At 58.5% G+C, this 139,045-nt stretch overlaps 3 protein-coding genes across 8 annotated transcripts; 2 read left to right on the top strand and 1 right to left on the bottom strand.

The window, feature by feature from the left end:
• The first annotated feature begins 52,155 nt into the window (after positions 1–52,155).
• Positions 52,156–107,058, top strand: ACAN (aggrecan). 5 transcript variants are annotated; one of them, XM_051839801.3, is made up of 19 exons: positions 52,160–52,436; positions 69,130–69,206; positions 70,668–71,051; positions 72,613–72,787; positions 74,081–74,208; positions 75,230–75,523; positions 76,659–77,057; positions 77,921–78,095; positions 78,515–78,642; positions 80,007–80,300; positions 81,396–81,611; positions 83,791–87,828; positions 88,574–88,684; positions 94,984–95,097; positions 98,528–98,686; positions 99,028–99,110; positions 99,713–99,857; positions 100,887–101,069; positions 101,271–107,058. In XM_051839801.3, exons 2-19 carry the CDS (start codon positions 69,137–69,139, stop codon positions 101,345–101,347), a joined length of 7,173 nt encoding a protein of 2,390 aa, XP_051695761.3. In that variant the 5' UTR covers positions 52,160–52,436; positions 69,130–69,136; the 3' UTR covers positions 101,348–107,058. The 5 variants fall into 5 exon arrangements, with proteins under 5 accessions (XP_069909395.2, XP_051695761.3, XP_051695760.3 ...); XM_051839800.3 differs by having other exon boundaries at positions 52,161–52,436; positions 83,791–87,852; XM_051839812.3 differs by lacking the exon at positions 94,984–95,097 and having other exon boundaries at positions 52,161–52,436.
• On the bottom strand, positions 106,551–118,750 carry MFGE8 (milk fat globule EGF and factor V/VIII domain containing). 2 transcript variants are annotated; one of them, XM_008251720.5, is made up of 9 exons: positions 118,659–118,750; positions 116,305–116,430; positions 115,892–116,023; positions 113,849–114,030; positions 113,380–113,535; positions 112,727–112,871; positions 108,796–108,983; positions 107,379–107,534; positions 106,551–107,279 (listed from the first exon to the last, which is right to left on the bottom strand). In XM_008251720.5, the coding sequence occupies exons 1-9, from the start codon at positions 118,729–118,731 to the stop codon at positions 107,142–107,144; spliced, it is 1,296 nt and encodes a 431-aa protein (XP_008249942.3). In that variant the 5' UTR covers positions 118,732–118,750; the 3' UTR covers positions 106,551–107,141. The 2 variants fall into 2 exon arrangements, with proteins under 2 accessions (XP_008249942.3, XP_002723419.4); XM_002723373.6 differs by having other exon boundaries at positions 108,796–108,980.
• A 15,544-nt stretch (positions 118,751–134,294) lies between these two features.
• Positions 134,295–134,696, top strand: LOC100342677 (small ribosomal subunit protein eS21). The gene has a single exon (XM_002723372.6). The coding sequence runs from the start codon at positions 134,299–134,301 to the stop codon at positions 134,617–134,619; it is 321 nt and encodes a 106-aa protein (XP_002723418.3). The 5' UTR covers positions 134,295–134,298; the 3' UTR covers positions 134,620–134,696.
• The last annotated feature ends 4,349 nt before the right edge of the window (positions 134,697–139,045 follow it).

The following is a 139,045-nucleotide window of genomic DNA, read 5'->3' as shown; positions in this document are numbered from 1 at the left end:
AAGGCCCTGTAGCCCCCGCCCCTCAGCCACAATCCAGCGGCCACCTTGCCAGCTTGACACCACTGGGCAGGGGAAGCCCACCGGCTCCGGACCAGGCTGGCTCAGACCCAAGCCCCGTCTCCACCGTCAGTCCGTGTGTGTCCTGGGCCAGGCACGGTCAATCGTCTCTGGCGACCTCTTGATGACCGCTGTGTCCCAGGTGCTGTGGGAATCAAGCTCCTCTCCAGATTCCACCCAGCCCTGAGCCCACCCCTCCCAGCACCCAGCTCTGCAGCCCACCCCTCCCAGCACCCAGCCCTGCACCCCACCCCTCCCAGAACCCAGCTCTGCAGCCCCTCTCCCAGCACCCAGCCCTGCAGCCCGCCCCTTTCAGCACCCAGCTCTGCAGCCCACCCCTCCCAGCACCCAGCCCTGCACCCCACCCCTCCCAGCACCCAGCTCTGCATCCTGCCCCTCTCAGCACCCAGCCCTGCACCCCACCCCTCCCAGCACCCAGCCCTGCACCCAGCCCCTCCCAGAACCCAGCTCTTCACCCCACCCCTCCCAGCACCCAGCTCTGCATCTCCCCCAGCACCCAGCCCTGCAGCCCGCCCCCCCCAGCACCCAGCCCTGCACCCCCCCAGCACCCAGCCCTGCACCCCACCCCTCCCAGAACCCAGCCCTGCAGCCCGCCCCTCTCAGCACCCAGCTCTGCATCCCCCCCAGCACCCAGCTCTTCACCCCACCCCTCCCAGCACCCAGCCCTGCATCCCCCCAGCACCCAGCCCTGCACCCCACCCCTCCCAGCACCCAGCTCTGCATCCCCCCAGCACCCAGCCCTGTACCCCCCACCTCCCAGCACCCAGCCCCTCCCAGCACCCAGCTCTGCAGCCCACCCCTCTCAGCACCCAGCCCTGCACCCCGCCCCTCCCAGCACCCAGCTCTGCAGCTCACCCCTCAGCACCCAGCTCTGCAGCCCGCCCCTCCCAGCACCCAGCCCTTCAGCCCGCCCCTTTCAGCACCCAGCCCTGCATCCCCCCAGCACCCAGCTCTGCAGCCCGCCCCTCCCAGCACCCAGCCCTGAACCCCACCCCTCCCAGCACCCAGCTCTTCACCCCACCCCTCCCAGCACCCAGCCCTGCACCCCACCCCTCCCAGCACCCAGCCCTGCACCCAGCCCCTCCCAGAACCCAACTCTTCACCCCACCCCTCCCAGCACCCAGCTCTGCATCTTCCCCAGCACCCAGCCCTGCAGCCCGCCCCCCCAGCACCCAGCCCTGCAGCCCACCCCTCCCAGCACCCAGCCCTGCACCCCACCCCTCCCAGCACCCACCTCTGCAGCCCGCCCCTCTCAGCACCTAGCCCTGCACCCCGCCCCCCCAGCACCCAGCCCTGTACCCCGCCCCCCCAGCACCCAGCCCTGCACCCCGCCCCTCCCAGCACCCAGCTCTTCACCCCACCCCTCCCAGCACCCGGCTCTGCATCTCCCCCAGCACCCAGCCCTGCACCCCGCCCCCCCAGCACCCAGCCCTGCAGCCCGCCCCTCTCAGCACCCAGCCCTGCACCCCGCCCCTCTTAGCACCCAGCCCTGCAGCCCGCCCCTCTCAGCACCCAGCCCTGCACCCAGCCCCCCAGCACCCAGCCCTGCACCCCGCCCCCCCAGCACCCAGCCCTGCACCCCGCCCCTCTCAGCACCCAGCCCTGCACCCCGCCCCTCCCAGCACCCAGCCCTGCAGCTCCCAGTGTTCTTGCTCCGTTGTTGCGAATCAGCTTCCTACATTCACTGCAGCAGTTGAGGAAGCCCCAGATCACAGACCATGAGGCCGTTTACCTCCCCTACAGATAACAAAATACATTTCAATTATTTTTATTTTATTTGAAAGGGAGGGAGGGTAGGAGGGAGAGAGAATGAGAGAAACTTCACCGAATGGTTCTCTCTCCAAACACCCACAGCAGTCAGGATCCAGCAGCTCCATCCGGGTCTCCCGTGTGGATTCAGGGACCCAAGTGCTGGCCCCGATGCCTCCAGGTGCCCGTGAGCGAAAGGAAGCTGGAACTGGGAGCAGAGCCAGGACTCAGTCCAGGCGCCCGACATAGGAACTGGGTGTCCTGGGCAGGGACTTCGCTGCTGTGTCAAACACCCACCCCAAGCAGCATCCTGAGGTCAGGCTTGTCTCCTAGGAGCCGAGGCCCTGAGCAAAAAGTGACTTCCACATGCATGTCACCCTGACAGGATCCACTTCGCCATTGTCAAGATTCCCAGAACACGACATCACTGACCAATCCAAGGAGGGCCACAGCTCCGCAGCCCAATGGGGGACTGCCTCTCTCCACCTGGTGTGGATCCCTCAACCCCCAGCCCTGGGGTCCTGGGAGCTCGTGACGGCTGCCGACTCCTCGCTCTGCACTTTGCAGATAAACTGCCGGTCCCTTCACGACCCACGTCGGGGTCTGGCATGCGTGGGCTGGGTGGACTCGGGTCGTGGTTCTGTGGCGCTGCCAATTGATCCCATCGCGGCCTCTTCACAAGTGAGGAAACTGAGGCAGGGCACCCCTCCCTCCGCTGGTGCCATCTTGTTCTCATTAAGTCCTTCTGGGGTCACATTAGGGCTCCTGGGTAAGACGCTTACCTCCCGTACCTCGGGCCTGGGTCCCAGCTCAGGCTCCTGAGCCTACTTCCTGTCAGTGCAGACCCCGGGAGGCGGAAGTCCTGACTCAAATAACTGGTCCTACCACAGACTTGGGAGACCCAGGCTGAGTCCCTGGCTCCCAGCTTCACCACAGCCCCTGTGGGCATCTGGGGAGTACCCCAGTGGGCGGGAGCTGTCTGTTGTGGAGCAGTGGCCACTGGCTGAAACTCTGCGGGAGGCCACATTGCACCTGCAGGTGCCCCTCCTGACAACACCAACATTATCAAGTTTCACGCATCCACACTGGATCCGAACCCAGCCCTCTGAGGGGGCCTGGCTGAGCCGTGTTTTATTACACTTAAAGATGAGGGTGCTTGATTCTGGAAAAGGCTCAGGAAGACAAAGTGACTGGGAGGTGGGGTGTTGCTTGGGGTCAGCAAGGAAGTGGAGTCACTCAGCCTCCAGAGGAAATCCATGCACAGGTGGACAGCCAGAAACACACACATCTGGGGCCTGCCTTGTGGCTCAGGGGGTGAAGCTGCTGTCTGCAGTGCTGGCATCCCATATGGGCGGCAATTTGAGTTTTGGTGGCTCCACTTTTTTTTTTTTTTTGACAGGCAGAGTGGACAGTGAGAGAGAGAGACAGAGAGAAAGGTCTTCCTTTGCCGTTGGTTCACCCTCCAATGGCTGCCGCGGCCGACGCGTTGCAGCCGGCGCACTGCGCTGATCCGATGGCAGGAGCCAGGTACTTATCCTGGTCTCCCATGGGGTGCAGGGCCCAAGGACTTGGGCCATCCTCCACCGCACTGTCTGGCCACAGCAGAGAGCTGGCCTGGAAGAGGGGCAACCGGGACAGAATCTGGCGCTCCGACTGGGACTAGAACCCGGTGTGCCGGCGCCGCAAGGTGGAGGATTAGCCTAGTGAGCCGCGGCGCCAGCCTGGTGGCTCCACTTCTAATACAGCTCCCTACTAATGTGCCTGGGAAAGCAGTGGAAGATGGCCCAAGTCTTTGGGCCCCTGCACCAACATGGGAGACCTGGAAGAAACTCAGGGCTCCTGGCTTTAGCCTGGCCCAACTCCGGCCACTGCAGGCCTGGGGAGTGAACCAGCAGATGGACGATCCCTGTCCATCCCTCTCCCTGTCTTTCTCCACTTCTTCCTGTAATTCTACCTTTCAAATAAATAAAAATAAATAAATAAACAAATTAAAAAAAAAGAACCCCCCTGTGCTTGCTCCAGGGCCAGAATCTGTAGGTGGGGCCAAGGCAGCTCTGCTCTGCCAGCTCCTGTGGCAATGGCTGCAACCTGCAACACTGGGGACCCTTGAGGGCTCCACCACAGGGGTCTGTGGCCACCTTCCCAGGCCTCTGCTGGAGGATCCTCGAGCAGCCGTGGTGGGGCTTGGTGGGGGCAGTGTGGTCCCTGCTTCCCTTCCTCTGGGGCTCCCCTTGCTTTGGCACTGAAGGGCCACAGGCCACGTTGGTGGCCACAGGCTGCATCTGCTGGCTGTGGCTCCTTCCCATCCATCCTGCGGTAGGCACAGTGCTCAAGTTGGAGGACCCTGGCTGACCTCAGCACGGCCCCAAGTGTTACCTGCTGCACCCTGTAATCCCCAGCCTGGACGTGCTCACCCCCGGCTAAGCCCCCTGTCCTGATGATGTGTCCTACACAGCCCTGCTTCAAGCAGCAGAACAGGGAACCCAAGAAGTGGCTGCAAGAAATCCGGATGGGCAAGGGGCCAGAGGTGACCGCTGAACTCAGTCTTACGGGAGAAAAGGAGAGGTCAGACGGAGGAGGCCGACCTGCTCTCTGATTAGTGTGGAAGGCTGCTCGGGGAAGGGAGGGGGCACGCGTGTGTATGTGAGTGTGTGTGAGCATTTGTGTGAGCATGTGTACACGTGTGAGCATCGGTACCTGTGTGTGAACATGAATGTTGTGTGTGCGAGCCTTGTGAGCATGTATGAGCATGTATGAGCATGTATGAGCATGTGTGTGTGAGCGGACTGCCAGATGCTGAAGTGTCTTCATGCGTGTTGATGGTTTGGCCGTCGCTGGTGCCACAGACCCTGGTGGCAGCCACACCTCCACGTCCACAGAATCGTGCTGGGGCCTCTGTGCCAGTGCAGTCCCCTGGGAGCAGCCCGACCAAGGCTCCGTGAGACCGAGACGCTTGTCACTGGACAGGATGGGCCCGAGCCAAGCCCTTCTCCAGCCATGCGGCTGCCCAGGTGTCACGGGTTCAGTGGCCGGTGACGCCCGTCTTCTTCCTCAGAGGTCACTGTTGCCCACATGCTGAGTCTCAGATCTCTGTTCAGGGAGCTCGGCCACCTTCCTGCCAAGGCCAGCCCTCCAGCCACTCCCAGAAGACCCTGGGGGCCCGGCTAGGAGGCCTCAGACTCGGGTGAGGGCTTTGGAGGCCCCGGCCCCACAGCTCGGCCCTTCAGCCTACCCTGGCCTTGGACACCCTGCGCCTTCTGCAAGCTCTCGTGACCCAGGCTGTGGGGTCCTCCCTTTTGGCCAGCATTGTCTGCAGTGAGCTCTGGCCTGCCCCCGCCAGGTTCACACCTGCACCTCGCCGACCAGCGCCCCTGACTCACCTCCCACACTGGGGAGGCTGTGGTGCTGCGGCGTGGCTGTGCCTGAGGCGGCCTGGGTCCTCACCCCTAACAGCACAGAGGCAGGGACCACACGGCCCTCTGCTGCGCCCTGGCCTCCTGCTGACGGAGGGGGAGGAGGGGTGCAGCGGGCCTGGCAGGGTGGGCAAGGGGCAGACAGCAAGAGGGCTGGGCCCCAGCCTTGTTCCTCTAGGACAAAGCAGGCCTTGTGCCCCACTGGCCGTGTGGGACGTGGGTCTCCACCGAGCCTTGGGCCGTGTCGAGCCCTCACCGCGTGATGCCTCTGCCCTGGGCTCCGGGGCGGCAGGTGAGGAGGTGCTGGCAGGGGAGGGAGGCTGTGTGTCTGGAACCTTCCAGCCCCTAGGCCCCCGGCTTGCAGTGTTTGCCTTGGCCACGGTCACCTGAGCTTTTCTGAGGCTGATTTTCTCTCCTTGGCTCTCCCCTGGCTGCTGGCCTCTGTGGCGTGGCACACAGAACAAGCCTCTTCCCTGGGCCCTGGAGCCCTGCTCTCCAAGGCAGTCACCGTGTCTGAGTTCTGGGAGACTGGTCCCCTCCTGGGGCCTCTGGGCACAGCCTAGAGCATCAGAGGACAAGAGCGAGGGCCTGGCCAGGGAGGCAGGGTGGGGCAAAGGGCCCACTGTGGGCAGACCAGAAGCTGTAGAACCCAGAGACGGAGGCATGTGGGCCAGAAACCAGTCAGACGGGAACATCAGGTCCCAAACCAGTGGGCCAAGGAGTAAGGGGCACCTCTCCTGTCGCTGCTGGGACAGGCAGGTGACACCCTGTCCTGACCATTTCAGGGCCTTCCTGTGGACTCAGCCCACACCATGGCCCTGGGCAGCGGCCAGGCTCCCTGGGACGTGGCTCTGCCTTGTGGGGTTGCCGCGAACACTGAGTCAGCGCTGCTGAGCCACTGGCACCGCAGGACCCTCTCCTCCCTGCCCTGCGCCTCTGCCTCCCCCTCTCCTGCCAGCCCCACCCTACCACTCACATGGCAGAGGCCAAGTGGCTTGTGGAACCCCCTCCCCTGTGGCCAAGTGTGAGACTGGGGGCGGAGCTGCCACATTTTGATAAAGGCACAAAGAGAGACCGTCTGTGGCTTTGTAGGGTGCACAGCCTCTGTCACAGCTAATCACACACACACCAGGAGGGCTTGGTCTACGGGGCCACACGTATGTGTCTGGCACTGCCATGGCCACCCCAGGATCTGCATACCCTGCAGCAAATGGCGAGGTAGTCACTCACACCGCGCCGGTGCCGCGCATGGAGGAGCTGCAGAAGAGCCCTCTCCCCACGCCCCTGTGGCCTAGGCTCATCTCTTTCTGCTCCCCAAACCCTGCCCCAGGGACCCAGGTGTGGTCAGCTGCCAGGACAGTGCTGGCACCCTGAGCACCTCCAAGGGTACCTGACTCAGCATCTATGCTGACAATGACCCAGGATCTCCGAGAGTGCACGAGACTCAATGTCCACACTGACAACAATGACCCAGGACCTCCCAGGTGTGCACACGACCCAGCGTCCATGCTGACAATGACCCAGGATCTCCGAGGGTGCACGAGACTCAATGTCCACACTGACAACAATGACCCAGGACCTCCCAGGTGTGCACACGACCCAGCGTCCATGCTGACAATGACCCAGGACCTCCCAGGTGTGCACACGACCCAGTGTCCATGCTGACAATGACCCAGGACCTCCCAGGTGTGCACACGACCCAGCGTCCATGCTGACAATGACCCAGGACCTCCCAGGTGTGCACACGACCCAGTGTCCATGCTGACAATGACCCAGGACTTCCTAGGTGTGCACACGACCCAGCGTCCATGCTGACAATGATCCAGGACCTCCCAGGTGTGCACACGACCCAGCGTCCATGCTGACAATGACCCAGGACCTCCCAGGTGTACACACGACCCAGTGTCCATGCTGACAATGACCCAGGACCTCCCAGGTGTGCACACGACCCAGTGTCCATGCTGACAATGACCCAGGACCTCCTAGGTGTGCACACGACCCAGCGTCCATGCTGACAATGACCCAGGACCTCCCAGGTGTGCACACGACCCAGCGTCCATGCTGACAATGACCCAGGACCTCCCAGGTGTGCACACGACCCAGCGTCCATGCTGACAATGATCCAGGACCTCCCAGGTGTGCACACGACCCAGCGTCCATGCTGACAATGACCCAGGACCTCCCAGGTGTGCACACGACCCAGCGTCCATGCTGACAATGACCCAGGACCTCCCAGGTGTGCACACGACCCAGTGTCCATGCTGACAATGACCCAGGACCTCCCAGGTGTGCACACGACCCAGCGTCCATGCTGACAATGACCCAGGACCTCCCAGGTGTGCACACGACCCAGCGTCCATGCTGACAATGACCCAGGACCTCCCAGGTGTGCACACGACCCAGCGTCCATGCTGACAATGACCCAGGACTTCCTAGGTGTGCACACGACCCAGCGTCCATGCTGACAATGATCCAGGACCTCCCAGGTGTGCACACGACCCAGCGTCCATGCTGACAATGACCCAGGACCTCCCAGGTGTACACACGACCCAGTGTCCATGCTGACAATGACCCAGGACCTCCCAGGTGTGCACACGACCCAGCGTCCATGCTGACAATGACCCAGGACCTCCTAGGTGTGCACACGACCCAGCGTCCATGCTGACAATGACCCAGGACCTCCCAGGTGTACACACGACCCAGCGTCCATGCTGACAATGACCCAGGACCTCCCAGGTGTGCACACGACCCAGTGTCCATGCTGACAATGACCCAGGACCTCCTAGGTGTGCACACGACCCAGCGTCCATGCTGACAATGATCCAGGACCTCCCAGGTGTGCACACGACCCAGCGTCCATGCTGACAATGACCCAGGACCTCCCAGGTGTGCACACGACCCAGCGTCCATGCTGACAATGACCCAGGACCTCCCAGGTGTACACACGACCCAGCGTCCATGCTGACAATGACCCAGGACCTCCCAGGTGTGCACACGACCCAGTGTCCATGCTGACAATGACCCAGGACCTCCTACGTGTGCACACGACCCAGTGTCCATGCTGACAATGACCCAGGACCTCCCAGGTGTGCACACGACCCAGTGTCCATGCTGACAATGACCCAGGACCTCCTACGTGTGCACACGACCCAGTGTCCATGCTGACAATGACCCAGGACCTCCCAGGTGTGCACACGACCCAGTGTCCATGCTGACAATGACCCAGGACCTCCTACGTGTGCACACGACCCAGTGTCCATGCTGACAATGACCCAGGACCTCCCAGGTGTACACACGACCCAGTGTCCATGCTGACAATGACCCAGGACCTCCCAGGTGTACACACGACCCAGCGTCGACGTCTGACTACAGAGTGCTCCAACACTTTCGGGCCAACCTTGTGATGTTTAGAAGCAGCCCCTCGAGGGCCTGTGTGGTCAGCACCCAGTTCACAGCCGCTTCTGCTCATCCTGCACTTCCCCGGGAGGCGTTGGAAGAGCGCCCCTGGCTGAGGGGGAGGGGCTCCCTTCTCTTCATTCCCAGTGGACATGACATCCCCTTCACTGGCTGCACCACCCTCCCCCAAGTTCTGTCCCCTGCTCATAGCTGAGTGGGGGCGGGGTAGGGGCACGGGCAGCCAGCAGAGTCCCAACCACACAGTGCAGGTGCAGGCCACAGAGTCCAGGAGAAAACAAGTTCCCGGCTGCCCTTAAATTCCCCGCACAGATCCGGCTCCTGCAACTCAGGCTCCCCAGTGCAGAGCCGGGGCTGTGAGCCATTCGCACGTAAGGCACGGCCCCACCGTCCACAGGCAGGGGAGGACTCTCGAGCTGGTTTAGGGTTTCTTCTCAACATGTCACTCCCACCTGTCAAGTCCCCACCTAACGGGGGACGTGGTTGGCGTGACCATGATTCATCCCTGGCACTTGGTCGTGAGCCTTCTGCAGCTCCTGACAAAAATGCAGCCTCACACCATCCTCCAAGGCTGAGTCCAGGGGGGGAGCCCCAGGGACGAGCCCAGACCGTGCAGCGGGCAGGACCCCAGGGAGAGAGAATGAATCGGCTCCGAGTGAGGGCCTCCTTACCTGCGCCTCGGGCGGCAACCCCATCACGATGCAGCCTCAGGGCTAACAGACAGGGGCCTGGGGAATGGGTGAGTCCTGATGTCCCTGGACCCAGGGCCAGGGCCTCAGAGACCACGTGGGCATCGAGGGCAACACCACCACGAGGAGAAAGGAAGCAGTGCGTGGGTCCGAGTGGTGGGCGGTGAAGACGTGGGAGGCTCCGGGCCTCCCTGAGTTCCAGGCCCCTCGCTGTGCCACGGGCGAGCACCTCACAGGCCTGTAAACAGAGGAAGTCACCGAGACCTCAGCAGCCATGCTGACAAGGACGATGGCAGGATGAGAAATTTCCATCGGCTCTGGAAGAGCAAGGTAAACACGAGCCCCAGCCTGCCTGCGTATTTGGCGTCTGCCGGCCTCCCTCTGCACAGCTCCAAAACAGAAGGCTCTGCCAAATGCGTCTGAAAGTTGTGTCCAGAGCTGACGGCCCAGACCCTGGGGCGGGCACACTCAGGACCTTACAGAAGGTAACCAGGGTCCTGAAACGGCCCCCAGAAAGTAACTGCCTGAGGCTGCTCCAGGTAGAAATGGGAACAACTCAGCAAGGACGAAAACGGGATGCCCTGTGTCGACGCCCCCGGCGGCGCCCACCTGCTCTCTTGAGCATCACAGCCAGTGCTGGCGCCACCCAAGGACAGTGCCTCAGGGACCACCCTGCCCACCCCTGCCCTGGAGGGGACGCTGCCTGGTTCCTAGCGCCCACACTGGTTTTCCCCGTGTAAATAGACCCAAACAACACGTGTTCTTCCGTCTTCCTGTCCTCAAAATAGTTTTGAGATGTTCGTATTTTGCACATAGCAGCAGTTCACACCGTTCCTTGCCAAGTGTGCCAGAATTCGCTTGCCCCTGCTCACGTGTCCTGTGTCTTCACACTGAAAGACCTGTTGCCGCTTAGTGGGAGAGCACCTCCCGCAGTGACCTGGCCAGAGCATCAACCTTCACCCCTCACTCACTTCCCACACAAACCAATGCAGCGTGAACTCCGCCAGCAGCAGGAGGGTGAGACCCCGTCTCCAGGAACGCGTAGCAGAAGCTTTTCACGACACAGGAAGCAGTGAGCACGCTGGGAACACACACACCAACCACTAACACGTTCTTAAAAAGTAAGAAAAGAAACTGCAATTCACCGCAGGTCTTCATCCAAAGACTTCATTAGGAAAATGAACGTGTAAGTCAAAGACTAGGAGAGTTCACACACTCACACTCACAGACATGCACACACACACACACACACACATTCACACACCTGTGATGGAGTGGTTCCAGGCTAGGAGAGGTCTCACAGACACACATGCACACACACAGTGTGATGCAGTGGTTCCAGGCTAGGAGAGGTCTCTCTCTCTCTCACACACACATGTGTGATGGGGTGGTTCCACTCAAACTAGGGAAGGTCTCACACAAACACACACACACACACATGTGATGGAGTGGTTCCAGACTAGGAGAGGTTACACACACACACACACACACACACACGTGATGCAGTGATTTCATTCAGACTAGGAGAGGTCTCTCTCTCACACACACACACACACGTGATGGAGTGGTTCCAACTAGGAGAGGTCTCTCACATACACACACACACACACACACACACGTGATGGAGTGGTTCCAGACTAGGAGAGGTCTCTCACATACACACACACACACACACACACACACGTGATGGAGTGGTTCCAGACTAGGAGAGGTCTCTCACATACACACACACACACACACGTGATGGAGTGGTTCCAGACTAGGAGAGGTCTCTCACATACACACACACACACACACACACACACACACGTGATGGAGTGGTTCCAGACTAGGAGAGGTCTCTCTCACACATACACACACACACACACATGATGGAGTGGTTCCAGACTAGGAGAGGTTACACACACACACACACACACGATGCAGTGATTTCATTCAGACTAGGAGAGGTTACACACACACACACACACACACACGTGATGCAGTGATTTCATTCAGACTAGGAGAGGTCTCTCACATACACACACACACACACACACACACACGTGATGGAGTGGTTCCAGACTAGGAGAGGTCTCTCACATACACACACACACACACACACACACACGTGATGGAGTGGTTCCAGACTAGGAGAGGTCTCTCACATACACACACACACACACACACACACACACGTGATGGAGTGGTTCCAGACTAGGAGAGATTACACACACACACATGATGGAGTAGTTCCACCCAGACTAGATCTCTCTCTCTCTCTCTCTCTCTCTTTCTCTCTCTCTCTCACACACACACACACACACACACACACACACACGATGAAGTGGTTCCACCACAAGCCAACAAGAAACAATGTTAAACAAGCTTGTGAGAAGTCGCCCAGCATCCTTGCTCGCCAGGGAAATACACACTGAACCCCTGAGACGTTACCAAAACCCCACAGGGACATGGAGAAAAGAAGGCTGATGGCACCACGTGTCGGGGAGGAGACAGGCAGGTGCTCAGTGGGGTTCACAGAGGGTGAACAGCTCCCTGCATCCGGTGATCCCACCTGAGTAGCCCACCCAGGAGCCCAGTGGCAGCCAGAAGCGTGGCGTTCACCAGACTAAATGCTGTCCAGTCTCTAAGACAACAGGAGCCCTGGTGCCAGATGCCGGGGAGCCTCAGGAAAGCTCCCCCAAAGGCCGCCCCCTGGGGCCCTGACCGGCACTGCTGAGCTCATGACCCTGGGGGAGGCGTCCTGACCTGAGCTGGCCAGGTGCTGCCAGGCTCTGCACGGGTGCAGGGACGATAGCCCAGGGTCCATGCTGTGAAGTGGCCTCCTGCATGCTATGCCCTGCACAGTGGATGGGGGAAGGGGCTGTCAGAGGAGCAGGGAGGGCAGGTATGAGCGGGCACCACCATGCAGTGAGACCGGGAAACACCACGATGGAGCTTGCTCCATCCAGAGCTGGGCCTCCAGCCGGCCTCCTGCTGCCCACGCTGCTCTCCCCTCCTCTCACCGACACCGCCGGGAGGAACTGTGCCTATGGGGCTTCCAGAAACAGTGGGACGGGGGGGGTGCCATGCCCACCACGCTGCCAGCGCATCCCACCCGCATCTTTTCCCTTGAAGGTTACTGTAGCACCGTCAGACACAAACCGGAAGGTGTGTTTGACACGGGACCCACATGCGTGACCCAGGGCAGGCAGGCACAGAACCCACAGTGAAAGTACACACAGCTCCATTCAGCTGTGCCTCCTGCTGACAAAAGCAAGGCAATCTGCCATTTTCAGTAAGAGCTACAGCAAACCACCTAGGGAAGACAGAAATCCCGAGTCTGCTGCTGTTTCCCAAGCGCTGCCCAGAGAAGCCACAACTACTCCACACTGGACGTCCAGGAAAGACGTGGCTGTGGGTGCAGGGCACCTGCCGGGCTCTGGGGCAAGCCCAGCCGTGGTGTCTCCAGGCCCAGGCACTGCGTTAGGTCAGCACAGGAACCAGCAGCCCCGGTCCTGCAGGGAGTAGGTCCCTGCCCTTTCTCTCCACGTCACCCTGAGGACCATTTGTGCAATGGCCTGGGCTCTGTCCTCTGTGTGCCTTTCTGAAACCCACCCCCGAACCTTGAACACGGCTCATCCCAAAGCAGTACGGAAGTCTGGCTCCTCCCCTCCTGAAGTCTATCAACTGATGACTGGATAAAAATGTGGTATACACACACAGTGTAATGTGACCCCGCAGTCTGTAATAAATGGGTGGGGTGGGAGATCATTATCCCAATGCCAGACACAGAAAGACAAACTCCATGCTTCCTCTCGGATGTGGAAGCTTGCATACACACACACACACACACACACACACAGAATACGGATCTATATTGTACAGTGTGTGGGGTGCCGGGCTATTGGAACTACAGACACTGGAATGTCCTCACTGACTGATACCCTTCTTTCCCCACTACATGATTTTCTCTCCAAATCCCACGCTCTGTGACAGTCACAGCCCCACAGCTGACTTAGCAGTAGCGTGTATGCGTAACGTGTGCCCATGAAGTGGATTTGGCAAAATGCTAAAAATCATTTAATGTGTGTGTGCCATGGACTTCTTCTTTATACTCTTCTGTTCTTCCAAATATTTCAAAATGAAACAATAAAAAGAAGGGAAGCATTAAGAGCCCAGCAGTGAGGGGAAGTGTGCGAGGATCTGGGCAGTGGGGTCAGCAGTGAGGGGAAGTGTGCGAGGCCCTGGGCAGTGGGGGCCAGCAGTGAGGGGAAGTGTGCGAGGCCCTGGGCAGTGGGGGCCAGCAGTGAGGGGAAGTGTGCGAGGCCCTGGGAAGTGGGGCCAGCAGTGAGGGGAAGTGTGCGAGGATCTGGGCAGTGGGGCCAGCAGTGAGGGGAAGTGTGCGAGGATCTGGGCAGTGGGGTCAGCAGTGAGGGGAAGTGTGCGAGGCCCTGGGCAGTGGGGGCCAGCAGTGAGGGGAAGTGTGCGAGGATCTGGGCAGTGGGGGCCAGCAGTGAGGGGAAGTGTGCGAGGCCCTGGGCAGTGGGGGCCAGCAGTGAGGGGAAGTGTGCGAGGCCCTGGGCAGTGGGGCCAGCAGTGAGGGGAAGTGTGCGAGGCCCTGGGCAGTGGGGGCCAGCAGTGAGGGGAAGTGTGCGAGGATCTGGGCAATGGGGGCCAGCAGTGAGGGGAAGTGTGCGAGGATCTGGGCAGTGGGGGCCAGCAGTGAGGGGAAGTGTGCGAGGCCCTGGGCAGTGGGGTCAGCAGTGAGGGGAAGTGTGCGAGGCCCTGGGCAGTGGGGGCCAGCAGTGAGGGGAAGTGTGCGAGGAACTGGGCAGTCAGGCCAGCAGGAGTCCCGAGTGTGGGCTGCTTGTTGACAGGAGGTTCCTCTTGGGTTGGGTACCTGATGGCACCCAGTGACACCATCTGGCTCACAGATGTGCCTGCTTCACCCGTGCTTGGAGGTGGCACGGGGTTTGAATCCGTTTCCCTGTTGTGTGATCCTGGACAAGCTACTTCCATCTCTGCCCCGTTTTCCTTGCAGGGTGGGATGACAACGCATGATTAGTCCAAGCCAGGCGCTCAGCACCGTGCGCTCCGCCTCCTCTCCAGGACAGCCCTGGCTGCCCCGGGCCCCAGGCACCCACGTTCCCCCAGTCTTCCTGCTGCCTGCAGGCAGCAGTGCCCTAGCCTCCTACAAGCTCCGACAGGACCTCCTTGCCAGCCCAGCCGGTCACCAGCCTGGATGACCTCGGGTCACCCCTAGCAGAATGTGAGCCAGTGCTTCCAGGGCGTTCTCAACCCAGCAGTAGACCCACGCCTGCAGCAAGCAGAGGGTGAAGGAGCTCTGAGCAACCGTTAGCTGTTTCAAAGTTCCAAACATCGATCCTGTCCCCAGAGCAGGAGCTGGGGGTGGTTCCTGGAGTGGAGATGGCCTCTGTGGGTACCCAGCCTCCCCGGGAGCAGCTCACTTGCATGGATAAATTCTAATCTGTGGTTTTCCCAATCACTGCCTCTTTGTGTGCCCCACAGAGCCGTGCACACAGTGGGAGTTCAATAAACAGGTGTGTATTTATGGACACACTCCAGAGCGCGGGCTTTGCAAACAGAAACCAGAACCTGAGTCTCCTCCCGTGCGGGCCGGGGCTTGTCCGTCTGTGCACACAGATGCCCATTCACCGCCCGTCCCTCTGGGAGTCCTGTCCTGGCTCCGAGCGGTGCTGCTCAAAGGGGGCCATTCTCCCGTCTGAGCAGGACCCCAGTCACTTCACAGCGAGGAGTGTCTCTCCACTGCCTCATCTGACCTTTGGATCCAACGGGCAGGGGGCAAAGCCCGGGGAGGGCCTGCGGCAAAAGGTTCAGGGCCCCACCCTGTGACCCACTGGGCTCTCCTGGATTTCCAGGACCCTGGAAAAGCCCGGAAGACTGCGGCCTTTCCCTGCTTCCAGCCAGTGGGGGCCCAGTGTGCACAACATCTGGGCTGCCCCCTTCCCCCTCTCCTTCCATCACAGCAAGGGGTCTTGGGCTGGCAGTTGTATCTTTTTTTTTTTTTTTTTTTTTTTTTTTTTTTTTTTACAGGCAGAGTGGATAGTGAGAGGGAGACAGAGAGAAAGGTCTGCCTTTTTGCCGTTGGTTCACCCTCCAATGGCCACCGCGCTGCGGCCGGCACATCGCATTGATCCGAAGGCAGGAGCCAGGTGCTTCTCCTGGTCTTCCATGCGGGTTCAGGGCCCAAGGACTTAGGCCATCCTCCACTGCACTCCCGGGCCACAGCAGAGAGCTGGCCTGGAAGAGGGGCAACTGGGACAGAATCCGGTGCCCCGACCAGGACTAGAACCCGGTGTGCCGGCGCCGCAAGGTGGAGGATTAGCCTAGTGAGCCGCGGCACCGGCCAGTCGTATCTATTTTTAAAGGTTTATTTTTTATTTATTTGAAAGGCCAAGTGACATGGGGCAGGGGGAGAGATGGAGAAAGAAAGATCTCCCAATTGCTGGTTCACTCCCCAATGGCTGTAATGGTCAGGGCTGGGCTAGACCAAAGCCAGGAACCCTGAACTCCCTCTGGGTCTCCCACATGGGAGGTGGCAGAGGGGCCCAGACACTTGAGCCATCTTCTGCTTTTTTAAAATGCTTATTTATTTATTTGAAAGTTACAGAGAGTAGTAGGAGGAAGATCTTTCACTGGTTGGTTCACTTCCCAGAGGCCACAACACACAACAGCCCGGTCAGTAATGATCACAGGTGTTAGAAGTCAAGGCCAACATTAAAAAAAGGTGTGACTTCTAAATTTCTTTTGGTTTAAAAACCATGTATAGGGCCAGCGCTGTGGCACAGTAGGTTGATCCTCCGCCTGTGGTGCCGGCATCCCATTTGGGCGCCAGTTTGTGTCCCAGCTGCTCCATTTCCGATCCAGCTCTCTGCTGATGCGCTTGGGAAAGCAGTAGAAGATGGCCCAAGTCCTTGGGCCCCTGCACCTGCGTGGGAGACCTGGAAAAAGCTCCTGACTCCTGGCTTCAGATCGGCGCAGCTCCAGCCATTGCAGCCATTTGAGGAGTGAACCAGTGGACAGAAGACCTCTCTCTCTGTATCCTATCCCTCTCACTGTCTGTAACACTATCTCTCAAATAAATAAATACACTCTTCTTTTTTAAAAAAAAAGAAAACCAGTCGGCGCCGCGGCTCAATAGGCTAATCCTCCGCCTAGTGGCGCCGGCACACCAAGTTCTAGTCCCGGTCGGGGCACTGGATTCTGTCCCTGTTGCCCCTCTTCCAGGCCAGCTCTCTGCTGTGGCCCAGGAGTGCAGTGGAGGATGGCCCAAGTGCTTGGGCCCTGCACCCCATGGGAGACCAGGAGAAGCACCTGGCTCCTGCCTTCGGACCAGTGCGATGTGCCGGCCACAGTGCAATGTGACGGCTGCAGAGCAGTGGCCATTGGAGGGTAAACCAACAGCAAAGGAAGACCTTTCTCTCTGTCTCTCTCTCTCACTGTCCACTCTGCCTGTCAAAATAAATAAATAAATAGAGAAATAAAAAAAAAGAAAACCAATGTACATAAAACAGTGTGATAGAATCACAAGAAATCAACCCTCCCCCCCGCCCGCAGTGTGTGCACTTAGCTGGCAGGGTGGCGTTCCAGGGTGAGCCTCGTCCAGCACACTCCAGATGTGCTGACCCCTGCAATTCCCCACATGCGGGGAACTCAGCTACATGATTTGTGTTACATGCTCTCCCTTGAGAAGAAAATCCAGTGTGAGAGATATATATATATATATGAGAAAATCAAAACATCACAGAGACAGGTTGAAAATAAGACTGGAAAAGACATACACAGAAATACCAACAAGAAAGCTGCTGTGTCTTATATTAAACTTGAAGATAACAAGCACTACAACAATATAAAGAACCATGTAACTATAAAATGAGTAATTCACCAGACAACTAAGAATTGTGAATTTGTATGTATATAAAAATTTAGCATCCAAATTTATAAAAAATGACAGAATTACAAGAAGGAATTTCTAAAGTCCTAATCATAATATCTTTAAAAATTTTTTAAAAGATTTATATGAAAGGAAGAGAGAGAGAGAGAGAGAGAGAGAGAACGCGTGCGTGCACTCTTCCATCCACTGGTTCATTCCTCAAATATCCACAACCACAAGGTCTGGGTCAGGCTGAAACCAGGAGCCAAGAACTCCATCTGTGTCTCCCACGGGGGTGGCAGGGACCCAGGCACCTGAGCCATCACTGTGCCTTCCCAATGCGTCAGCAGGAAGCTGGATCGGAAGTGGGACACCAGGCACGCTGCATGGGATTTGGGTGTCTCAAGTGCAGGCTCACCCTGCGGTGCCACACAGCTGCTCCTAACATCCAGACGTCTAATGGTGACAATCGAGTCTGATCTGTGGGGGAAAAGCCCAGCCCGGCACCTGCAGCTCTAGCATGCGTCAGTTCTACTGTGCTGGCCGTGGGCTTGTCTCCAGGTGACAGGGGTTTTCATAGCATCATGAGCTCTGTAGAAAACCAGCACCTGAGTCCTCGGCCTTGCTTTTTCAAAAATCCATCTGAAACAAAACAAAACATACAGGATGCAGCTCACGTCCAGCTACAAATGCTCACAGCAGAAGGGAAGAATGAAAGTCGATCAGCAAATCCAATAAACCCAAAGGAAGTAGAAGGAAAGAGAACACAGTTGCACAAAGTGTTGGCCACAGCGTGCGGTCACATGGGAGAGTCTGAGATGAGCCCCTGGGACCTGACAATTCCTTCCCCACAAACTTGTGCACGCACCCCACATGTAGCCACGTTTGCACGAACTAGAAAATGAAACGTCACAACTGAACGGTGAGTAAAACATGCCCTGGTCTTCCAACGGAAGACTGCTGACGAGTAAAGATGGTGGCCACACTGATGGCCACAGACGAATCCAGAATCATAATGACGAGCGACGGGGACAGAATTCATTTTTCGAAAGAAAACTTAGAATAAAGCCTCTGTGACCCTAGGGTGCAGATGAGTGTCTTCAGTAAGACTTTAGAAGTCACGTGCAGTGAGTATTTGGCCTGGAGGTTAAGATGCCATCATCCCACACCTGAGTGTCTGGGTTCAATCCCCAGCTCTGGCTTTTGACTCCAGCTTCCTGCTAACGCAGATCAGGAGGCAGCTGAGGCAGCTGGGTCCCCGCCCACTCTGTGGGAGATCCGGACTTCGTTCTGGCTCCCAGCTTCAGCCCAGCCCGGTCCTGGATGGGGAGTGAACCAATACACACTCCATTTCTGTGTCTCAAAAAATAATTATCAAAAAGGGCACATACACTACGATGTGAAAGACTGATAAAATAGACAACATTAAAATTAGAACTTCCTGGTTACATAATAAACCAAAGGGAAAAACACCACAGGCTGAGAGAAAAAATTTATAACATAAACAATTTTAACTGGCAATGGGTTGGTCTCCAGAATTTGTAGGAAAATGATTAAGTATCAGCGAGGAGATTTGTTCAACAGCAAAATGTGGCAAAGGGTGGGGATGCAAACCCACACTCCGCTGCTCACACACCACCCCCACCCCAGGGGTCTGAGGTCGCACTCAGAGCCTGTCACTGTCACCACTCATCTCCAGTCCCTCGGGCTCTGAGTGGACCTCAGACTGACCCTCTCTGCTGGCCCCACTGAGTGCCAGAGCTCCCTGTCTCTTGATCAATGGTGCACTGTTAGAGCTGTTCGGGTCCCCCCTTCCCCAAGTCACATCTACTTCCCGGTCCGAGTCCTAGCAAACCCTGTGGTTAATGAGGTGACGGGCCCTTCAGCCCTCAACCCTGTGGCCAACTCAGTCTCCCAGGCCGTGTCCTCCCTTCCCCTGGTGGATTCTCTTCCAGGTCTCCACGCATTCGCCCCTCGCAAGTGTCTGCTGGCTCCTCCACCCTATTCCCGTGTGTCTGGAGCCCCAAGTATGACACAATTTGAGATCATGCCCAGTTCCCAGAAATATCAGTGCATAGCAAACATAATTCGTGGTTTTGCATTTTTTCTTGGAGACAGGTAAACACTGCTAATTTTTCCATCAAGGTAGAAAGTGGAAACAAGAATCTGAGAAGAACCAAGGTGTGTGACCTCAGCCATGCCATCCTGCTCAGACGCAGAGCTTTATCTTGGCCAGTGCACCCAGCGGGTCTGCCACGGCTCCATCATGCAGGGATAAGTGACACCACTCGAGGCTTCCGCCTCACCTGACTGCCGACGAAGCCAGGCCGGGGAACCTGCGGAGCCGCCCACGCTCTCACTGCCGCAGCAGCGCCGCCCCATCCCCACGGACCTGGTCACAGTGACCTGTCCTCAAGCCCTCCAGGAAAGGGAGGTGAGGTCTGGCAATTCTGAGCTGGGCCTCTCAGCACACAGGGGGACAGGCCACTGTCCTCTGTCAATACCTCCTGGGTGAGGAAGTGGATTCCTTGCTACTGGAACGTTTATTAAAAGCTTCATTCGAATGTGGTCTCTGACCTATTAGCTTTACTTTGTGACTTGGAATGACATTTTTATATTTTTACATGGAAGTTACATTTAGACTCTAACCGCCTTCAGAAAATAGCTTTTTGTGAATCTAAAAATTCTTATGCTTGTTGTTTCAATAACTGGAAACGACATTTCTCTAAATGGTTTCTTTAAAAGCAGACATAAATCAGCACCACTTACTGGCTACAAAAATACTGATGCAACTAACGGTTTAAAAGTTATTTGTAGATTGGACGCTAAATTTATCCTGAAAATCCACTCATGTCACCAAATACGGGTTTCTCTATAGAACTGAAAAATAAAGTTATTTTTAAATTTAATGTAACCCAAACGCCTGTCAATGGTGCCCTTGTTCCGCCTTATTCTTTCCTATTCCTCTTTGTCCACGGAATAAAATTTCTCCTTGTGATTGTGTTAATAATTGGAATAAAATCGCCTAAAATTTGGGAAACAAAGAAAAATAACCCTAATGCCTACCTTGCAGTCTGCGGGGCCAACACCTGTGCGGGCGAGGCTGAGAGGCGGGACTTCCTGCCGGCGCGGATCCCGCCATGTGACCTCGCCTGCGACCGGAAGTGCTCCGCGGCCTCCCCAGGATCGCGACGTGGCCCAGCTGGTGGCCGCAATGGCTTCGCAGGCCTGTGGCGGCTTTCCCGCCCCCGAGCAAGCGCCGTCGTCGTCCTCCGCACGACGAACGCGGAGCCAGCCCTTGGGCCCGCGACCTCGCCAGCGAGCAAAAGCTGCCACCCCTCAGACCAGGCCCACGCCAGGCACGCTGTGGTGCCACCTCCCGCGAAAACCCTCGCTTCCGAGCCAATCACGACTGGCACGTGGGTCGAAAGCCAGCCAATCCGAAGTGGCCCCGTTCTTCTGCCGCCCAATCAGCAACAGCTGCCCTCTAGTGACCACCCCTTGGTTAAGATCAGCCAATCCCTGAACACCACACTTCAGACGCCCCGCAGTCCTGCGCTGTGTGCCAGAGGTCTCCCGAGAAAAAGAAGTGGGGCTGGGAATGTGAGGTGGGAAGTCAGTTATGAGCTTCTGTGTGTGCGACATGAAGGCCTAGAGAGAAGACATCTGTGTCCAGCATGTGCTGCATCTCAAGGTCCTCCCGATGGTGTTTCGGGGCAGCCCATATTCACATCCTGCCCTGCCCCGTCCACCTGATAACCGGCCAGGTGGGCGTCCCCACCCCTTCTGCCTGACAAGTCTTCCAGGACCTCCCAGTCTGCATCTCAAACACCCTGCTCCCTTCCTCGTGTCTGATAACACTTGCACCCATAAAGTCCTTTGTTTCAGGACTTTAACCCCCACCCCCACCCCGCCTAAAGGTAGACGGGCACTCTCGCTCAGCTCCTGTCTGCAGAGGTGCCCTTCCTCCTTGCGGACGTCCCTGCCCTGCTAAACGTCGCTGCTCTTACCTCCCACTGCTCTGTCTCACGCCGGAATTCTCTTGCGCGCAGTTTCCCCGGTACAGGAACACTGAGCCTCACGCACTTCCAGGCACATGGCGCGGTCAGAGGCTCTCGGGCGGCCGTGGGACGCGAGTCCTCGCGCTGACTTCGCGAGGGAGGACTTCCACGCGGTCGCCCGCCGCAGGGGCCACAGAGGGGGTTCAGTGTCCTGAGGGAGGTGCGAAGGAAGGGTGGCCGGGACAGTCGGCTCGCGGCCTCGCGAGGTCGCCGGCCCCTTCCAGCCCCGGCACGTGGCGCCTCGCGAGGCTCGGGGGAGCGGCTCTGCGGGGGACGGTCCCGGCCCGGTCGGTGGCTGCGCTCCCCGCCCGCCTGCCGGCCCTACCCGAGCACAGCGCCGGTGTGGGAAGGCCCAGGCCTCTGCTGCTCTCCTGCCCCTCGCAGAGCCGCCTGGGCCGCTCCCCTGTCCCAGCCCAGCGCCGCTGCTGTGCGCGAACCCGCTCTCCGCCGCCCCGGAGCCCCAGAAGGCAGCGGAGACGCTGCTTCCTCGCGCCGGGGACTTCCGGTGAGCGGTCAGGCGATGGGCGTTGAAGCCCAAGGTTTCTCTCCTCGCAGCTAACTTGAAATCCTTCCCTTCGATCTGACAATAACGTAGGGAGCAATTATGAATGTGGGCCAGGGTTTAATTACAAGGATGTTCACAGTTTGCAATAGTAAAAATAGTTGACTCAGCTATGAGTTTGGTTAAATAAATCGTAGTATATTCCTGTGGTGGGGAAATAGGAATCATTTAAATATTTTATGAAGAAAATAATATTTCCCCTGTTTTTTTTTTTTTTTTGAAAATAATTTTGAACTCTGTGAAAAGTTGAATCATACAATGAATACCAGCGTATCCTGGCGCCAGATTCACCTGTTGTTGGCTCCGTCCCTCGTGTATTCAGATCTGATAGATGTGTTTTGTTTTTGCAAAATCACTTGAAAGAAAACTGCAGACCCTGTGTCACATCACTGCTGGGCCCTGTAGGGCACGCCCCTCTTCCTGAGGAACACCTCACCTAGCCACACCCGAGACGCTGATGTTGATGTAACGAGGCCATACTCAGTCTTCTCCGGTTGTCCCCAGAATGTCCTGACCCAGCCTCCACGGGCTGTGTGCTGCATTTGTGGTCAGGTCCCTTTAGTACCCCTTTCATCTGGGCTGTCCCACACCCCTGTTAAGAGTTTGAGTGCTTGGTTTACAGGTCCACAGTCTGGCTATCTGATTATTTCTCCATGATTGCATTTGTATTAATTTTTTTTTGTAAAAATCCTGCACAGGCGATGTGGTGCTCGTCCCCTTGTGTGGGAATAGCATCAAGCGGTGTGCAATGGTGTTTCCATTCCTGGGGAGGACACGTGGGACCCCTTCCGTGCGGCGACTCTTGCCACACCTGTCAAGGTAAAGGTACTTGAGCCCTTGCACTTGGTCAGGAAGCTGTCACTGACGCGTTGAAACTGTGAGTACCCTTTGGTGATCCTCGCCTGAAGCGATCTTTGCAAAGCAAAGCAGAAGGTTGTAACAGTAACTGAAAAGGGTTAGGTCCCAAGCCACGGACCACAAGATCTCAGCAGGTGGCTAGAAAAGCTGACCTCCTGAAACCTTCAGGAATTTGGAGAGTCAGTTGTCAAACTATTGGCTTCTGGAAGTCAGCCAAGGCAGGAACATTTACAACATAGACATCAGCAAATACCCCGAACCAGGGTAGACATTTTTTTTTGTTTTTGCTTTGTTTTGTTTTTAAAGGGATGTTTCATTAGCACTCCACTGGTATGCACACATACACTATAAAAATAAAAATACTATGGGGCCTGTGCTGTGGTTGAAGTCTCAGCTGCTCCACTTCCCATCCAGCTCCCTGCTAATGCTCATGGGAAAGCAGCGGAGGATGGCCCGAGTGCTTGGGCCCCTGCACCCATGTGGGAGACTCAGAAGAAGCTCCTGGCTTCGGATTGGCTCAGCTCCAGCTGCTGTGGTCATTTCATGAGTGAACCAGAGGAGGGAAGAAGAGTCTCTCTCTCTGCCTCTCTCTCTCCCTCTTTCTCTAACTCTGCCTTCAAATAAATAAATCTTTAAAAAAAAAAAAAAAAAAAAAGGAAGACACCAAAGTCAGGAATGAAAACGACTTATGTCTCAAAGGAATTTAAAAAATTCTAATATACACGAGTGATGATCTGTGGTGCGATGATGGGTGAAGCTTCCTTTTCAACTTCATCCTTTCCTGCATTTTTTTTTTTTTTTTTGGATAGGCAGAGTGGACAGTGAGACAGAGAGACAGAGAGAAAGGTCTTCCTTTTCCGTTGGTTCACCCTCCAATGGCTGCCGCGGCCGGCGTGCTGCGGCCGGCGCACCACGTTGATCCGAAGGCAGGAGCCAGGTGCTTCTCCTGGTCTCCCATGGGGTGCAGGGCCCAAACACTTGGGCCATCCTCCACTGCACTCCCTGGCCACAGCAGAGAGCTGGCCTGGAAGAGGGGCAACCGGGACAGAATCCGGCGCCCCGACTGGGACTAGAACCCGGGGTGCCGGCGCTGCAGGCGGAGGATTAGCCTAGTGAGCCGTGGTGCCAGCCTCCTGCATTTTCATAATAAGCACCTGTCACTTTCATAATCAGAAGAAAAAAAAAAAACACCTGGAAGCAGTTTTTTAGTGAGTGCCGCTGTGTGCCACGACGGGCTCCAAGAACAACCAGGCTGCACGACACAGGAAGAAGCCGGGACTCGGGTTGCCTAAGGAAGGGTGCTGGTTTCCTTGCCTTCAGTTCTCAGCAGGCAATCAACAACGACAACAGTGGGGAGTGCGTCTGAGGGAGAGGGGTGCAGCTGCCTCCTGGCGGTCTCTGGGAGGGCACAGCCCAGCTCCTTGGCCGGGGTGGGCAGAGCCTTCCAGGAACAGAAGGCTCACTTCCCAAGAGACACCCTTGTGCTTTCCTCACCGGGGTGCATCCAGACTGAGGCACTGCAGCCAAGACGTGCAGGTGGGCTGGAGGTCCCAGGGCAGTGGTAGGGACCGTCCTGGTGCACCTGCTGCTGCAGTGAAATAGCCGAGACTGGGCGGCTCTCGAAGAGCAGGGCTTCAGCTCAGAGTCCTGCTGGCTGGGAAGTCCAGGAGCCTGGTGCCAGCGTCTGTGAGCACCTAGTGAGGGCCACCCCGAGCCCTTAGTCCACGCATGGTTCACCCCTCGGGCACAGCCCCCATGGCCCCATCACCTCCCAGGGCCCTCTCAGTGCTGCTACACTCACTGCTGACAGTCACTGTCCACAGGCCAGCAGCTGTGGCCCTGGTGGCCTGGGCGTCCCCGACTCCTGTCTGCAAGGCTTCTGCAGCAGGCTGCGGTTGTCCTGAGGCACACGGATGGCTCGAGTCTCAGTGTGGCAGAGTCAGCACACCCAAGGAGGGGCCGAGCTGTCCTGCTGCTTCCGCCTATTTTTGAAAGCACTGAGGCCGTTGGAGGGACTGCAGGCTCGCCTGCATGTCCTGTCACACTCTGAGCACATGTGAGCCTGACCCGCGCGGGCTTGAGGCTGCCCTTGAGCCACATTGCGTGCTTTCAAAAGCAAACTGATTTTGCACACACACACAAGTCTGTGAGTTGCCCTGGGGTCCGTGGTCACTGAGCTATGCGGAGACAGGCCCTAGGGCTGATTAAGTCAGGAGGCCAGGGAGCCCTGGAGTCTCTTCAGAGCCAGGTTGTCAGGAGAGGGAGACAAGGCACTCAGGGGGAAATGCCTGCCTCTGTGCGTGCATCCTGGAGAAGTTAGAAGCACCCAGAGCCAGACCTGGGCTGAGACTCCCACCCCGTGTGATGCTGGGCATCTTCCAGCTCCTCTCCAGAGGGTCTCACACTCTGCAATAAGGGAGGAAGTGAGGGGACGACAGGCTCGGTGTGGCTCTGCAAGGCGGATTCTTCTGGCTGTCTTCATTCTACTGCTTCCTCTATGGTTTGTGCTTCTGGGTAGCAGCTCAGTTTGGTTTCTTGCTATAAATGCTTCAGTCTCCTCCGCAGAAATGCTGTGAGTCCCCCAGAGGGCCTCTGCTGTCCCTGCCCAACCCCAGCACCTGCTGCACCACCAAGGAAGTGGCAGCAGCCCCTCCTAAAGCAGCAGAGGACACGGGGCAGATTGCAGAGGACACCCAATCCAGGCAGCCTCTGGACTTGCCCCAAGCCCCAGGCAGGCATGAACCCACCTTCCTGGGTGGGCTCCCAAGGTTCTGACAGGGCCCAGGGATCCCAGAAACATCCCATAATAGTGTTTATGGAGCACTTGTGGTGCCAGGTAGCATATTCTGTGCTTTAAAGATTTTATTTTTTGTTTTGAAAGGCAGAGTAAGAAAGAGAGAGAATCTTCCATCTGCTGGTTCATTCCCCAAAGGGTCGGCATGGCTGGGGCTGGGCCAGGTGGAAGCCAGGAGCCTGGAGCTCCATTCAGGGTCTTTATCCAGTCCTGTGATGACTCTGTAAGTTGTTGCTGTTCCCTTGTGACACTAAGGAGCGTGAAGCATGCCCAGGGGTGGGGGACAAGTGTGGGTCACACCGCAAGCAAGTGGCAGGGCTGGGGCTCCAGCCTAAGCACGACGTTGCGTCCACACAACCTAGAACTTCTTGAGCGCATCCCATGGGCTGTGTGCGTGGCACTGTGCCGAGACAATGTCCTGAAATGCTGAGTTCAGGTTTTCTCTTTTCACCAGGTAGGTTCTGTGCCTGAGAATGGTCCCACTTGGGAAAGAAGGTGATGGAGCAGAACTTAAGGGAAAACGAACCGCCCTGGCTTCTGTGTGAGGCCCTGGCATAATGGCAGGCAGCTGCATGAAGACCCCAGATTCGGGAACACGGCAATATTAGGGCAGGCTTGGTGCCCAGGGCCAGGTAAGAGGCCCGTAAGGAACCTGGAGGGTTCAGCTGTGGTGTGCCCAGGGCAAAGGCAGCCGGTTTCTTGGTGAGGATGGAGGGGACAGGACCCAGACAGACTCACAGGAGGGAGGCCAGCAAGGCTGCAGACATGTGGGGGTGGTCCCGGCAGGCATGCCTGAGCCCCTTCTGAGTTCCTGTGGCCCTGCGGAGCAGGGAGGCACTGCAGGACGAGGAGAGTGACCCCAATCTGGAGGGCCCTCTCATGTGGGGACAAGAATGACAGAGTGACCCATGGTCTTGCCAGCCACCCTCGGCAGGATGCCGTGAGGGAGGGGAGAAACCACAGGCTGACCAAAGCCACCACAAACGAAATGAGGACTGGGAGCAGAGACGCAGGGCAGGAAGACAAAGCCACGTTCTCCCTGCAGCCGGGTTTTGTGGATCGGGAGTTGGGCCCATTACTTGCAACAAGAGTGTTTTGAAGGCATGGAGTGTGGGTCCTGCCTTCTCCCAGCGCAGCAGGAGACACCTGTGCACCGTGGCAGAGCGGGGTGCTCGAGGGCCCGGTCCCTAGCTCAGCTGCTCACCTTCCAGCCGGCAGGCTTTGCCCAGGACCCTTCCCTCAGCCTGACCTCGGGCTACGGGCAGGAGAGTGAAAGCCAGAGACCGCAGGGAGCCTTGCACTGCACAAGGGCAACAGCCGCCTTCATCCTCTCGCCCTGTGGGGAGCAATCCGGACTGGACTGAGTTACTGGAATTAGGACTTATTCTGTGCATCTGCTCTCCCACAATATGGCGCTGGGAGAGAAGTAAACAGCTTCCGCACAGCTGCCTCCAGTTCAATCAATAAACTGTAGGACTTGCTCCTGATTGGAGGAGAGCAGCGTACTCGGCGTGTGGGCAGCCGAGTTGGGATTGGCAGAGGAGGACTATAAAGGAGGAGAGAGACGGCATGCACCAGGAACATCTATGGGGAACATCTAGCTGAAGGAACACCCGTGCAGCCCCCGAGAAAGCCGGCCGGCGGTGTGCTGCTCCCCTGCGGAAGTGGGGAATGTGGCCAGGGGGAACTGCCCTTCCACGGAGGTGGAAGGGATAGTAGCCAACCCGGGAAGAACCAGCAGCAAACCCGGGGAGGGCCGAGCAGACGAAAGAACAGCGCAGGGTCCTGTGTCGTTCCCCCATGAAGACGGGGAGCGACATAATGGTGCCGTGACTCGGATAGGAAACCTAGCTCGGATAGGAAACCTGACTCGGATAGGAAACCTAGAACGGATAGGAAACTTAGGAGGGAAGAAACGGGAAGAACTGGGAAATTACCGGAGAGAGAGACTAGCAAACAGCCTAGGGAAAAGCCGGACGATAAAGGTGCCGGAAGAAGCTATTGAAAGCCTAGGCATAGACTCAGATACGGACTACGGGGGGAAGCTGGGAGAAATCTCTAAGGTCGAAAGCGAAAAGTGAAAGCTAGAACAAACAGACTCAGACGCGGACTGTGGGGAGAGGCCAGGAGAAATGAGGGAGGAGTATTGTTGGAGGAAAGCTTGGGGAAACATACCGGGTAGAGAAAAATGTTAGGGAAATTGAAGCTGCGGGGGCAGGCCAAGGCGGACACGAAAGCCACTTTGGGGTTCTCAAGTTAGCCCGGGAATAGGGGGCGAAAAGTTGAAACCAGAAGCTGAAACGTAAGCCAGATTGGGATCCGTCTGATTAGCCCGGGGAGCAAAGGACGGGAAGCCAAACCGTGGGGCGGAGACGTATGCTGGGTTGAATTCGCCAGGCTAGCCCGGGGAACTTAGATTGAATGCTAGTGGCGGACACGTAAGCTACGCTGTGTTACTCGCGGAAGCCGCAGCGTGCAGAGAGAGCACGGGGCGTGAATAGATAGGGAACGGGGCTGGCGTAGGCCGTGGTGCAGACGCGAAGGGCGTGGAGACCGCGGAGCGCGCGAAGCCAAGCCGCGCAAAGCCAGGAAGCTGCGCAGATGAAAGAGGCGCGGGCTGAAGCAGCTCAGCCGGGAAGCCGCCGAGAAGTAGCCTTGGGGCGGGCACCGGGAAGCTGCAGGGATAAGAGAAATAGAAGTTTAGAAGCAAAGTGAGAGAAATAGGAATGCTGGAAGATAGAAGTAAAATGGGAGAAATAGGAATGCCAGGAGATAGAGAAATAGAGAAATAGAAAGGCCTCCCTACAACACTGCAATGTGAGAGCTTGGATTCGGTCTGCCTGATTAAGTGAGGCGATGAGCACGATGAGCACCTGGGCGGCTAGCAGCTTATGCGCCGCAGGTCACTGAAGACAGGCACGAATCAACATCAGTAAGGCCTCCCCACAAAAAGGCAATGAGAAGGCTTGGATTCGGTTTGCCTGATTGCTAGGTTTTGCAAGCCCCTGCAGGCAGAGCAGAGCATGCGCTGCAGGGCACCGAATACAGGCACGCATCAGCGCCTAAAAACCTCCTCACAACATGGCGAAGAGAGGACCCGGATTCGGTTTGCCTGATAGGACTTGTAAGAGCCTGTGGCAACTCTAGCAAGTAGAGCAGAGTGTGTGCCGCGGGACACCGAAGACAGGCGCGTATCAACGCCAAAAAATAAAAAGAAAGGGGGATCTGTGGGGAGCAATCCGGACTGGACTGAGTTACTGGAATTAGGACTTATTCTGTGCATCTGCTCTCCCACAATATGGCGCTGGGAGAGAAGAAAACAGCTTCTGCACAGCTGCCTCCAGTTCAGCCAATAAACTGTAGGACTTGCTCCTGATTGGAGGAGAGCAGCGTACTCGGCGTGTGGGCAGCCGAGTTGGGATTGGCAGAGGAGGACTATAAAGGAGGAGAGAGACGGCATGCACCAGGAACATCTATGGGGAACATCTAGCTGAAGGAACACCCGTGCAGCCCCCGAGAAAGCCGGCCGGCGGTGTGCCGCTCCCCTGCGGAAGTGGGGAATGTGGCCAGGGGGAACTGCCCTTCCACGGAGGTGGAAGGGATAGTAGCCAACCCGGGAAGAACCAGCAGCAAACCCGGGGAGGGCCGAGCAGACGAAAGAACAGCGCAGGGTCCTGTGTCGTTCCCCCATGAAGACGGGGAGCGACATAATGGTGCCGTGACTCGGATATGAAGCCTAGGCAGGGCTTAGTGTTGCTCCTCCACGAAGAGGGGGAGCGACACGCCCCAAGCCACGGGAGCACCTGGAGAACTCTAGACGGAGGCCGGAAGGGGCGTCCCCACACCCTCCCCCACCCTGCACCAGCGCTGGGGCCGCAGCCTCTCCTTGGCAGGACACGTTGCCACAGGTTTCTCTTCACTTTCCAAAAAGATTCATTTATTTGTTGAAAGGCACAGAGGCGGCCTTTTCCTCCCCGAGCCCTCTGCTTTTGGTCGTGGGGAGTCGCTGTGGCCTCAGAGGGCTGCTCTGTGTGTGGGGCTCTGGAGCCTGTCACGGGGCCTGTGTCAGCTCTGCCCAACCTCCCTGGACTCGCAGGCAGGCTTGGTGTCAGCCAGCCCGGTCCCGCTGAAGACCTGGCACAGACCTCCCATGGAGAAAATCCCATGGGTGCTCTTCAGCCCTCAGGTGAAGGGCGTGTGGGTGGCAGATGTTCCAACAGTGACCAAGGGTGCAAAAATCCCCAGACGGTGAAATCCCGACTTCACTCCCAGGCCTAAGGGACAGTCCTGCAGGAGGCGTCCGTCCTGGGACTTGTGTGCAAGCTTCTTGTGCCTGATGAATGCAGACAGCGTGGCAGGGGCAGAGGGACTGCTGGCTGGGACCTGCCTGGGTCCCCCGTGAGGGGTCAGGAACATGGGGCTGCAGGGGCTGTGGGTCAGTCTGAGCTCACCTGCTGACCTGTGCCAGAAACCGGGGGCCTTGGACCAGAGAACCTGCTCCAGGAGAAGCCACCACCTCTGAGTGTGAGGCCAAGAAGAGAGCAGATGGTGGCCCGCCAGGCTCGGGGCAGCGCCCTGAAGGAGCTTCCCCTCGTGGCTGCGGGGCGGCCAGATGTGGGCCCTGTCGGTTTAGAGTCACCCTTGAAATGCAAAAGAGGGGTATGTGGTGAAGAGGACGCTGGCCAAGGATGGGGGGGCATCCTGAGAGGGAGTGGGTCCTCGTGGAGCATCCAGGATGTGGGCAATCAGAGGGAGAGTGGCTGGACAGTGACCCCTCCTTCTGAGGGCAGGAGACGAAGCAACCGGTGTAGGGACGAAGGCCCCGGACGAGCCCATCTGATGCTCAGGTGGAACGCACTCAAGGACACTGGGTGTTGGGGAAGAGCACAGGGCCCAGGGGCACCCAGGGTCTGGGAGGGCAGCTGCCGGCCATTGCAGGTCTAAGCCAACACCTGATGGTGTCCAAGTGCAGGAGCAGCAGGAAGTGGTCTGAAGGAGGCTTGGTGCAAAGTGGGCATGGCCAAGCCTGCGGCCCACCTGTGGCCCACCTGTGGCCTCGCCCAGCAGAGACCCCTCTGTGTCTGGGGAATCAGGAAGCTCTAGCGCACTCCTCAGCCAAGGACCTCCAGCCTGGTCAACCACACGTTGATTCTGCCCTGACTTGGGGCAGCCCCCTTGTCCTGCCACCCACTGTGGTTCCTCCGGGACCAGGACCCAAGGGATGCACTGCCCGAGCTACGCCAGGGCCCTCAGGATCTGTGGCTGCTGCCCTTCCAACTCCTCGCCCACCCCTCCTGTCCCTCAGCACCTGCCACTGCATGCTTGGTGCTTCCCACAAACCACGCCCTGGAGCCCTCCGCAGCCACTGCACTACCATGGGCACCTGCTCCGCTGTCCAGCACTGGGTTTCTGCTCACTCGAATCCACCAGTGCCTCTGTGAGGTGTGGGGACACAGACAGCAGCAGAGGCCCCTGCCCTCACTCCCAGGTGCTCAGAGCTGCTGTTAGCTGAGAGAACCTCAAACATTTGTTTGAAGTGGAATTAAAAAATGAGTTTATTTTGGTGCAAAGAATTAAAATCCATGCACAGTCTTTTCATAATATGCATTTTCATGAGGTTTTTGAAGACCCCTCATATGCATGGATTCTAAAATTTTTTAAACAAAATAAGCTTCAAATTCAATTTTCCATGAGCTTTTTGAAGTCCCCCTGTGTTAAAGTGTCCCCAGCAGGAGTGTCTCCTCTCTGCCATCGTAATCTGATTTTTAATGTTCTTCTTCAGGGGCAAGAGGGTGGGGCTTCAGGTGAGGGCCCCTTTGGGTGCAGAGCCCCCACACTCGGCGTCGGCTGAGTCACTCCCTGTCTAGGACTCCACGTCCTCTTTTGTCAGACACAAGATGTGGCCCTCACTTGGTGCTAGGCTGAGCGTCTGTGTCCCCCCAGACTCTGACACTGAGCCCCCAACCCCAGGGTGGTGGTGGGCGAGGAGCAGTGGGCGTGGAGCCTCATTAAGGGACCCCACAGAGCCCCCTGCTCCCCACTAGGCAGGGGCATGGTGAGTATGTGGCATCTGTGACCCAGGAGGAGCCCTCCCCAGACACCAAAGCTGCCAGCGCCTGGAGCCCCTGTTGGCAGCTCCAGCTGGGGAAGATGCTTGGTCTTTCTTTTTCTTTTCTAAGAATTAAATAAGACAATGTGTGTAGAGTTTTCACTCAATCAACACTAGTCGCCTTCTCTCACAGGGAAAACCCTTCATCCGTGACAGCAGACACCACAGGGGCTCCACTTGGTTCCCTGACATCCCAGCCTCCAGGGGTTTGCATCTGTACCTCCCAGAGGCTGCTCTGAGCTGCTGGAGCCACCACTGCCCCACCCCACTGCTACCAAGCAGGAGGCCATTTCTGCCTCTGTGAACACGTGCACACACACACAGAGCCATGTCTGCCTCTGTGAACACATATGCATACATGCACACACATACACACACATGCAGAGCCATGTCTGCCTCTGTGAACATGTGTGCACACACACAGCCATGTATGCCTCTGTGAACACGTGTGCACACACAGAGCCATGTCTGTCTCTATACACACGTACACACACAGAGTCATGTCTACCTCTGTGCACACACATGTACACACAGCTATGTCTGCCTCTGTGAACACATGTGCACACACATGCACACACACAGAGCCATGTCTGCCTCTGTGAACACGTGTGCACATACACACAGCCATGTCTGTCTCTATGCACACACACGTGCACACACAGAGCCATGTCTGCCTCTGTGAACACGTGTGCACACACACAGCCATGTCTGTCTCTATGCACACACACGTACACACACAGAGCCATGTCTGCCTTTATGCACATACACACATGCACACACATGCACACACAGAGCCATGTCTGCCTCTAAACCAGAGATGCTCAGGACTTCCGCTCCAGTGACGGGCATGCAGGAGAACCACGAGGCTGGTGAGGAGCTGAGGCAGGGAGAAGCAGGACCTGAGTGGGTGGCTGGGATTACAACTTGAAGGAAGAGCGGGAGAAGGAGCCAGCAGACAGCTCAGGGTAGCAGCACACGCAAAGGCCTGGGGCAGAAGAGCGCCAAGGCGGGAGCAGGTGGCAGAGTGGGGGAGTGTCGCTCCCCATCTTCGTGGAGGAACGACACAGGACCCTGCGCTGTTCTTTCGTCTGCTCGGCCTCCCCGGGTTTGCTGCTGGTTCTTCCCGGGTTGGCTACCGACCCTTCCACCTCCGTGGAAGGGCGGTTCCCCCTGCCACATTCCCCACTTCCGCGGGGGAGCGGCACACCGCCGGCCGGCTCTCTCGGGGGCTGCTCAGGTGTTCCCCTTAGATGTTCCTGGTGCATGTTGTCTCTCTCCTCCTTTATAGTCCTCTTCCACCAATCCCAACTCTGCTACCCACACGCCGAGTACGCTGCTCTCCTCCAATCAGGAGCAGGATCAGCTCCTGCAGGTCATCACTCAAGTTGGCGAGAGGCAGCTGCGTAGAAGTTGTTACTCCCTTCTCAGTGCCATATTGTGGGAGAGCAGATGCACAGAATAAGTCTTAATTCCAGTAACAGTCTAGTCCGAGTTGCTCCCCACAGGGGAGGAGGCAGCTGTTGCTGGGTCAGAGAGACAGGAGCTGGGGCCCTGGAGCTCCGTGGCTCTTGGTGACAAGTGAAGTGAGGGGCAGTGAAGGGGCTGACCCGGGTCTTAACACAGGCTTCCGAGCAAAGTCTGGTTGGACATGGAACTGGGACAAGACAACGGCGGAGCCAGGGGAGAGGTGTGGTGCGGCAGGGGCACAGCCGAGGTGGGGCTGGCTCCTGGTTCAGGCGCAGACTCCTTCCTGCTGCTCGGAGAGAAAGTGAGACCCGAGAGGGCGGTGCCCGGGCCTCGGGGCCTCCAGGCCTCCAGGCCTCCAGGCCTCCAGGCAGGAAGGGCGGTGTTGCCGCTGCCGAGGGAGATGGGAGAGCCCTGGAAAGACACTGGAGCTGGCGATGGGCTGTGGGGTGTGAAGTTGGAGTCTCTGCCGGATTTTGCAGGTGGGTTCTGGGCTGACCAACAACCACAGGGAGGATACAAGGAAATGAGACCCAGGGATGGCTCACAGGCATGTGAGGAGAGGAAGAGGAGGAACAGGACTGAGGAAGAAGGCCAATGCACTGGACTGTAGGGTCAGCTGGGTCAGGCCGCCATCGCCCCAGGAGCCCTGTGGCCCCGGCCACGCCCGCCCCTCCCCTCACTCTGCCCACCCCCGTCTCGTCGCTGGGTCAGGTGGAGCTGCTCCAGGTTTCTTGCTGTCCTCAGACCCCGGGACTGAGCAGGGCGCAGGGGTGACTCCACACAGGTGCCCAGCTCAGCCTCCCCTCCTGCCAGTCTCCTTGCCCAGAGGATAGGTGGGGGCTGGCCCAGGCAGGAGGAGAGGAGAGAAGGCAGCCCAGGCGACAGTCGGATCCCACGCCCCGTGGCCTGTGTTTGCAGCTCAGCCACACCCATGTGTCCACACCGCCCACCGCTGCTTCCTAAAGATAAAGGAGGGCATTCCTGGTCCAATCCACCACATGTGCCAGAACCACTGCACCTCTCCCTGGACCACAGCAGCGCTTGTGTCCCTGGCCAGCTCCTGGGCCTCGAGTCCTCGTCACACCTGCAGCCAGGGCAACGGCAGGCAGAGCCGTGTGCTCCCCCAGGGCCAGCACAGGTGAGGAGTGTGTGAAGCTGTGGCACAGACCCGAGGGTGGACGCGTCCACCCTGCAGAGAGGGGCAGCCACACTGTCCCACAGCAGCACCACAGTGCAGGCTGGAGACTCTTGCTCCGCGGGAGCCCCAGCCATCAGGAGAGGGACTTCCTACTGCTTCCTGAAGAGGCTTCTGCCCACGTCACACAGGGGCTGCTGCTGGATGCAGGGCGTGGCCGGGCCGCCTGGACCTCTGGCCGAGGCCCAAAGCAGTGGACAGAGCCGCAGAGTCTCCCCTACCCTCACAGAGACTTCATCGACACGCGCAGGGGGCGAGATGGGGAAGGGGCCCAGAGTGAATGGGATGTGACAGTGAAGCGAAGCGTGGTGAGAGAGGTGGGAAACGCGAGCTAGAGAAAGGCTCAGGCCAGCGCCGTGGCTCACTAGGCTAATCTTCTACCTGCAGCGCCGGTACCCCGGGTTCTAGTCCCGGTTGGGGTGCCGGATTCTGTCTCAGTTGCCCCTCTTCCATTCCAGCTCTCTACTGTGGCCTGGGAAGGCAGTGGAGGATTGCCCAAGTGCTTGGGCCCTGCACCCACATGGGACACCAGGAGGAAGCACCTGGCTCCTGGCTTCAGGTGCGCCAGCCGTAGCGGCCATTTGGGGGGTGAACCAATGGAAAAGGAAGACCTTTCTCTCTCTCTCTCTCTCTCTCTCTCTCTCTCTCTCTCTCTCGAAAGGCTCAGGCTCCCGGGCGGCACTAGGGACCGCCCAGTGAGACCATGAAGGGGGCAGAACCAGGGGTGCCCATGCGGGGGGACACGGGCAGAAGAAAGGAAACAGATGCATCGCACAGTGCAGTACCAGGCAAGTCCACTCTTTCCTAATGGTTCGTTTATTTGAAAGGCAGAGAGAGAGAGAGAGGGAGGGAGAGAGAGAGAGAGGAAGAAGGAGAGAAACAGACGGAGAGGTCCTCCATCCGCTGGTTCACTCCCCAGATGGCTGCAACGGTCAGGGCTGGGCTGGGCCAAAGCCAGGAGCTCAGCCTTCCATCCAGATCTCCCATGCAGGTGGCAGGGACTCAGGCACTTGAGCCGTCTTCCGCTGCTTTCCCAGGCCATTAGCTGGGAGTAGGCTCGGAAGTGGAGCAGCTGGAGCATTGCCAGTGGCAGCTTAATCAGCTGCACCCAGGCGCCAGCCCTGGTCTTCTCCTTAAACCTCTCCTCCTCCTCCTCCTCCTCCTGCTCCCTCCCCTCTCCTGCCCCCTCCCCCTCCCCCTCCTTCTCTGCCCCTGGACGAGGAACACAACCCTCCCTTGTCCCCCTCTCGCTATTTCCAGTAAGAGTACCTCAAGCACAATCTCCCTGCCACAGCCCTAATTATGTGTGAAATCTTTTTTTTTTTTTTTTTAGCTTGAAACCAAAGCAAACAAGCACACACAGAGAGGCCCATTCTCTGTGGCCAGGAGGAGCTGGCCTGGCACTGTCGCCACCCTAGGCTGCACAGAGGCCCGGCTGTTTCGCCAGCGGCTCCGGCTGCCCGGGAGGCCGTCCACCCAGGAGGACAGAAAGGGCTCGGTGTGCTCTGCGCCATTCCACGCAGGGAGATGCTGTGGGAGGGGCCTGGAGCCTCTCTCGCCGAGGTCTGCTCTTCTGGTCTGTCCCCTCGCTTTCAGCCGAGTCCAGGGCTTCAGGACCCAGCCTGTGGAGAGGTCATCCAGGCCATGGTCCCTACACGCAGCTCCACTCCCACTGCCCTCCCGACGTGTCCAGCAGGCCCATGTGACGTGCCTCGACCTGGGGTCCTGGAGACCTGCTCTGTGGGGGGGGTGGCGTGACACTGGTGGGCTTACACACCCAGGCCTTGGACCCAACTCGTCACAGCCACACTGCCCTGGTCTCAGCAGGCCGCAAGGGGCGGGTCCCTGAGTCCCTTGTGCCAGGGCCCTGCTCCTCCTCACCGCTGTCGCTCCCCCAAGGATGACCAGTCATCTGCATAGAATGGCGGGGAAGTGTCCCAACACACAGGTTTCACCTCTTATAGGCTGCCCACTCACACGTGCACACACATACACACATGTATACAAGGCAAATGACGTGTTTCTACACATGTAAACACGCAGATGCTCGAGACTGCACATATGCATGCACACACATGTGCACACACACGCATGTGAACACACATGTGCACGCACACATGAGGCTGCTGAGATGGCATTGCATTTGACATGAATCACATCACTGTGCCTCAGCACATCCACACTTATCCCCTGTCCCCACACCACTCTGGGGGCCTCGGAAGCCACAGGACTCTATGGCTTGGCTCTGTCCTGTTCCACGCATGCATGTAAGACTGCTCTTGTTTTAAAATGTTTATAAACATCTCAAGCATTATTTTTTCATTAACATTTTTGTTATTGCAAAATTTTACTTTACTGCCCGGTTAATTTTTCCTAGAATACAGAAATGTTACTTTTTTTTAAAGTTCATCTTGAATCTAGCAAATTTTTTAAAACTCTTTTAAAGATTTATTTATTTGAGAGGCAGAGTTACAGACAAAGAGAAAGGTCTTCCATCCGCTGGTTCACTCCCCAAATGGCTTCAATGGCTGGAGCTGCGCTGATCGCAAACCAGGAGCCAGGAGCTTCTTCCTGGTCTCCCACGTGGCTGCAGGGGCCCAAGCACTTGGGCCATCTTCTACTGCTTTCCCAGGCCATTAGCAGGGAGCTGTATAGAAAGAGGAGCAGTCGGGGCTTGAACTGGCGCCCACATGGGATGCTGGCATGGCAGATGGCGGCTTTACCCACTACACCACAGTGCCGACCCCTGAACTCTCATTAATACTAGGTGTTTGTAGTTTCTGAAGGGTTTTTACATAAGTAGCCATCTTGTTGATAAATAATGTGTTTTGTCTATATGTTGAACAGCAACCATTCTTGTCTTGTTCCTAATTTTAAGAGGAAAAGAGGAATGCCTCTACAGGTCTCTCTCCACCTGTGAGGCTTCCCAGAGATGCCAGCTGTCACAGGAGTCCCATGACCTGTCAGGCCACCTCCTGCCCCTCACCAGGGGCCACCTGCTCACCTCCTGGCCCTCACCAGGGCCCACCTGCTCACCTCCTGCACTCACCAGGAACCACCTGCTCATTGCCTGCCCCTCACCAGGGGCCACCTGCTCACCTCCTGCACTCCCTAGGGCCCGCCTGCTCACCTCCTGCCCCTCACCAGGGACCACCTGTTCACCTCCTGCACTCACCAGGGGCCACCTGCTCACTGCCTGCACCTCACCAGGGCCCAGCTGCTCACTCCCTGCACCTCACCAGGGCCCACCTGCCTGCTGCCTGCCCAGCTTCTTGCCCACATCTGCTAATATGCAAATTGCACAGCTGTTTTCTGATGTCGGAGCATCCTGGCTTTCCTTGGATAAACTGAACGTGATCGTGATGTTTTACTTTTTAAAAAGCACAGGTTTGGGGGCCCTGTTGTAGGTAAAGATGCCGCCTATGAGGCCGGCATCCCCTGTGGGCATTGGCTCCAGTGCCGGCCGTGTGCAGAGGATGGGGCGGCCAGGAGCAGCACGAAGACAGGGAACCTTTGTCCTCAAGGCTTTGCTCTCTTCCAGGCAATTCAGGCACGAAGGGACGCAGCACGTCCTGGGGAACCCCGCAGGGCAGCAGGACGCCGAGCCGGAGGCTTCTGTCAAATGGACACAGCTGCCTGGCAGAGTGGCCCCGTCCTGCTTTGAGGCGTCGATTGCAAGGGAAGCCCTCGGGGATGCCTCGGGCTTCAGTGGTACTGTTGCCCACTGCAGCCCCATGCCCGCTCCCCACCCAGAGTCAGCACAGCTGCCCGGGCCGGGTCATCTCCGCCCTGAGAGCTTGGCCTGGGGCATCCGCAGGGTTCCGGAAAGGCGAGGCTCCACACACCTGCCTGGTCACGTCCCGCGGCCCGTCACCCGCACTCCTCGCCCAGCCCGCCCATCCTGACCCTGGGGTCTAGGCCGGCTCCTCCCCTCTTCCACACCATCTGCCCTGCGGGTCACTGCAATGCCATCCACGTGGTCAGCGCTAAAACCCACAACACCTGGCGCTGGGCGTGGGGCAAGTGTTTGGTCTCCGCTGCCGCCACACCCGTGGGAGGACAGCCTTGTCCAGCGGGTTCTTTCTTGGGGTTTCCACACTCATGTTAACCAATGAAAAACATGCACGGTTTTCTGTTTTTGCTACATCCTCATAGATCTTCGAATAAAAATTGTGCCTCATGAAGCTGTTCTGTTTGTTATCAGTGTTTCTGGAAAACATAAAATAGAGATTATCAGGGGCGTGGCTTGGCTGTTGGGGGAGTGGCTTGACTATTGTGGGCGTGGCTTGGATGTCAGGGGTGTGGCTTGGCTGTCAGGGGAGTAGATTAGTTATCAGATGAGTGACACCACATCCTAAGAGCTTCCTCCTTTACAGGCCCTCTCACCCCATGAAGCCTCAGCTATGCTGAGACCCAGCATGAAAGCTTACGGTGCCAGCACCTTCGTATTGGCTTTCTCAGCCTCCAACACTGTGAGCAGTAGATGCATTTTCTTGATAAAGGACCCGGCTGTGGCATTCTGTTCGCACAACAGGCAACGGATGCAGACAATGTCAATGTACAATGGTGCAGCCACTGTGGCAGCTCAAAAAATTCAAAGTGTGGGGCTGGCGCTGTGGCATAGCGGGTAAAGCTGCCACCTGCAGTGCTGGCATCCCATGTGGGTGCTGGTTCCAGTCCCGGCTGCTCCACTTCCCATCCAGCTCTCTGCTGTGGCCTGGGAAAGCAGTAGAAGATGGCCCAAGTGCCTGGGCCCCTGCAGCCACGTGGGAGACCAGGAAGAAGCTCCAGGCTTCTGGCTTCAGATCAGCCCAGCTCCGGCTGTTGCAGCCATCTGGGGAGTGAACCAACAGATGGAAAAGCTCTCTCTGTCTCTGCTTCTGCCTCTTTGTAACTCTGCCTTTCAAATAAATACATCTTTTTTAAAAAAGGCACTAGGAGACAGCTCCTACCTTTAAAAAAATTTGAAAGTGCAATTCCCATGTTGTCTGCGACTCCACTTTTGAGTGTACACGCTAAGGGACTAGAAGGAGGATCCCCGGTGGCGCCAGCACGTCCCCACCTCAGCAGCCCTCTACCAGCAGCCAAGAGGGGGAAGCACCTGAGCATCCACCGACAGACCAACTTGCACTACACGGGTGCACTGGGAGGCGCTGCGGGCACTCGCTCCGACATGGATGAAGCCTGGGACATTGCACCACGTGCAAAAGAAGTGTGATTCCATCAAAGGGGCCCTCGGAGACGGGAAGCAGAAGGTGTCTTCAGGGCTGGGGGGTTGAGTGATGGCAGCACAGCCTCGTTCTGCAAGACGGAAGTTTCGGACACCGGTCACACAACGTGAATGTGCTCAGCATGACCGAGCTGGTCACTCAGAAGCAGCTAAGAGCACAACTTGTATGTTATCATTTTTCCAAATTTTTCAAAAAGGACGAAGAAGCCTTTGGATATATACATACACACACACACACACACACACACACACCTCCGCACTACAGGTGAAACGCAGTCGCTGGGCAAGGGTGTGAGGAGTTGGACGGGAAAGCCGAGGGCGCCTGGACCAGCATGGTGATGTCTGCATTTCACAGTTTGTGAGGAAAAAGGAGGCTGCAGAGGAGGCTGGGGAGGGGCCAAGAGAGGAGCATTGGGTGCTCACAAACAGGAACCTGGTCAGCTGTGGCTGCAAACGGCTGGCTCAGCCCTCAGGAAGCCAGCGGGACCCTCAGCTTGGCCACTCCAATGGGATGGAGATGGAGGCCGGCAGGGGTCCTGAGCAGGAGGCCCTGGGGGATGGGCAGGGCAGCAGTGGGGGTGCTGAGGGGAGCTCGAGCCTCAGCGGCCAGGAGCGGTGAGGGGATGATGAGCACAGGGAGAGCCCGGAAGCTGCAGAGTGCTCACCCACAACCTCGCTTTCTCCGAGAACGTGACCCGGAGTCTGGGGCTGGCAGTGTCACTGCCACGAGCTGAGAGAGGGAAAAGGCAGGGACCCACGCAGTCTGTAAAGGGTTAAGGCCCACAGAGGCTGGAGGGGGCACTGTGGTCAGCAGCAGGGAGTGTGGTCGGGAGCCGAGAAGCCCACAGGGAGAACCTGGCTGAGAGTGGGTGCCACCCGTGGGAAAAGTCGCGACAGGGGCTGACATCTGAACATGGGTGCCCTCCACACCCTGACCCCCAGCCCCAGGGAGAATGTCCCCCACCCAAGAACACCAGAGTTGAACAGGAAGTCCAAAAAGGAGCAATGTGCCCGTAACTGTTACCAGAGCCGGGGCGGGGAGGAGAGACGTGTGCAGGGGTGTGAATCTTGCAGGCTTGGTGTCAGGCTCCCCACCTCCACCTCATGACTGGTGCCGCTCTCTCGGGGGCAGCTGTGCTCAATGGTGGGACTCACCTGGGGAACTTTACAGACACCATGGCCTGCGCCACCAGCATCCCAGCAGCTGCTCCACTTACCATCCAGCTCCTTGCTAACTGGCCTGGAAAAGCAGAGGAAGATGGCCCGAGTGCTTGGGCCCCTGCACCCACGTAGGAGACCCAGAAACAGCTCCTGGCTCCTGGCTTCAGCCTGGCTTGGCCCTGGCTGTTGAGGCCATCTGGGGAGTGAACCAGGATGGAAGACTTCTCTCTCTCAGTCTCTCTCTCTCTCTCTCTCTAACACTGACTTTCAAATAAATAAATAAATCTTTAAAAAAATGAAACCGCGGTGGCCTGTTCTGGGACGCAGCCTGAGCCGCAGGGCCACAAAGCCTTTGCTGGGGACATCTTGTGTGGTCATCTTGTGTGGCAGTGGCTCCGTGGCCCGAGGGCCGTCCTGGAGGAGGACAGCACACAGGCCTCTGCTCTTCTGACAGTGAGGGACACTGTGTGCGTCACAGCTCTGTCAGACCCCGGGCTGCGGCCTCGGCCCCCTCGCTGGCTTTTCAGCTTGTGCCGTCGGTCTAGGTGACATCCCCAGCAGCACGGAAGGTCATATGGACTCGGGTGTGACGTGACACTGGACAAAGGCAGCCACACAGAAACAAACAGAGCAGGGCAGACGGAGGCCTAGCGACGGGGACACAGCGTCATGAGCTCCCAGAGGGCTGCTTTCGCTCTGTGCCTCCAAGACCAGAACTTTCCACCAGAGGCGGCGCGACACCAGACCTTTCTAGCACAGACAGTGTGAGACCACAACTTTCCACCAGAGATGCAGCATTTGGAGACTGGTGATGTGGCTGCCCCAACCAAGACAAAGCCGGAAAGTCGGTGAGTGCAGGGAGCTGGACGCGGTCTGCCTGGAGGAGTCGAGTGCCCAGCGTCACAGTGGCTCTGCTGACCACACACCTGTGGGCTAGTCCACCCATCTGCGAGTCCCTGCTCACTGTGGGGCCTCATGGCACAACGAACCTAACAAACGTGTGGATGCAGGGCAGAGGCGTCCACAGCACCTGAACCAAGACGCAACAGCTCTGGTCTGCTCTTGTCAAAGAACTCAAGTCTGGGCGCTCATTCCCAACCCCTTGAGTCAGGACCACTGGAGGTGGGCCTGGCTTATTATTTGTGTCTATTATTTATTCATCTCCTGATTAAGACCCTTTGGCCTGCAATCATCTGTCTCAAGGGTTGGTAGGAACATGAGGTGACAGGAATGGAAACTGGGGCAACCCTGTAGGAAAATATTGATAGCTTCTTACTTTAAAAAGTAAGATTTATTTCTTTGATTTGAAAGGCAGAGTTACAGACAGAAAGAGACAGAAACAGACAAAGAGAGAGAGAGAGCTTCCACCTACTGGTTCACTCCCCAGATGACTGAAAGGGCTGGGGCTGGTCTGAAGCCAGGAGCCTGGAACTCTCTCTGGGTCTCCCATGTGGGTGGCAGGGGCCTGAGCACTTGGGCCATATTCCTCTGCTTTCCCAGGTGCGTTAGCAGGGAGCTGAATCCAAAACAGAGTGCCTGAGATGCAAACCAGCACTCACATGGGATATCACCGCTGTAGGAGGCATCGGCCCTACAGGTTCTTATCAAATTAAACACCCAACAATCTCAGTCCTAGACGAGTACCAACAAAACTAGAAATGTATACACACACACACATTCCTAACAGCTGCATGAGGTCAGCCTGCACATAGTTCCAACATACAACAGGTGCAATGAAAAAGGAAACTGTGATAACCATACAATGAAACACTACCCAGTGACTGGAAGTAAACCATGGACACAAACACTCGAAGAACCTTGCAATCAGAAATCAGACACATCACAGACTCGCAGCACCAGAGGTCAGGGGTCCAAGGTCAGGTGTTGGCCTGTCCATGCCTGGCTTCCTCCAGCTTCTGCCCATCCGTAGCTGGGGCCGCGTGACCCGGGCTCCTTCTTCAGGCTCCTGGCATGCAGTGTGGCCCGGCCAACCCACAGCTCTGTCCTAGCCTCCATGGTACCTGACTGCTGGACTCTTGGGGAGGGTTCGGCACGCCCAGGGTTCCTCTGGACCACAGATGAAGCCATGGGAGGTGTCCCCGACCCTGGTCCCAGCACAACGCCCTTGTATCAGGGGACAGCATGGCATCTTGCAGGCTGTACCACACCCCCTCCCCTTGCTGAGTGTGGAAGGCTGTGAGCCCCAGGTGTGCCCTGGCTCTGTGGCTCTCATCCCCGACCAGTGGCCAGAACTGACCACAGAGACTGCAGGGCCCAGCCAGCTCTACATCAGGGAGAGCTCAGTGGCTGCAGGAGGCAAGGAACAAAGCTTGGGGAAGCAGTGGGCCTGCGGAGCAGCCCAGCGTCCTGGTGCTAACAGGGGACCTCACACTGGCAGGAGCCCCAAACCCACCACTTGCATCTGAGACTGGGACCCGGACTGTGCCGGCGGTGGGGCCAAGGAGGGATAGCCACAACAAGGCCCTTTCTAGACAGGCCGAGAGGGGCAAAGACACTCACAGGGGCCCCCAAATGCCCTGCACCGAGCGGGGTGCCAGCCTGGTGCCAAGGCTGATGAAGCAAGAACAAAACCTGTGTGATTTCAGGTCCCTGAGGGTTGGGGCTGTGTTGCCGCTACATGTCCCAGTCTGTCCCCACTGGAATCTGGGCCAAGGCTAAGCAGGCGGGCCCTCAACATCTCCTTCTCCCAGGACCCCCAGCCTTGTCTCCGCCTTGGCCGTCTCCTCTGGCCCTGGGTCCAAGCCCCTGCCCCAGTGTGGAAACCACAGCACAGTGCCTGGGTGCCCACTCGGCCTGGACGCTCCCAGCCCACAGGCAGCTCTGTGGGATGTAGTGGATGGCAGTGCAGGTGTGGGCGGCTCAGTGGCAAATCCCAGGTGCCAGCTGAGTGCCACCCAACCCCAAGTCCCTGTGAGGCCATGGCCATTTCCACACCTGACTGTGCCCCTTCTTAATCTCCACCACGTCTTATGAAGACTGACCTGACCTTCCCATCTGTGGGCAGGAAGGAGAAAGGACGAAATGAGCACTTGCAACCCCCAGGGACCGCCCCTCACCCCCACAGACGGCCAGGGGTAGAGGCACAGGCTCTGAAATCACACTGCCTGGTCGTGCAGGTGAGGGCTGAGGGAGCCTGGGGAGGTGAGGGCCGAGGGAGCCTGGGGAGGTGAGGGCTGAGGGAGCCTGGGGAGGTGAGGGCCGAGGGAGCCTGGGGAGGTGAGGGCTGAGGGAGCCTGGGGAGGTGAGGGCCGAGGGAGCCTGGGCAGGTGAGGGCCGAGGGAGCCTGGGGAGGTGAGGGCTGAGGGAGCCTGGGGAGGTGAGGGCCGAGGGAGCCTGCAGGTGAGGGCCGAGGGAGCCTGGGGAGGTGAGGGCTGAGGGAGCCTGGGGAGGTGAGGGCTGAGGGAGCCTGGGGAGGTAAGGGCTGAGGGAGCCTGCAGGTGAGGGCCGAGGGAGCCTGGGGAGGTGCTCAACCTCTTGGGACCTCTGTTCCACTTCTTGCAAAACAGGAATAATTTGTGATGGGTCTAAGGGGTCATCAGGTCACCATGAGTTACTGAACACAAACTGCCGGCCACAACTCCAAGTGCAATGGCGCTGGACGCATGGGAGTGACCGTGATTCACTGTGGGTAGCAGGCGGGCCAGACAGGAGGACAGAGAGCACAGAACAGACCTATTCATCCACCCAACAAACATGACTGAGGGGCACACCCCACACGCTGCCCTCCCAACGCCCAGTCTAGTGGGCACTCAGTGGCCCCGGCTAGGAAGGGCCGGGGGGTAGAGGCCCATGGGGGTGGAGAAGCGGAGTTCCTGGCAGGTCCCTGGGACACTCACAGCACAGTGTGAAGCCCAGGGGGCGCCCCCACCTCAAGAGCCAGAGTCCACGCAAGGCAGCCCCACCAGGAGGATTGCTGCAGGCGAGGGAAGCGGCAGGGCTGGGCCGTCAGGCCCTGTGGGCCAAGGCACCCAGCGGACGAAGCAGCAGGACAGCGTCCAGCTCCCCTCTCGCTGGGGCGGGGGTGGGTGGGGGACTGCCGGTCACACCGCCGGGCAAGCTCGGCACAACGGCAGCCTGGCGGCCTCCACAGGCCCTTGGCTCTCGTGGCGCCCGCCTGACGCCCGCTCACACACACCCAGGGCCTGCACGCGCAGCTGGGTGTCCACACCCACACCTGGGTGACCACAGGTAAACGTGTCCTCCTGGGACACAGCCACAGAGAACGGACAGGCCGGAGGTGCCAGGGATGTCGCTGCCCAGCAGAGGCTGGGAGGGTGGGGACACCCTGCAAACAGCGGCCCCCTCAGCCTTCTATTTTCATCAGGGCGGGGCCGGACCCTGCTGGCATCTGAGGTCTGAAAGATGCACAGTGTCCCTGGAGAAGTGTTGCAGCACAGGAATTTCAGAGACGACTGCAGGCCAGCCCGGTGAATAGGTGCCTTGTATCCCGCCTTTGCCTCTGGAAAATCTGTGTTTCCAGCAAAGGCAGCAGAGGGCCAGGGCCAGGGCCAGGCAGACTTTGCACCAGCGTGGGGTGTGGACAGGGAGTGGGGCCTGGCTCCCCTGGGCTCAGAGGCGGGGAGCACGTGTCTTCCAGGGTAACTCTCAGTTCCGTCTCCCCGGTGGATCGTGGGCTCTCCTTGCTCTAACCCTAACTCTAACCCCCGTTAGCCCAGGCGTGGCTCCACCTCCACCACTGTCCTCTCTCGATCCTGAGCTCCCCTGAGTGCTGATCTCCTAAGTGCTTATGCGCTTGCTAAGGTGTGAAGTCGCTGCAAGTTGTCAGTCTCCGGCTTCCTAACTACACTGCAAATGTCCCTTTGACAGCCACCTGTTGGACACAGTTTAGGACTGGTGGAGAGTTTTACTGTGGGGGCTACAGTGGGCCCCACTGGTGAGAACAGGGCAGAAAGGCAGATGTGAAGTGACCCCACCCCAGCAGTCACGCCCTCCCTAAGGTGAACCTGCCCTGACAAGTCCTCTTCAGGCTGGGGGCCTTCTGGGCAGCTAAGAGCTCTAGGGTGGGCCCAACTTCAGGACTGCAGCCGTGCAATTCCCATCTCTCGGGTCCTGGGGCAAAGGTCAGGAGACATGAACTGCGCCAGTGCCCGAACCGCGATGCCTGAGCCACCGACGCCGGAGCGCCGATGCCTGAGCTGTGCAGCTCCTAAGCCCCGAGAGCCCTGGCTCTGGGTCTGAGGGGAGCTTGCTGCTTGGCGAGGCCTGCACTCCGCTCTTCTGGCCCCTTCCCTCCGGCAACCTCCCCGGCTGGCGTGTTGCATGTTCCAGGGTCTCTGTCTGCCTTCTCAGCCTCTTCTAGATTTTCCCTTCATTTCGGTGCAGAATTCAACACTGTGGAGTAGAATCTGCTGTCCCCATCCCTCTGTTGGGCTGACGAGTTTCTCCCGACTGCCGTCTCCTGGGATGTGGGTGTCGTCCCTCCTCTCCTGAGGCCCAGCCGCCTCCCGCCAGGGACTCTGCAGGCCCCATTCATCCCGCCGCAGTCTTTTTTTATTTTTATTATTTATTTATTTTTTGACAGAGTTAGACAGAGGGAGAGACAGAAAGGTCTTCCTTTTCCATTGGTTCACCCCCATCAAATGGCCGCTACGGCTGGTGCGTTGTGGCTGGTGCGCTGCACCAATCCGAAGCCAGGAGCCAGGTGCTTCTCCTGGTCTCCCATGGGGGTGCAGGGTCCAAGCACTTGGGCCATCCTCCACTGCACTCCCGGGCCACAGCAGAGAGCTGGACTGGAAGAGGGGTAACCGGGACAGAATCCGGTGTCTCGACCGAGACTAGAACCCAGGGTGCTGGCACTGCAGGTAGAGGATTAGCCAAGTGAGCCGCAGCGCCAGCCCCACCCCCCCACCGTAGTCTTATCCCACTCATCCAGATGAGTTTTGCTTATTCTTCAGCTGGCACACACTGCCTTCCAAATTTTTGATTGTCCATCATCAGATTCTACATAAGAGTTCAGACACTTGGCTTCCCAGGGTGGAGGCCACTCACGCTGCAGCAGCCCTGGGGTCTCTCCAGTCTATGTCCAGTTTGAGTAAAAGCTCAGGAAAGCTGACGTTGCTCTCAGTCGGGGTGGGGCGGCGTCTCCCTAGGCAGGAGGGGCTGGCAGAAAGAGGTCAGTGTGTATGTCCACGCCTCCAACGGGGCTGCTTCCTGTGAACCTGCAGGGAGCTGAACGTCTGAGATGCATTTTACATAAGTCGTCCTGGGTATCATGGGGAATTGGCTCCAGGCATCCGGACGGACAGCAGAACCTCAGATTCTCAAGTTCTTTGTATTTGCAGGTAACCCACCGAGTCCTCCTGTATACCCTGTCAGCTCTAGGGGACTCATAACCACACGTGGCGGGTCTCACGGAACAGCTGCCATGCTGCGCTGAGCGGGGATGCCTGAAGGACAAGGCCTGCACCTGCTCAGACTTTTTCCACCCACAGTTGGCTGTGTCTGGGATTTGGGAGTGCCTGTGTCTCACACATCAATGGAAGACAGGAAGTGGGGAGCACCGGCAGCGAGCCTGGCTTGGTGCCGGCACACTGCAGGTGTGCAGGCGCTGTTGAGCGGCCATGTGCATGGGCAGCCCTGCTTTCCTGCCTTCATTTTCTTCCTTGGTGAAATGCGGCCCCTGCCCTGCAGGGACGGCGTGCAGGGCTGGCACCCAGCAGGAGAGTGAGCCAACACAAGCACGGATGCTGTGACTCCACTCGCCGCCCCGTGCACCCAGAACACCCACGTTCGCAGACACAGCAAGTGGAATGTGGGACTCCGGGGTCTGGGGTGAGGGAACAGGAGTGGATCTCAGGCTGGGAGCCTGGGTGGCAATGCTCACACGACAGTGAGAATGTGCTTCCTGGCACTTTAATGGCTTGAGTGACGATGCTTATGCCACATGTACTTCTCCAAACCCAACGCAAGCACTGTGAGTAGTGCTGTGTCAGCCGTGCAGGCCTGACACCCGTTGTTCTGAGCCCGAGATTCTGAGATCAACCTGAGTCCTCTCCAGCATTCCCATGATGCCTGCCTTTTTCTCCATCATGTTGAAAGACACACACACACACACACACACACGAGAGAGAGAGAGAGAGAGAGAGAGAGAGAGAGAACCTTCCTTTGCTGGTTCACTTCCCGAAAATCCTAACAGCCACCAAAACCCCAAATATGGCAAAAGCAAAAACAACAAAAAAGCAAGAAAACGATTCCCCTGCACTGTGAGACGGAGCGAGCGCAGAGCTGCGGTGCCCAGCAGGTCGCTTCCGGCTGTGGGCGGCCGTCTGTGCCTCCTCTGCCCGCTCCTAGCCAGTGCTGGGGAACACGGCCCCCTTGCTTTTCTCAGCATAGACTCCAGGTCTAAGTCACAGTGTGCAAATCTGGGACAATTTTTCGGGAGAATCCTATGCTCACTGCTGAGAGAAAATGAGGTTTCAGGAGCGCTATGGCAGAAAAGACTGGTGGCTGTAACGAGGGGCAGAGAAGAGCGGCCCAAGGCAGTCAGGTGGGGGCCAGCGGCCCCTGGGCCTGGGTGCTGGAGCTGCCTGGGGTGGCCCCACTCGGCCTGCACTGAGCCCGGGCCTCCCTCCTCTCCTTGTACCCCAGGCTGCCCGGGAGACTGCATCGCTTAGGACGACATCACGAACACAGGGAAACACCAACTCCTCCCGCCCCCGCACCACGGAGCATCAGCTGAGCAGGGTGAGCAGTACCAAGCCCTGTGGACATGGGGCACAGGCAGTCCACACCTGCTGCAAGAGGACACACAGTGAAGAAAGCAAGTGGGCTATGAGTAAAATATAAGAAATTATGAGCCATAATCTCTTATTGTATAAATGGCAGGTGCTACTCAAGAATCTGCTGGGGCCTGCATTGTGGCACAGTGGGCTTTTCTATACCTTTGTTCTGTGGCCTTTTGCTTCCAGAAAGGAGCACAGGGCTGTGCACACGGTGTGATCATGCCACAACCCAACAGCCGGCGTCTGAGCTGCTCTCACAAGCCCAGGCATGGTGCTCTCTCAGTCACCAGCCGCCGGCCGCCAGAAAGGCCTGGCCCACCTGCACTCTGGCCAGGCTGCTGCTCCGTGTGACAGCTGCAAGTGGACTGCAATTCTCACAGAAATTATTTTTAAAAATGTTTACTTATTATTTTCATCAAGTGAGGGAGAGAGAGAGAGAGAGAGGCCTTCCATCTGCTGGCTCACTCCCCAAATGCCCACAGCAGGCTGAAGCCAGGAGACCAGAGCACCATCTGGGTCTCCCTCGAGGGTGGCAGGGCCCCAAGGACTTGGACCAGCACCCGCTGCCTCCCAGGAGCATCCACAGGAAGCTGGGTGGAAGCAGATGACCCAGACCGACGCAGGGATCCAACACAGGATGTAGGCATCGCCGGCGGGGGCTTGGCCGGGTTAGGGTTAGCACAGTACCCACTCCCTGGCAGCCGTGAGTGCTGTGAGGATCGAGATGCGGGGAGGTGAGGTCCCCCCGTCAGAACAGGGAGTCACAGCCAGTGCTGCTGGACACACAGCGACACTCTCCTACCTTAATTCCGTGTTGTTGCTTGAGACAGACAGAGTCCCGTTCCCACAGCCAGCATGGGCAGCACGATGTGTCCAGTGTCCACAGACAGGTTCTCCATGGTCAGGCCACGGTGGGTTTGTGCATCCAGTGCTCAAGGGGCACCAACAAACAAGGGAGGAGTGAGGGACCCAGGAGCGAACTCCCCTGGGGCACAACAGATGCCTCAGGTAGTCAGCTGCACAGACGTGGGTGCAGGAACACGGGAGCCCTCTCGCTGTCCCCAGAGCTGCTGGGAAAGGACATCCCTGCTCCGGAGCCCCGCCCTGGCTCCCTCCTGTGCAGAGAAGGTGCTTGCTGGTGAGCTCTGGGGAGGCCGGCTGCAGGCAGGAGCACACACCGCGATGGGAGAGCACACCAAGGTGAGCTCCGGTACCAAGGCCATTCTCAGTGCAGCAGATAAAGTCCCACCCTTGGCTTAGAAAGGGCAGCCCAGGGGAGACACTCGGCGCAGCAGTATGTGTGGAAAGTGGGTCTGGTTTGGCCACAGGCTCAGGACAAGCTAAGATGGGGCTGTCACAGAAGCACATGGGTGCAGGCTGCAGGCTGCCCGGCCTGAGCAGTCAGCTGAGCAGGGTGATCAGTGCCAAGCCCCGTGGACATGGGGCACAGGCCGTCCACACCTGCTGCAGGAGGACTCGTAGAGCTGCAAGGAGGCCATGGTCAACACAGAGGAAGCAGCTGAGGGAAGCATGAAGAGCAGGAGGGGGCAGCACACAAGCACAGGGTTCAGGTCTGGAAAGATCCGTCATATGGCAGGAGGTCTGGGGGCATGAGGTCCCAGAAGGGCGTCCATCCGCGGGCACACCCAGGCAGCCCTGGACATCACCGAGAGGCTGACACACCAGGTGCAGGGTGTCAGGTGCTCCAGAAGCCGCTCCCGGCCCCCAGGCTCTGACTTTGTACAGTGGGACCTGCTTTGGGCACAGAGTTTCTCTAACCTCACACTGCCCTGGGGAAGCTTCAGAGCTGCGAGGGCACGGTGTCTGAGGTTTTGCCCGTCAGACAAGAGCGCAGCAGGCACTGCCAGTCTGCAGATCACGCTTTGAGCAGAGAGAGTCTGGAACCTACCAATGGCACAGACAGGATCAGGCAGCTGTAGGGAGTCCCAGGGAGGCGGGAAGTCCAGCGTCAGACACACGGGAAGAGGGATGCCACCTGCCCCCAGCCATGTCCTGACCCTTTGCTTCTCTGAAACTTCACGCCTGCACTCAGGTCCCTGAGGCCCAGTTCCTCGTGTGTATGGTGGGAACGACCCGCATGGCTGGGGCACCAAGCAGCATCACGGAACAGGAGCCCGATTTGTCTCAGCCTCCTTACAAACCACTCAGCCAGCATCTGTCCCCTTCACTGTCAAGACGAGTTATTCTGGCCGGCGCTGTGGCCTAGTGGGTTAACGCCCTGGCCTGCAGTGCCTGCATCCCATATGGTGGTGCTGGTTTGAGTCCCAGCTGCTCCACTTCTGCTCCAGCTCTCTGCTATGGCCTGGGAAAGCAGTAGAAGATGGCCCAAGTGCTTGGGCCCCTGCACCCATGTGGGAGACCCAGAAGAAGCTCCTGGCTCCTGGCTTTGGATCAGTGCAGCTCCAGCCATTGTGGCCAATTGGGGAATGAACCATTGGATGGAAGATCTCTCTCTCTCTCTCTCTCTCTCTCTCTCTCTCTCTCTCTGCCTCTCCATCTCTCTGTGAAACCCTGACTTTCAAATAAATAAATAAATCTTAAAAAAAAAACAAACGAGTTATCTAAGGAACATTTGTCCCAGGCCTGAGCTGTCCTTATCCCACATTTCCCAGGATGTCTGTCAGACCAGACCCTGTGACCAGGCAAGCATTGGAATCCAGCACCCCCCACCCCTGGGAGTGGGGCTAACGTTTTCCCAGATGGGACAATCCCTGTGCAGGCATCAGGCCGGTAACTAACAAGATTCCAGAGGGTTTCTCTGCCACAGGGTGTGGGCAGAGTCCCAGTGTTCTCACGCTGAGACCAGCCCCAGGGGCCTCATGGACAGCCAGGGCTACGCTGCCCTGCACAGGGGAGGGCCAAGGATACAGATGCCCTGGGCCAGGGTCCGGGCCGCCGCAAGCAGAGATGCCCAGTAAAGCGCCCACACGGTCCAGCGGTCAGCACCGGAACTGCAGTGCCCAGATTCCTCCCCGTTGGTGCGCGCTCGTCCTGCTTCCCAATCTTGTCCCCTCCACGCCACGGACCCGCCAACTGGACAGCACATGACCTGGGGTTCGAATTCAGAGCCCACCAGCGTCCGAGTCTCGGTTTCATGTCTTTATTTGGGGGAGGGGTGATGCTGCCCTCCTGGATCGCCTGAAAAAGTTGAATCAGACACAAGCGCACGGCACGCGGTTGCCCAAGGAAGGCTCCCGGACGCTGGGGTCTTCCGCACTGTTCTGCGGCCACAAACCACGGGGCGCGGGCTGCGGGGGCCCCGGGGGCTCCAGTTCCGGGGACGCAGCCTGGGTCCCTCCGGTAGTTGGAAGTCTCCGGCCCCGAGGCTCCCAGCCCGGCTTCCTCTCTGCGGCCTCCCCTGTGCGCCCACTCCCCAGAACGTCCAGCCAACTCCTGGGGGCGGGGGGCAGTCGCCCAAATCACGGCCGAACCCCGGGCTGCGCCCTCGGCCGCCGCGTCCTGCCCTCCAGCAGCCGCCGCCGCCGCGCAGCCGCCCGCAATGCAGACGCGGGCGCCCCAGCCCGCCCCGCCCCTCTGCCGCTTGCCGCGCGGGTGTCAAGCGGGTCCCGCGCTCCCCGGCGCCAGGGCCCGGCCTCGGCGCCTGCAGCCCCCCGCCCCGGGGGTGGGGCGTCCCTCGCGCCTCCCCGCCCCGCCCGCCCCTATGAATGTGGCGCCGTGCGCCATGCCCGCCTACCTCCCGCCGCGCAGACGGCTCCCGGGACACAGCTGCGCCACGCCGCCCTGGTCCTCCCCGCGCGCGCCGGCCGGCACCTGACGTCCTCAGCGCCCCGCGGGCCCGCGGCGAGACCCGGCTGCCCTCCCCGCTCGGTCGCCCAAGGGACCTTCGAGAGCACGCGCCGAGGAAGGAGTGCGCGGCGCCCGCGCACAGCACCCGCGCCGCCAGAGCGCCGGGGCCGGCTTCACTGCCCCGCCGGGTGCGGGCAGAAGTTCGCGAGAGGGGAGTCCGACTGCGAGGTAACGGCCCCTTCCCCGGGCGCCCAGTCCCGCAGCCAGGCTGCCCGGTCTGCGCGCGATCTGCGTGCGCGGTCCGCCGCCCCGCCCCTGCTTGGGCAAACTTTCTGCGGGCGGCCCCCGCGGAGGGGTCTGGGGGCGTTAGGATGGGGCGCCGGGGGACGCCCTCCTCAGGCTCCCTCCGACTTCGTCTGCGGGCCCGAGGCCGCAGGCGGGAGGTGGGCGCCGACCCCCGCCGTGGACCTGGCTCTGGACAGGGTTCCTCCTCCCGGGAGCCCCAGGCCTGTCGGGCAGCGATGCGCGCTGAACGCCAGGCACCCCGAGGTGCCGGGGGAGGCACCGGCCCCACTGGCCGCACACCCGGCTTGCTTGTGTCCCCCAGGGCCGTAGGCGCCCAGGGCTGGGGACAGGGAGGCTGCGAGCGGCCCTGGGGCGAGGGGACCCCGTCCCCGGTGCACGGGGACGCGACCAGAGGCGGTTGCTCCTCAGAAGAAGCCGGCGGTGGAGGGGTCGGAGGCCGTCGGAGCGGCCAGGGGCTGCTCGGGGGCGCGGCGACTCCTGCGAGCGGCCGGGCGGGTGTTCCGAGTTGCCTTCTCCATGGTCGCCTTCCTGCGGCGTCTCAGGCTCGTCCCAGTGCCGCCGGGGGCTGAGGAGGAAGGGGCGGCTGCGGGGTCCCGCTGCCCCGTTTCCTCTCTGATGAGGGGAGGGGCCATGGGAGGCGCTGGCGCTTTGTAAAGCACGCGCTCGCTGTCCCTAAGGGTTGGGCCAGAGTCCAGCCTCGCACCCTCACCCTAACCTTTCCTGCCCAGTGGTTGTGAACGGAGCCCCCGCAGGCGGAGAGACCCCCGGCCCCGGGGCTGGCTGGGGTTGGGGCGCCGGCGCGCTCCCGGCCTGGAAGAGAGACCGCAGAAGGAGGGATGTCCCCCGCCCGGGTTCAGACGCGTCTGTGGCGAGGGCGAGAACGCAGGGGTCCCGTGCTCCTCCGGATGAATTTTTAGTGAAAATCGCCCTTACCCTGGGATGCCCCCTCCTCTCCTTCCTGGGTGTGGCACGGGGGCCTGGGCAACCCTGTAGGTCACTGAGCCTTGGGGAGGCTTTGAGAGGACATGCTGTGTGTCCCGCTCTCCGTCACCCCTGGGGCCCTTGGGGTGAAATGGGGCTGTGCCAGGGATGGGGTGCTCTGCCTCAGTGAGTGTCCCAGCTCTGGTGTGAGTTTTTAGGGGGCCTGCTGGCTCTGGGCTCCTCCCAAGTCCCTTCGGGTTGGACCCCAAGAGACCCTGTACTGAGATCCCATGAGGATCTCTCTCCAGCCTGGGGTTTGTCCACGAGCAGATGGCAAAGGCAGTGTGGCAGGGATTGTAACGGAAGAGGAAGAACAGGCGCTCCCTCGGGCTCGGCGGGAGTGGGAGTGCGCGCTGCCGCTGGGCACTTGTTTCTCTGATGCGGGCTTCACCGCCCTCTGTGACGCCCGCCGGCTTGCCGTGTTTTCCTTTGTCTGAAAGGCAGAGTGACGCACGGAGAAAGGGGCAGAGATACCACCCTTCCCTTGGTTCACTCCCCAAATACCTGCAACATTTGGGGCCAACAGGGACCCAAGCCCCAGAGCTATCATTGCTGCTCCCAGGGTACCCGACAGCAGGAAGCTGGATGGGACGGAGCTGGGACTCAAACCCAGGCTCTCGGATTTGGTAGGCAGGGATCCCCCGCCCCCCGGTGCCCACCCTTACACCTTGTATATTTGCAACATGTGTTTCTTACTGAAGGTTGTGGCCAAGACGGTTCTGTCTCTGGGAAGCTCTTGCTGTGGGGGCCGGTGTCTAGGGGTGAAGGCAGCTGGAGCCGGGAGCTGGAATGGCTGTGAGAGCCGAGCTCAGGAAAGAGGCCCCCCGAGCCAGAGGGGAAGTGAGGTGTGGAAGACAGGCTGCTGACCCAGGCAGGCGCTGGGTCCCCTCCGGGAGTCCTGTGGGAAGGGCCACCTCCCTCCCCCCACAGCCCCCACCCCTCCTGGAGAGGGGTCCTGGACCCTGGGCACGGTTGGGATGGAGAGACCTGCAGAGGGACACAGGTATGCAGGCCGGAGGGCGAGAGAGGGGACCCATAGGGAAAGTGGCCACATAGCTCCTGTTTTCAAAAGTTGAATTCAGGGCAAGAACGGAAAGTGCTGAGTTTACTTTTAAAAACTCAGAGCCTCCTTGTAAGCAACCGTGCGCGCGCGTGTGTGTGTGTGTGCGCGTGCGCGTACGTGTGTGCGCGTGCGTGCGCCAGAGGCCGGCCTGCGGGCTGGCTGGGGCGTGTGTGAGGCGGCTCCATTCCCTCTCAATGGCCCTACAGTGTGTCCTAAAGGAGCTTTTTGTTAGACTCAGGGTGGGTGGACTTGGGGTGTGTGGCTCTGGGCATCAGTGTGGCTGTTTGCTCACCTCTGCGGGTCCGTGTTTTCCTTCCAGACACACCCAGGCGTGAGCCACGGCTCCTTCGTGGGCCTGCTCGGGGGAGGGGGTGTTGCCTGGCTGGACCTGGGGTACCCCTCTCTGGGGAGACTGCAAGGTGACCCAGCAGGGTGAGGACTGTGCCCCGGCCACCCCAGAGCAGTCCAGGAAGGGTCCAGATGGCGGTGCAGCCTCAGCCCTCCTCCCAGAACATGCCCGGTCTACAAACCATCCATCCATCTATCCATCCATCCATCCATCCATCCATTCATCCGTTCATTCATCCGTGCTCTGTGGGTGCAGCACTAGTCAGCTCTGTCTTCCTGTCCTCTCCCGCTGGTGATCTGACGGGGACGCTGCAGGCTGCCTGGCCCCGGCCCCTCGTTTCTGTAAAGCAATGGTTTTGGACTGGGACTGCTCCCTCTACCCCGGGAACACTGGTGGTGTCTGGAGACCGTCTTGCTGTCACTCTGTGGGGGGGGGGGGCACTGCCAGGCTGCAGGCCAGGGGTGTTGCTAGCCACTCTGCAGCATACAAGACGGCCCCACTGTTGGAAGTGTCGAGGTCCGGAGGCTGCTCTGGACCTTTGGTCCCTGAGTGGCGGAAGCCTGGGGTGGGAGGGCAATAACAAAGACGGGGTGGGGAAGGCAGGTCCGTGTTCAGCAGACACTGGGTTGTGGCCGCTGGAGCCAGGTTGAAACCCTGTGTGCCCTCAGGCCAGTCACAGCCTTTCTGAGCCACTGTGGAAGGAGCTGCACAGAGTAGACTGTGTACAGCAACTGAGACTGTCATCCTCAGGCCTGTAACGGTGCTGCCTTGGAAAATTACAGCATCAGCAGGTGCACACTCATGATCTCCAAGCAGCTTTGCCATGGTAGAGACTTAAGCTTGGCGTGGGGGCAGGGGGTGGTGTGGCCACATGGTGGCCAACAAGGCATGTGTGTGGGAGGGGTGCTGACCGCCTGTGGGACAGGGACACTGCTCCGTCTCTCTGACTTTGGCCCCTCTGTGAGCTGGACAAGCGCTGGCTGGCAAGGTCCCTTCCTCCCTGTCCCTAAGCCACAACAGAACGGTTGAATGAAGGAACGCACGTGGCACCGTGCATCCCTTTCAATTCTGGGCATGGGCACCCTCTGCTTGCAAGGCTGAAGTCAGGTCTCTGGTTCCAGCCCCAGGCAACAGTGCCCTCTGGGGGACACTGTGGGTTCAGCACCGGCGCTGGACAGCACTGGGCGGTGAAGGTGGGGGCAGAGGCTGGGGAAGCCCCGCTCACTGAGGGAACCAGACCAGGTCAGGGACTGGGCTTGCCCAGGGCAGACAGCCCAGTGATGCCTCCATTTTCCTCTCTGTGAGATGGCGTTGAAGTCACAGCAGGTTAAGACCTCAGCAAAAGCCACCAGCAAGGAGTGGATTTGGTAAGTCACCATGCGTCCCGAAGCTTGCTTCAGTCAGAGAACCTGGAGCAGAGGGGGCCTGGGGGGTCACCCCAGTGCCTTGTTACACAGATGGGGAAGGCAGTTGGTGGGAGTGGGGGCGTGGCATGGAGCCTGGGCTCCCGCCCTGACTTCCGAAGCCCCTCCCTCAGACAGATGAGAAGGAGGAGGTACCAAGTCTCAGAGCCCAAAGGTTCAGCCCATCTCCCTTCCCTCAGAGACCCCTCCTCTCCTCCCTGCTCCCCCCACCGACTTCTCCTGCACGTGCAGATGGCTCAGGGCACGTGCGGATTATGGGAAGACTCAGAGGGCTGTGTCTCACCTTCCCAGGTACGAGAAGGGGGCTGGGGGCAGCATCAGAGCTGGCCCCAAGAGGAGCCTGCAGAGCCTCTGTGTCGGGGCAGGCATGGAGGGGAGGCGGCCGGCCTGTGGGTGTCCAGTTGCCCTGGAGGGTCTACTGCAGCCTGGTCTGTGAGCCCACCCCCAGAACGTCCAGGGCAGTTCCCCTGGAGGCGGCACTGTTTCCAAGGCCCTGGCTCTCGCCCTGCCCTGGGGATCACTCACCACCGTCTGTGCTTCCCCTCTTTCCTGCCTGGGACAGGGTCTGTGTCCACCATACAGCTGTCCTTGGCCTTGGGCGCTTTGTCCCCAGGAGCCAGGCTGGGATGCCAGGGCCGAGGGTTCCCCCTCCAAGGGCAAGGGACGTTGTCCAGGCTGAGGTGGGTCCCTGCCTGCAGGGAGGGGTGGAATCACCAACGGGTCTGATTGGGATGCAGATGGGGTTGGGGTCAGGATCCTGCAGCAGGGCCCAGGGCCTGGGGCACCCAGGGGAAGGAGACCCCTCCTAGGACCGCCCACCTGTGTCCCCGCCCCCTTGCTGACCCTGTTTCCAGCTCGCATCCACCTGCAGCCAGCCTGTGAAGGTTGGGGGCTCATTTTTTTTAAATTTATTTGACAGGTAGAGTTATAGACAGTGAGAGAGAGACAGAGAGAAAGGTCTTCCCAGCTGCCCCTACCTGGAAAACCAAGGGCCCTGCCTGGCTGTTGCCCTTGTTTGCTGGGCGGCTCTGGGTGAAGTCTCTGGAAACGTTCACGAATAGCACGGGGTCCCCCGTAGCTGAGCCAGGGCCTGACCAGCCCACACTCCCTGCCCTCTGTGGGTACCCCTCTCCCCTGGCCACGGCCCAGCCAGGCCTCCAGCCCCCCTTCAAGCCCCGTCTGAGACTCCCACTTGTCCCCTAAACACAGCCCATGCTGGCTTCACCGAGGGGGCCTCTGGTGAGGGGAACCTCAGCCCTTCCACAGGGCAGAGGGTGCTGTGTTGGACAGGAGGGCAGGGCCCAGCACTGGGTTTGAGCTCGCCCGTTTACTTCTGTGTACTGGGGATGGGGAGCAGACGCTTCTGTCATCAGAAGAGCCTGTGGCTGCGTCAGGGGCAGGGAAATGTAGCTGACCCCAAGCAAGGTCACTGCCAGAGAGACCTGCCTCAGAGGTCGTTTGCATGAGGAGGGGTCTCCCAGAACTCCAGAGTGGAGCAGTGGTCAGCAGAGGCTGGGGCTGGAGGGGCAGGGGAAAGGTGATTGACAGGTGCTGCCTTTCAGCCTGATGGGTGTCGGTTCTGGGTTCTGCACACTGGGCTGCGACAGATGATGGGCACGGGGGGTGCAGTTCTCTAGAGCAAGCAAGAGACCAAATGACAGGGCCCTGGGCGCTCTGACCATAAACACGTGATGATGCCTGATGGGCACGTGTGGTGCGTGTGTGTATTGTAAGCATGGCGTGGTGTGTGTGTGTACTGTAGGTATAGCGTGTGTGCGTGTACTGTGGGCAGGGCGTGGTGTGTGCGTGTGGAGGTCCAGCGTCCTGGCTGCACAGCCGAGCGTCCACCTCCAGGTGCCCACCCCCATCGTCCCAGCTGCCCTTGGCAGGTGAGAGGTGACCTCAGTGGTCATCTCTCTGGGCCTTTGCTGTCCACGCCAAGGACGTCGTGCTCCAGCCCCAGCTGCCCCTGCTGCCTCGTGTCTGTCTTCGGTGTGACGGAGACTGACAGTTGCCAGTTATGTTTTTGCCCCAGCTCCTGGTGAACTCCGACAACTGGGTTCACAAAAGAATCCCTTGAGCTGTCGTCTTCCAGGAGTGGAGCGGGTGCAAGGGTGGCCAGGACAGTGCTGCCCAGGCTCACTGTACCTCCTGTTGGCTGTGTCATGGGCAGGGCTGAGGAGGCATCGCTAAACCACAGACCCTCGCACAGAGCAGCTGTTGCTGGTCACTATGGCCGTCCCAGAGCCCAGTGTCGAGTGGTCACGTCGGCTGTGAGCCCTGCTCTGCACACCTGCCATCTTTGCTCTGAGAGCGGCGGCTGAGTCTCCCCTGCCTTCCAGGAGCCCACTGTGTTTGCCCAGGGGCCGGGCTCTGCCTCGGTGCTGCTGCTGACGGTGCAGCCGTGGGTGAATTTCTCCCCTGGGGAAACTGGGACGGCAGCTCCCAATTTCAAATGCGTTTGAGGCTCAGCTGCACTGCAGTACGTGTCTGTGGGCTAACTTCTGCAGGTGCCCTCCGCATGGGTGTCTCAGTCTGCTGTCCTCAGAATCCAGCTTGGTTTCCTGCTCCTCCCTGCTGTGAGCATCTCAAGGCAGCGAGCGTGTGACCGTCACTGAGAATTGTGTTTCACAGACGGCACGGTTCTGGTAGAAGCTGCCTGGCTGGTGTGCTGCTCGGTCCAACCCGGCCACAGAGGAAAGAGGGTTGTGTTGGTCTCCCTGGAAGAAGGCAGAGGGACTCCAACATGGTGCCCTCCTAAGCGATTTCCACGGGGAACTGTGGTTCTGGCTGGCTTCTGCCGTGCTGGGGCTGCACAGCCCAAGCCGGAGAAGATGCAAAGATTTCCGCGGGGAACTTTGCGTGGGGCAGCTTCCTGGGATACGGACACAGCTGGCAGGGGGTGATGGAGGGCATTGTGCAGCTTTCCACGGACTGTTCCGGAACAAGCTGGGAGTCAGAGGGGGCTCTGGGAGGGGCTCTGAGAGCAAGCCTCTGCCTCTCCTGACAGATGCCTGTCAGTCAGACTTTGCAGTGGAGCCCGTCTGTGCAGAGCCTCCTGCAGCTGTCTGCTCCCCGGGGCCACGGTGCCCCAGTGGGTCCAGTCCCGTGCCTGTGGCCTCAGGCTCTGCCGCTCGCTGGCTGTGGGATTCACTCCCTCGGAGTCACTGAGCCCTCCCAGTCCTGCTGTGAACACACTCAGCCTCAGTGTGTGATCCTGTGGAGGCAGGAGCCGGGGGGTACTCACGGTGTGGGCGGTCTCCGCTGTCGTGTTGGGGGCGGCACGGAGGACTTCCTGGAGGTGGGGTCAGCAACAAAGATAGCAGAGGCTGCAGTTTCTTGTCACCACAGGCCCCAGGTCCGGTCACTCCTGAGACCTGAGAGCCCCCTATCTCCTGTAGAACGGAGCTGAACACTGAACCCCCGCTGCAGAGGCTGTCCAGAATCGGGCCAGGTTTTTCTAACTTATGTCTCTCTCCATCACTTGCCCTGCCCCGTTCTCCGTGCTGTTGTGTGCTCATCTCCTTCCTCCCAGGGGGCCCTCCCCCGCCCGCACCCGCCTCCCACCTCCGTCTGGCTCCTGCCCACAGGCTCAGCTCAGCCGCCTGTGTTCTGGCTCCCCAGAGCCTCGTCTCCACCACCCCCTGAGAGCTGTGCTTGCACTTCTCATCGGCTGCCCCCACAGGAAGCCCTGAGGCTGCCCCACGGCTGGTCCAGCTGTGCAGGGTCCACCCCAGGCAGAGGCCCCCAAGTGACAGGGCTGGGGGGAGCTGAAAGGCAGCGACTCCGCATGGGAGGGGCCAGCAGAGTGCTCCACTGGGCGGCAGCGCCCTGCAGGACACCTGTCCACTTGGCCCCTGGCCAGCACCGAACCACCCTGGGCAGGGGGCGCTGACCCGAGGGAGCAGAGGTCCACAAGGCCCCCTCAGATTCTGTGGTTTGTTCTCAGAACTCTGCAGTGCAGCTCTGTCGGGTTCTCACAGCCAAGGGGCACAGGTCGAAGTCAGCAGGGCCTCCAGCCGTCCCCTCCCACAGGAGTCACATGGACAGCCCTCCCTTCTTCCAGAGCACGGAGGGCCACCCACTGGGGCAGGCGCCTGAGCCACAAGGTCATGGAGATACAGCTGACCCTGGCCTCCCACCTCCAGGGGCTGCAGGCAGGGTCCCCGGTAGGCTGGGACCCCTCAGGCAGGACACTGCAAGAGCTCAGAGGTCACCCCTGGAGCTGGGGTCAGGGGCCACCCTTCCTCTGGGCAACACGAGCCTTTCGTTCCTGGAAGGGCTGCGCTATGAGCACCTTCCGCCAGTGGGGGCAGCGTTTCCCCGCTTAGAGCAGCTGAGTGTGTGTGGGGGTGCTCCTTGGGAAGCCCTTCCTGCCTCCCCCCACAACCAGGGGGTTCATTGGGGCCCAGAAGAAGAGGTTGACCCAGGTGGCCCATCCCCTTTCTCAGCCTGACGGAACCCCAGGAGCCCGGGCCTCTTCGTCCCAGCACGTCACGGCCCTAGGCCTCTGCTTTGCCCAGGAGTGCAGCTGTGAGCAGGTGTTTCCAGAAATGTAGGGAAGGTGATTTGAAACCCACCTAGGCAGGCACGGAGGAGTGAGTCTGGATCAGGGCCTCCCTGTGCCGCCAGGCTGTCAGCCAGTGCCAGGAGAGGGTGCTGAGCTGCTGGCCTGCGATCCCCGCCCACTGGACACTTTGGGCCAAAGGACACTGCTTGCCCAGACCCAGGGCTGATGTTTGCACAAGGTCTGGAATTAATGCAGAGGAAACTTCCAAGTGCCCGGGCTGCGGCAGAGGCATGAGAACAGGAAGGGGCCGGTCCCGGGCACCAGGGTTTTTCCACAGAGAAGACAGGGCCCAGTGGAATGGCCCTAGGTGAGAGCAGCAGGCGCCGTCGCGGCCGTTCGCTTAGCTCGGGTTTTCAGTGAAGACGGCACTTGGCGGGCGGGAAGAGCGGGGCGGGGGAGGGGCGCTGCCGTGCTGCAGGGCAGTGGCCGTCCAGCTTCGAGCTGTCTGTCCCCAGACACCGTCTCAGGGCCCCTCTCCTGCCCCACTCCAGGTACCCCGCTGGCCTCTGCCAGGGCCTCTGGCACTGCCATGGCTGAGGGGGCAGGAATGCGATGGCCCCAGCTCCAGGGAGACCCCTGCTGGCCCCCTGGGAGGGAACGAGAGGAAGTCGTTCTCACTGGACAGCAACAGCTTCCAGAGTCTTCGTCCGTGGGAGTTCCAGCCAGAGATGCCAGCAAACTTGTCCGCGGTCACCAGATAGCAGGTTTAAGACCAGGATCTGAGTTCTGGCCGTGTTCTTCAGTCGACCTGCCGTGTCCTGCTGCCTGCCAGGAAGTTTGAGGAAGTTTGAGGAAGGTGCAGAGAGCCTGGGTTCACGGTGGCCCCGGAGGGCAGGTGGAGAACTGGACTTCTCTTGTCAGAGAGACAGAGAGGTGTTGCTAGCAGGGATGTGCGTCAGTGCATGAGGGATCTGGGGAGACAGGCTGTGTGGGGACACAGGGACCCCAGTCGGCCCCTTCTAGCCCCTCACATGCCCACCTGCACCTATGAGCCCACTGGGTCTCCAGCACACCAAGGCCAGCTCTGGTGCCCGGCCCTGGGTTGGGACAGTGAGGTGACCACAGGTGGGTACTGCTGAGTCAGCTGCTTGGGCCGACTTTGTGAAGCTGTTGCTCAGAGGGGGCTTCCTCCCCTCGCTCCCCACTCCCTGCCCTGCTGTGATGGGCAGCAGCAGGAGCTGACCGGCTCTCCCAGCCGCCAGGGTCCAGACAGGAAATCCCTGCCTTTTCTGGGACGTTGGCCGACAGGATCCCAGGTGCTGCTGGGCACATGATGTCTCACCTTGCAGGTGCCTGCTGAGACACTGCCCACTTAACCAGGAGGGGCTTGGTCAGGACTCTAAAAAGCCCCCCCCCCCAACAGTGCTGGTGGGAGTCGGGAGAGCGTCTGTGAGCAGCACTGGGGCTGTGTCCTCTTCTGGAGCCCTGGCTGTGGGGACCAGTCCTGCAGGGGTCTTCCAGGGACGCAGGGAAAGCGGGCCCTTCTCTGTTGCTGGGAGCCCCTCCCTCCGGGCACCACTCTGCCAGCGTGGACCCTGCATTCGTCCTTGTCTTCCAGGCCCTCTGCAGCGCTGGGCAGAGCCAGGACGGGGACTGGTTTTCTCCTTCTTAGGAGCTCAGTTAGGGTTGCATTTACCCCACCACCACCCAAGACCTCTGGATCCGTGGGGACGTTGCTGTCTCTCTGTAGCAAATGCATGGCACAACAGATGAATGTAGGGGCTGGGACTGTGAGAAAACCATGAGAGCAGGACTCCCAGCCACCTGCTGTCCACGTGGCTCCAGACCAGCCGTCTCCCTGTCTGCAAGTGCAGCAGCAGTGCTTGTCTTCGCAAAGTTGTTTTAAGGAGAAAGGGCCACCTGCAGCTCAGCGCGGGCAGTGCTGGGACTGAAGCCACAGTTGACTGGGGCCTGGCTCTGAGACGCTCCCTGCTGCCCGAGGAGCCCTGAGTGCTCTGTGCCCAACCTGTGTCCCTGGGGAGGTGGAAGGGGCAGCATCACATTCTTACTTTGTAGTCCTAGACTCTGAACCCTAACCGCAACCCAGCTTGGGGTGAATGCAGACCAACCAAGCTGGAGTGGGGGCATTTGCTGTCATTACAAGTCAAGAGACTATTGGCATGGGGTGCCACTTGGGTGTGGCTCCTCAGCCAGGTGGCACCTGCCGTCTGCTTGGTGTTAAGTGCAGGATGGGCATCCTCAGCATGGGAGGAGCCGGCAAGGAGACGCCATTCACGGAGGCCGTGCAGCGTCTGTCATTTGTCAGCAGCTGGGCAAGGAAGCTGAGCTCCCAGGGGTTAAGTGTTCAGGCCGAAGTTATCTGCTCACAAGCGCCTGTTGGAGCCCAGACTTAATGAGCTCCGTCAGACCCCAAACCCTGCCCCCCACTGTTGGCCCTGTCACCAGGAAAGAAGCCACAGCCAGGATGAGTCCGTGCAGACTGTTCCCAGCAGCGAGAGATGAGAGGAAGGAAACTGTTCAAGTCAGGGGACCCTGAGCCCCAGGAAGGAGCAGAGTGGGCCAGACAGAGCTGAGTGCCTGAGAAGTGTGGACAAAATGGCAGGGCCAGACGGGGCCCTGGCTTTAGACACCGCACTTGGTGGAGAGCCGCCGGAGGCCTCATTAGCAGATCAGACAAAGACGACCCGCACGTGGGACGCTCGGCCTGGTGTCCTTTTGTGATTTCCAGTTCCACCGCCTGTGCCACACGGACCCTAACGGCTAGGCTCCCCCACCCCAGCATCCAACCAAGCACAGGCCTCCCCAGGGGGTATATGGTGGCCCTGAGCGTTGGAGCTGAACACACGCAGTTGGGGGGGGGTCCCTGAGTGTGAGGGAGGCCGTGGGGGGCGAGAGGAGGCCGGAGGGCCCACCTCTCTTCTCCGCCCTGTGTCGAGCTGGCATCTAGAACATCAGCTCCAGGGTCAGTTCTGCCACTGCCCCATCCCAGAGGGGAGAATCCAAGGCTTGAGCTCACACCAGGGTTAGGGCCCAGAGCCCACTCACCATTTTCCGAGGACCCCCCAAGTGACCGGAAGGCACAGCAGTGTGTATGGAATTAGATTTCGGATGCTTCAGTGACAGCAGAGCAAGGACATCCAAAGTCGGGGGCAGAAGCCTCAGCGGGGGCTCGGCGAGGGGGGGGAGTGCAGAAGGGAGGGGCATGAGAAGCAGCCCGCAGTCTCCCTGGGGCGACTTGTGCAGCCGGCTGCGGAAGCTCCAAGTTGAGGCCTCACGGGGTTCCCCAGGGAGTTTCAGAGGCCCTAAGCCTGGGACCAGCGTCCCAGCTGCCCGCCCACACCACCCACAGCGTGTGTTCACGAGAGAAGCAGCTGCACCCGAGGTCGGTCTGGCTGAGGGGCCCCGGCCTTTTCCCCAGGCTGAAGTGCACGGGCTGCCGTTTGTTGCACCGATGTCACTCATGATCTAGGCCACGAATGACGGGATCGGGCACCACCGGGAGATCAGCCTGCAGATTTGTGCTGTGCTGGAGGCGGGGTTGAGGGGCCTTGGCCAATGGGTCAGTTGTACTGGTCTCCCAGGCTACCAGATTCCAGCGTCCACTCACTCCTAGTGGGGATTGTCAGTCTCATTTTAGACTGATGCTGGCACTCTGAGTTAATACCAAGGAATTTTTCTTTAAGTTTTTCAGGCTTGATTTTCAGTCTTGAGATCGTAGCCCAGGTCGCACAGCGAGAGAAGGACGTGGGTGCAGAAGCAGCATGGTCAAGGGCAGGGCCCAGCGAAGCTGTGGGGCAGCAGGGGGTGTGCAGGGCAGGGAGCTGGGAGGGCGCTGTGTCCAGCACAGTTTGCTGAACCCACTTGGCTGTGGCACCCAGTCTGGGCTGGGGAGGGGGACCTGGACCCCTGGGCTGGCAGATGGCCTTGGCCTCCATGTCCCCTGGGACATGTGTGGACCCAGCAGTGAGTGGACAGGAAGAGAGGAGTGCCCCCTCTCCTTGCCCTAGCCTTTCTCTTTGTGGATGAGAAAGTTCTCACCTCCGCCAGCACCAGCACCCCCTCCACGACCTGGACCGGCTTCCAGCTGCCCGGGTGACGTCACTGACAGAGTTGGTGACAGGCGAGCTCTCTGGGAGCCCCGGGCAGGGCGGACGCCGATTGTTCTCTGGGTGCACACCACACGGCATGGCGGTGCCGTGTTTAACTAATGCAGACAGCAAGGCCATGGTGCCTCTGCCGCTGAGTTCTGGACGTGGGACGGGGTGGTCTGAGCACCCCTGGAGCTGGGCCTTCCTTGGGCCTCCCTTTGTTCACTCCCTCGTCCCTGATGGCCCTGGGCACCTGGGAAGCCGACTTCTGTTCTGGCTCCCCCTCAGCCCGCTGTGTGTCCTGGACAAAGCCTTAATCTGCTTGGCCTCAGGTTCCTCACCATCAGACAGAGGAGCTGGGCTTGGTGTTCACAGAGATTTATCACAGCTCTGACTTTCTGTGGCTCTTGGGAGGTCCAGTGTTGATTGACAGCATCGGAGGAGGGACATCTCTGAACAGCAGGCAGGAACAGGTTGGATCCCTGCAGTCCACCTTGAGTTCAACGAGGGGAAAGGCATGTTCTGTGTGATGGGGATGTGAGTGGGGCGGCTCATTTGAACCCCACGGGCAGATCCTGGGTACACCGGAGCTGACCGGAGCCCAGCGGAGCTGACCGGAGCCCGACAGCCCCCTAGGGGAGGGCTGAGCACCTGTCAGCCCACCAGAGGCTGCGGACCAGGGCCCTTGGTGGGGGAGGCTGTAGTGGTGAAGCGTGATAAGCAGTAGCTTTGGGGGAGCAAAAACGCAGTGGGGTCCCCAGTGTGGGGACGCAGTGACCGAGAAGTGTGGCACTGCCCTCCCGTTTTCCAGGTGTCTGGCCGTGTGGTGACACTGTGTTTGAAATGAGAGCTGTTCTGCTCTTTTGGGGTAGGCATCCAGCCCCCCTCATCCCGGGACAGGAAGCCTCCGTGCAGCCCCTGAGACTTCTTCCAGGGCCCACATCCACAGAGGCTCCCTTGGGCCCCATGCGCAGGTGGATGGGAGGAGAATGGTATTGATGGACGCCTGCCTCCTGTCACTCAGCTCTGAGGAGCTCTGGGGTGGGTGTCTGGTGTTGTCAGGCAGTCACCAGCAGCAGGACCAGGGCTCGGGTCTGAGGGTCTTCATTGTGGCTGGAAGAGGAACTGGGGTGGGTGGGTGAGCTGCCTGGTGTGTCCCACAATCCGATGGAATCAGGGCCAGGTGGCCAACCGTCGATGTCAGCTTTCAGAGGTGAAAGATTTCCCTGTCTCCAGCTGGGAAAGTCACATACTCACAACACGCACATACACACACTCACACATGCACAAGCATGCACATATACACTCACGCTCACACACACACAAACATGCACACACACACACTCATACACATACATACATACACACACACACCCACTCACATGTACATGCACACACACCACTCATACACGCTCACACATACACACTTGTACACATGCACACACAAATATACATGCACAAACACACACAAACATGCACACTCATAGACACACACATGTACACACACCACTCATACACATGCACACACACTCATACACACATGCACACAAACACGAACATACACTCACACATACACATGTGCACACACACATACACACTCACATACATACACACAGTCACACACACACAGTCTCAGCTCAGGTAAAGGGCACTAGCATGTGAGGTGGGTGTTTGGCCTTTTGATTACGTTACCTGCATCCATAGTGAAGGGCCTGGGTTTGAGTCCTGGCTCCACCCGCCTGGGAGGCAGCAGCTGGGGCTCTGTAGTCGGGTCCCTGCCACCCACGTAGAAGGCCGGGATGAGCTCCTGGCCCCCAGCTTCAGCCTGACCCAGCCCTGGCTGTTGCAGGTACTGGGGACTGAACCAGGAGATGGCAGCTCTTTCTGTCCGTCTCTCTCTCTCTCTTTTTTTTTTTTTTTAAGATTTTATTTATTTGTTTGAGAGGTAGAGTTACAGAGTGAGAGGGAGAGACAGAGAGAAAGGTCTTCTGTCTGCTGGTTCACTCTCCAATTGGTTGCAATGGCCAGAGCTGTGCCGATCCGAAGCCAGGAGCCAGGAGCTTCTTCCTGGTCTCCCACATGGGTGCAGGGGCCCAAGGACGTGGGCCATCTTCTACTGCTTTCCCAGGCCACAGCAGAGAGCTGGATTAGAATAGGAGCAGCCCAGACTAGAACCGGCACCCATATGGGATGGTGCCACAGGCTGAAGGTTAACCTGCACCATGGTGCCGCGCCCCCCCCCCCCATTTTTAACAAGTAGCAGCACACCTACTTCCTGTTCCACCTCTGTCCTAAGGCAGTGGCTCCCTGGTGACCCCCGCAGCCCCCTGGTCTCCACCCAGCTCCCTCCTTATCTCCCCTTGCCCTCCTTCCCCCGCCCCCAGCTCCTACCGCCCGACAGGCTTGGGGCTGGCAAAGCCGACTCCACTCATGAAAGACTCAGTGAGTCCCGGAGACTCTTGGAGCCCAGACAGACTGGAATTTCTCCCTGTTTTCTTTACAGCAGAGAACACACAGCACAGGCGCGTGTTTGTTGCACTATTTCTATCCCAAAGTTTGTCTTAAAAACAGAAGAAATGGAATCAGTGTCTCTGCCCAGTGCACCCACACCACCCCCTTTCTCATCACTTCCTGTTTCCTGGTCTCAGCCAGGGAGAAAACCAGACCCAAGCCCCAGAGAACCCTGTGCTTTGAGACAATGTCCAGCTTGTTCAGAGGGCGAGGGCAGAAACAAACACAGAAATCCCAGAAAGGGTGCCTGAGGGAGGCACAGGCTGGCCTTGTCTGAGCCCTGCAGCTTGGGGGAGAGGGCCACACCTTGACACCCCTCCCAGCCTGGAGCTGACCACCACAGGTTGCCACACCAGCTCCACCGCACCTGGAGCCCCAGAGACGTCCATCAGAGTGGGGAACCCCTAGGGTGGGCGGGGGCCCGGAACCTGGTGGTCTCAGCTCATGTGCACAGAGGCACCAGTGTGTGCACCTCGGGTGCAGGCAGGAAAGGGCCCATACACCCTCTCCCCCTCCTGCACCCCTACCCCCAGGTGCTCCTCTCATCCCCAAACCCCTCCAGCCCCAGCCCCCAGAGGTGAGCTGAGAGTGACACCTGCTGGGCCCCTTCATTCCCCCGCCCCAAGGCCCCGCCCTCTGTGAGGCAAAGGCTTCTCAGCCCAGGAGTCCGCTCTGCCTGGGTGCCGTCAGGATGGACACCACTGGAGACCATGCCAGTCCCAGACGGCGTCCACACCGTGGCTGTGCTCACGTGGGCCACACATTAGCACCTCCTGTGATGCTGTTAAAATCCCCGAGGTCCAGGCCGAAGTGTGATTGCCATGGCAGCCAAGGCTGGGAGCCCCAGCTCTGGCCCGTTGCTTGGGCATCCAGCTGGGTCCGCGTGGGCTCTGGCCAGCTGTGGAGGGCTGCCCTTCACCCTCTGGTTGTCCCGACGGTGAGGAAGCCTTGCCGTTCTCACACACCAGGAGTCTTTGCATCCACAGCAGCACTCTGGGGGCCGTGCCACAGCCCACAGCCACCCTGAGCTCCTTGGGTGGGCACAGCAGTGCTGGGTCTCCTGAGCCCTCCCAAAGTGGTTCCTGCCAAGACAGACGAGACCCCTGGAAGGCCCAGGTGTCGCTGGGAAGAGGGGGCCTGTGTTGTGAAGGCTTGCCAGGGAGGAGAGCCGGAGATGGGGCTCTGTGTGCGCCAGAGAGGAGAGACTTCCCGTGAGCAGCTGGCAGAGTGGGTGGAGGAGGTCTTGTCCACGTGCAAAGTTCTCGGGGCCCGGACGGCTGTCGGCTGAGGAGCTTCAGACCCCACAAGAGCTGTGTCTCAGCTGGAGCTCAAGGAAGCAGCAGTGCCCACCAGGCAGGAGGAAGGTCTCTCTCAGGGGGCCGGGCTCACACCAGGACTCGACCCTGAGTGTCAGTGCCACCCAGAAACCCCCACAGGCAAACCCAGAGCGAGGCCTGGCCCCACACCCAGCTGCCACTGTGAGAGTTCCTTAGGGTGAGGTCAGCAAGCTGACCCCTGCCTCAATGGAGAAGCCACCAAGGCTCTGGGGGAGAATGTGTCCCCAGCCCAGGCAGCCCCTGGTGGGCTGTGACCTCCAACTCTGGGTGTGGAATGTGACTCCTATGCCACTCGCGACCCTGCAGATAACACCCCCATCTCCCCTTCCAGGTGAGCCATGACCACTCTGCTCTTGGTCCTGGTGGCTCTGAGAGTCATCGCGGCAGCCATCTCTGGGGACGTCTCAGGTGAGCCCCATCTGCACGGGCGGTGCTGAGGGCGGAGCCCAGCGACCCTGCTCCCGGGATGCGACTCCCCTTCCTGACCTGTTCCTGGCACTGCTCCTGCCCTGTCGAAGCCAGGGAACCCGCCGAGGGGCCCCTGCCCTCGCACACATATCCAGTAGCCGCGCCAGGTGACCCTGCTCCTGCTTCTGTGCTCCCACGGAGACGGGGCAGCCCTGGTGGATGGCCTCCCTCCCAGGGCCCTTCCTGCGTGGGTGTCACCCAGAGCTGGGCTGGGGGCAGGACACAGGTGAACCAGGAGGAGAAGCTGTCAGGGAGGCTGGCCTGGAACGTGTGACTGAGAGAGTGGCCTAAGAGGCCATCAGAGAGCCCGCCCCTGGCAGCCCCCAGCCTGCTGTCGTGCATGGGATCACCCAGCCGTGAGCCAAATGGACGAGCTTTCTGCTGAGCCCAGGGCGGCCTTGGCCCCAAAGTGGAACGCATTTCCCTGGTAAGGGCTCCTGCTCAGCCATGGTCCTCCAGCCTCAGCTCCCCCCAGGAGAGGAAGGCCTGGCTTATGCATTCCTGTGTGCAGACACGCAGAATGTGGGTGTGGGTCTCCATCCACACTGCTGCCTGGGGCCCACCCTTATTCAGCCCTGGCCATCTCCTGGGGTGGTTTCCCCACACAGGCAAAGCAGGTCTCCAGGTGGCTCAGAGCTTTAAAAACTGCTGAGCTGGGCACTGCAGTCACGCCAGCACCCCGGGGACTCGCACTGCAGGAGCCCAGCCGTGTTGCACAGTGCACAGAGGGATGTTTGTGGAGCACAGAGATAGGGGCTGGACGCCTCTCAACAGCACGGGTTCCATAGGCTGGGACTTGCCATGGAAAGTGCTGTTTTTTGGAAAGCTGTTTGCTTCCACCCCGGGCAGATATGTCAGCGCCACAGGATTTGCAAGCACGCATGCCCCCTTTCCGTGGCGGCCAGTCCCACCCCAAGCCTGCTGTGCATGGACTCTGGAATGAAATCTCCGATTCTTCCCAAGGCTTCTCCACTCAGGAGCTCTGGGTTAGCAGCAAGGGGAGCTGTCTGTGGCCTGCAAGGCCAGACGAGAGCCTTCTGTGGTCTCCCCCAAGGGGACGTGCCCCGAGAGGTTTGTTCTTAGCTTTAAAGTTGTGAGGCTTTTTCTTACACCTAATGATAATAATTTTCCCCAAAATCTTTGAGTTGATCAGATGGATCCCTTTTGCCTAGGGTGTGGCGTCCCCTGGAGCACCTCAGCTCAGGAAGCAGAGGCAACCATGCCCTGACCGCCCTCCTGGCCTCGCTCCTGGCTTCTGCCTTGAGCTGTGCTGCTCTGGGTGGCCGGCAGTGTCCCGGACGCCCTGGAGCCACACCCTGGCTTGGGTTGTGGTCCCTCGGGGAGTCCATGCCTGGGCCCTGTCTGGGGCTGACAGGCCTGTCCCCCCACTCTTCCACACAGACCTCGACAACGCATTGAGTGTGAGCATCCCCCAGCCGTCCCCAGTGCGGGCCCTCCTGGGGACCTCGCTGACCATCCCCTGCTACTTCATCGACCCCGTGCACCCCGTAACCACCGCGCCCTCCACGGCCCCCCTCACCCCGAGAATCAAATGGAGCCGGATCTCCAAGGACAAGGAGGTGGTGCTGCTGGTGGCCAACGAGGGACGTGTGCGCATCAACAGCGCCTACCAGGACAAGGTCTCGCTGCCCAACTACCCGGCCATCCCCAGCGACGCCACCCTGGAGATCCAGAGCCTGCGCTCCAATGACTCCGGGATCTACCGCTGCGAGGTGATGCACGGCCTTGAGGACAGCGAGGCTACCTTGGAGGTGGTGGTGAAAGGTGAGACGTGCACAGGCCCACTACCATGGGGCCACTGCCACGGGGCCACTGCCACGAGGCCACTGCCACGGGGCTCACCTGCCATGGGGCCACTGCCATGGGGCTCACCTGCCACAGGGCCACTGCCACGGGGCTCACCTGCCGTGGGCCCACTGCCACAGGGCCACTGCCATGGGGCCCACCTGCCACGGGGCTCACCTGCCATGGGCCCACTGCCACAGGGCCACTGCCATGGGCCCACCTGCCACGGGGCTCACCTGCCAGGGACCACCTGCCATGGGGCTCACCTGCCATGGGCCTACTGCCACAGGGCCACTGTCACGGGCTCACTGACACAGGGCCACTGCCATGGGCCCACCTGCCACGGGGTTCACCTGCCATGGGGCCCACCTGCCATGGACCTACCTGCCATGACCCACCTGCCACAGGGCTGCTGCTTCACCTGCAGGGAACCAGAAGGGCAGCCTCAGCCCACCCTCCCACCCTATTCCCACATGGTAGCCGTGGTGCCCCGTCACAGGGCTGAACTTCAGCTGTGGCCTCTGTCATTGCAGTGGCTGTCCTTGCTCTCTCTGGCCCTTTGTACTTCACGGCAACCCCGTGGCTCATTGGGTCCCGTGGTTACACCACGAAAACTGAGGGGAAGGAACTTGCCTGCTGTGGCCGTGGAGATGACTCAGAGTGGGGCCTTGCCACCATCCCCAGGGGCTCTTCCTCCCTTCCTCCATCCTTTCTCTCCCTCCCCCAGAAACCCTGGAAGGGACTGAAGTTCCCCCAGACCCTTGCCTTGCTCTGATCCCAAGAGAACAGCTGAGTCCTGGTCTGGCTGCCACACTGTCAGCACCAGGTTTTCCGCAGGGGAGTTGAAGATGGTCCACTCCAGGGTGTGCCCTACACAGGGTTTCCACCAGGTGCCCCCTGGCTGAGGGTGCCTGGAGCTCTGAATGCCTCTTCCCTCAAAGAACTAGGAGGTTCTGGAATGATGAGAAAAAAATTATGAGAAAGTAAATTTAATTTTAATTCAAAGAAATTTCTTTCCTTTTTTTTTATAACATAGACATCTGTCTATCATCTATCTATCTATCATCTATCATTATCTATCTATCTATCTATCTATCTATCTATCTATCTATCTATCATCTATCATTATCTATCTCTCAGGCAAGCAGAGACACAGAGAAAGCTGCCATCCACTGTTTCACCCTCCAGATGTCCACAGCAGCCAGGCCAGCAGTTCTCTCCAGGTCTCCCACATGGATGGCAGGGCCAACTACTTGAGTTGTACCTGCTGCCTCCTACTGTGCTAGGTCACGAGTGAAGCCAGGACCCAGGCACTGCAGTGTGGGATGCCGGCTTCCCATGTGGCGGCGTAACCACAGTGTGAACACCGGCTCCCCGAGAGCTCTCTGACTCAGGTTGAACGCATGTTGAGGCAGTGAGGTCTCAGTGCTGGGGGTGTCCCAACAAACTCGGGACCACATGCAGACGTGCTGAGATCCCGGTGACTGTGGGACCCTGGAACCCCAGGCCTCTGTACCTGACCAGCCGCCTGTGCTGCCAGGTGTTGTGTTCCACTATCGGGCCATCTCCACGCGATACACCCTGGACTTCGACAGGGCGCAGCGGGCCTGTCTACAGAACAGCGCCATCATTGCCACCCCGGAGCAGCTGCAGGCTGCCTACGAGGATGGCTTCCACCAGTGCGACGCCGGCTGGCTGGCTGATCAGACTGTCAGGTGAGAGCTTCCTGCCGGTCAGGGGGTGTGGTGGGGGGAGGGGGAGGGGCTGAGTGTGGCTCAGCTGGAGCCGGAGTTGGGGGCCAGGGTCCTGCAACCCTCCCCAAACCATGCTGCTCTCTGGCGAGGGAGGAGCGGCTGGCGGCTGTTTGCCCTCTGCCAGTTCCTGCACTGCTTGTTTTTAGCTCTGCCGTTATCCACTATTTTGTAGACCATCTTAAATCTATTTTTTGTGTTTAACAAGGCAAGACACATATAAACTAAGCTTCTAGGTCCTGCAGAGGATGGGGCAGGCAAGGCTCCTGGAGACTGGCTCTGGTGGGATCTCGCCCAGGTGCCAGCACCCGTGAGCAGAGCCTCAGGGAAGCATCTGCAGTCTTGGAATAGACCCTGGGATAGATCCTGGGACACAGAAATACTCACTTAAAACAGAGACAGTGGTCGAGTATGGCCCAGGACCTGCCCCTGGGCCTCAGAGAGAGCTGGACTCCAACCCCAGCTCTGGCTCTTGGAAGCTCTGTGACTGAGCAGGTGTCCCCCATCTGTGGACCCCGGTGTCCTGCGGTATGAAACACAATCCTTGTAGCAGGTCAGTGAGAGACGGCAACAGTACTGAGCAGTAGCCCTGACAGCCAAATCTAACCCACCTCAAATTTTATTGGAAGGCAGTGAGGCCCATTTGCTTTTATGTGGATTCTTTAAAGCATCTGTCAAAAATGGAATTAAAAGACAAGTTTATTTTGGTACAAATAATCTTGAAATCCATGCAGTTTTTTTCATAATATGCATTTTCCACAAACTTTGAAGATATTCATTTGCATGGATTTCAAAAAGTTTGCACTAAAATGAGCTTCTCTTTTAGTTGCACTTCCCATGCAGTTACCAGAGTTTCCACATGTGCTCTGTGGCTGCTTCCTGCTAGAGTGGTCATCATTATAAAACAAAACCTCAAACATTTACCCTCTGGCCTCTTGTAGGAACGGTTTGTGGAACCGTGATAAAGCATGTTTGGTACCAATAAATACTCAGCCCTGGGGGGCCTTCTACTCCCACATAACTCCAGCAGCAGGACAGGCGGCCAGGTGCTCCACTGAGCCGCTGCTTCTTCCCACGAGAGGCAGGACATGGGGCACGCTCCCCGGCTCCCCAGACTCGGTGTCACCCCACACTGGGCTTCTGACTCGGTGTCACCCCACGCTGGGCTTCTGGTGGGTACCCCATCCACACACCCCGGGCACACACCCCGGGCTCTCCCCAGACTCTGGGTGTCACCCCACACTGGGCTTCTGGCAGGTACCCCATCCACACACCCCGGGAAGGCTGCTACGGAGACAAGGATGAGTTCCCTGGCGTGAGAACCTACGGCATCCGGGACACCAACGAGACCTATGACGTGTACTGCTTCGCAGAGGAGATGGAGGGTGAGGCTGCCTCCTCAGGGGGCACCCTGCTCTGTCCAGCAGCCCCAGCACCCACACCCAGGATCACTCACAGGGCCTCCTCTGGGCAGGACTCAGGCCTGATGCCCCGACATCGCACTGCCGTGTGGTGGGGGGTGCCGTCACATCTGGACCCCTCATGTCCACTTGGAGAGGGTCTTGGTGGCCCACAAGCAGCTGCAGCCATGTCACCACTGGAGCAGGAAGTCTCTCCCCTGGGACTGCCCCTTCCAGCCTGGACCCTGGCTGCTCTTGTCAGCCCAAAACCCAGCTAATCCCCGCTGAGGCTGCTCCAGGGTGGGTTCATCAGATGTGTGAGCTCCAGGCCAGCGGGCTCTCGACCTCCTGTTGCCAGTCCCCAGTCTGCTCTGGGCCTGCTGCGGTTCCTTGGAGAGAATGGGGGCAGCAGGGAGGAACCTGAGTTTGTCCTCTGGTTTGTAAAGGATGCTGACCGTGGCCAGGGAGCTCCCCTGGCCTGTGGGGACAACCCCTCCCCATCACATGCCTTTGTCTCTTGGGACAGTTCTAGAACCCACCCCCTGCCCTCGAAGCCCTGGCCCAGGAGGTGGCTGACAAGCGGCTCACGGGGGGCAGAAGCACAAGTGGCTCACACCACGGCCCCTTGTGTGTCCTCACCCAGGGCCCCACCCACCCGTCAGAGGCACCAGGAGATGGGGACACCCAGATCTGTGTTCAGGAGCCAGTGCCTCCACCCCCACTCCTCCCTGGCGCACTCCCTGTTGGGTTTGTGGGCATATTCTTTAAAGCAGCACTGGCGTCTCACTGCGCCGTGGCCGGTACCGCCAGCCCCGTCAGACTTGGAGTCACTGTGCCACTGCTCCCCACTCCACTTCACTCCACCTGTGCCCCTCCTTCCCTGTGGCTGCTTCTTTCCTGGTGTCCAGCCTTGGCGACTGGTGTCACCAGGACAGGGTGGAGTGTGGAGGGTGAAGGCAAGATCTGGGGGTGGGAGACCCTCACCTGCTGACTCTGTCCCTCATAGGTGAGGTCTTTTACGCAACGTCGCCAGAGAAGTTCACCTTCCAGGAGGCAGCCAGTGAGTGCCGGCGGCTGGGCGCCCGCCTGGCCACCACAGGCCAGCTCTACCTGGCCTGGCAGGCCGGCATGGACATGTGCAGCGCCGGCTGGCTGGCTGACCGCAGTGTGCGCTACCCCATCTCCAAGGCCCGGCCCAACTGCGGCGGAAACCTCCTGGGTGTCAGGACCGTGTACGTGCACGCCAACCAGACTGGCTACCCCGACCCCTCGTCCCGCTACGACGCCATCTGCTACACAGGTGGGGCTGGGCCTGGCGGCAGGAAGGGGTGCACACCATCCACACTGGGGCTCAGGGCAAGACGGGACCTTGGAAAGGAGGCTTTGGTTCCTTGCCTCTTCCAGAGGCCTCTGGGCACCTACACCTCGAGACTGTAGCTCCTGCTCCGTTTTTCCTGGCTCCCCGCAGGAGCTAAGGGAGACAGGGAGACTGCAGACCGCCTGCCCCTGTCGGGGCATCAGCACAGGATGGCACTGTGAGCGTCCGAGTCTGCTTCCCCAGTGCTGGGCCCTGAGCTCATCCCCCGCCCCCCCCCCCCCGCCCCCCTGCTAAGCTGCACTTAGAGACAGCCTGAAGGGCGATGGGGAAGTCGGACTAGGTTTTTTAGGTAGGTATTTCATACTTAACACAGTTTGGTTATAATTAAGTCTTGGAGGAAAAGACTCTGAGTGACGTGGATGAGGAGGTGCCAGGCTTCCTGCTGGAGCGGGTAACTCCTGGACAGGCCCCTTTGCAGGAAGAGGCTGCGGTAGAAGAAATGTCGGGTTTCCCCCGAAGCCTCTACTCATGTGTCGGCGCTCTAACCTGCCTTTGGAAGCAGTGTCAGGCTCACGAGCTTTGTCTTTGCCGATCGCCCGCCTGTTTATGCCAGACGGTTCTCCAGTGCCACCGTCATCAGTTTCACCCACTCTGTCTTCTGCAGGGTTTTACAGATTCCCTGCTAGCTGACGTACACTGTCTTATTGGACAGCTGGGGCCTCCAGTAGCCAGCAAGGTGCCCACAAACAGGGGACGTGAGGGCTGGTGCTGACCGGGCAGGGATGTTGGGTGGCACCCGCTGCTTGGGTTCCTGGCCGTGAACTCAGCTGCCCCTCTGTAGCTGCAGGTTCCAAACCCATGGATTCCACCTGTGGTTGGAAAGGAGTTGGGAAAATGTTGTGTCTGTACTGAGCAGGTAGAGCCATTCCCTAGGCAGCGCCGTGCAAGCAGGCCTCGCATGCGGGATGTCAGTCACCCAGAGCCCATCAGAGCTGTGCGTTTATCAAAGGGGCTCCTGCACCTGCAGCTCTTCAGACTCACCCCTGTGGGCACTGAAGCAGGGCAGGTCGTGGGCAGCCCCAGGCCGAGTGGCTGCAGCTCGTCTGCCCTTTCCCAGGCGAAGATTTCATGGACATCCCAGAAAACTTCTTTGGAGTGGGCGGTGAGGAGGACATCACGGTCCAGACGGTGACCTGGCCTGACGTGGAGCTGCCTGTGCCCCGGAACATCACTGAGGGCGAAGCCCGAGGCAGCGTGGTCCTCACTGCGAAGCCGGTGCTGGACGTCTCCCCCACGGCGCCGCAGCCCGAGGAGACGTTCGCCCCTGGCGTTGGGGCTACCGCCTTCCCCGGGGTGGAGAACGGGACTGAAGAGGCCACCCGGCCCCGTGGCTTTGCTGACGAAGCCACCCTTGGCCCAAGCTCCGCCACGGCCTTCACTAGCGCGGACCTGGTGGTGCAGGTGACCGCTGCCCCTGGTGTGGCTGAGGTCCCTGGACAGCCACGCTTGCCAGGGGGTAAGTCCTCCCCCTTGGGGGGTATACCACAGCAGGAGGGTGGGGGGCTGCTGGCTGTGCCTCCACCTTCACCTGGGACCTGGGACAAGCCCTGCCCTCCAGCCATGAGACAGAGCATGCCCCCCAAGCCACGCCTACATCCTTTGCTACCTGAAAACTCACTTACGGGGACTGGCAGGAATGGCAGGCAGATTAGGGACCGTGGAGGTCCGAGTGACCGGGGCTGGGGCCCTCATGCCTCTTTGCCTGATCCTGCCGCACACTGCCACAGAATGGAGCCACAGAGAGCCGCTGTGCTGGGTGACCCTGAAGCCACTCCAGCTCTGGCTCTCCAGGCCAGGGTTGGCAAGGCGAGGCCAGTAAATCGAATCCAGCTGGTGTTGCGTGGCCTGGGGATTCAGAGCCGCCTTCGGCACTGGGGTGCAGCCCACAGAAGATAGTGTTGGACGTGGAAATATGCGTGTGTCCACAGAGGGGTTTTTCTGGAACAAGGCACTCGTGTGTGGATGTGCTGTCTCAGGCCAACTTAGAAAGCTGTAGTAGATCCTCATAGCAGAAGCCAAACGGCCCACAAAGCTTGCCGGCCAGTTCTAGCCCTGCCCAAGGACGGCGGTGTTCCCAGCGCTTGGGGGGTATCTGGGGACTGGGCTGTCCCAGAGTGGCAGAGTTCAGCTGCTGCCCAGACCCAGATCCATGACCAGGAAGGACATTTGGTGTGGTCTCGACGAGGGCTTGCTGGTGTCCCCGGCCCTGAGACAGACGGGTGGACACCACCACCATGTGGGAGTTCTGTCCAAACAGAGGAGCTAGGCTTTGAGTCAGGTGGGTGCCTGAGCCTGACCCCCTCCTCTTTCTCCACCTAGGGGTCGTGTTCCACTACCGCCCGGGGCCCACCCGCTACTCACTGACCTTCGAGGAGGCCCAGCAGGCCTGCCTGCGCACGGGGGCGGCCATGGCCTCGGCGGAGCAGCTGCAGGCCGCCTACGAGGCCGGCTACGAGCAGTGTGATGCCGGCTGGCTGCAGGACCAGACCGTCAGGTGAGGTGTGGGCCGGCCCCTCCCTCTGCCCAAACCCTCCAGCATCAGGCTCAAGCCCGGCCCCACGCCCGCTCGGCAGGCAGCCAGTGCCTTGTCGACTGAACACCCCCGTGACCCCTCCCACACCTCCCCCCACACTGAGGCCGTTTCTAAGAGGACAGCGCAGGACACAAGGGGACGGGAAACTCTCGGCCATGACCCCTCCCCCAGAGACCTCTGTTCCTCCCCAGCATCACCGGGGGCCCTTCGATGTGGCAGGCTCCCTTCTGAAGCCAGGATCCCCCAGGGGCCCTCAGGCAGTGCCCCAGCGGCTCAGGGTCACCTTGCTGGTTTGAGCCCTGTCAGACCCCTGAAGATGCTGCCCACGTCCGAGTGCATCCAGAATAGACCTCATCCTCCCCTCCCCCACTCCTTTGCAGATACCCCATTGTGAGCCCACGGACTCCCTGTGTGGGCGACAAGGACAGCAGCCCAGGGGTCAGGACCTACGGTGTGCGTCCACCGTCAGAAACCTACGATGTCTACTGCTACGTGGACAGGCTCGAGGGTACGGGGCCTTGATGGGCAGCGATGCCGGGGCAGGGGGACCCCCTCACCGTGCTTCCAACACTTGTCTGGGTGGAGGGGAACCTGTAAGAAAGGAGCCCCCAGACGCCCTGCACACTGGCCGGGGTGCCCCCACTCCACCTCCCGTCACCGTGAGTCCCGCCACAGAAACTTGGTTGACACTGCCCAAGCACGTGTCCCCACAGACCTTTATTTTGTCTCATTCCTTTTAATTTTGGTGGAAGTCACCAGATTGCTGTTCTGCTGAACCCCGTTTTAGAAGTGTAGGTGTTCTGGAAACATCTCAACTTTGCCCTCACTCACGCTGGGGCCCTGATGATCACTCAGCCCTCGGGCCTCAGCTCCCCACCCAGAAAATGGACTCATTTACGTCCACATCAGGGGCTTTTTGAGCATCCAGTGAGATTTGTCTGAAAAGTTCCTGGCACAAGTAGGTGCTCAGTAGATGTGAGCATCTTCCCCCAAATCGAATGGGACTGGTTCTGAGGGTTGGGGTGGTCCACAGCACCCACGGTGCTTGTGATGAGTGTGGGCCTGAGCAGGTTCCTGGGGTCTGGAAGGTGCCCAGATGTGACTAGCAGCTCCAGAAAGGAGGGAAGGAGGGAAGCTGATTACAGGACCTGTTTCCTAGCGTCCCCTGGGGAAGTGGGGAGCTGCGCCCTGGTGTTGGCCTGCAGGGTCCCCTCCACCTCCTGCCCTGTCCCCTGGGGAAGTGGGGAGCTCTGCCCTAGTGTCCTCCCAGGGTCCCCTCCACCTCCTGCCCTGTCCCCTGGGGAAGTGGGGAGCTCTGCCCTAGCATCCTCCCAGGGTCCCCTCCACCTCCTGCCCTGTCCCCTGGGGAAGTGGGGAGCTCTGCCCTAGCATCCTCCCAGGGTCCCCTCCACCTCCTGCCCTGTCCCCTGGGGAAGTGGGGAGCTCTGCCCTAGCATCCCCCCAGGGTCCCCACCTCCTGCCCTGTCCCCTGGGGAAGTGGGGAGCTGTGCCCTAGCATCCCCCCAGGGTCCCCTCCACCTCCTGCCCTGTCCCCTGGGGAAGTGGGGAGCTCTGCCCTAGTGTCCCCCCAGCGTCCCCACCTCCTTCCCTGTCCCCTGGGGAAGTGGGGAGCTGTGCTCTAGTGTTCCCCCAGGGTCCCCATCTCCTGCCCTGTCCCCTGGGGAAGTGGGGAGCTCTGCCCTAGTGTCCCCCCAGCGTCCCCACCTCCTGTCCTGTCCCCTGGGGAAGTGGGGAGCTGTACCCTAGCGTCCTCCCAGGGTCCCCTCCACCCCCTGCCCTGTCCCCTGGGCGGGGGAGAAGAGCTCTGCCCTGGCGTCCCTCAAGGGTCCTCACTTCTGCCTCTGCCCCCAGGGGAGGTGTTCTTTGCCACGCGCCTCGAGCAGTTCACCTTCCAGGAAGCACTGGAGTTCTGTGAATCCCACAACGCCACGCTGGCCTCCACTGGCCAGCTCTATGCCGCGTGGAGCCGTGGTCTGGACAGGTGCTATGCAGGCTGGCTGGCCGATGGCAGCCTCCGCTACCCCATCGTCACCCCGCGGCCTGCCTGCGGTGGGGATAAACCCGGTGTGAGAACCGTCTACCTCTACCCCAACCAGACGGGCCTCCCGGACCCACTGTCCCGGCACCACGCCTTCTGCTTCCGAGGTGAGTCCTCCTCTGCCCAGAGTGGCCATCTGGGCTCCCCGTCCTGGCGCACTGTAAGGCTCTGACCACAAGGCAAAGTCGTCCAGAGCTGGGGAGAGAGGTGAGAACCTGGGCGCCGGGTTCGGACAGAGCTGAATCTGAGTGACTGTGTGACCTGGGCATGGGCCTGGGCCTCTCTTCCTCTGCCTGGGGGAGCCGCTCTCAGCATGAACTGGGAGCACGGTGTCAGCACCGCGCTCCTGTGCAGGTTCTCTCCTCGTAAATGCTGCTGGGAGGAGTTGCTCAGATCCACTAGCCCTGCTCACGCACCTGTCGAGTTGATTGACCCAGGCTAAAGATAGGCAGCTGTCCACGACAGTGGGCGTGGCCACACGGCTCAGAGTGATGTCCTCGCACAGCAGTGGGCATGGCCAGGGTGTGGCCATGTGTTGCTGGGCTCTGACCGGATAGGTTCTCACAGCAGCGTCCATGGAGATTCCAGGCCTGCTGCCCGGAACACAGGTTGGAGTCATGGCATGGGCTGTATTGTATATCTCACACCCACACTCGGTGTTTCTGCGATTTCCTGTGAAGCTGTCATTATTTCCAAATAAAGTTGAAGAAGTAAAACCCCGAGACTCCCAGGGTCACCTCTGAAGTTTTCGTTTTAGAAAACAGTGCCTCTGGCTGAGCCTCGAGAAGCTGGGTTTGCCCCAGGGGGTCTGATGAGGTGCTCGCCCCAGTGCCCCTCCCACCGCCTGCCACTCCCCACCCTTGGGTGCTATTCTGCAGAGACATGAGACCAGCACAGTCACCCTGCCACTGAATCTTGACATCACCCCTCAAAATGATGGCCTGAGAACCCCTGGCTTGGTCCAGAACAGGCGGCCTTGGGCACTGGCTGAGTGTGTGGAATCTGGCACCTGCTGCTTCTGCGGGCTACGCTGCCTCAGTTTGCCCTCCTATGGCATGGGGGAGACTGTTCTGAGATACAACGCTTTGCACACAGACAGCGCTCAGAGCAACACCACCCTGACTGCTGACAGAGAGCCCCACACTGGGCTGGGAGGGGGCAGGTCTGCCCATCTGAGTCCCACCCCTCCCCACTCCTTTCAGGTACTTCAGAGGCACCCTCCCCAGGGCCGGAGGAGGGTGGCACAGCCACACCTGCATCTGGCCTGGAGGACTGGATTGTCACCCAGGTGGGGCCTGGCGTGGCTGCCACCCCCAGGGCAGAGGAGAGAACCGCAGTCCCCGGCTTCGCCACTGAGCCAGGAAACCAGACAGGATGGGAAGCAGCCTCCAGCCCAGTGGGCACCTCCCTGCTCCCAGGTTGGTGTGGCTGGGCTTTGCCCCCGTCTGCCGGTGGTGGGTCGTTTCTCTCCCGGGACCTGTGCTTGCTTTTCCCAGCCTTGACCCAGCTGGGAGACCTCTGCTGGCCTCTAGGGCCTGGTCTTCGTTCCTCCTGCACACACATCCAGTTACCCAGCCTCTGTGTCTCTCCTCCAGCACTGACAACCCTATTCTAATGCTCTTTAACTTCTCTTGCATGGAGATCTCCCAACAGGGGAAGAACCAGGGTGGGGGCAGGTGTAGGAGGGGTGACTGTGGTCTGTGGGCTCCTCGTCTTTCTCCTCCTTCCTGTCACTCTTCTGGGCCAGGCATCCCCATCCAGAGCCTCAGATGGGACACGACATGGTGAAAGCCGCATCCCCAGACTTTGCTGGAGAAAGTGTTTTGTTCCCACCAAGCTCTGGGGAATGCTGCTCGTTGACGTCACCAGAATCGCCCTCTGCAGACTCTGTCTCAGCCTCACAGAAGCCCAAGTGCCCTGCACGTCTCCCAGGGGAGGGTGCATGCAGGGTGCCTCAAACGGCCCTGACCACAGCAGCTTTTTTGTCTTCTGTGGCTCCCGGTTTGGGTCAGGCTGGACGAAAGCAAGGCACAGTGGTGTGTGTGCCAGTCAGCTCCCCGAGTGCACGTGCATCTGAAGACAGGAGGGTCTGAGAGCTCCCCTCCAGTTCGGTCCCAGGTTTTTCAGCTGTGCCAGGTGCTCCTCTGTGCCAGGTGAGGGTGCATCTGTTAAGCAGGTGAGACTCTGGCCCAGCTACCTCACCCACTGCCACACCTGCCCAGGCCCTTTCTCACCCCTCCCAGGACAAGAATAACAGACTCCCCTTTGGAGTGCGATTGTGGTGTGGCAGGAGCCAGCAGCCACCCTCAGGGAGTTCCCCATGGGGCGGGGCTCCCACAGCCCCACAGCCCTCAGCTCCTGGCTGCCTGGCTGACGGCAGCTGTGTCTGGAACCACCTGTGCTGTTCACTCCACATCTTCTGCTGTAAATTGGCTTGATTTTTAAAAACAAGTGAGTTGCGGTGGCATCTGGCACAGTGGTGCCTGCATCCCAGAGCGCCTGCATTCAGGTCCCAGCTCTGCTTCCGATTCCAGCTTCCTGCTGATATGCACCTGGGAGGCTGCAGGTGATGGCTGAAGCACTTGGTTTCCTGCAACCAGGAGACCTGAACTAACTCTCTGGGTTCCGGCTTCTGCCCTGGCCCAGTCCCAGCCGTCGCAGGTGTTCAGGGAGTGCGTCAGTGAGTAGGAGTGCTTTCTGTCTCTCTGCCTCTCAAACAAACAAATAAATGAAGTTTTGAAGCTTGCGGGGAAATGGAATTAAAAGTTAATTTTTTTCTGGTGCCAAAGTATTTGAAATTCACACACAATTTTTTTTCATAATATGCATTTTCTGTGAACTTCCTGGAGACCCCGTGTGGTGGGTGCACTCCATGATCAAAGTGAAAAGTGCTTTTCCAGGCTTCTTCCCTCCCTACACCTCAGTGCTCAGGTGCTCACCTGGGAAAATAAGGCCCAGGGTACATGCGAGGTTCGACACTCAGCTTGGGTATTGTTAAACGCCCAGGAAAGCAAGACGGATAGAAGATCACATAGCAGCGATTATTTAAAGTGGTGGGGCTTGCTTTTTCCTCTGTTTTTAAGTCTTCTGTAACAGGGCATCAGAATGGTTTACAAACAGCACCCCCTGCCACTGCCCACCTCACAGGGATGGGTTGAGATCCAGGGTCCCCACACTCTGGCCGGCACCAGTATTACCCGAGGACTTGAGGGGACACGGGGTCCTGGCCCCAGCAGAGTTTCTGCCTCAGGCTGGGAATTTGCTTCTCTCTCAGCCGCCCCACCCTTTGGAAATCCGATAGCGTGGAAGGACTTGGAGGGTCGCCCTCTTTGTCCTAGGTGGCAGCTAGGCCCCCACCTCCAGCCTCACCAGGCGCAGCCAATGTAGCCTGCAGCCCTGAGGGTCCTGGGGGAGCCCCTCTGCCCTCCCTGCCTTCCCAAGACATTACACAGTTCCAGTAGAACAAGTCGACACACAGCTGAGCACCTGAGAGAGAAGTTTTACTGTCGAAGGAATGGAGTCCAGCTGCTTTAGATTAGCTTAAAACGGGGCAGAGTTAACAAATGCACACCTGGTCTTCCTTCTTCCGTTTTTCAGGGATCCCTCCCACGTGGCCTCCCACTGGCACGGCAGCCGAGGGGACCACGGAAGGTCTTTCCACAGCCGCAATGCCTTCTGCCTCCGAGGGGCCGTACACACCCTCATCGCTGGTGGCCAGGGAAACTGAGCTGCCAGGTCTTGGAGTGACATCTGTGCCCCCCGACATCAGTGGCGACCTCACAAGCAGTGGAGAAGCTTCGGGACTCTTTGGCCCCACTGGGCAGCCCCTGGGGGGCAGTGCAAGTGGCTTGCCCTCTGGAGAGCTGGACTCTGGCAGTCTCACCCCCACAGTGGGATCAGGCCTGCCTATTGGAAGTGGACTGGCCTCAGGTGATGAAGACAGAATTCAGTGGTCCAGCTCTACTGAGGTTGGTGGGGTGACCTCTGGGGCAGAGATTCCAGAGACTTCTGCCTCAGGGGTTGGGACTGACCTCAGTGGGCTTCCTTCTGGGGCAGAGATTCCAGAGACTTCTGCCTCAGGGGTTGGGACTGACCTCAGTGGGCTTCCTTCTGGAGCAGAGATTCTAGAAACATCTGCCTCAGGGGTTGGGACTGACCTCAGTGGGCTTCCTTCTGGAGCAGAGATTCTAGAAACATCTGCCTCAGGAGTTGGGACTGACCTCAGTGGGCTTCCTTCTGGAGGAGAGATTCCAGAGACTTTTGCCTCAGGAGTTGGGACTGACCTCAGTGGGCTTCCTTCTGGAGGAGAGATTCTAGAGACTTTTGCCTCAGGGGTTGGGACTGACCTCAGTGGGCTTCCTTCTGGAGCAGAGATTCCAGAGACTTTTGCCTCAGGGGTTGGGACTGACCTCAGTGGGCTTCCTTCTGGAGCAGAGATTCTAGAAACATCTGCCTCAGGGGTTGGGACTGACCTCAGTGGGCTTCCTTCTGGAGCAGAGATTCTAGAGACTTCTGCCTCAGGGGTTGGGACTGACCTCAGTGGGCTTCCTTCTGGAGCAGAGATTCTAGAAACATCTGCCTCAGGGGTTGGGACTGACCTCAGTGGGCTTCCTTCTGGAGCAGAGATTCTAGAAACATCTGCCTCAGGGGTTGGGACTGACCTCAGTGGGCTTCCTTCTGGAGCAGAGATTCCAAAGACTTTTGCCTCAGGAGTTGGGACTGACCTCAGTGGGCTTCCTTCTGGAGCAGAGATTCTAGAAACATCTGCCTCAGGGGTTGGGACTGACCTCAGTGGGCTTCCTTCTGGAGCAGAGATTCCAGAGACTTTTGCCTCAGGGGTTGGGACTGACCTCAGTGGGCTTCCTTCTGGAGCAGAGATTCTAGAAACATCTGCCTCAGGGGTTGGGACTGACCTCAGTGGGCTTCCTTCTGGAGGAGAGATTCTAGAGACTTCTGCTTCAGGGGTTGGGACTGACCTCAGTGGGCTTCCTTCTGGAGCAGAGATTCTAGAAACATCTGCCTCAGGAGTTGGGACTGACCTCAGTGGGCTTCCTTCTGGGGCAGAGATTCCAGAAACATCTGCCTCAGGAGTTGGGACTGACCTCAGTGGGCTTCCTTCTGGAGCAGAGATTCTAGAAACATCTGCCTCAGGGGTTGGGACTGACCTCAGTGGGCTTCCTTCTGGAGCAGAGATTCTAGAAACATCTGCCTCAGGAGTTGGGACTGACCTCAGTGGGCTTCCTTCTGGAGCAGAGATTCCAGAGACTTTTGCCTCAGGAGTTGGGACTGACCTCAGTGGGCTTCCTTCTGGAGCAGAGATTCCAGAGACTTTTGCCTCAGGAGTTGGGACTGACCTCAGTGGGCTTCCTTCTGGGGGAGACATTCTAGAAACATCTGCCTCAGGAGTTGGGACTGACCTCAGTGGGCTTCCTTCTGGAGCAGAGATTCTAGAAACATCTGCCTCAGGGGTTGGGACTGACCTCAGTGGGCTTCCTTCTGGAGCAGAGATTCTAGAAACATCTGCCTCAGGGGTTGGGACTGACCTCAGTGGGCTTCCTTCTGGAGGAGAGATTCCAGAGACTTTTGCCTCAGGAGTTGGGGACCTCAGTGGGCTCCCTCCTGGAAGGGAAGATCTAGAGACCTTAACTTCTGGAGTTGGGGACCTCAGTGGGTTGTCTTCTGGAAAAGATGGCTTGGTGGGATCTGCATCTGGAGCTTTGGACTTTGGCGGAACTCTAGGAAGTGGGCAAATTCCAGAAACAAGTGGCCTTCCCTCGGGATATAGTGGAGAGTACTCCGAGGTCGACCTGGGAAGTGGCCCCTCCTCCGGCCTGCCTGACTTTAGTGGGCTTCCATCTGGGTTCCCAACTGTCTCCCTGGTAGATACTCCATTGGTGGAAGTGGTCACAGCCACCACTGCACGTGAACTGGAAGGGAGGGGGACCATTGGCATCAGCGGTGCAGGGGAAATATCTGGACTTCCCTCCAGTGAGCTGGACGTTAGTGGGGGCACCAGTGGAGCTGATATTAGTGGTGAAGCTGACGTTGGCGGGGAGGCATCTGGACTCATTGTTAGAGGACAGCCATCAGGGTTCCCCGACACCAGTGGGGAAGCATTTGGAGTGACCAAGGTCAGTGGATTGTCCTCTGGACAGCCGGATCTCAGTGGAGAAGCATCTGGAGTTCTTTTTGGGAGTGGTCCACCATTCGGCATAACTGATCTGAGTGGAGAGCCCAGTGGGCAGCCATCTGGTCTGCCAGAATTCAGCGGGACGACACACAGAATCCCTGACCTGGTTTCTGGAGCCACAAGTGGTAGTGGTGAATCTTCTGGCATTGCCTTTGTGGACACCAGTGTGGTCGAAGTGACACCTACTACACTGAGAGAAGAAGAAGGCTTAGGGTCTGTGGAATTCAGTGGCTTCCCTTCTGGGGAGACAGGGTTGTCAGGCACGCCTGAGACCATTGATGTCAGTGGACAGTCTTCTGGAACAATTGACTCAAGTGGGTTTACGTCCTTGGCTCCGGAAGTCAGTGGCTCACCAAGTGGAGTAGCTGAGGTCAGTGGAGAAGCTTCTGGGACTGAGATCACGAGTGGCCTGCCCTCAGGAGTGTTTGACAGCAGTGGACTTCCGTCTGGTTTCCCCACTGTTTCTCTAGTAGACAGAACTTTGGTAGAATCCGTAACCCAGGCCCCAACAGCCCAAGAAGCAGAAGGGCCCTCAGACATTTTGGAACTCAGCGGTGTGCACTCTGGATTGCCGGATGTGTCTGGAGCCCATTCTGGATTTCTGGACCCAAGTGGGCTACAGTCTGGGCTGGTGGAACCCAGTGGGGAGCCACCACGCACCCCGTATTTTAGTGGGGACTTTCCCAGCACCCCTGATGTGAGTGGAGAAGCCTCTGCAGCCACAAGCTCCAGTGGGGACATCTCAGGACTGCCAGAAGTTACTTTAGTCACTTCTGAGTTCATGGAGGGTGTTACTCGACCAACTGTTTCTCAAGAACTTGGCCAAGGACCCCCTATGACCCACGTCCCAAAGCTTTTTGAGTCCAGTGGAGAAGCCCTTGCATCTGGGGACACGAGTGGAGCTGCACCAGCCTTCCCTGGGTCTGGACTAGAAGCATCCTCCGTCCCAGAATCCCACGGCGAGACATCTGCCTATGCTGAGCCTGGGACGAAGGCAGCTGCTGCACCTGACGCCAGTGGAGAAGCCTCTGGGTCCCCTGATTCTGGTGAAATCACCTCTGTTTTCCGAGAAGCTGCTGGTGAGGGAGCCTCGGGCCTGGAGGTGAGCAGCAGCTCTCTGGCCTCTCAGCAAGGCCCCAGGGAGGGCTCAGCATCCCAGGAAGTGAGTGGAGAGTCTACCACCAGCTACGAAATAGGTACAGAGACATCAGGCCTGCCTCTGGCCACTCCCGCAGCTTCTGAGGACAGAGCTGAAGTCAGTGGAGACCTATCTGGCCGCACGCCGGTACCGGTGGATGTTGTCACCAATGTCCCAGAGGCCGAGTGGATCCAGCACAGCCAGCGTCCTGCAGAGATGTGGCCGGAGACCAAGTCCTCAAGCCCCTCGTACTCAGGAGAAGACACAGCTGGAACAGCCGCCTCTCCAGCCTCTGCAGACACGCCAGGTGAACCAGGGCCAACCACAGCAGGTATTGTTGGGACGCGTTTACTCTAAGGTGCTTTGGTAAATTCAGCCTACAGGCAGCTGTAGTGCAGTGGGAGGCTGTGCAGCCTCAGGCAAAATTCTTAGCCTCTTTGAGCCTGTAGTTGCAGGGGAGCTAAGAAGGGTCAGCAGAGCGTAAACGCAGGCACTCAGCATCACCCCTCGCACATGGTGCGCTTGCAAAGATGAGTGATTGCTGTCATTCCAGTGGACTCCCACACAGGAGCGTTTTTGTGTGGATCCAACCATCTGTGCTTTGCACAAGGAGGGAGAGGGTGCCAGTGTAGGCAGCATTAGAACCCTGCTGGTGCACCCTGGGGAGCGGGAACCCACTGTTCACTCTGCAGTTGAGGTCTGCACAGTGCAAGGAGCTGCAAAGGGTCACCGTGGCCATGTCCTGATTCAGACCCTGAGTCTACAGGGACCCCTGTCGTATTGTCACTGTCTCACTGCAACACAATTGCAGGCAGTTGCTGCTTTCCCATTGCTCTTGGCTTTGGGACCCCTTGCACCTGTCTCTGGGCTGGGAGAGCTTTCACAGGCGGACTCCCCCGCCCAGTGCTGGAGGCCAGGAGCCAAGGAGGGACTGAGTCCTCAGAGACAGGCTGACCCAAAGCCAGCCTCACAGGGGAGTGTGGGAACCTCCTGCTGCAGCCGCCCCCAGGCTGCTGGGTTCTTGATGCTCAACCTCTTCCCTGGGGTCACAGCCCCCAGGTCCTGTGCTGAAGAGCCCTGTGGCCCTGGAACCTGCCAGGAGACAGAGGGACGCGTCACATGCCTGTGCCCCCCTGGCCACACTGGCGAGTACTGTGACATAGGTAAGTCCCTCGTGGGCCATGAGGTGTGAGGGTGGGGGCACTGGCTGGAGTACAGCAGGAGGAAGTGGCAGAGCTCAGCGGAGGCTGAGAGGAGAGGCGGGGGTGGGGGAGAGGTGGAAAGGAGAGGTGGGGGGGAGGAGAGGCAGGGAGAGGTGGGGAAGAGGGGGGAGGAGAGGGGGAGGAGAAGAGGGAGAAGTGGGGGAAGAGGTGAGGGAGAGGGAGGAGGAGAGGCAGGGGAGAGGTGGGAGGAGAGGGGCAGGAGACTGGGAGGAGAGGAAGTGGGGAGAGGTGGAGAGGCAGGGGGAGGAGAGGTGTTGGGGTGGAAGTCGTGAGCCCACAGCAGAGTCCCTGGGCACCAACCCTCTGGAGCCTGTTTGTCCTTAGCCTCAGCCCAGGACCCTTTTGGGTAGGTGAGGAGCCTGGAGGTCCTCCCAAGGAAGGAGTTGCCACTTTCCTCCAAGCTCATAGTCTTGGGTTAGGTCTCTCCACCACCCAGGGCCCTTATCCACAGCTCCTAAATCCAGAATTCAAGGCCCAAGATCTTTCAGGAAAGGACCTGATTCCCAGGACAAATGGAAAAACTGAAAGAAATGAATCCTGGGGAAGCCCCTGTGTTGAGGTGGGCCCTGTGGGCATCTGCCCTCTGTAGCCTTTCTGCTGTCTACCAGGAAGGGCCCTGGGTGTGTGTACACCCTTGCATAGCCTCTCTAGTGCCACATGTGTATAAGTGACCAGCTGTGAGGGGAGGTGGCCGCCCACATATGGGGGCTGGGACCCAGGAAGGCCCTGGGTTCGTGGCCAGGAGCAATGTCTCCAGGGGTCATGCTGACTCGGGGACTATAACCCCAATTCTCCTGTACCCCCCAGATGGGCAACTCCTTCTCCACCTGGTACTTGAGGCAGAGGTGTGACTCTGGTGTCAGAAGTTATAGCAAAACTCATGTCCTTGGAACCCCGACCTTACTCAAGTGATGACAGTGGCCTGAACTGTGCTGTGCTGGGGACTGCCTCTCTGTGACCAGGTGGATTTCCAAAGGCTTCTTTCCCACAGTTCCTTCCCAGATACCTCTGGGACAGCCTGGTGGTCACCTCCATTTGAGCAGAGGGGCCGAGCACTCGCCCTGACCCCTGTCACTCATCTTGATCCGTGGACTGGATCAAGACACGATGTCCTCACTGATTTCTTTTACGCTTGCGCTGGTCTCAGAGAGCTGCAGCCAGACTCTGCAGAGCTGGCGTGGGGGTCGTCCCCAGGAGCAGGTGTCGCTCATCGCTCAGTCCAGCCGTCACTTTCCTTGTCCGTGTACGAGGACCCAGGGTGGCGGTTCTCAGCTTTACACCCACCCTCCTGTTCTGATTGGAATGGTTCCATGGCCTTGGCCCTGGGTTTTCACGACTCCCAGGAGGCTCCCATGTGCAGCCAGGGCTGAGAACTACTGGTGTGAGGTTAAGATCACCTGTGGAGAGCACCTGGCTGGAAGAGCCATGTAACAAGCGGGTCCCACCCGCCGTGGGGGTCTCCCGCCCCCGTGTGGCTGAGGAGCCGGCGATAGGGACCAGCCCCGCCCAAGCCTGGGCTCCCAGGTTCACTCAGCTCGTGGTTCCGATGCTTACAGCAGCAGCTCGGGCCGTGCCTGTTCTGCACAAGCACCTGTTGCTTCTGGTGCTGGAGCCGGGAACCACAGGTTGTCAGACTGGGACCTGTGTCCTCCAGTGGCTGTGGGCAGGGAACACAGCATGGTCCGGAGGCAGTGTTTGACTCCTCAGGGGAAAAGTTCCACCTTGTAAGAGGTTAGAGGCTGTATTTAGTTTAGAAAGAAAACATCTGACGGTTGCTCTCATCTTGTTCAGTCAGTATCCATAAACAATTTCATGATAATTTATTTTTTTTAATATTTCTTTTCTTTTTTTTTTTCCACTGGCAGAGTTCTAACTCGAAAGAGAGACAGAGAGAAAGGTCTTCCTTCCATTGTTTCACCCCCCTCCCCCAACTGGCCGCTATAGCCGGCGCTGTGCGGATCCGAAGCCAGGAGCCAGGTGCTTCCTCCTGGTCTCCTATGCAGGTGCAGGGCCCAAGCACTTGGGCCACCCTCCACTGCCTTCCCGGGCCACAGCAGAGAGCTGGACGAAGAGGAGCAACCGGGACAGAACCAGTGCCCCAACCGGGACTAGAACCCGGGGTGCCGGCGCCACAGGTGGAGGATTAGCCTAGTGAGTTGCGGCGCTGGCCTCATGATAAGTTATTAATCAGTACTTTGGACTTCAGAATAACTGTTGAGTGAACATCCAGACTGTGTGGTTTCCCAGGCACGACTGCTCTGTTCCTCACCTGTGGCAGCAGCAGCACCGGGCCCTGGGGTTCCGATTCAGCCTAGAACCATCCGGGATGCTTTGAAAAGTGTTTTGTGGCCGGCACCATGGCTCAATAGGCTAATCCTCCATCTGCAGTTCCGGCACCCCAGGTTCTAGTCCTGGTCGGGACGCCGGATTCTGTCCCGGTAGCTCCTCGTCCAGGCCAGCTCTCTGCTGTGGCCCGGGAAGGCAGTGGAGGATGGCCCAGGTCCTTGGGCCCTGCACCCCATGGGAGACCAGGAGAAGCACCTGGCTCCTGGCTTTGGATCAGCGTGGTGCCACAGCGTGCCGGCTGCAGTGGCCACTGGGGGGTGAACCAACGGCAAAGGAAGACCTGTCTCTCTGTCTCTCTCTCTCACTGTCCACTCTGCCTGTAAAAAAAAAAAGAAAGAAAGAAAAGAAAAGAAAAGAAAAGAAAAGAAAAAAGAGAGAGAGAGAGAGAAAAAGAAGTGTTTCATTTCGTTTCGTTTTGCTTCAGCTGCCCCAGTGATTCCTGCATGCAGCGAGGTTGGAACCGTGGTCCTGGCCCAGGCCCCGCCAGCCTCCGGTGGTCCCAGGGCTGTGTGGCCACCTCTTTCTGCTGCTTCTCACTCACTAGAGTTGGAGCTCTAGAGGAGCTGAACTACTCCCTGGGAGAGAAATGCTTTCGAAGCCAGTGGCAATAGAGGCTTGCAAGTGAAAATACAAGCTACACCTTGACTTGACAGAGAAAGTCCACAGGCAGATTTAGCAAGGAGGATATTCAGGGTGCCTTCAAGACCAACCTTTAAAATATGAAAGACTTGAAATAGTATAAACAATGATCACACACTTTTTAACTTAATGAAGCATATTCTAGAAACTAACTGGAACTGGTCAGGTTTTTTTAAAAAAAAGATATATTTATTTGAAATTCAGAGTTAGAGACAGGGAGAGACAGAGAGAGAGAGGTCTTCCATCTGCTGGTTCACTCCCCAAATGACTAAAATGGGTGGAGCTGGGCCAGTCTGAAGCCAGGAGCCGGGAGATTCTTCCAGGTCTCCCAGATGGGTGTAGAGGCCCAAGGATTTGGGCCATCCTCTGCTGCCTTCCCAGGAGCATTAGCAGAGAGGTGGATCTGAAGTGGAGCATCTGGGACTCAAACCTGTGCCCACATGGGATGCCGGCCTCGCAGGCAGTGGCTTTACCTGCTGCGCCACATTGCCGGCCCCAGTCTGGGTGCTCTTAAGTCCTGTTCTCAACTGTGCAGCCCAGGAGCCACACGCAGGTCTGTCCTGATGGACCCTGAGTCTGTGCAGAGGACGGAGCATCTATGGAGCTGAGGGGTCTTCCCCTGGGGATTGTCCCCTGTCCTCTTCCAGGAAAGCTGTGTCCACGGTCAGTGCACAGGCTGTCCCTGACCTCCTGGTATCAGAGTCTTTGTGCAGGGCAAGCCCTTGACTTGAATATCGTTAAGGTCTGCTGTCACAGAGTTTTCTATTTTCATACCTGCCAGGAGCCTTGCAGGTCCTGGGCCCTGACCCAGGCAGAAATCGCGCATGACCCATTCAAGGTGGGGGCCTCGTGATTATCGGCAAGATCTCTGCTCCCCTCGCCTTCACTGGATGCTCAGAGGGCTTCCTCCCCAGAGTCGGAGGCTTGCAGAGGCCGGCTCAGAAACAAGCTCTCTCTTTTGCTTGTGGGAGTGTGGAGAGGACCAGGGAACCCCCCGAGCACCTCCAGTGGTGATGAGGGAGACTAGCCGGTGCAGCAGCTGAGCGTGGAGGACCCCCGAGTCTCTTCCTCCACATGGGGCAGAAGCCGGCTTCAGACTCACTCCCGACTCTCCCCTCCATCTCTGCTCTGTCTCCCCTACTGACCAGCGTGGGCCAGGCACTGGCTCGGTTCTGCCCCTGTAACTGACAGCAGCTCCCTGCCCCTGGGCTGTGGGAGCTGACATCTGGCTGGAGGGGTTCTTGACAGTTACTGCTTCCTTGCCTTTGTGTTCCTCCTTCACGGAGTCTGCCCAGGCCCGGCGCCCTTCTCTCCCTCCCTGTGAGCACCTGGCCTGGGGTTCACACTCTGCACTCACAGCAGTGACACTTCCCTTGGTTCCAGAAGCCCAGAGATACCCGAACTGCCTTTCACAGGAAGCAGAGGGGATGAGGCAGGGCGGGAGCGCATCCCTGGTGAGCAGGACCCCCAGGGCCCCAGCTGTACCCCCTGCTGTAGAAGCGCTGACTCAGCCTCTCCTGGCCCTCGGGCTTCCTCTCCTCACCTTTGAGCCCAGGGCCCTGCAGGAAAGACTTTTGAGCCCAGGATTGGCCCCTGCTGCACTCTCAGCTGTGTACCCTGGACAAGCACAGAAGGGGAGGGATACTGCCTCCTGGGGCCCCTGGCAGCCTGGGAATGGGGGTGCAGTAAGCGTCTGGGACAGCTGGGAGCCTGGTGTCTGGCTCTTCCCCCAGAGGCCACTCCTGTGCCCTGCTCTGTACGACTGCTTCAGCGCCTACGTTTGCTTGACTGCCTTTGCCCAGTGCTTCCCACTCCTGCAATGACTAATGGACAACGGAGCACGGAAGCCCGGCTTCCACCCTGCACACTGGCCTGATCTATTTTTGCTGCCACTGCTGCTGCCGGGAGTCCTGCTGCATGCTGGGAATCAAGTGCATGCTGGGATTTCAGTCAGTTCCTCATGCATTTTGGTTTTGCTTGGAACAGTTCCACCCTTGGAACTGTTGGTTTCTAATCCGCGGTGTGTGCTCTCTGAGGTGTTAAGGACATGGTCAGATAAGCAAGAAGCCTCCCACTGCATAAGCCCAGCCCTGGTCCAGAAGACATCCGCTGTGCCCGCTGCCCAGGACTGGCTGTAAGATCTGGCGTGCGCTTGTGGGAGGCGAGGACTAACTCCTGGCATGTGTTCAGGAGCACAGAACTCGGCTGCTCGGTTGGGGAGGACCATGGACGCGTCATCGAAGCTGACAGCTACCAGCACAGCGGCCACGTCAGGTGGCAGAGCCCTGTTGACTGGCAGGAGGAGCTGTACCATGACTGTCACGTTCCCAGGGGAGGAGATGCAGCAACAGCCAGCAGGAGCCGTGGGAGTGGAATAGGAAGAGAGCAGGAGGAATTTCCAGAGCTGCTCGGAAAGAACCAATTTGATCTCATTTGTTACGTTGCATAACTGATGAGAAGTTGAAGTACAGGCCGGTGACTAACTCAAGTCCTACGTAGAGATCGGGAAGAACGTCGTGGGGCCAGGAGCACAGAAGGGAAGACAGATGCCCCTGAGAACATGCTGATGGGAGCCTGCCTGCATCCGAGGGGAAGTGCGCTTTCCTGGGCGGGGGCAGCGCGCCAGCCTCCAGTGCTGTCCCCCTCTGCATGGGATGGAGCCCCTTTAGAAACTGTGACTCCGCAAAGAGATCCACGTTCTGGGGAAACACTGGGCACGGTGTCTGACCTTTTCCCAAGAGAGATGCTGGCTTCATCTTTACGAGACACCGTAGAACCGTACGTGCTGCAGATAAGGAGGCAGTTACCGAGTCTCCCGGGAACGCCCGGGCGCCGTTGTCTGTGGGTCTGTGCTCTGCAGGGCACTGCCGTTCTTTCTGGTCCTGCTCGGCCTTGCCCCCTTCCCCAGTCCCCAGCTACAGAGGAAGGACCGCTCACCAACGTGCTACCACGTTCACAGCCAGTTCAGAACCTTTGGCTCCTCAGTCACAAGAGAACACCTCTGGGAGGACTCTGTGTGCTCACAGCAAGCTTTTGGCCTTACAAGTACCAGATCCCCTCACCCCACTGGGAGACCCGGCGCCAGCACTCTGTGCTTGCCAATCAAGAATCACACACATCTGAGAAAACCTGTCTGGCTCCAAGATGGCAGCGGTGGCAGCAGTTCTTAGGAAAACCAGCCAGTCCCCTCCTGGGGCTTGGAGAGGCTGGAGGTGCCGGCGGGAACCCTAATGGCAGCCCTTGGTTTCTTGCAGACATTGATGAGTGCCTTTCAAGCCCTTGTGTGAATGGAGCCACCTGCGTGGATGCCATCGACTCTTTCACATGCTTATGCCTTCCCAGCTACGGAGGGGACCTGTGTGAGACCGGTACGGCCGTCTCGGCTTCAGCTAATGTTACTAACTGCTGTACCCTTCCTCCTTCACCCTTCCCTTCTAACCACAGACCACAGGCCCTGGAAGGGGCCCCCGGGACCACAGCTGCCAAGTCTGCCCCCACTGACTCCCACTCTTGCTCCTGAAAGCCTCCTCAGGCCCAGCCTGTGCACGGCACTCATCTTCTCCAGGGCAGACACGCCTGCTGGCGACAGCACCGAGCTTAGGTCAGTGCATGCGCCAGGCTCAGAGGACAGGGCTGCTTCCATGTGTTTGTCTCGAAGGAAGCTACGGGTGGGAGCAGTCGGTTCTCGTCCCAGTGACAGCCGTGGACCTCCCCAGCATGGTCACAGGCACATGTCTGCTGCACTGCCCGTGGAACCTCTGCGGCACCCTCCACAGCCCTGGGAGCCACTGTGCACCTTGCCCAAGTTGCCTTGTCTTCTCCTCGGGCAAACGTGATGGTTGGTCTGCCTGAGAGCTCCTGTGTCCCGGATGTCACCTCGTGCTCATCACTGTCAGTGCCAGGCCAGCCCGCACTGCTGCTCTCTTTACTTTGTGCAAGACCAGGGGCTGGCCAGAGAGAAACGGCCTGCTTAGGGGCCTCTGCTTCTGCACCTGGGCCAGGCTGCCCGCTCTGCTCGGGGAGCTGTGCCAGGAACCCTCCAGGCCAGCCAGAGAGAGACGGCTGCTGCAAGGGCAGGGGGAGCCTCTGCTTCTGCCCCTGGGCAGTGTAGCCCCCAGCTCACTCGCCAAGTGTCTCCCCAGCCTTGGGTCTCAGAGGCATCCCGACTCAGAAAAGGGGGCAGCCGTAGTCCATGCAGAAATGGAGGAGTGCAGGGTCTCTAGGTCCCTCTCAGTAAACACCCAGAAACTTCCAGAAGGTTGTCAAGACACTAGGAAGACTCCCTGTGGTACCAGCAGTGTGGGGAGGTAGTTTTGTGTTATATGCTCCTTGGAGGCACTGCCAAAGTTACAGGCTGGTGGAGGAGCTTAAGCCTTCTGGAAGAAAAGGCCTGGAATCCTTCCTCCCCTGTAGCCTCCCACCCTCAGCCCACGGCCCCCAGAAGTCAGTGCGCGGGGTCTTGGCTGGGGTAGGGAGCAGAGCTACAAGGACTTTTCTACAAGGAAACACTGGCCACAGGGGAGAAGGGCCTGGAATGCCCACACAGACAACAGCTCTCTCCCTGCCTGGGATGGGGGCTGTGCTGGAACCGAAATGGTGCCCAGCCACAAAGCTGGGCCCTGGGCCCTGGCACCTCCCCTCCCCGTCCTGAGCCCACACTGCCCCGTGGTGCCATGCGCCGTGGCTCTAGCTCTGCCACTTCTTCCAGCCTCCATGCTTGTTTCTCCAGAGCCCCAACCCTGCATGCCCCCCCACAACGCCCAGCAGAACACCTGCACCTGCCAGCTTTGCCTGCCCAGCCCTCAGGTCAGCCCTGGGCGGCAGCTCAGGACTCAGCAGTGCTGAGCTCCCTCTCTGCCTCTGCCTCTCTCCAGACACTTGCCTCGTGCCTTGGGGATGGCACGGGCAGCAGGGGTGCCCACGGCCGCCGCCTCAGCCACTGCTCTGCTGCTTTCTTCTCAGGCTGCTGCCTCCCACTCTCCTCTGTCTCCACTCTTCCCGCTGTCTGTCCTGCAGCCCTGCCAGGCGTCCATCCCTTCAGCACGGGACTCCTCCCCCTCAGGTACTGGTTCTCCCTTCCTGAGACAGCCAGACTTTGGGGGCAGCCTGGGGGGAGGCTGCCCACCGAGTTCATGGCCCCACTCAGCCAGGGAGGGCAGCTCTCCACCTGGGGAGCCTTCAGGGAAGGAGGAAGAGAAGGTCTCGGAATTCCCTTTGCACAGTCAGCGACGGCTCTTTCTTACAAAGAAAGAAGCCTGACCACAGCACCAGGGCCTGCAGGAAGCCGCTCAGCTCAACCACACCAGCACCAGGGCCTGCGGGGTGGTACTCAGCTCAGCCACACCAGCACCAGGGCCTGTGGGGAGGTACTCAGCTCAGCCATACCAGCACCAGGGCCTGCGGGGAGGTACTCAGCTCAGCTATACCAGCACCAGGGCCTGTGGGGAGGTACTCAGATCAGCCACACCAGCACCAGGGCCTGTGGGGAGGTACTCAGCTCAGCCACACCAGCACCAGGGCCAGAGCTACTCAGCCTAGCCACACCAGCACCAGGGCCTGTGGGGAGGTACTCAGATCAGCCACACCAGCACCAGGGCCTGCGGGGTGGTACTCAGCTCAGCCACACCAGCACCAGGGCCAGAGCTACTCAGCCTAGCCACACCAGCACCAGGGCCTGCGGGGTGGTACTCAGATCAGCCACACCAGCACCAGGGCCTGTGGGGAGGTACTCAGCTCAGCCATACCAGCACCAGGGCCAGAGCTACTCAGCCTAGCCACACCAGCACCAGGGCCAGAGCTACTCAGCCTAGCCACATCAGCACCAGGGCCTGCGGGGAGGTACTCAGATCAGCCACACCAGCACCAGGGCCTGCGGGGTGGTACTCAGCTCAGCCACACCAGCACCAGGGCCAGAGCTACTCAGCCTAGCCACACCAGCACCAGGGCCTGGTAGGGAACTGCTCAGCTCAGCCACACCAGCACCAGGGCCTGCGGGGAGGTACTCAGATCAGCCACACCAGTACCAGGGCCTGTGGGGAGGTACTCAGCCTAGCCACACCAGCACCAGGGCCTGCAGGGAGGTACTCAGCTCAGCCACACCAGCACCAGGGCCTGGTAGGGAACTGCTCAGCTCAGCCACACCAGCACCAGGTAGCCAAAGGCAGCGCTAGAAAGTGACACTTGCGATTGGCCCTCACACCTGTGTGAGAGGCTTCCCGCCATCGCTGTGCTGTTCCCCAGGCTGCTCTGTGAGCTCCACACCAGCCCCTTCTCCAGAACTGAGGGAGAGAGACACTTACCCCTTTTCCCATCTGCCACCAAAATAGGGTAGAAAGCCAGGGCCCCCGACTGCCCCCTGTGGGCCAGCATGGGTAATCACCAGAGCCGACCCTGGGACCCTGAGTTTCACCCACAGCAGACTCCTGGCTGCTGCTCTGTCTGCTCCCATCCAAGGCTCTGCCCAGCACTGCCCGCGCCAGCTGCCCTCGCCTGCTTCTGCAGCTCCTCCTGGAGTCCTGCGGAGCCTCTGAGCCACAAACCTTAGGACCTCTCACCTTCCACCTCTTTTCACGGACTCTGCCCCACGAGGAAAGCTGGTGGGGGGTGGGAAAGAATCGTTCCCTGGCCTTTCCCCGAGGGGGGGCGCCTGCTCAGAGGCTCCGGGGACCAGGCCTTGCAGGTCTGCCTCCGGGACGAGCCATGTGCGGTGGGGTGAGTGCAGGAATCCTGCCTTTGACTGGCACCGCCAGTCACCCCCAGTTGGCCCAGCCCCCCTTCAAACCCTTGCCTATGTTGCAGACCAGGAGGTCTGTGAGGAGGGCTGGACCAAGTTCCAGGGCCACTGTTACCGTCACTTCCCCGACCGCGAGACCTGGGTGGATGCTGAGGGCCGGTGTCGGGAGCAGCAGTCACACCTGAGCAGCATCGTCACCCCGGAGGAGCAGGAGTTTGTCAACAGTGAGTACACCAGGCTCCAGGCCCAAGGACGGTGGCCTTGTCAGCCCGTGAGGCTGCGTGGGGTGGACCTGGGAAGGAAGGAAGGGGTTCCGAAAGCCTGAGTCCCCTGAGAGAAGGCAGAGGTCTCTGGGGCCAGTGGCTCTGGCTGCATGCAGGCAGCCCCACACTGGCCCTGTGGCTGTCACCTGTCTGTGCCAGCCAGGGAGGCAGCCACACACGCATGTTCTAAGACCTTGCAAAGACCTAGTGTGCTCCTGGGAGCCCCACTTCCTTCTCTGAAGCCCCCAGCTTAGACACTCTAAGGTGTCCAGCAGAGGCCCAGGACCACCCTTTCTCTCCAGACAACGCTCAGGACTACCAGTGGATCGGCCTGAATGACAGGACCATCGAAGGGGACTTTCGCTGGTCGGATGGACACCCCCTAGTGAGTGCTGCTGGCGGCCCAGTGGAGGGATGGGATGAAGACTCCCCCAGAGAGAGGTGCCGTCCAGCCAGGCACGCAGCAGCTGGCCCAGGCCATCGCAAGGGCAGGGAATCCGCTTCCTTTCCCTCTGCCTCTGAGACCGCCCAGGGCACCTCAGGAGGCCTGGGGAAGCTGGGAGAGAAAGGCACAGATAGCAGGACCCACCACGAGGGTCTGTGGGTGCTCAGAGCTGCCCCTTGTGGAAAGCAGCCTACATGAAGCCTGGAGGGCCTCGGGGGAGGCTCCCCAGAAGAGGCAGCCTGGGAGGGGTGTGGAGCCCTTGAGGCAGCAGGAAGTGGGAGGTCTCGGGGACTGGAGAGCAGAGTCCTGACTGGAGAGCCGGGATTCTATCATCCAGTCCCACCGGCCTATGGGAACAAGGAGAGTGATTGGCGCATGAGCGGGGGTGGGGTGGTGGTGGTGGTGAACCCTGGCCGGTTCTGAGCTTCTGAGAAGGGTGGCCAGTGTCCTGGGGGGCCCATGGGCTCCAGCACCTGGGACAGCCCTGACCGGACAAGCCAGGGCGCCTGCCCTCTCCTCACTCCCTCCTCTCCCATCCACAGCAATTTGAGAACTGGCGCCCCAACCAGCCGGACAACTTCTTTGCCACTGGGGAGGACTGCGTGGTGATGATCTGGCACGAGAAGGGCGAGTGGAATGACGTCCCCTGCAATTACCACCTACCCTTCACCTGTAAAAAGGGCACAGGTGCGCAGGCCCCGGGAGACCCAGAGCGGAGGGGCTGAGGCTGGAGGCTCTGGGTGCAGCTCCTGCCGTGTGGCCGGTGCCAGAGCCCCTTGTCTTTGGCTGCTGGCGTCCCCTTGCTTGTCTCGGGGGCCCGGCCCAGCACCAGCATTGCAAGGCCAGCAGCAAGGGCAAGCTGGCTCCTGTCCGTCTGCCAGGACAGGGAGTGTGTGACCGTCACAGGCCAGGCACAGGACCCCCGCTGCACACAGCACCTCTGACATGGGTTGTGGGAAGTCACCGCGAGGCCGGCTGGGCTGGAAGCCCCCCTTTCTTTGTGGTTCCCAAGTCCATCAGAGTTAGGTTTGCCAGGCTCTGACCACTCGTGTCTGTGGACACCCCTTGCGCCTGCTTGTGGCCTTGTGTCTGGCAGGCCTCTTTTGGGTCCCAGTCTCCCCAGCCTGTGTGTTTTCACAAAGAATCCACAGTGGTTTGCTGGCTCTCCCAGCCCTTCCCTCCCTGTGTTTGCCCATGGAGGACCCCTCTTTTTTTTTAAGATTTATTTATTTTATTTAAAAGACAGAGTTATGAGAGGCAGAGAGAGAGAGAGAGAGGTCTTCCATCCCTGAGCTCACTCCCCAAATGGCCGCAATGGCTGGAACTGGGCCGATCCGAAGCCAGGAGCCAGGAGCTTCTTCCAGGTCTCCCACAGGTGCAGGGGCCCAAGGACTTGGCCATCTCCCACTGCTTTCCCAGGCCATTGCAGGGGCCTGATCAGAAGTGGAGCAGCCGGGACTTGACCCCGCACCCATATGGGTTGCCAGCAATGCAGGCGGCGACTTTACCGTTGCGCCACAGCGCCGGCCCCTGAGGGCCCCTCCTACATTCCTTTCCTGCTGCTCCAAATTGCTGAGCGATCCCGGTGTCAAACCAGTGGAGTCCAGATCCTTAGCTGCATGAAAACACTCCTGAGGGCAGTCCCGGCTCTGGGCCACCTCGGTCATCACCGAAGACCCTAGGGGGGCCCTTACCAAGAGGCTGCCTGCCCCACAGTGGCCTGTGGAGACCCCCCGGTGGTGGAGCACGCCAGGACCTTTGGACAGAAGAAGGACCGGTACGAGATCAACTCCCTGGTTCGGTACCAGTGCGCAGAAGGCTTCACCCAGCGCCACGTGCCCACCATCCGGTGCCAGCCCAGTGGGCACTGGGAGGAGCCACGGATCACCTGCACACACCGTGAGCTGTGCCCTGATTCGGGGGTGGGTGCGGGTCTGCCCAGGTCGGAATGCTGACCCGTCCTGGCCTGGCCCCCTCCTTATCAACAGCAACCTGAATTTCTGTAGCCCAAGGAAGTTTGAAGACCAGTGAAAGCCAGCAGGAAAGCCTCGGGCTGGGAGGGGTGAGGCCTGACCCCCTTCCATCACTCTCTCTCCCCAGCCACCACCTACAAGCGCAGAGTGCAGAAGCGGAGTTCCCGGACCCTGCAGAGGAGCCAGGCCAGCTCAGCGCCCTGAGGGGACCTCCAGGTCGAGTCGGATGCTGAGCCCAGGAGCCCACCAGGCTAAGAGTGCGTCCCACCCAGACGATGTCCTCTCGTTGCCGCTTTTTGTCATATATGGAATCCCATTAAAGAAGCAAAACATAAATCCCACACGTGTAAGCACCACACCCCACCCACCCCCAGATCACCAAAACTGCATCTAATTTGTCCCCCAAACGCCAAAGCCAAGCACTTCCCGCAACCCACGGACTGAGGTTAGAGACAATCTCCCGTCGTGCCTTTCCAGGGACCAGGGCAGGGACAGGGGAGAGGGGGAGGGGTTAAGTTAAATAAAGAAGATTATTTTTTGTTTCCTGACTTTATCCAAGAGCAGTGCAATGTTGGTTATTTCACCTCCAGGGAGAGCTAGGGAGGTGGGAGGAGGGGCCAGAAGGAGCTGGAAGGGGCAGAGGCCCAGGGGCCGGACCAGAGCCGCAGCTGAATGTATTGGAGAAGGAGCCGGGGGGGTGGTGCCCTCTGAGTGGGGCCAGTGAGCCATCGGGGGTCGTGCTCCCCTGCAGGGCTCCTCCTCTCCTCTCACCTGGTTCTGCCGCCGGTGGGAGTCTACCTCGGCAGGGCTGGGTGGGGGCACTGCTCCCCTTCCCTACCCCCATCCCCGGGACCGTGCAGGCACCAGGGTTCCGTGCACCTATTTATATTTTTGGAAACTAAAGATTATGATAATTATAATAATAAAGACTTTGGAACACATCCATTTCTTTTCCCTTCTTCAATGTAAGAGGAAGCCAGGATCCGGGTGCTGCGGAGGGCTCTTAGGCAGTTGACCAAGTGACCCCCACATCGGGGGAGTGCCCCCGTCTATTCAGAGTGGCTGCCGTGGCCACGAGTGCTGCGCTGTGCTGTGCTCTCAGTGGAGTGTGAGAGCACACAGGACATGTGCACCTGTCATCACTGACGTGTCCTCAAAAACTCCAGAGAAACAGGCGTGGTCACATGCGCAGTGCAGCTCTGTGACGTCACTGCTTATGTGACAGGTACCAATCAGCAGACTGAGTCCCAGGACCAGGATTTACAAGAGGGAAGAAAAAAACACAGATTGCAACTAGTGTGGAAGCTGAGGAACTGCTCACACACGGGTTCAAGGGTCTGCGGGCTTTTGTGACGTCTAGGCATCCTGCTCTCAAGCAGATGACTCAGCTGCCGCCCTAGGCTGCCGCTGGGGTGAGTGTGCTCAGCCGCCAGTGTTGGGGCGGGGACGCCTGAGCATTTGGGGGAGGGATGCCCGAGTTCTGGCCGTGAACATTGCGGGGAGCAGGGGAATGCCCGAATCCTGGCTGTGAGCACAGGGCAGTGGCGGGGGTGGGGAACGGGATGCCCAAGTTCTGGCCACGAGTGTTGTTGGGGGATGCCCAAGTCCCGGCTGCGAGTGGCAGGGGGCACACCCTCTGAGTGGGAATTTGAGTGTGCTAGCATTTTTTTTTTTAAAGATTCACTTATTTATTTGAAAGACAGAGATACGGAGAGAGTGGGAGACCAAGCATGCTTTCATCTGCTGGTCCACTCCCCACTGGTGGCAAAAGCCAGGGCTGAGGCAGGCTGAAGCCAGCGCCTGGATGTCCATGTGCGTCTCCCACATGGGTGCAGGGCAGGCACCTGGGCCATTTTCCACTGCTTTCCCAGGCTAGCAAGGAGCTGGATTGGAAGTGGAGCAGCGGGGACTTGAACCACTGCCCATATGGGATGCCAGCTACACCACACCAGCCCCTGTCAGAATCTTTAGGTCTGTGCGCAGTTGAATGTTGGCAGGTGAGAGTGCAGGAGTGCCCACTTCACCTGTGACTGGCTGATGGGGGCAAAAGCAGAGGGAAGTGCCAGCCACCTGGGAGGGGCTCCATGATGCTGTGACTGACGGCGACACCTCCGGATGTCCAGCTGGAGCGTGCGTCAGAATCTTCTGGGAGCCGGGCTCACCAGGCCTTGTAGGGGCCCAGGAATCTGGTTTCAGTGCCCCGGACACGGCCAGCCGGGGAAGGGCCTGCCTGCTGGAGGGGGACGGCTGGTCCCCAAGACCTCTGGCCTCTGAGACCCTCCGCAGGGCGAGCCTCACCCCTCCCCTGCCAGGCCTCACACACACTCACACGGGAGGACACAAGCCGGGCCCCAGCTGCGAGGCCAGCCCCCGAGGGAGGCCAGCTCTGGAGTGCACTGACCCAGCTGACCTCTTGGCCCCATCACATCCACTGGGCAGAGCGCTGGGCCCTGAGAGGGGGTGGACCGGGCAGCCCGACCAAGAGGGGACTGCAGCCACCGACTGTTCAGGGGAGGACACGCCCGAGGGCCGCTCCCCACACAGGGAGAAGTCAGAAGAAAACTTGGGAACTTTCAGAACTTAGAAAGGAGGTGAGAATGGCATCAAATTTCTCCGTTCCTCTGGATCTCACCCAGGAGCTCAGGGACCCATCAAGAGGTCAGCCTTGCTCCCAGCCCCTTCCTGCCCAGGCTGGGCACCACCTCCCTGGGCAAGGGGCTGACTGGAGTCAGCAAGGCCCTCCAACGTCCCCAAGCAGGCAGGAGGGCTCCTTGGAGGAGGTGGCCTGGGCTATGCAAGTACAAAAACAAAAACAAAATTTCGCCAACCCACAGGGAAAGTGAGCTTAATAAACACCGTCCACGAGGGAGGGGGGACGGAATGGGGCCGTAGTGCTGGCAGTAGCCACAAACATAGGAGCAGCTCCAGCGGCCCACAGTGGGGGTGGGAGTGACCTCAGGGCAGTGGTGTGTGGTGCACACACGAGTGAGAGGTGTGTGATGTGTGGTGTGATGTGAATGCAGTGTTGCTGGGTGTGTGGTGTGTGCTGTGCAGAGTAGGAGGTGTGTGTAATGGGTGTGCAATATGTGAATGCAGTGTGTGTGGCGCAAACACAAGTGGGAGGTGTGTAAAGGGTGTGAGTGTGGTGTGTGACGTGTGAATGTAGCATCAGTGTGTGCTGGGCACAGTGGGAGGTGTATGTGATGGGTGTGCAACCTGTGAATGCAGTGAGTGTGCAGTGCACATACAAGTGGGAAGTGTGTAAAGGGTGTGTGTATGTGTGCTGTGCACACGAGAGGGAGGTGTGTGACATGTGAGTGTGGTGCACACAAGGTGTGTGGTATGTGAGTGTGGCATCAGCATGTGCTCTGCACACAGCACCTGCTGTGGATGAAGCCACCTGAAGTCAATGCCAGGTCTGCCGGGTGATGGCGCCAATGTCCCTCCCTTAGAGGGGAAGACCTCTGAGCACCAGGTGCAGGACTGGAAGCAAAGCAGGTCACAAGGACCCAGCAGGAAGTCCTCCCAAGCTTCTCTGAGGACAGGGACCCAGTTCTGAGGTTCTGATGGGCTGGTCTTGGCACTGGTGCTCCTGTGCACACTCACCCTTGGTCCCACTACGGCCAGCCTTGTTCCCATTTCACAGGTGAACTGAGGCCTAGAGAACCTAACTGCCCAAGGCCACACAGGCCCAGCATCTGCACCGACTCACTGACTGAGGCTCTCATCTACTAGTCGCTCGCCATATTTATCCCGAGAACACAAGAGAGCGGACTCGTGGAAGGGCAGGGGCCACAGGTCATGGCACCAACAGCCGCAATGCAGGGCGAGGGTTGGACAGAGGGCGGGCGAGTGTGGTTACAGCAGTCTCACATACCAGCAGTGGGTAGGGGGCCAGCACATGGGATTTCAACCCTGGCCATCCACGCTGAGTCCATGCAGACTGCCCAGGGAAGGAACTGAGGAAGGAGTGGGTCAACAGTGAGGGATGAAGGCAGGAAGGAGGGACTGAGGGCACAGGTGACTCCACAGTCACCTCTGGTCTCGTGGGCAGGCGGGGGCTTGGTGAGCAGGGTCCGGCTGCATGCACAGCCCCTCAGCAATGAGAAGAAACACACGGCCAAGCTGGCAGACGGGAGGGCAGCCCTTCCCTCTGCAGCTGGGACTCTCGGCACCAGCAAGGCTCAGGTCACAGTTCCTGGACAAGCAGAACCACCCAGGGCAGGGCTGCTTCTCCCAGTGTCTGCTGGTCCCCAGGGGAGGTCAGAAAAGGCGTCTGGGGGAGGGAGGAGTCCCGAGGTCATCAACTCCCAGAACAGGTGACAGCAAACCCGGTGCACCCAGAGCTCAGCCAAAGGAAGGAGGGGCTGAGGGGCCCACAGGGGTGAGGAGTCGCCCTCCCCATTTTTTGTTTTTGACAGGCAGAGTTAGTGAGAAAGAGAAAGGTCTTCCTTTTCCATTGGTTCACCCCCCAAATGGCCGCTACGGCCGGCACACTGCACCAATCTGAAGCCAGGAGCCAGGTGCTTCTCCTGGTCTCCCATGGGGTGCAGGGCCCAAGTACTTGGGCCATCCTCCACTGCCTTCCCAGGCCACAGCAGAGAGCTGGCCTGGACGAGGAGCAACCGGGACAGAATCCGGCACCACAACTGGAACTAGAACCCGGGGTGCCGGTGCCACAGGCAGAGGATTAGCCTAGTGAGCCGTGGCCCTCCCCATTCTTGTGGAGACCACCCCCTGGCTCTTCACCCCATCCCTATTCCCGCCCCATCCAGATGGCAACAGCAGCCCTCGCAAAGGAGTCCACTCCAGAATCTTCCAGGAGGTGCCAGCAAAGCTATGTCTGCCTGCCCAGAGGCACCTGTGTGTTTCCAGCATGGATCCCAGAGTCTGGATGGGAAAATTCACGTTTCACACTAGGCTGGCTTCACACACCCCTTCCCAGGGAGTCAGTTCCTCCTCTGCCACCCCTTCCCAGATCACCAGGCCACTGTCCTGGCCACATTGCCATGGAGAGGGCAGAGTACCCTGGGCTTTCCTCCCCACACAGCCCTAAAAGTAGCCTGGGATCATGGGGTTCCTGTTTCTTCAGTCCAGCCCTCGGGCTGCAGAGAAAATGGAAACTCCTGAAGAAACCTCAGCTCAGGCAGGGCCCATCTTCCTGGTGTGGGAGGGAACCAGGCATTCACGGAGAGTCTGTGTGCAGTGGGAGTCCTGGGCCCCTCACCAGACAGCAGTTGTGGGCACTTGCCAGGGGCAGCAGGAAGTGGAAGTCCCACCCCCTAGAGACAGACAGACAGACACACACACACACAATCTCCATCCTACTGCTGTTGAGCTACTTGAACACAAGGGGGCGCTGCAGGGGCCCCGCAGCACTGGCTGGAGCAGTACAGACCACACCGAGTCCCAGTGAAGAACACAAATGTATCTGGAAGCTGCCTGTGTGCTGTGGGGTGAGAACAGCAGAATGGCACCACACCCGCCCGGCCAGCCCCCTCCCTTCCGCAAACCTCCAGGCCAAGACAAGGGTCAGTAGCAGTCTCTGGGGAGATAGGAGGAAAGGTTCTGGGGCTAGGTGGATGTGAGGATGTAGTATATGGGAAAAGAAGCCGGGGCTCTTCAGTGTCAGCCAGGGCCTGGCAGCAGGCACCCACCCCCAACTCCAGCCCCGAGTGATGCCTGAGAAATCGGGATGGTAGGAGGGCCAGGCGCCAGAGCAGTGGGAGCTGAGGGTGAAGAGAAGAGAGGAGCGTCTGGTTGGCCCCCCTCTGAGGCTGTACTACAGCCCATGGCAGGAGCCCCCCTGGCCGGGGCCCCAAGGAGCTGAAGGTGAGGAGGAAAGAGGAGTGTCTGGTGCCACCCCCTATAGGGAGCCAGGGCAGGAGCCCCCACCCCCAGGCCCCCAGGGAGCTGAGGGTGAGGAGGAGAGAGGAGCGTCTGGTGGGACCCCCTCTTGGGCTACAGCCAGGCAGGAGGCCCCCTGGCCGGGCCCCCACTAGCAGCCCAGCAGCTCCAGGCGCAGAGTGATGCGGTTGTGCCACGCCACGGGCAGGATGCGCACAAAGCGAGCCAGCACGGGCGTCTCAAACACATTCTTCTTGTGCGAGTAGTTGTCCAGGTTGCCAGGGAAAACCTGGAGACAGAGGGAATGGCATCAGCAGGACCCCAGGGCTGGCAGCCCTCCCTCCCGGGCCCAGGTGGCATGAGGGAAGACAGCCGGACACACACACACCTTGCTGTCCGTGGCCCCCTGTTCCTTGTACTCGGTCCAGTTCCGGCCATCGTTGCTGTGGGCCACCTTGTAGGCTGCCACGTACTGGATGTGGCCAAAGTCCCGAGCCCCCTGGGTGATGACGCCTGTCACCCGCTTTTGGGAACCCAGGTCGACCTGCAGGAGAGCCACGGGGCAGTCAGGTGGACAGGCAGATGCACTGGGGCACAATCAGATGGACGGACAGACACGCTGGGGCACAGTCAGGTGGACAGGCAGATGCACTGGGGCACAGTCAGGTGGACGGACAGACACACTGGGGCACAGTCAGGTGGACAGGCAGATGCACTGGGGCACAGTCAGGTGGACGGACAGACACACTGGGGCACAGTCAGGTGGACAGGCAGATGCACTGGGGCACAGTCAGTTGGACGGACAGACACGCTGGGGCACAGTCAGGTGGACAGACAGACGCACTGGGGCAGTCAGGTGGACAGGCAGACGCACTGGGGCACAGTCAGGTGGACGGACAGACGCATTGGGGCACAGTCAGGTGGATGGACAGACACGCTGGGGCACAGTCAGGTGGACAGGCAGACGCACTGGGGCACAGTCAGGTGGACGGACAGACACGCTGGGGCATAGTCAGGTGGACAGACAGACGCACTGGGGCCTGCAGACACACCTGCCCCACACCCGACCAGCCTGGAGGACTGGTCAGCCATGCCTGGAGGTGGTCCAAGCCCCAGGCTGCAAAGCTCACACAGCCTCCCAGCCAGCAAGCCCCAGGTTAGTGGTCACCTGCCAGGCTAGTGCTCACCTGTCCAAGATAGTGGTCACCTGCCCAAGGTTGGCCCTCACCTGCCCCAGATTAGCGCTCACCTGCCCAGGCTAGTCCTCACCTGCCCCAGGTTAGTCCTCACCTGCCAGGCTAGTGCTCACCTGTCACAGACTAGTGGTCGCCTGCCCAAGGTTAGTCCTCACGTGCCCCAGACTAGTGCTCACCTTCCCCAGACTAGTCCTCACCAGCCCCAGACCAGCACTCACCTGCCCCAGACTAGTCCTCACCTGCCCAGGCTAGTCCTCATCTGCCCAGGCTAGTCCTCATCTGCCAGGATAGCTGCCCCATCAGAAAGACTGTTTACCCATTTCCACAAAGCCCAAGGCCTTCCCACAGCCCATGTGGAGAGGTCCCCAGCGGCCTGGGTGGGTCTCCAGCTCCCTCCTGCTCTGCTGCCCGCAGGCAGAGCCTCATCCACTGGGCCAGCCAACAGGGCCTTGCACACCCTTCCCCACCTGGAGAAGGCGGGAGAAAGGGAAAGGCTCAAGTACAAGAGCCACGGCTTTTCAGAAACTCTTCTGGGGAGCAGAAGTCCGGGCTGGGCAACATCAAAGATCTGGCTGACCTGGCCCTGCAGCCCGGTAGGGCCTGACCCACCTGCAGCCACTCAGAGGCGTCATTACTCTGGGCCGTCCAGGCGTTGAACTTGCCCTGCTTGTCCAGTCGCCCGTAGAAGGGATACCAGCCAAAGGCACGCAGGCCCCAGGTCTTGTAGCTGCTGGAGGCCGTGATCTGCTTGTCGGGGATAGTGTTGTCCTTTAGGCCCAGGGGTTCTGAGCATCCTGCTGGCAAAGGAGGCCGGCACTGTGATCCCAGGGTGTAGACACGAGGCCACGGAGGGGAAAACTCCACAGCCCCGATCAGAACCAGCTGCTCCACCTTCTCACTGCCTGCCCTGCCCAGCTGCTCCCATCCCCACCCCGACCTGTCCCTCACAGACCACCCAGGACCACCCTTCTCCCTCTCCAGCTTCTCCACCACCTCCAACCTCTTCCGGGCCTGACCTGCTCCAAGGAGCCTGCCCTGACCCCTTCACTGGGGAAGGTCCCCTCCCTGCTCTGGACTCAGCACCCCTGCTCTACCCCTGGTGCAGCTGCCAGCCACACCTCTGAGTTCGGGGATTGCTGTCAAGAACAACCACCTCTGTATTCAGTGCTCCTTCAGTCCTTAAATCTGCCACAGAAAAATCCAGAATGAAGCAGAAATGGCATTTAGGAACCCCATTCTACAGATGGAAAAACTGAGGCCAAGAGCCATTAGCAGCATGTCCACACCCCACTACCACCACCCTACACACACACACACACCCCGGACAGCAGCGCCACCATCCACTCATCCCCCAGGAGCCAGGAAGGCCCACCTGGCAGTGAGGACAACACTCCTGCCTCCAGCTGCAAGAAGCCCGAGACCCCATGCCTTCTGGGGACTTTTCTGCAGCAGCCCTACCAGAGAGCCTTGCACACTCCGCAGATGAGTTCCGGGTGCCGTCCCACGGGTCCGAGGGCCCGAGAAGCCGGCCTTTGTTCTAGGGCTGACCCACACTCCCAGCAATGTGCAGGCTACTGTGCTGGTATCTGCGCCTGCATGTGGCCAGGACAGCCGGGCACAGGCAGGAGATAACACTTGTAAAGAATGGGGGTGTCCCCTACCCCTGGCAGAACCCCACTTCAGGGACCGGCACTATGGCACCCCACAGTGGAGTGCCACAGCTCCCTGCTGACGGCCTGGGAAAGCAGCAGAGGATGGCCTGAGTGCTTGGGCCCTGAACCCACGTAGGAGACTCGGATGGAGTTCCCGGGGAGTGAACCACTGAATGGATGTCTTTCTGTCTCTCCCTCCTCCCTCCCTGTCACTCCATTTTTCAAGTGAAAAAGTTTTTAAAGTGAAAAAGAAGAGGAGGAAGAAGAACAGGAACAGCTGAGGGGAGGGGCAGGGGCCTGCAGAGCCACAGGTCCATCTGGGAACAGATCAGCGATCATGCGGTGCTAAGCCTCCCCGTCACCAACTGCCTGCCAATCATACTCTGACCTTGTGATGGCTGAGTACCAAGGGAACCCCACCTTAGCCCATGAAGAAAGGCCTCGGGCAGGGGGATGGCCCAGCTCTTGGCTAAAGAACAGGGAAGTCCTGAGGCAGGCAAAGCCGGGCAGCCTTGCCGATGGCAACAATCCTAGCCGTTCACTCAGACTGGGCCCGCACAGAGATCACCAGCCCCAGCAGGTCACGCCCCCGCTCTGGGCCTCCCCAGGAAATCAGCCTTCCAGGAAAGAGCAGCTGACAGGTTCTAGACAACTCCAGGACTCTCAGCTCCGTCACGCTGTGAAGGAGGGAGGCCCTTCTCGCTGTGACTGGGTCCACATCTGGTGTCCAGCAGGCCCAGGGTGTGACGCTAACACTGCTGGCCCACGGGGCGCTGCCCCTCACTCTCTAAGGGCCACAGAACCTGGCATCTTCTTAAGTCCCCCACCCAACACCCGCATCGCGTCACCACCCAGCCGCCCTCAGGGTGCCCATGGCCACCTGACCGGAACAGCGCTGTAAGGTCGAGGGTCTCACCTTACTGTTCCCCAGAGCCAGGTACTGAGCCACTTAATAAAATGTCTTAACAGAAGTTTACTGAGTCAAAGACTTCACACACTTTCCAAGGACACAGTTCCTGCCTGCAAAGAGGCGACCGTGGCACAGGGCAGTTCCTCCGTGCACGCCTGTGACCTCCCATACCTCGGCCTCACACACTCAACACGCCCTTTAGTTGGCAGGAATGCCTGTCGGGAAAAGGGTCAGCTGGGCCCTGAGGGCGGACGAGCCAGCTCTGCGGCTCCGGCTCCGGCTCCGGCTCCGTTAGAGGCTCCTCCCGGCCCAAGGCTAAGGCAGCAGTGCTGAGAGGCCTGCCGGCAGGGCACAGGCTTGGCTCTGTCCCCCATCAGCTGCTTAAATTCCCTTTTCGCAAAAATAGTCTTTTACTCCCCACTTCCAGGACGAGGCTCAGAGGCAGGAAGAGAAGGAACACAACTGAAGCTCAGGCAAAGCCACCGCCTGCAGCACCGGCATCCCCTGTGGGCTTGGCTTTGAGTCTCGGCAGCTCCACTTCAGACCCAGCTCCCTGCTGATGCACCTGGGAAAGCAGCTGAAGATGGCCCAAGTGCTTGGACCCCTACCCTACGTGGGAGACCAGGAAGAAGCTCCTGACTTTGGTCTGGCCCAGCCCTGGCCATTGCTGCCATTTGGGGAGTAAACCAGCGAATGGAAGACTTGTCTCTCTCTCTCTCTGCCTCTGCGTCTCTGTAACTCTGCCTTTCAAATAAATAAGTAAGTCCTCAAAAATCAAAAAGAGGCAGGCAGAGAGCTCAGCTCTGAGTGGTTTTAGGGTGATCTCTGAAGGTAAGAGGAAGGGGTGCCACATAAGGAGAGAGGGGTGTGTAACAAGAAAGGGTGTCACATAAGGAGAGAGGGGTATGTAACAGGACTGGTCTTTGAAGACAAGAAAGGTAGACCACAGCTTGGCCCAATAAGCTGTAAGTTCCCCCAGTGGCCAGCAGGGGACACTGTGTCTGCAGAGACAGGGAACTACCCAGACCCCCAACAAGGAAAACGCTGAGACAGGACAGCCAGTGGAGTCTGCAATGGGGAGTTTTCCGGGCTCTGGTTAAAGCTGTCCTATTCGGGGCCCCCCAACTCTCCCACCAAAGGCAGGAAGCACGAGCTTAGAATCTACAGACCTAGAAGCCCCCATGCTTCCCCCAAGTGCAGACCACAGGCGGTTTGGCAGGGGAAACACTAGATGGCCCAGAGACCTGGAACCAGTTTCTTTTTTTCTTTTTTTTTTTTGACAGGCAGCGTGGACAGTGAGAGAGAGAGAGAGAGAAAGGTCTTCCTTTGCTGTTGGTTCACCCTCCAATGGCCGCCATGCTGCAGCCAGCGCACCGCGCTGATCCGAAGGCAGGAGCCAGGTACTTCTCCTGGTCTCCCATGGGGTGCAGGGCCCAAGCACTTGGGCCATCCTCCACTGCACTCCCTGGCCACAGCAGAGGGCTGGCCTGGAAGAGGGGCAACCAGGACAGAATCCGGTGCCCCGACCGGGACTAGAACCCGGTGTGCCAGCGCTGCAAGGCGGAGGATTAGCCTAGTGAGCCGCGGCACCGGCCAAGGAACCAGTTTCAATACCCTAATAAACATCTGAGTCTCGCTTCATCATTCATCAGGTATTTTGAGCACTGGGACTACATCAGGGAACAAAACAAATCCCCTTCCCTTGTAGAGCTACAAAACGGCAGCAACGCTGGGTGTTCTAGAAATTGAAGAAGCCACCCAGAACTAGTGAAAATGCTTTGCAAACTGACGTGATGCTTCTTCTCTCTGCCAGCCACTGCCCAGAGCCATGGGGTGGCGGGCTGGGAACACCTACGCAGGGTGCCTCCTGTCTGAGCCCAGGTCCCTGGGTCTTCCTGCTGGCCCACCTGGCTCAAGCAGGCTGAGAAGCGAGGGAGCAGGGCCCTCTCCTAGGATTGGCTGCCGCGCCTGCACTCACCATTCAGCTCACAGCCCAGGAGCTCCATGCGGAGGGTGCAGCCCCGGTGGCAGGTCACGGGGTACAGCCGCACATACTGTGCCTCCAGAGGGGACTCGAACAGGTTGGTCTTCAGTCCACTGTTGTCCACGTTACCGGCAAACACCTGGGAGGGAAGGGACAGGCCAGGAGGAGAGGTCGGTGTGGCAGTCACCTTCCTCTGTGTCTGCGAGGCAGAGGTGAGCCGAGCAGGCAAGGACTCAGCAGAGCCAAGAGGCCTCACACAGCAGCAGTCTGGTTGGCCAGCACACGGCATTCAACACAGCTGCTGCTTCTCACACCCTTCTTGTACCATCCTGGGGCCTAAGCACCAACACCGACCCACAGGGGCCTTTATTCTGACCATCCTGGCCCACAGCATGCAATGTTTGCCTTGTGAGTGGTGCCCACTTAGTGATGCTACCCTTGAGCAGGATACAACCTGCACAACTCTACGTGGCCCTGAGGGCTCTAGTGTCATACCACCCCACAGGGTCTCCCACACGCTTGTGCCTAAGTGGAACTAGCACTGCCTGGGTCTGCTGATTTCTGGGAACAAGATGCACCTGGAGACGTGCCTCATCTGACTCACCCAGGGCACCCTGCCCGAGGAAGGGCCCCCCAACAAGCCCCACCTTGTCTCCAGACCCGTCCGCTTCCTGGATGAACTGGAACTTGCGCCCATCCAAGCTGTAGGCCACCTTTAAGGTCTTCACGTACTCAGCGCTGCCCGCGCGGCTGGCACCTTGTGTCACAACACCTGTCACCCACATCTTCCGCAGCAGATTCACCTGGGCCAGAGGCAGGCAAGACGGCACCCTCATCTCCCGGCTCCCTTCCACCTCTTCTCTCCTCCCACCCAGGGGAGGGACAGCCCAGGCAGAACAAAGGAAGAGAGCCCTCAGGCTCTCCACCTGGTGCTCAGGCGGCCAGAGAGGCCTCATCCAGTGCAGACAGCCCTCCACAGCCTGGGGCCTGCTCCCTCCACTCAGAGACCTCACCTGTGTGACCCATGCTGCAGAGGCCCCAGTGTTCGCCCTGCCACAGCGACCCCCAACACGGAGCCTCTCCCATCACCCCATCTTGGGGATTCCTCATCTGTACCTGGATCCAGGGCTTCCTATCATAGTTGCTGGCTGTCCAGGCGTTGACAATGCCAGTGCGGTGAAGCCGGGCCAGCTCCGGGGCCCAGCGCTGCAAACCCAGGAAGCCCAAGTGCACCGATGAAGCAGAGAGCTGCGAGTCGGCGATGGCACCGCCCTCCATGCCCAGTGGCTTGGCGCACCCTGAGCAGAGGGAGACGGCAGTCAGGTGGCCATCCAAGCAGGTCCCAGGGTCCAGTGAGGACCAGAGGAGAAGACAGTAGGACAGCACTCAGAACCTCGTACACAGCAGGGACCATGGAGGGACGTGCCGGTAGGCGGTGTCGCTCTTGTAGGGCACCCAGCAGCTGTGCTAGCATACAGGGGAGGACCGTCAAGAAGGGCTTTGGGGAAAAAGGGTGTCCCTCGAACAGCGTGAGCAGTGTGTGCACAACACACAAGGTCATACACACATGATGGGTGTGAACATGCACAACACACACGTGATATGTGTGAATGTACACAACACACAAGGCCACACACACACACGATGCATGTGAACATGCACAACAAACACACGATGCGTGTGAACATACACACACACAGGCCACACACACGTGCGATGGGTGTGAACGCCATTTCACTTTTCCTCACACCCCTTTGCCTCTTCCACCTGTGGGTCCTGACCCAGCAGCCTCTCTCATTCTAGGGACACTCACGGTGTATGCCCGGGCTTTCCAACTGTCACACAGAACCCAGGGATACACCCAGTCTCTCTCCAACACCCCAGGCTCCAGCTGAGCTCAGCACCATCCCCTTCTCGTAGGAAGAGAGCAGGGAGGCACAGAGCAAGCCGTGGCTAACCCAGGCGCAACTCCAGCTCTGCCTCTCCAACTCTCCTCACGTGCTACCCTGAGGGACCCCAGTGTGCACTCCTGGGGCTACTGGGGTCCCTACTGACTCCATGGAAACAAACAGAATGAACAAGGAGAGCTGTCCCCCTGAATGTGTGGTCACCCCCTACGTTCTGCTCCAGGCGCTGCCCTGTCTGTCCATCCTGGGGCAGACCCCAGGCCAAGAAGCTGGGAGACTAGGCACGCAATTCCAACTGTGACACACCCACGGCTACCTCAGATTCAGCACGGTAATTAGTGGGCTCAGCTGGCCCCACCCTGGGCTCTGTCTGCCTTAGCCTCCACCCCCACAACCCCTACACTCACAACCTCAGCCCTGCAACCACGGTATGCTCCTCCCAGGGCCCAGCTCCCACTCGGTGGTCCCAGCCCTCCCTGCCCCTTCCTGGCGGTCAGCACATCTCAGAGGCATTCCCTGTATCTACTCCAAGGAGGGTACAAAGCCACCTGCCCCTACCCACAGTGCTCAGCGACACAGCCACTGACCTGAAGAAACTGGGGGCCCCACACCCATCTCCACGCCGCAGGCAGCAGAGGAAGAGCCCTACTAGGGCTGGGGAGAGGGCGGAGGGGTTCCAGCTGGGCCAGGATGGGGGGCGGCACGGAGAATCACTGCTGGCAAGGTCTCCTGGGCACCCACCAAGGGCCACTGAGTAAATACCCAAACAGGTCAGGCAGGTCAGTGCCCCTGCGCCCTCCAGGCCTCTGACTGTACACGAGCGAACATGGCCTCGGCTGCCTGGGCCTCTTCCTCCACCATCACGCAGCCCTCTGCAGTTGCGAGGAAGCCACGGTCGGTCATGGGCCCTGAGGTCAGCCTGACTCACTGAGCTCTCGGGCCCCGAGAGATTAACAACTCCTAGTAGAAAAGTCCCCAGACCTAACCCTGATGCTGTGCCTGGTTGACGGAACTCAGAAAAGAGCACTCCCACGACGGAACTCAGAAAAGAGCACTCCCACGACCTCTAGGGTCACCAAGCCCTTCCTTCCCCCACAGTCCCAGGAGAGACGCGGATGGAACGAAGCCTGGGAAGGGACGACAGGACCTCTGCCCCGTGCCTGAAGAGGCTCCGTCCTTTGCTCAGTGTCCCCAGAGGCAGCCTTGACACAGGAGAGGCCAGCACACGGCCACACCCCCACCCCATACTCACTGGTTTCACAGTGGGTGCCCATGTAGCCCTGAGGGCACTCGCAGATATAGTGGGTGAAGACATCCCCTCGGTGAGCGTCACCAACCACCTGGCATTCAGCATTGTTGTAGCAGGGGTTTGGGGAACAGGGACCTGGCAACACGGAGACAGACAAGATGGATAGGTGATCAGGAAGGAGTTGCAGACAGACACAGGAGGCAGCAGATGGGCCCAGCCCAAAAGAACCCTTCCCCCGACTCAGCCCACTCTCTCTCCCATCCGTGCCCTCCCCTCCCCCAACCTGCCAAATGGAGCCTGGGCCAGTCACGAGTAGGTGACTCGGGGCACCCCAGGTAAAAAACTGGGGACTGCTGCCCATGAGAGAAGCTGGAGGCTGGGGGTCAAGAGCAGCGGGCACAGCCCAGGGCAGGTACCTTCCTCCGTCTCGTTGCACACGAGGCCAGTGAAGCCTTCAGGGCAGAGGCAGAAGAAGGGGGCAGCATCCTGGCCCATCAAGCAGGTTCCACCGTTGAGGCACTGGCTGGAGTCACAGAAGTCACCTGCAAGAGCAGCCCTGCCTCAGGACCCCACGGAGCCCAGGACTACTGGGAAAGGGGTGGGAAGCTGACAGGTGACAAGAGGCACCAGCCCAGCACAAGCTTTAGCAAAGCCGCACTGAGCACCCCTGGAGGTGGGCGTTTCACAGGGGAGGGACCGTCTGAGCTCATCTGAAAGGCAGCACAGCACTCTGAAAAAGCAGGAGCCTGCTGCAGGACACTGGCCGGATGGGGAGTCAGGAGTCCGTCTGGGAGCCCCTAAAACGAGACAAGCTTCTGGGGCTGGCGCTGTGGCACAGTGGGTTAAGCCCTGGCCTGAAGCGCTGGCATCCCATACGGGCGTCGGTTCAAGTCCTGGCTGCTCCACTTCTGATCCAGCTCTCTGGTATGGCCTGGGAAAGCAACAAGAAGATGGCCCAAGTCCTTGGGCTCCTGCACCCACGTGGGAGACCAGGAAGAAGCTCCTGGCTTTGGATCGGCACAGCTCTGGCCATTGCGGCCGTCTGGGGAGTGAACCAGCAGATGGAAGACTTCTCTCTCTGTCTCCACCTCTCTCTGTAACTCTGTCTTTCAAATAATGAAAATAAACCTTTAAAAAAAGAGAGAGAGACAAGCTTCCCCGGCACCGTGCAGCCCGGAGAAGACACAGAGAATCCAGGTGTGCGGTGGGAGGTGGGAAGCCCAGTACAATTCTGGAAAGGAGGTAAAGGGGCGTGTCCGGAGCTGCAGACAGGACCCCCAGGCACAGGGGTGTCCCAGACTGGACCTGAGGTACACGGGGTACACCATGAAGAGGCGGCAGGCAGCTGTGCTGGAGGCCTGGGGGGCAGAAGTGCACAGCCAGCTGCAAAGGAGAATACAGGAGGAGCAGGTGCAGGCTGCGGTCAAGGGCACTTGGGTTTGCATCTGAAGGACTGTACCTGGCACCCAGCGGCCTCAAATCCTGCACCCATCCCCACATCCAGGCTCTGCACTCAGCCTGTCCCCAGGCCACCGAGCAAACTGCAGTCCACTGGGGCTGCCAGGCCCAGGAGGCTCCTCCAGCTGACCTCAGAAACCCCAAAGAGCTGCCCCAGACCCCACACCCAAGCCCATCATTTGGGGTAAAACGTGAGAAAACATTTTCCTGCCTTCAGTGCTCCACCCCAGGCTCCCAAGGCCCGAGAGAGACCCAGGGCCGGACCATGGTCACCACCAAGGGGAACCGGCCCTGGAGCGCCGCCTTAGCGGGGCCTGGGGAGCTTAAGGCTGCTCCCGAGGGCTGTGGTCAGTGGCTCTAAATAGCCAGTTAATCCATCCCCCAAGCTGGCAGGCGACAGGCACTGTGCGGTCAGGGGCTCTGCAGTGGCCAGAGGCCTGGGATCCTGTCCCAGCACCGACCCTCTCCTCTCGCTTTACTGCTTCCAAAGGAAACGGGGCGGGGGGGGGGGGAGTCCTCCCCTGACCCCGCCTGCACCCGCATTTCTGCGAAAGCCGGGCCACCCCGAACCCGCCAGCCCGGAAGACCCGCCCCGGTATGTTCCCGAAGGCTCCGGGTGGGAGGGCGGGAAGGAGTGGAAGGGACTCGAGTGGGGGCCCGGGGCACCCTGAAGGTCTCAGCTCCAGCCCCGGGTCACAGCAATGCAAGGACGCGAGGCCAGGCGCAGCAGCAGACTTCCCGCTTCTGTCAATTCCGCCTCTATGGAAAACGAGGGGCCGGGGGTACTCCGACAGTCCCCGTTTTCCAGGGCTCCATCGGGGTGGGGCATCCCAGGACCAGCCCGCTGGGGCCCAGCTGTCCTCAGGGCTCCAGGCGGGGGAGGAGGATCCGCCGGACGCGGCAGCCGGCCAAGGCCGCGGCCCGGGGCCCAGGAGGCGGCCCTCTTCCCAGCCCCGCCCCGCCTGCCGGGCCTCCGGGACCCCAGCGCAAACGGGACAAGCGGGGGCGCGAAAGTGCGGGGAAGTTTCCACAGCCAGCAGGGGCGGGGCCCTGAGCACAGGAGCCCAGAGTCCCCGGGGTGAGGCTGCAGGGAGCGCGCGGCCAGGGGCCTCGCCGCACGGACGGCAAAGAGGCCACGCAGCGCATTCCTGTGTCACGTGTCAGCCACGTCCTGTGGGCGGCGGGGATGCCGCCCGTGTCCCGCGTCCACGCGCGCCCCGACGCCCGGGCGCAGAGCCCCGCGGCTACCCGCACGGAGGCAGGCGGCTCCCGGTACCAAGGGGCTCCCCGCACAGAGGCGGCGCGGACTCACCCGAGGCGGCCAGCACTCCCGAGGCGCACAGCAGCGCGCCGCACAGCGCGGCCCACAGACGGAGGTCCTGCATGCTGCCGGGCGCGGGCGCTGCTCCCGCCCCGCAACACCGGAATAAATCGGTGGCGCAGCACCGCCCACCGGCCCACGTGCTCCGCGCGGCCGGCGGGGGCGGGCTCGGGGCGGAGCTCAGCCGTACCCGCCCCCTGCCTGGCCGCACCCGCGCCTCGCCGGTCCCGCGCCCTGAGCCGCCCCGGAGCCACGCAGAAGCAGGTTTTGGACGTGCGGAGCCCGGGTGCGTGCCGGGCCCTGGACCCCGGGGGCCTTGCGGGCTATGGGCGATGCCCATCAAAATCTCGGACGCCGACGTCACCCGAGCTTCGGCAGCTAGGCCCCCTCGCCCATGCCGGCGCGCGGAGCGCGGCCAGCGACCGAGGCCCACGGAGGAATGCGCGTTCTCCGTGAGCGTCTAAGGGGGCCTGGAGGCTTTGCCGCAGCGACCCGGGGAGGGAGGCCTCGCCCCGGGGCCTCGCGGAGAGCTCTGGTGTAGTGTACGTGCGCGTGCCCGCGAAGGAGCGCAGGGAACGCCAAGCTCTGTCGAGGTGGAGGAGCGGCTGGGGGCCCCGGTGGGAGCCCACGATTCAGACCGTTCCGCGTGCGGGTTCCTCAAGACGCTGGAAACACCTGTCGCGTGACTGCCTGCAGCTCTGGCCGGTGCGTGTCCAGGGAGAGAGGTGAGAGAGGCGCCCGCACCGCGGGTCCCTACAGCAGCAGCGAGACCGGTGCCCTCCCAGCCCCCCGCGGAGCGTCTGGGTGCCTGGTATGATAGGTTCACATTATGTAAAGGTATTGAAATATTGCACTAAGTGCCACAAAAAAGTGCAAGCACTGCATGTTAATAGAAACATTTTAAAAGCAGACTTTTCAGAAGGGGGAAAGCATGTGTAATCAACTCAACAAAGAAAAAGCATTTGATAGCATCCAAACACCTTCCTGAGAAAGCACTCCCAAACTAGGGTGGAGAACGTCTGCAGAACCGCCACAGCCCCGTCGTCCTCACAGTGAGAGCCGACATTCCCCTAAGCCCGGGGCGGGGGGGGGGGGGGCACAAGTTTGCACCTGCCACTGCGGCCCCACTGCACCGAAGGCTCCAGCGCCCGATAGGTAAGAGACAGAAAAGGCATCCGGCTTGGGAAGGAGTGAAAGCCGACTGTTTCTCCTCGGATAACCTGACCTTGTATGTGGAATACACCAAAGAATACTCCCGCACAAAAGTTATTAAAGTTCGGAAACGAGTCTTCAAGATACAAGATCAGTACACAGAAACGGGGTGAGTGTGACCCGAGCTGGAACAGTGGAAGGGCTGCCTAGGGCCTCCACCCGTACCAGCTGCACACTCGGGTAAAATAATTCAGTGTAAAGGCGAAAACGAGAGCTGAGCCACAAAAGCACAGGCTTTGTATGATACTGTGACTTCACTGTGTGATGTGCCTGAAGTAGGAAGATTCTTAACTGTGGCTTCGAAGCAGAGTGGCAGTTTCTAGAGGCTGAGCTGGGGGGGCAGGCTCAGTCCTGCGGGGTGCAGCTGTGGCGGAGGTCAGCTTGACACTGGGTGAGCCCACCGAACACCACCGAACTGCGCGTTCAGAAGCTGTCGAGGAGCCAAGTTTTATAATGATTTTTACAACAAAAGTGAATGAATATCTTACGAAGATAACTGTATTGTTGCTATCCCACCACGCCATCCCACACACTGAGGGCATAGCTGTCTCACTGTGTGAGCATACTGTGTTTAAGAAGATAATTCCAGGCCGGAGCTGTGGCTCACTAGGCTAATCCTCCGCCTGCAGCGCTGGCACCCTGGGTTCTAGTCCCGGTTGCTCCTCTTCCAATCCAGCTCTCTGCTGTGGCCCGGGAGTGCAGTGGAGGATGGCCCAAGTGCTTGGGCCCTGCACCCCCATGGGAGACCAGGAGAAGCACCTGGCTCCTGGCTTTGGATCAGCACGGTGCACTGGCCGCATTGTGCCGGCTGCAGCGGCCACTGGGGGTGAACCAACGGCAAAGGAAGACCTTTCTCTCTGTCTCTTTCTCTCACTGTCCACTCTGCCTGTCAAAAAAAAAAAAAAAAAGATAATTCCAGGTTGTAGTAAGTTCTGTGATTGCAGGAAGAGCTGACAGAATGGGAACAAGGGAAGGAAAACCAATTTAAGTAGGAGGCCAGCAAAGACCTCATGAGCAGGCAGCGTTCCTGCCGCGACCCTCAGTGGTGAGAAGGCCGCCTCCCGGTGCCTGGGAAGTATGATCCCTAGAAAGGAGCGAAACACTCCACAAGTGGACCCCAGCACATCAACCGATTCTAAACGAAAGTGCCGTGGTATTCAATGGAAAGAAGACAGTCTTTTCAGCAATTAGTGCTGAACAGCTGGATGTCTATCTGCCAAAAAGACTCCACACCTTGCCCAGAGGTTAACTCAAAATGGATCAAGTCTAACTGTAGAACTTCTGGAAGAAAACAGGAAATCCACGTGACCTTTGATGCCATGAATTTTTAGACTTTCAAAAGCAAGATCTGTGAAAGAAAACTGGGTAAATCTGACTTGATCAAAAGTGAACTATTTGCTCTGCGAAAAAGATTTAGTAAGAGAACTAAAAGACAAATCAGGGGCTGGCACTATGGTGAAGTGGGTTGAACTGCTGCCTGCAGCACCGGCACCGCATATAGGTACCTGTTCCAGTCCTGGCTGCTCCACTTCCAATCCAGCTCTCTGCTACGGTGCCTGGGAAAGGAGCAGAAGATGGCCCAAGTCCTTGGGCTGCTGCATCCATGTGGGAGACCCAGATGAAGCTCCTGGCTCCTGACTCCTGACTTCAGCCTGGCCCAGCCCAAACTTTTGTGGACATCTGGGGAGTGAACCAGTGGATTGACGATTCTCCTCACCCCCTGCCCTGTAACTCTGACTTTCAAAATAGATGAATAAATAAATCTTTTTTATTTATTTTTTTTTATTTTTGACAGGCAGAGTGGACAGTGAGAGAAAGAGACAGAGAGAAAGGTCTTCCTTTGCCGTTGGTTCACCCTCCAATGGCCGCCGCGGCCAGCATGCTGCGGCCGGCGCACCGCGCTGATCCGATGGCAGGAGCCAGGAGCCAGGTGCTTTTCCTGGTCTCCCATGGGGTGCAGGGCCCAAGCACCTGGGCCATCCTCCACTGCACTCCCTGGCCATAGCAGAGGGCTGGCCTGGAAGAGGGGCAACCGGGACAGAATCCGGCGCCCCGACCGGGACTAGAACCCGGTGTGCCGGCGCTGCTAGGCGGAGGATTAGCCTATTGAGCCGCGGCGCCGGCCATAAATCTTTTTAAAAAATAATTTTAAAAAATTCAAATTTAAATTAAAAAAATTTTTTTTTTAAATGTTAAATGTGGGACCGGTACTGTAGTATAGCAGGTAAAGGCACTGCCTACAGTGCCGGCATCCCCTATGGGCACTGGTTCAAGTTTCAGCTGCTCCACTTCGGATCCAGCTGTCTGCTATGGCCTGGGAAAGCAGTGGAAGATGGCCCAAGTCCTTGGGCCCCTGCACCCGCATGGGATACCCTGAAGAAGCTCCTGGCTCCTGGCTCCTGGCTCCTAGCTTCTGGCTGCTAGCTTCGGATTGGTGCAGCTCCGGCTGTTGTGTTTATTGCATAGTCATCAAAACCTGGAAACAATGAAAATATCCTTCAACAGGAGGGTGAGTACACACTGGGCTGCAGCTGAATAGGATTTCATGATCACAGGGACTGAGCTATTGAGTCACACAATATGGAGGAATCCTAACTGAATTACGCTACGAAGGTAGAAAAAGGCCGCACGTTTCAAGATTTCATTCATTCATTAAAACTCTGGGGATGAACAACGGATCACGGTGTGCTGGGGACTGGGCGTGAGCAGTGTGTGCTTACAATGGGGAAGCCCCAGTGAATTTTTAGGTGGTGTCCTTATTCTGTGTGACTCTGGAGCCTGGGCTGTGGTGCTGTGCACTCACCAAAGCGGTGCTGTGCACTCACCAAAGCCCACGGCCCTTCCTGGCATAAAGAGTGAGCATTATGCAATTTTTAAAAATGTCAGCCAGGATGATGGAGCACCCCAGATGGTGACAAAGCGACCTAGCCGTGCTGCGAATGTGAAGTGACCTTGCTGAAGGGAGCTACAGAGACGGGTTGACCTGGAAACTCTGGAAAAGTGTCTTGACTGAAACCATGAGGCTGCAGAACAGTGACATCGCCTGACCACTGAACTCCAGGTCACATGGAAAGAAAACATGCTACAGACAATGGATGGTCAGTGGGCGGAGCTAGCCTTGTCCCTGTCAGAGGAACATTCTGGATCAGCAGATCTGTACAGATCTATACTCGTCTGTACCAGTGAGTCAGAAGCAGCAGTGGGAATCCATGTTTCCCCTCACATGGATGAATCCATGTGACCCATGGTTTGGAATCCATAGGTGCATTTCCCTCCTCTGTCTGCTTGGAGCCCTGAAGGCAGGGAGACCCCAGTGGCAGTGAACAGCCTCTTGCTTCCACCTCGGTGCCCAAGGCCATCCTCCGGTAAAAGGAACCAGAACTCCTGGGAGAAATGGCTGGTTCTAGGGCTGGGCAGAGAGGACACAGGATGACCCTGGAGCTTCTTAGAAAAGGGTGTGGGCACATCACAGGGACACAAAAGCCAGCCTGAAAGGGCGTCCAGCCACCGAAACTGAAAATATGGGAGCAACAAAGTGAGTAACAAAGTGTGGAATAAATATCCATGAGACCGTGCTATACAGGTAATCGAATGAGTGAATAAGAAATAGGGGAGAAGAGACCAATCTTTACAGAAGAATTGCAACTAATTTACATAGGGGTTTCCTCATCCAGAGGTGGTGGTTATCAGCCCCTCCCTTGTTTTAGCATAGGCTGTGCTATGCTATATCTGCTGTAAAATAAAGTGTGAGGTTGGTTTGTGTGTTTGTTGGGGTTTTCTTTTTAATATGTATGTATTTATTTGAAAAGCTGAGTTAGAGAGAGAGGGATGGATCTTCCATCCACTGGTTCACTACCCACATGGCCACAATGGCTAGGGCTCGGCCTGGCTGAAGTTAGGATCCAGGAGCTTCATCCAGGCCTCCCACGTGGGTGCAGGGCCCAAGCACTTGGGCCATCTTCTGCCGATTTCTCAGGTGCATTCACAGGGAGCTGGATTGGAAGTAGAGCAGCCAGGATTTGAACAGGTGCCCATATGGGATGCTGCATCACAGACAGCAGCTCCACCCTCTATACCACAACACTGGTCCCAATGTTCTTAAAATATGGAGCAGGTGTTGTGACACAGCAGGTTGAGCTACCGCCTGCAACTCTGACATTCCAAATCCAGAGCCCCAGTTCGAATCTTGGCTGCTCAGCTTTGAACCCATCTCCCTGCTGATGCACCCAGGAAGGCAGTGGAAGATGGCCCAAGTGCTTATGCCCCTGCCACCCATATGGGAGACCCAAATGGAGTTCCAGGCTCCTGACTTCAACCCAGACTAGGACCAGCCATTGTGGCCATTTGGGGAGTGAGTCAGCAAATGGAAGATTTCATTCTTTCTCCCCATCTCTCTCTCTCTGTCACTCTGCCTTTCAAATAAATAGAATATCTCTCTCAGATAGAAAGATATAGATATAGATATAGATATAGATATAGATATAGATATAGATATAGATATAGATATAGATATGACTGGCTGCTGTGTGGAGAATGTCTCCTAGAGAGACAGACCAGTTAGGAAGCTCTGCGGTGGCCCAGGAGAAAGGTGATGGTGAATACTGAGCCAATAGGATGTGGCAATGCAAAGGAGGTGTGGGGCCAGGGTGCCACAAAGACCCTGGTCTGAGCAACCAAGTGGATGGCGGTACTTTACTAAAAACAAACAAACCAGCATGTCACACACCTGTCCCATCCATACAGTGAGCTCCTTATCTCCAAGAAGGGGCACAAGTGCCCAGCACAAAAGAAGTACCCCTAAAAACTTTGCTCAGTAAGTGGTTCCCCCGTGAGCAGAACCAGGCCAGGGTGTGGAGGCAGTGGAAGAGGAGGTGTGTGCAGGATAGGGGAGTGTGCTCCAGTGAGCAGAGCTACATGTGCAAGGAGGGGTGGGTGGAAGTTGCTGGGGGTCAGTGAAGGGCCAGCCACAGGAGGACAGTGGATAAGATGGACTGCAAGGGCAGGTGGGCTCTGAGGCCTGCATTGTACCTAGGGTGTTGGTTCTGCGTATTTGATGTGGAGAGGAGGGAGAGGTTCTCTGGTCCAGCCTTTCCTCCCATTCCCCCCCTTCTCAGGCTCACACTCATGCCCTCCAAATGCACACCCCCCCCCCCCAGCTGTGCCGTTCCCAAACCAGATGTTCTGGGCTGGGCACTCCTCATAGTCTGCGAGCAAACATCCCAGCCCAGCCACCAAACAACCTCCTTCTGTTTCCAAGCCAGAGGCCAAGGGCCAGAGGCCAGTGCCAAGGAATAAATTTGCTTCAGTTTAAAAATACGCTGTGCTTTTTCATTGAAACCCAAGGAGCTGGTCAAACTCTGAGCTGCTTTTGTATAAATGTCCATCCTTGGGGGTCCTGCTGACTGCTGCCCTCCCCTGATTTTCTCTGACTTCTCCCTCCATCCCTGACTCATTTCCCCTCTCTGACACCTGCAGCCTGGACACTTGGAGCCAATGGCCTCAGCCAGTGGTCTCCACAGTCAAATGGTATCCTGCCATCTTCTCGCCCAGTGTGCATCTGCTACTCTGAGATCCAGAGGTGAGCCCTGGCCTGGCTACCGGTCAGGCACATTGATTTTATCCATTCAAAGGTCATTTCCTCTCCTTCCCAGATACAGATCAGTAGCATCCATTGGCCCAGAACAGCTCCAGGAGCCTGCATCATCCATTGTAAAGGAGTATGCCCATGACTGAGGCCGGTATTTGATGGGCAGAATAGGAGAGATGGAGAGGAAATGCCTTAGAAGTATTTATTTTTATAGGGCTCCACTCAAAGCCTTTCTAATTCATCCAAATGGCTATCTGGACAACTCATCTCATATCTGAGTCCAGAGAAAAGCCATTTCAAGAAGAACATCAAGTCTTTTCTTCGGAATTGAGCCCAGAAACTGCTGAGAGGATCCCCAGTTGGACAGGGTTGAGAGGCAGGCAGTGGACCGTCGGCCCAGAGGGCTGGTCACTACTTAGCTCCCACCCAGCACCCAGCCTTTCCAGTTCTTACTCCCTCCCCCTGCCCTAGTTGTGCGAGGAGTCAGATGGGTTAACTGAGGGTGGGAAATGTCTCTTCCCCAACCGTTATCTTGGGCAAGGTCAGAGTGCCTGCCTGCCCTCTCCTCAAAGCTTCCACTCAGGAGAACAGCGAGGGGGTGGGAGTTCCTTCTGAGTGCCCCAATTACCGTAAAGTGAACGAGGTGTCCCGCCCTCTGATGCTTCTTTATTTTATCGTGAGCAAGCCAGACAGGATGAAGGACTGCACACCAGGTCTTATAACTGAATGTCAAGATTTTTCTTCCCCAAATTGTGCCTAAAAACCCCAGTACCATCACCCTCTTCAGGTTTTTCCTCGTTGGAAGCCCTTTCCTTGCCACCCTGGCCGGAGGTCTCTGCCTCTAATCAATCTCGCTTTTAAATTTTTCTGCTTGTCTGCATGGAAATTATTCTTCCATGTGAGACAAAGAACCGAGGTAATCATGTTTTCTCTGCCGATGTCTCACCCATTACAGTTAGAAGGGCCTCTCTTTAAGGTGTTAGTGGAAATCAGTGTGGGGTTCTTGTCTTTGCACAAGAAAGAGTTCAGGCATGAGACAGAGCAAAGCAGCAAGGTTTGTTAGGGACAGGGCATCTGTCAGAACAGAAGGAACAGAGAGAGAGAGAGAGAGAGAGAGAGCGCGAGTGCTGTGGGGAATCCCACAGGAGTCCAAAAAAAAAAAAAAATAGATTCACAGATCACCGCTTACCTGACCACCAGAAGGAGGTGAACTGTAGAAATTCCACAGAGAATCCTAGAGTCAAAACAACTACCACTAGCCACAAAGTGAAAGTAAAGAGAGATGGAGTCACTCGTGTCAAGCCAGAGACTGATGACATCACTTACGCTAAGCTAATGCTTGCCAAGAAGAAAGCTCCTCATCAGACGGAGCAGACACCTCTGGAGAGCTGATAAGGTGCGTGTGATGGATGATAACCTTGGCTACCTCACTTAGACGCATCCTGATTGGCCGCACCCTGAGGGTGAGCTGGGTACACCCTGTCCTAGGCATGGGATTGGCGGCACCCAACTGAACAAGCAGGAGAGCTGCCAAGAAAACTAGGATAAAAGGAGAGCCTTTGGCATTGCTCTCCGTCCTCTCGAGGATCATGGCCCGGTGTGTGTGAACCTCTGGATCTCCACACATCTGGAGCTGAAGGGGCAGCCTGTTACTCTGTGAGGAACAGGTAATGGCAGAAGGTGACAGCAGATCAAGGGCCCAGTGTGTGTGAAACTCTGGATCCCCTCGCATTTGGAGCTGAAGAGCCGGGGACCAAACTCCAGTGGAGCTTCGGCCTTGCCGCCTCGCCTGGACCCCTTATCAGCCTGCTGCCAGGCCTCCTGACCGCAGAGCCAGACCAGGCCTCTCAGTAGGGAAGCCTCGAGCCCACTGCCCAGAGTGACAGCCTTCCCACGACTTCCTGCCTGTAAGTGACTGATCCAAGATCCGTCTCTGCTGAGACGTTGAGCTCCGGACTATGAACACGGACTCTTTTTTGTGACTGTGATACGAACCTTGAGAACACAGCCTTTATAAATGGCATTAACTATGTGTAATGTAAGATGAGTAGGCTTTGACCCTATGACTAAGAGGAATGATACTGCCTTGCTGTACACATACTGTTATAGTTGGATAGCCCTTGAAGTTGCTTTAGCGCTGTATATTGTGATCTGTGCTTTAATGAATATAATTGATGAGTAGTAAGGAAATAGTATTATTGTTAAGCATTGATTCCAGTAGTTCTTTAGTATCATTGTTAAGGAAATAGTGTTATTATGACAGTTAAGTGTTATTGTAGTAGTTAAGTGAAGTATTAGTTAAGCCCTAGGTTGAATTTGCTGTGGATTACGTGTTTGCCGGTGTTGCTATCTATTAATCCACGGATTGAATGTGTTGTGGGTTGGTTGATGTCGATACTGATAAGTATATTGATACTGATAAGTATATTGACTTTAATGAGCCTATTGATAAGTAGTATGATAAAAACCTCTGGTGTGTAAGCAATAAAATCTTTCATTGGAAAGGCAGTCTCAGGTCTGTGTGTTCCCTCTTCCCTGTGCTCCGACACGTCACCCTTAAGCCCTGTCGAGCTGCGTGACAGCAGGCACTCGCGACAAGAGCCATCACTCAGAGTGGGGAGAGCAAGGTCACAGGGTGAAATGGAAAGAACACAGCTGACAGGCAGGCAGCTCAGCAGAGTGAGAGCTGAGCACACAGTCTATTCTGATAAGGGAAGGGGTCCGGGTTTCTCCTTCCCCTCTGTTGCAAGCGTAGTAATGGAGCGGAGGTGGTGTTGGTCCCAATAAGGCTTTTTTATTGTGCAGTAGGGAAATCTTATGTTTTAGTTTGTATAACACAACATGCTGGGTAAACCAACCACCCAAGGTTCCTAAGGTATCTCTGGTGCTCCTCAGGTGTGTCTTAGCCCTGAGGCAGAGTTGCACATCGTCCGCAGTGGTGGTGCCTTGGTGCCTCTGAGCTGGAAAGCACAGGTCTTCAAGGGGATCAGGGTCTCGGCATCTGGCTGGTGTTTCAGCTGGGGAGGGCAGAGCCTCGAGGTCCGGTGAGCACAGGGCTGGCTGGGAGAACTTCTCTCGCAGGAGGATCTGAATGCCGTGGGTCACCCGGAAGGAGCTTTTGCTCAGCCGCACTCAGTAGAATCTGTTCAGGCTCCCCGTGGACCTCCTCAGTCTGTGGTTTATATACGTGTTCTGACAGTGTAGGGTTGATAAGGTCTTGAGGAAGCTGTGTGCAGGCCGTGGGCAGTTCTCATCAAGTCCATGCAGACCTCCTACTGTCTGCATAGCTCTTGCTTGTTTTTGTTAATATTATGGTGAAGCTGTTTAATTTTCTGCTCCCTACACCCTCCTCCAGGACAAAGGGTTTGCTGAGCATAAATTAGGAAAAGTCCTCTGGAGGGTTCACTGCTCAGTGCTGTCAGAGACTGGGGAGCCCACCACAGGCAGAGAGGCCTGCCCTAGGTTGTGAGGTTGTATTGCTCACTGTCATCAAGCCAGGTAACCGCGTGGTGCTGAGGAGAGAGGATCCTCCCGGGGAGCTTTCCCTGGGGAGGGCTGAGTTCTGCTGGAACGTTACTGGGGTCTGCGCAGGACTGCAGTGTGAGTCCTGGGCTGCTTCCAAGGGGGGCTTCTGCCCGGGCTGTGCTCCTCAGGCCCCTCCCACACACAGGCTCATTTCTAACTTCCTATCTAACAAAGGGACCTTTCAGAGCAAGGATTCCTGGGAGCTAAGTGTCCTCTTTCTATCTGCTGCTTCCTTTTTAAAGCCATCAACCCCAGAACATGTCAAGCACTCGTGTTCCCATTTTGTCCAAGAAAAAATCCAACCTTGTTAAGACCTAAATTTTCTGACTTCTTGCTCCTAAACCATTGCTCTAGCTCTGGCTTCAAAGCATCTTGAAATTCAATACTTGAGGGGCCAGCGCTGTGGCGCAGTGGGTTAACGCCCTGGCCTGAAGCGCCGGCATCCCATATGGGCGCTGGTCTTGAACCGCTATGGCCTGGGAAAGCAGTACAAGATGGCCCAAGACCTTGGGCCCCTGCACTCACGTGGGAGACCTGGAAGAAGCTCCTAGCTCCCAGCTTCGGATCGGCGCAGCTCCGGCAGTTGCAGCCAATTGGGGAGTGAACAAGCAGATGGAAGACCTCTCTCTCTCTCTCCTCTCTTTCTGTGTAACTCTGACTTTCAAATAAATAAATAAACCTTAAAAAAAAAAAGAAAGTCAACACTTGAGTCCTAGCAGATGTCAGGAAAGCAGAGTTGCAAGGTGAGTGAGCTGTCCTGTCAGGCTCTGCCAGTTTCCAAATCTGCCCTAAGCCAGGAGAGCAGAGGCCACCTGCTCTCCAGAGAGAGAGATCTGTTGCTCAGATCCCTGTTCCCCGTGCCTGGCTAGCCCAACAACAGCATCTCTATCTAACCCTTATTGTGTTCACACAAAAATATATGTTGAGCAGCTGCCAAGCTGTGCAGTGCCGGGAGTTTTGTAATGATTATCTCCCTGAAGACATTGAAATTTGTTAGATTCAGAAAGAAGCCTTGTAATTTTCCTTATATAACTGAAAGCAGAGACTCCCAAGAAATGAGGACTGGCATACATTCTGTCTTTGGGGTCAAGTCTACTTCCAGGAGAGCTGTCCAAAGTGCTCTGGTCAGCAGGTAAAGCTTCCACTTGAGATGTCTGCTGGCTCGAAGCTCAGAGGTGCCACTTGCAATCCAGCTCCCTGCTGGTGCTCCTGGGAAGGCAGCAGGTGATGGCCCCAGTACTTGGGTCCCTGCCACCCACGTAAGAGAAACTGATGGCGTTCTGGCTCCTGACTTTGGCCAGGTCCAGCCCTAGCTGTTGCAGGCATTTGGAGAGAACCAGCAGATGGAAGATCTGTCTCCCACATTCTCTCTCTTCCACTCTGCCTTTCTTTTTTTTCTTTTTTTTTCTTTCTTTTTTTTTTTTTTTTTTTTTTTTTTGACAGGCAGAGTGGACAGTGAAAGAGAGAGACAGAGAGAAAGGTCTTCCTTTTGCAGTTGGTTCACCCTCCAATGGCCAGCGCACCGCACTGATCCGATGGCAGGAGCCAGGTACTTCTCCTGGTCTCCTATGGGGTGCAGGGCCCAAGGACTTGGGCCATCCTCCACTGCACTCCCTGGCCACACCAGAGAGCTGGTCTGGAAGAGGGGCAACCGGGACAGAATCCGGTGCCCCGACCGGGACTAGAACCCAGTGTGCTGGCGCCGCAAGGCGGGGGATTAGCCTATTGAGCCGCGGCGCCGGCCGCACTCTGCCTTTCAAACAAACATAAATAAAACTTTTTTAAAAATCACATCTGGGCCGGCGCCGCGGCTCACTAGGCTAATCCTCTGCCTAGCGGCGCCGGCACACCGGGTTCTAGTCCCGGTCGGGGCGCCGGATTCTGTCCTGGTTGCCCCTCTTCCAGGCCAGCCCTCTGCTGTGGCCAGGGAGTGCAGTGGAGGATGGCCCAGGTGCTTGGGCCCTGCACCCCATGGGAGACCAGGAGAAGCACCTGGCTCCTGGCTCCTGCCATCGGATCAGCGCGGTGCGCCGGCCGCAGCGCGCCGGCCGCGGCGGCCATTGGAGGGTGAACCAACGGCAAAGGAAGACCTTTCTCTCTGTCTCTCTCTCTCACTGTCCACTCTGCCTGTCAAAAAATAAAAAAAGAAAAAAAAAATCACATCTGCTCATTTTTTTAAAAAAGGAGTAAATATACCATAAAGCACCCATTCTGGAGGAATTTATGACCCTAAAGAAGACAGAAAGATCATTCGTGACTGTATGAAGATTATCACAAACTGTCTTATCTCCTAAAAACCCCATTTTTCTTCTCTAAAGAAGTCTGTTTGTTCTTCCCACTAGAGCCTACTCTCTGCCACTCCCTTTCTTCTGCTGACTTAGGTCTGTGTCTGTCAGTTTCGCACAGCTATCACAGAGAGTGACACTGGTAATCCACAAAGAACAGAGGGGTGGGTGTTGTGGGCACAGCAGCTGGAGCTGCCACCTGGATGCCCAGAGCTGCTCTGCTTCCTATGGATAACCTGGAGGCCCCAGCTGATGGCCCAAGTGCCTGGGTGGAGTCCCAGCTGGAGATCCTTGCTCCTGGCTGTGGTTCTGGTTTTTGTGGACATTTGGAGAGTGAATCAGCTGATGAAGGTCTTTATTCTTCCCTCTCTCTTTCAAATACAGTTAATCAATCAATCAATCAATTAGACTTTGAGGGGTAACACAGAGATTTAGCTCTTATAATGCTGGAGGCTGTGAAGTCCAGGGTCAAGAGCCCACGTCTGGGGCCGGCGCTGTGGCCTGCAGCACTGCATCTTCTGTGGGCGCCAGTCTGAATCCTGGCTGCTGCACTTCCGATCCAGCTCCCTGCTGTGGCATGGGAAAGCAGCAGAGGATGGCCTAAGTTCTTGGGCCCCTGCACCTGTGTGGGAGATGTGGATGAAGCTCCTGGCTCCTGGCATCAGCCTGGTCCAGCCCTGGCATTGTGACCATTTGGGGAGTGAACCAGTGGATGGAAGACCTCTCTCTCTCTATCTCTTTCAAATAAATAAATAATTTTTTTAAAGAGGCCCACATTTGGCAAGGGCCTTCTTACTGTATCATGGAAAAAGGCAGGAGGGCTAGAGCGCATGTGGGAGAGACAGAGGCAGAGACCTCATGCATGCGGACTTGTCTTCACAACCAGCACCCATGCATAGGTGAAGGTGCAGACCTCGTGACCTAAACACTTCCTATTAGGCACCACCTGCCAGCACTGTTGCACTGGGGATCTAAGCTCCCAATAACACTTTGGGGAGGACACAGCGAAGCCGCAGCCAGTGTGCTCCAGACCCTTAGCACCCCCTGGGTTACTCACGTCTGAGTGCGCTGCGTGCGCGTGCGTCATCAGATGCATGAAGAAACTTTTTTCTCTTGCTAATCTTTTTTTCCATTTAATTTGCAGATCCTCAGGCACTGAACCTAAGAGGGTGGAGGAAAATTTGTTTTTGTTTTTTTTTGTTTTCCTGGCAGTGGTTTGTGGTGAATCTTGTTTCACTCTCCAGCTCTCAGCAGAGCCGGAGGCCCCCAGGCCCCTCACCCAGCACTGCCTCCTCCTTGAGCCTGTTGCTAACCTCTGCTCACCAGGCCAGAGGAGGCAGCCCAGTCCTCAGCCTTGTTCCTTTCTGGCCCTTACTCTCCAAGTATCCATACCCTTAAGAGAGGAAAATGCTGAGAACATGAGCCTTGAGCCAGAAGTCGACGCCTTCCTCAGGAGAGGAGCTCGGCAGGGAGTCAGGTAGGAACAAATGAAGTTGGGAGCATTGTTTCAGTTTCTGTGCAGCACTGCATTATACCTGTCAATATAGTACAGCCACTTTCCCATAATGCACTTGTGCCTCATCCGAGACCAGGAAGGAGGAGACACACTGACGGCTGCATGGAAGGTAAACTCCACCTGAAGGAAGTGAAGCCCCCAGAACACCAGACTCCATCTTGTTCCACCCCGCCTCATCCCCTGCCTCACGGGTGAGCGGGGCACCTTTTGCTTTTGGTTTCGGGACCTCATCTGTGGGCCCTTCTCCAGCCTCCTCCCGTGCTCTTTCCTCATAGGCAAATCTCTGGCTCACCCCCGAACGCCAGCTCTGTGTGGGTCGGCCCACACTCACCTAAATGCACACTCACTCTCTCTTTACCTGCTCTCACCTTTTTTTTTTTTTTTTTTAAGATTTATTTATGTATTTGAAAGAGTAACAGAGAGAGTGGGAGAGAAAGGGAGGGAGAAAGATCTTCCATTTGCTGGCTCACTCCCCAGGTGGCCACAACAGCCAGGACTGGGCCAAGCCGAAGCCAGGAGCTTCTTCTGGGTCTCCCACATGGGTGCAGGGGCCTAAACACTTGGGCATCCTCCCATGCTGTCCCAGGCCACGAGCAGGGAGCTGGGTCAGAAATGGAGCTGTGGCTTTACCTGCTGAGCCACAATGCAGGCCCCCTGCTCTCACCTGTGTGCTGTGTGTCTCTGCTTTGAATTCTTATCTCTATGGGGAAGGAACTTGGAATAAAGTGAAGATACTCATGCTTGTAACATAAGTATTTGTATTTGTCTTTCTGGGTCTGAAATCCAGATTCACGCCTGGAGGGCTCCTGCCATACGTGTGCTGGTCTTTGGCCAAAGGAGTTCTGGCCACGTGCGAGAGCTGTAGGGAAGCTCGTGCTAGATGAAGTGGACCCTTTCACGTGTCCATGAGGCGGACAGCATCCATGCTCAGAGGTAGCACTGCCTGACCCTTGAGTAGGAAAAGAAAACATCCCCTAAGGGCCCTGCAATGTGTGACACGGAGCAGTTTCTTCACCTACCCCACCCCCAGTCCCTGGGGCTTGCCAGAAAGAAGAAAAGTCCCAGGCCAGGCCAGACTCCTTAATCCCTGCTCTCGGCAACACACACAAAGAGGCAGCTGAAGCCGAAATTACCACTCGCCGGGATGCAGATTGCATTCTTAGTGAGGGGAACTCCTCCTCAGCCACTGGGGAAGGGGGGGGGTGGTGGTCTACTGCTGACGCTAGGAGTTGGGCAAGTGAGGCGTCCAATACAGCTGCACACAGACAGACAAGAGCACTGGGGTGGTGGAAATGAAAGCGCACCCCTGATGGCAGACCCGGGGAGAGGAAGTCATCTATTATATGGTCAGTGCCCCGCCCAGCTCTGCGAAGATGCCCTCTCCAATCTCTGCCCCAGCATCCCCAGACACTTCAAGGAGAAGAGGGGAAGGAGGGCTTGTTACCGGTCACGGAGGGGAGGACGGTTGCCGGAGTGAGATTCCTGGGTTCTTTTCCTCAGCTTAGTATGGAAATAAAAAGCCAGGAGCTTTTCTTTCTGCCTCGCGCTCCCGGCGGTAGCAGGTGCGGCTTCGACATGCAGAGCAACGCCGGCGAGTTCGTGGACCTGTACGTGCCGCGGAAATGCTCCGCCAGCAACCGCATCATCGGGGCCAAGGACCACGCGTCCATCCCGATGAACGTGGCCGAGGTCGACAAGGTCACGGGCAGGTTTAACGGGCAGTCCAAGACGTACGCAATCTGCGGCGCCATCCGCAGGATGGGGGAGTCGGACGACTCCATTCTCCGGCTGGCCAAGTCCCACGGCATCGTCTCGCAGAACTTCTGAGCGAACAGGGCGTGGCGCATCGTGGCAAATAAACGATAAACGGTGGAAAAATAAATAAATAAATAAATAAATAAAAAGCCAGGAAACAATCTGCAAAGAGGCAGAAACTTGTTAGACAGAAGAGAAACTTATTTGATTGGCAGGCGACAGAGAACGCGTCTGGCCTGAGAGGAGCCCAGGCGGAGAGCCCGAGGGGGACGCGGGCTCTGAGGAGGTGTCCCGGTGTCTAAGGCGTCACTGTGCTCACTGGGTGGGGGTGCCCACTGGACGGGGTTTCTCACACGCATGTGGATTGGCTTGGGGCTCATGGAGGTAGCGGGTGGACGTGGGGATTTCCTGGAGGTGTCTGTGTCCTTAGGGCCCAGCCCCCTCCCCTGCCAGCTCTGGGTCAAAGATGGCAGCCACCTGGAGGTGGGTCTCCTGGAGCCAGTCCCACTCTCCCCAGGGAGAGCCCCCTCCTCTGCCAGCTCTGGGTGGAAGATTGCACCCACCCAGGTGTGATTTAAGGCCGTGAGGTCACACACGCAGCACAGAAGCTATCAGTGGGAGAGATGCCAGTCGGTGTGGAGACAGCTTTCCAGCCGGCGGCCTGCTTGTGGAGGATGTCCTACGTGCGTCTGAGGGGCCACAGACCCCAGCCCCACTGCACGGCCTCAGGGAACCAAGAACCTCTCTGGATATGAAGTAGCCACATGGATCTGAGTCCTTCAGACTGGGATTGAACCTAGTTCTGCTGTTTCTGTGGTGGCTCTGATGCGGGCCAGGCAGCCAGGGAGTTCAGATCTGAGGAGCTGGGAGCTGCTGCAAGCCCCCATGTGCAGTTCCAGCCTTCTGCTGCCGCCTCTTTCCAGGGTACCTATGCTTCACCAGGACCCAAGGGGGCACGTTATGAAAATCTGGAATTAAGCTCCACGTGGGACTTGCGGAGGTTCCATATAACTCCCAGTGGCTCCACACCTGTAGAGGCCCCACCCCCTCAAAAAGGGGCCAGCACTGGGGGAGGAGCTCTCTTTCACGGCTAGAAGTGCTGCCAGGTGCTCTCTGCCTCTCCTGCTCCTTTTGGACAACCCTTGGCCCACTGCCCACTCATGACCAGTATTTCTTCTTGTGGGACAACCCATGCTCACATTGTATGTGTGTTCATTTTCTCATCTTTTCAATAAATTTTGTTACCTCTGTCTGCACTTAGAAGCTTGCCTTTGTGCAAGAAAAGAGGCTAGAGTGAAAATCAGTGTTACTCAAGCCCATATCAGGATTGGTTGCATGATATTCTGGGCTCCGTTCAAAGTGAAAACGCGGCTGGCGCCGCGGCTCAATAGGCTAATCCTCCGCCTGCGGCACCAGCACACCGGGTTCTGTCCCAGTTGCCCCTCTTCCAGGCCAGCTCTGTGGCCCGGGAGTGCAGTGGAGGATGGCCCAAGTGCTTGGGCCCTGCACCCCATGGGAGACCAGGAGAAGCACCTGGCTCCTGGCTTCGGATCAGCACGCCGGCCGTAGCGGCCATTGGAGGGTGAACCAACGGCAAAAGGAAGACCTTTCTCTCTGTCTCTCTCTCTCACTGTCCACTCTGCCTGTCAAGAATTTCAAAGTCAGTTTCTTCAACAAGGTGGGAGTTGGCAGGGTGGACAGACCTGCCTTACCACCCCTCCTGACCTGGATTTGCTGCAGAGTTATTACTTAGAAAGCCTCTTTTCTACTCAGTTGGCAGGGGAAGAGGCAAGGATATGGACTGACCCAGAAAACTGGTGGTCCTGTAATTATAAGCCATAGAGGGTCAGACTAGTCATCCACACCTGCAGGTAGGCCCCCCCAAAGTGATGGATGGGTCATTAAACTCTCCTCACTCATCCTGAGCCTATGGTACTGAACGCCAGGTGGACATGAAGGTGACCAGCTAGAGTCTGCCATCCCACGCAGAATTTACCCAGGGCTCACGAGGTCTGAGGGCCACATCCAGGCAGTGCCCAGTTCTGGGGTACAAGATGTCCTGGGCTGTGTTACCCACTGCCAGCTTTGGGGAACCATTTTTACAGGGGTGAGTGTGGATCCCCTTCTCCCGCTCCCCACCAGCCAACACAAAGTCCTCACCTCTCTCCAACTTCAACAGGCTTCTCAAAACCTCTCTCTCCCTGCTGCGTCTGGGTGCCCTCATCTTCACCAACTCTCTTTATTGTGCCCATTTCACAGTTGGGAGGTTGAAGCACAGAAACATCTTCCAGAGAACCAAGAGAGTAGATCCTGGCTTGAGCCTCTGGGTTCCCTGGGGAACAACCGCATCAGGCTCTCGGCAGCTCGCAGCTCCCAGCACTCCCCTTCCGCGAGCCGGCAGCCAGGCTGGGGAGCGGCACCGGGAGCAGCGGCCAGTGGCAGCCTCCCAGCAGGTCTTTTACACTGAGGCGTTTTTGAGGAGCGCAGAGCTGTGGGAGAGCGGGTGGAGCTCTTTGTAGGAAAGAGCATAAAGACACATTTAACTACCCAAAACGCTCCCTTGTTAGCCCCACCGGCCAGCTCTCCCTGCCCCCGCCCACACGCCGACCGCACAAAGCCAGCCAGAGCAGAGCATGGGCACGAAGAGCCCCTTCCCGTGGCAGCAACACAGGCAGCAGGCAGATGGGCCCTCCCAGGAGGCTCCCAAGCTCTGGCAAGGACCCTCCCAGCTGCCCAGGACCAGCAAGGCCATCGAAAGGAAGTGAAGTGTAGGAGCAGAGCCCCTGGGGGGGGGGGCTGCCCCGGGAGCCACCATGCTGCCATCAGGCCCTGACCAGAGGAGAAAGCTGCTTGTCACAGGATAAAGCGAAAGGCAGCATGGCCCCGCAGGCCACTCTTGCCAGCCTTCAAGGGGTGCAGAACAAAACCCCTCTTTGCCAGGTCTCTGAACCCTCCACCAGGCTGGGCCATTGGTTGGTTCTTTCCCAGCTACCTTGTCATGGAAAGGTGTGACCGTCAGGGGGCTCACTGAAGAGAGCCCCTGAATGTGCACACCTGGGGTCCCAAGCCAGCGGCCACTCCCTGGCAGAGTCAGAGCCGCTCCCCCTGGAGAGCAGGGTGTGAGATTTGCATTCTCAGAAACTGGAGCCTCAGAGCCATCTTGTCTGAACAGCAGGGAGTGAGTTGTTTGGACAACAGGCAAGGTGCACAGTGAGCGGTGCCCGGCCATTCTGAGAGGCAGGAGGAGCACGTAGCCATTGTGCTTGTTTGCTTCTGGGCATCTCCAGAATGATCAACAAAAAATGAGCTGCTTGAGTTGACTGCAAGAAGAGGAACTGGGTGGTTGAGGAGCCGGGGGGGGGGAGGAAGCTTCAGAGTACACCGTTTGGAATTTTACATTTTGAGCTGTTTAAATTATTATATATTTTAAAATAGCAGAAAGGCTGATGGTGCGTATGTTACTGGCTTGCTATGAGATGCTGGCAGGGGCCCAGCTGGGAGGCTCTCAGGAAGTCAGATTAGTCTGCAGGGACGCACATGCACTGCCTCTCGGTGCTGGGCTCAGGGGTTCCTGCTGTACAGGCGGGACCTGAAGTCCAGAAGGGACCGCCCCAGGCCACACAGCTGGAAGTGTAATGGACGAGAGATCTGGGGCTAGACTCCGATTTCCAAGGACCTGAAAGTGTTTATAGAAACTGGAAAAAGTGTTCAGATTTTTGGAGCCATAAATGCAGAGTGGAAATCAGAGCCTCCCAAGATAATGTGAATTTCAAAGTCAGCCTTCAGAAGATAAAGGGTCTGGTCCTTGGTTGAGGACCGAGGGGCTTTTGCTTGAGGCTGATGCTTGATGTCAGAACCTAGCCTCCTGCTGGAGCAGGGCAGTCCTAAAGGGAACACACGCTCTGTCTGCGGTTTCTCCTCCCAGCCCCCACCTTGGCCACAAGAGATCACTCAAGCCCAGTGGACTTCTCCTCCCCTAGCACTGCAAGCCCAGCGTTCAGCAGGCATTCAGCCAGGCCATGGGGACACCAGGAAGTCTCAGGTCTGGGTCCCTCAGAGCTGCAGGTGGGTCAGGAAGTGCGTCAGGCACAGGGCTGCGTCTGCTCTGCCGTCCTGGCTCTGCCACTCCCTGGCTGGGTGACTCAGTCCCCTCCCCTCTGTGAAACGTGCAAGCAAGCAGTTGCTGTGCTTGTTCTGAGGATTAAATGAGATGACCCCTAGCAAGCAGGCAAGAGGTTCCCTGTAGCTCTTCCTGTTGTGTAAGAAGGGGAAAAGGGACATTTCTAGACGGGCTAAAGCTTGGACGCGTAGGGTCAGTCAGGATCCCTGGCGGGGTCTAGAATGGTCTGGGAGCAGGTGGAACTTGGACTGGGCCTTGAATCAGAGAAAGAAGCAGTGAGCTTTCCAAGGAGGAGGCTCCGTGAAACCCGTGTGTTTGGGGTTTGTACTGGGAGCTGATGGGAAGTGCAGGGCCAGGCAAGGGGGAGCCATGAGTGGT

This window comes from Oryctolagus cuniculus, chromosome 12 (assembly GCF_051225735.1).
Source record: "Oryctolagus cuniculus isolate XC-2025 breed Fujian yellow rabbit chromosome 12, ASM5122573v1, whole genome shotgun sequence".
NCBI lineage: Eukaryota > Metazoa > Chordata > Mammalia > Lagomorpha > Leporidae > Oryctolagus > Oryctolagus cuniculus.
The sequence above is the reverse complement of the archived record's forward strand: the minus strand, read 5'-3'. Positions and strand labels throughout refer to the sequence as shown.

Bases quoted from the DNA above. Each gene is read 5' to 3' on its own strand.
- ACAN (XM_051839800.3), top strand. From the start codon at position 69,137: ATGACCACTCTGCTCTTGGTCCTGGTGGCTCTGAGAGTCATCGCGGCA. The intron at 75,524-76,658 runs GTGGGGCTGGGC...GCCCTTTCCCAG, and splicing joins CGACGCCATCTGCTACACAG to GCGAAGATTTCATGGACATC. The intron at 80,301-81,395 runs GTGAGTCCTCCT...CACTCCTTTCAG, and splicing joins CCACGCCTTCTGCTTCCGAG to GTACTTCAGAGGCACCCTCC.
- MFGE8 (XM_008251720.5), bottom strand. From the start codon at position 118,731: ATGCAGGACCTCCGTCTGTGGGCCGCGCTGTGCGGCGCGCTGCTGTGC. The intron at 116,431-118,658 runs GTGAGTCCGCGC...CTGCTCTTGCAG, and splicing joins GGGAGTGCTGGCCGCCTCGG to GTGACTTCTGTGACTCCAGC. The intron at 107,535-108,795 runs GTGGGTCAGGCC...GCTCTCCTGCAG, and splicing joins ACGCCTCTGAGTGGCTGCAG to GTCGACCTGGGTTCCCAAAA.
- LOC100342677 (XM_002723372.6), top strand. From the start codon at position 134,299: ATGGAAATAAAAAGCCAGGAGCTTTTCTTTCTGCCTCGCGCTCCCGGC.